General features: G+C 35.5%; 5 protein-coding genes across 6 annotated transcripts; 3 read left to right on the top strand and 2 right to left on the bottom strand.

The window, feature by feature from the left end:
- The first annotated feature begins 29,842 nt into the window (after window positions 1-29,842).
- Window positions 29,843-42,381, top strand: LOC102809625 (kielin/chordin-like protein). 2 transcript variants are annotated; one of them, XM_085494275.1, is made up of 9 exons: window positions 29,843-29,946; window positions 34,159-34,243; window positions 36,239-36,260; window positions 36,422-36,559; window positions 37,429-37,555; window positions 38,753-38,829; window positions 40,249-40,496; window positions 41,411-41,697; window positions 42,188-42,381. In XM_085494275.1, the coding sequence occupies exons 2-9, from the start codon at window positions 34,166-34,168 to the stop codon at window positions 42,195-42,197; spliced, it is 987 nt and encodes a 328-aa protein (XP_085350401.1). In that variant the 5' UTR covers window positions 29,843-29,946; window positions 34,159-34,165; the 3' UTR covers window positions 42,198-42,381. The 2 variants fall into 2 exon arrangements, with proteins under 2 accessions (XP_085350401.1, XP_077870598.2); XM_078014472.2 differs by having other exon boundaries at window positions 40,237-40,496.
- LOC102800946 (uncharacterized) lies at window positions 30,278-32,281 on the top strand. Its single transcript, XM_006824542.3, has 3 exons — window positions 30,278-30,361; window positions 31,226-31,831; window positions 32,149-32,281. Exons 2-3 carry the CDS (start codon window positions 31,230-31,232, stop codon window positions 32,279-32,281), a joined length of 735 nt encoding a protein of 244 aa, XP_006824605.3. The 5' UTR covers window positions 30,278-30,361; window positions 31,226-31,229.
- Window positions 42,382-51,463: 9,082 nt separating the features above from the next.
- On the bottom strand, window positions 51,464-88,444 carry LOC100372792 (beta-mannosidase-like). The gene is made up of 16 exons (XM_085494279.1): window positions 88,292-88,444; window positions 84,799-84,945; window positions 78,108-78,256; window positions 76,236-76,435; window positions 73,061-73,129; window positions 71,950-72,172; window positions 69,738-69,909; window positions 68,101-68,405; window positions 65,496-65,575; window positions 65,149-65,339; window positions 64,651-64,830; window positions 63,264-63,355; window positions 61,511-61,658; window positions 60,003-60,241; window positions 57,366-57,557; window positions 51,464-55,813 (listed from the first exon to the last, which is right to left on the bottom strand). Exons 1-16 carry the CDS (start codon window positions 88,407-88,409, stop codon window positions 55,580-55,582), a joined length of 2,739 nt encoding a protein of 912 aa, XP_085350405.1. The 5' UTR covers window positions 88,410-88,444; the 3' UTR covers window positions 51,464-55,579.
- Window positions 88,445-88,698: 254 nt separating this feature from the next.
- Window positions 88,699-105,423, top strand: LOC100372944 (SH3 domain-binding protein 5-like). Its single transcript, XM_006824094.3, has 7 exons — window positions 88,699-88,832; window positions 90,400-90,462; window positions 92,266-92,394; window positions 98,601-98,762; window positions 100,169-100,299; window positions 100,516-100,558; window positions 101,649-105,423. The coding sequence occupies exons 1-7, from the start codon at window positions 88,740-88,742 to the stop codon at window positions 102,420-102,422; spliced, it is 1,395 nt and encodes a 464-aa protein (XP_006824157.1). The 5' UTR covers window positions 88,699-88,739; the 3' UTR covers window positions 102,423-105,423.
- A 3,639-nt stretch (window positions 105,424-109,062) lies between these two features.
- LOC100371436 (phosphatidylcholine transfer protein-like) lies at window positions 109,063-121,701 on the bottom strand. Its single transcript, XM_002740802.4, has 6 exons — window positions 121,497-121,701; window positions 118,626-118,743; window positions 116,775-116,854; window positions 115,558-115,729; window positions 111,870-111,937; window positions 109,063-110,692 (listed from the first exon to the last, which is right to left on the bottom strand). Exons 1-6 carry the CDS (start codon window positions 121,611-121,613, stop codon window positions 110,612-110,614), a joined length of 636 nt encoding a protein of 211 aa, XP_002740848.1. The 5' UTR covers window positions 121,614-121,701; the 3' UTR covers window positions 109,063-110,611.
- Between the last annotated feature and the right edge of the window lie 453 nt (window positions 121,702-122,154).

Raw genomic sequence — 122,154 nt, 5'->3', positions numbered from 1 at the left:
CGCTATAGTAATTTTTTCAATTAATTTATGATTATAAACAAATTCCATTGCTTAATATATAGCAATAAGGCGCTAAATTTGAATTTCGGTTTTGGAATTTGTCACAGTATAATGACATACTTACTTAAATGCATTATACTCCTTTTTCCTGAAACAGCGTTCTATGTGTGGGACCCAGGCCACGACAGCTACTGTTACAGGCAATGTTGTGACTGTATTGGGTGTGACTGCTATTATGGGATATGTCACAGTTGTCATCATCAATAGTATTGGCGGGAACAATGCAACCAGCATAGCAAGTAAGTGATGAAGAAGAGTTCTACTCCAAACTCAAAACGTTCCTACTTTTCTCATCATTCATTAGGTATTATAAGTCAATAATTTCATTTGAAATTTGATGTGAACAAATTAGGAATCACCACACATCACGTTATAAATGCAGCTGTTATTAATGATTTCTGAATCTTCTTATTTTGGTTCCTAAGGTGAAGGCAGCTTCTCATATGAATATGTATATACATCATAAATGTATATGTATTAAATCATTACGCATTGCCAATTCATAGTTTAATGACAGGGCACTCCATGTGCACGAGCGTTAAATCTAACTGTAGCTGCAAAATTATTTAGCCTTACAGTCTGGCAATATAATCGTTTCTAGTGAAAAATTATGTCGCCATGGCAACCGAATGCAAATCTCTACAAAAAATCATCTCATTTGATCCTTTTAACAACATTAATGGATTCTGATTTTTTTATACCTTTTAGTTGTCCTGTACACAGTCACTAACCCTATAGTTCTTTCTAAAAAAAACTAGTCTTCATGGCAGACGGATGAAAATCTCTCCAAAAGTCTACTCATTTTGTTTCATTAACAAAATTAATGGCCTTTTAAATTTTCAGCAAAATGTGTTCATACCTGTTTTAGTTATATCGTGTACACAGTCACTGACAATAACTCACAGTAGTGAAGAACCCTTCCATTCTTCCCATGACAACCTGATTCTGCCGCTTCCAACATTTACTTGATTGCATCTACTGACAAATACTTGTCTCTATGCCGACCGGGTCCAGTTCTCTCCAAAAATATAATCGATTTGGCCTTATCTCAAATGTCAATATATCTTGAAAAGTTTATGATTATTTGTCTCCTTCTGTCCTGTAAGCTAAACAAGCGAAGTAGCGCCGCAACCCTCTTCGCGGAGGTGAAAGTTATGAGAAGTCTCCACAAGATTATATGAAATATAGTGCATCAATTTTCAGGCTATATTGGTGTTTTTTTTATCTCCTGGCGGGTTGCTGGTATGATTGCAGCAAATAATTTTGTTTGACGATTTTTATTCCATTATAATTAGTATTATAGTTTCCTGGGGAAAATGAAAGTAATCTACAGTTTCAGGTTCTCATAGACCATTCTTAAGTACAATTCTTGTATATGGACCACACTTACAAATTAATTTCAAATATTTCCTCTTCCAGACGATACTACACCATTTTACCCTACGATATTATTTACAAACGAGTTCAAATCTACTGCATTACCAAATAATTCTACCTCAGTATCAGGTAAATTACAACAAACCGATAACATGTCTTTCAATAGACCATTTTCCGTTCACTGCGAGAATCACGCGTTATGCGTGAAATCGAACGTAAAAACAGGACAAACAAAGGTCATAGCGTCGTAGTCGCGTCAAACATCGCGTGGGATTCGACAAACGCGAAAATATTTCGGGGACATTTCCATGCTTAATAATGTGCTGTCCACATTTGATGATAGGCAATTTCGATTAAGTGAGGGTATTCGGAAGCAATATTCCTCTGTCGAAGATCGGCCGGTCAATGTAAGCTGCGAAATAAAGAAATTCTAGTTCAAAATCAAATCGTTCGATTTTTGCGGCAGACGTTCGACGCGCCTCTTTCATGCATCTCGCGAGATCTCGCAATTGTTCGGAAAATCACCTATTGCATTGGTTAGCAGGATAACATTAATTTTTGGAATAACGATATTGTTTTTGATGTGTTTGTCTTCTACTAAACATACCATTTGATAATTGTTACTGATTGATTCTATATTATAATTTATTACATTGTGTAGACGTAATTAGTCCAATTGTTACGACACAAGTTATTTCAACGGCTTTACAGACAACACCAACATCTATACATACAGGTAAATAGAATAATTATTATCCACATTTCAGCCTATCGTATACAATTATAGTGTGTCCTCATTGTGCAGTATTGCATGAGATTTCTGCATCATACCTCATTATGAAACGTGAATGAAGCGAGTATGCCCTATTTCAAATATCAAAACTCTCAACATTAATACAAATGAGTATTTACTTACTTTTAGACCTAGTGAAATATTGTAAGCATGCCATGCTGTGAACACACAGATTACTATACAATTGGGTTCTATGTATTATCACGGGTTTGTCTGAATCACGTGGGATGATAACACTAGACCCAGGGTAATGTCCATTGTCTATAATAATATGAGTAGTGTCAGATGAATTGCTATTACTATTTGTTCAAAAAACGACAATCCTTAATATTCAAATTTTAAAATGTTAACTATCATGATTAGTTGTGTGTTATTGACTTTGAGAATTTCCATTTGGCTTAACATAATTATATTTAAAATATATATATTAAATCATACATTTAATTACTCAATTTTTTCAAATAATAGTCTATAAGAATAAAGCGACATATACTTATGAACAAGGCTGATATGACTGCAACATATGTCACGTTTTTGGAAGATATTATTTCATATTGACCAAATTCTGTGACGAACCACTGAAAAATGAAAGATATATGTTGAAACAACTTTGATTGAAAAAATGAATACAAGTATTTCAAATTAGGAGGGATGTTTGTATGAGTTTTGGTATCCAAGATTAAACTTTGGCTTTGTGTTGAACAACTTGTTTTCCCTCCCCTGTCAGGCGGAAATACACATGTTATGACGACTCACAGTACACGGAAATCAACAGATGGTGTCAATACTATGCAACCATGTATTTTATAATTTAATATCATCACAAAACGCTATTTTTAAATTGTTGCTTTAGTTGCATCTCTGGCCAATAGGTGATAGGTGTTATAATGCATGCAATGCACATACAACCAAACATAATTGTGGTGTTATGACCGCCTACAAAAATATGGTTCTTTGACTCTTTGAATTTAATAATAATCAGCAGAAAATAACAATGTTGGCACAAACTACGTAAACACAGACCAATATTTCCATTACGCTGAACAAAAGATCAACCAAACACCATCAAATGCGTGCAAATGGATTTCATATTGACACGTATTGCTAAATTAAAATACAACAAAGGAAGAAAGCAATAATAACACGTATTAACATGGTCATACAAGAAATATAAATCAGTGTCACTACTGCTCAATGTCAATGTATTCTGTTCCGTGTAACAATTATTGATTATCTATCAATCGGTTCCACAAATCATCAATTATCTGAGATTATTACGAGGATACCTCAAAGTATGCATGAAGACAGTACAGCGGAGTATCGACCGACGCGCAGCGGGGTTATTATCATTACTGTTATTATTATACATCTTTTCCTTCTAAGGATGCATCATGGGAATGGCGAAATTCCAAAATGTTTAGAACAGAATCAGCGAACTTCTTTGTGTGGAGTCCGGTCAAACCCTGGTGACAGTCGTGTTTTTTTTTATTATTAGAGAACGCTTACGCGTGTAATCATTCTATATTTGGAATTCGCATTTCCTAATATAGTAGGATGAAAATACCCAGTGCAATATCACACAATTACGGCACGCTGTAACTTATGGTGTTACAGTGACAGATGTAATAATAATTGTGTGAACATGTATGTTTCTGCGCTCATAAAACTGTGACACGTAGCCTCCGTAGCTTCTCCTCGTCATTTCCAAATGATTCAATATCCACTTAGTTTCAGGGGTAAATACATTTATGCTGTCAACTGACAATGTCGTGAAAACGCTCATATCAACAGACAGTGTTACTAATACAAAACCAGGTACTGAATTCAAAATAAAATGTATTTAGTTGTAAACTAAACGTTTTTAATTTCTGCGAAAAACACCTGGCATTATGCAACATGTTATTCACCTTGTTTCAGATATAACAACTGAGAATGTCGTGAGACCGTCAACATACAGTGTTACTACTGAAAAAACAGGTATGGAATTTATAATACAATGCATTCAGATGTATACTACACATTTAGTATATTGGTGAAAACGTATTACGTCTTGCACTGAGTAACACGTTGTTTTTTCACTTTGTTTCAGACGGAAGTACATCTGTTATGACGTTTTACAATACAATTGAATCTTATACATCAACAGACAGTATCATTACTACAAAACCAGGTATGGAAATCATAATACAGCATATTCAAGTGTAAACTACATATTTTAATATCGGTTGCATTGAGCAACATATTTTATCATCTTGTTTCAGACGAAAGTAAACGTATTTATATAACACTAATAATGTAATGGAATTCGACACACCAACAGAACTTGTTACTATTACAGAACTATGTTTCTAATTTATAACACAAATTACTCAAGAACAGAGACTTTCCGAAATGTATATTGCAAACAATTAACATTATTACCATAATTATTTATGTTTTACCACTCTAGATAGGTCAGCTACCAAATCCACAGACGCTACCAGTACGCTCACTACATCAATCCCGCATAGCGGTATAACTTTCAACTCAGGTAAATAAGTTACTCATAAAAACCTTGCTGCCGAGATGTTTTGAATGTTTTACTGTAATGTATGAGACTATAAATACATTAGAATAAGGCACAGTAATACAAACCATACGAATAAATTAAATGCGACGTTCAGAACATTTATGATAATAAATGACAGCATCATATAAACACACATATCAACAGACAGGGTTACTACTACAAAACCAGGTATGGAATTTAAAATACAATTTATTTATGTGTAGATTACACATTTTTAGTGTTTTAACAACAAAATTTGTTCACTTTGCCTCAGGGGGAGGTACACATGTTATGACGTCAGACAATGCAATGGAATCATACACATCAACATACGGCGCAGCTACCACAAAATCGGGTATACAATTTATAGTTTATTATATCTAGGGGTAACCTCACATTTTAATAACAATAAAAACGTATGCGTCTTACATTGCCGATATATGTTTTCTTTCTTTTGTTTCGGGGGGAAATATACATGTTAAAACGACTAACAATGTAATTGAATTCGACACATCAACAGAACGTGTTACTACTGCAGAACCAGGTATATAATTTATAGCACAATTCACTTAAAGAAGATTAACATTGCAAATTATTTACATAATTATCTATTTTTACCACTCTAGATGGGTCAGCTACGAAAACCACAGAAGTCACCATTACGTTCACCACATCAACCCCGTATAGTGGTATAACTTCGAACTCAGGTGAACAAGTTACTCATAATAACTACATAGATTTTGCATAATGTATTACTGACATTAATATATGTAGATACATTAGATTAAGGCACAATAATACAAACCACACACATAATAAAAAGTAACGTTCAGAGCCTCCGGTTTCCAAACCACGACATGGCAGAGTACCTCGGTTTCAAAATGTTTGTGTGAACGTATCTTTTGAAATATAATTCCATAAAAGCTATATGGAAGTGTACACTATAAATCCCGGAATGATACAAACGTCACGTGCCAACAGAGGGCGCAATGTAGTTTATATATTTATTACTACTTAGTATTTAGATTCAAAAGTCTCTTTGATGCAATAAAGCTTTACTGTTTACAAGTACTCTCTTTGATGTGTCACGTTTCGATATTTGTAAGGTGCATGTCAGTTAGCAAAAAAGTAGATTTTCATTATTCTAACAAACAATCTATTCACGCATATCTCATATAGTAATATTTAAATTAACTTAATTAAATTAGTTTGATTAACAATATAAATCAGAAAATCAAAATAATACACCGATACGTGCTGTTTTCTACGTTTAGTTCCGAGTACTCATACTGCAACAGCAAGCACTTCTTCTACCTTAGAATCGCCAACAACGTTTGTTTATACATCTCCAGAACAAAGTAAGCGTTTTTATACATCGACACTTCTGTTTTGTTTGTTAAGAAATATGCTACAGTCGTTTTGAATTATGTACGCCCGCAACCCTTTTTTAATTTGTTTTCGGTTGTTCTATATTTTACAGTTATATTGTTTCTGTTCTGGTAAAAAGAAAGGTTTCCAGTAAAGCGCATATAGTTAGACCTTAGTTAACCGCTCGATAATGTTTTGTGTTTATAATACAATATGTTCATATTTGACATTAATTCATTTGACGAACGTTGATATGACTGCGACACGTTACAATTGACGTCGTCTTTTTCAAGAGACATGACAAACTTTCAAAAACAGGTTGTTTAATGTTATTTTTCGTGTGGGAAATCATTAGGAGTAATTTCTAGTTTTGAGAGATACTAAGATTTTTTTTAAATTGTAATTTTCGAATTCTGTTATTTGGGATGATTTCCTAATATAGTTTTATTTTAATGAATAGTATTATAATTAGTGTGGTACGTTTTCCTTGCTGGTTAATAATGTTGGTGTTTTACAAAAAATAAACGTAGCTAAGTAAATAATCATTTGTTTTTATTTGAAACACGTATGGTATCCGTAATTCAATTTACATCAATAAATTGTTCAAGATTATTCATGTTTTACTGATTCAGGTTCTAGTACATGGAATGAGTTAATATCTCATAGTGACGTCACTTTGAATCCAGGTAAATAAAAAGTCATTCCTTAAAAAGGTGTAGAAGTCCCTGTCATTTTCTTTCATTGATAGTATTAGTCGTATCCACCATCTCTACATCAAAGTCTTCATCAAATTGTAATACATCTACTTCAGAACCAGGCAAGTGGCACCTAGTGTTGTATAGAACCAAGTATTGTATGTAGCGAATTTGGTTGTTGACTAATTTGTGTCAATGATCATTATTGAGATAATATAAACACAGATTTCATTTTTAATGTGTAAGATATTTTACACTAACCATTATTTGTTTGAATAATTTTTGCCAACTGCCACATTTTTTAATATGTTATTTATAAGCAATATACAAAAATAAGTTTAGAATGAATATAAAAATGTTAATCTTAAAATACATTGCATATAGTGGGTAATTACCATAAAAAAGAAAATATGTTCTTAGTATGTTCTTATTTAACTATTTATTGTTGTTTCACACGTTTAGCTGTAAAACAAATGTTTACAAATACTCTCATTGATGTGAACCGTCAGTATCCATTATCTTAACAGGCAATATATTCACGCATATCTCATGTAGCAATATTTTAATTTCAAAAGACATGCTAGATTAGCCAGTATAATTCAGAAGAATCAAAGTAATACACATATACGTGCTGTTTTCTATGTTTAGTTCCGAGTACTCATACTCCAACAATAAACGGTTCTCCTACATTAGAATCTCCGACAACAACTTCTGAACAAGGTAAGCGTTTACCCATATCTACACGTCATTTTTTATTTACTGTGCTAGTAATGTTTACGTCCATGCATCCATTTTTTTTAATTCAAATACTATTAATTTTCTAGAAAATAAGAATTTCAGTTATCGAAATCACAGACAAATTTAGACATGAGCCAGGAGATTCGAACTGGTAACTCAGCAAAATTGAATGAATGAATGAATGAATGAATGAATGAATGAATGAATGAATGAATGAATGAATGAATGAATGAATGAATGAATGAATGAATGAATGAATGAATGAATGAATGAGATTGGCATGATAATTTGGAGCCCACTCAAACATGAATCGCACAATAACCTCTAATTGTCAATCAGTTCATTTCAACAAACCCAATTTAACTATATTCATTTGATGGTGGTGATTGATAAACAAGGTAGTGAATCTCTCACAGCATCACTTTGAAGACGGATAGCGGACTAGGCGCAATAGTATCTTGCAATGTGGTGCTTCAAATGAAATATTCACCTTAATAATGAAATTGATTGGCCTCCCTGTCGTCGCCATGTAGTGGACAGTGCGTCGCCAGTTATTTCATGAATATTATATCCTGTTACAGGTACAACAGAGCCAATGCTAACATCAAATAGTGGTGCACCAACGGAGGCAGATTGACACTGTTTACTGTACTCCGTGCAATACAGAATACTACAGAATTACTATTTTACCAATTCAGGTCTGTTTAATTTATCATCTTCCTTTTTCAGCTCTGACTACACTGGTAGGAAATACAGACGTTGATTCTACAATACAGTCAACATCAGAATTTAATACTATTACTTCTCAACGAGGTGAGTTACACAGTTTCGGTTCTAAGAAACCAACATATGTATTGAACGGTTTCAGGTTACCCTAACTTGTTTTAGAAACTTTTTAAGTAACCCTAATTTGTATTACCGGTACACGGTCTGGGTATCCTGAATTAGTAATGAATGATTTCAGATAAGTATATTTTATTTATTTATTTAGTGAATTCATATAACCAAAAATGTACAGTTCCGGGTAATTCTAACTTGTATTGAGCGGTTCCAGGTAACTCAAATTAGTACTGAAATGTCAGATAATTATATAATTTGTATTGAATCATTTCAGGTAATTTTGATTCGTATTTCTTCCAAAAAAGAATAAGTAAGCATGGATATAATTACAAAAGTGTAACGAATAATGTTTCCCTGTTTCGTCTATTGCTGCTAATGAAATGCTGGTATGTTTTAAAAAACAAATAGGTATTTTCCTCCTATTGCCGATTCGAATTGTTCAATTCAGACACCCTAAATTGTATTGTACGGTTTCGGGAACGCCTTATTTGTATTGTATGGTTTCAGTTAAGCTTGATTTGTATTTGACTGTACTGACAATATAACAATATCTAATTTGTTTTGAATGGTTTCAAGTAGCCCTGATTGCATTGAACGGTTTCGAATAACCCTTATTTATATTCACCAGTTTCAGGAGATATTTTTGTTGATATAGACTGTGTTCGATATACCGTGATCGCTAATAGACACAATTGGAAGACATCAGCTAGACTCTGCTCTAACACAGGGGGCGTGCTAGCGACTATAAACACCAGGATAATCCATGACAAAGTAACAGAACTCATCAGACTAAATGACGTCCTCAACGATAGGAGGGGTTTTTGGATCGGACTGAATGATCGCAGAGAGGAAGGCACCTTTGAATGGTTGAACGGTGAGCCATTGGTTTGGACGAAGTGGTCGTCCAGAAATCCAAATAATAACGGCGATCAAGATTGTGTACAAATCTGGTAAGATCACTTATATAAATAAATACCCCGATTGGGAAAATATATACTTGATGTACTGTGGGAATTCTGGGGTTGACAGGGAATTGTAGGCTACATCTGGATGATGGTGTAATCACGTTTCATAACTGCCATGTAATTTACTTCGTGTGAACCCTGACCCTGAACAGTTATGAATCGCTTGATAAATTACCAATGTATGCAGTTTAAAGTCAGTATTCATGCCTACTTCAGTTAGGGTGTTGCTGTTTGTGATTTATTGAAACTAAACGAAGTATCACATGTAATGTATCGTATATGTTCCTTTGAGGTTGCGTTTATTACGTGCTTTTTCGAGCTGTTATTTTTATTAAGGCGTAATTAGCAGTGGGCCCTCTAAGCCTATATGACACACCATTGACGCACGGATATATTTGTCACAACAACTGGATATTTGCGCAAGAGAAATCGTACATTGATATAGTGATCTTACTATAGTTAAAGAATCTCTAATTTTGGTAAAATGAAATTCACATTCTATAAATGTCATACTGATAATCGTAGGAGTTGTGTGAGTACCTTGAGAGTATGGAAATTACACTATAAACATGGTGTTTTTTTTTAATTTGTCTTGAACCATCAACCTACAACAAACCCATCAGACATGTGAATTTACCAAATATATACAAGCAATAATTCGTTTAACTAAAAATTCACTTCAATACCAAACCCTGACTAATTAGTGTCGCCAAGATTGTGGTACAATGCATCTTTATTTCACTCAAAGGTGTCGTGGAGACGCTACAACTGTATATATGCTTTGTACACTACTTAAGTACATGCATTTTAGCACTAACGACAATTCACGTTAGATAGGAAGTTATCCTCACTGTACCAATTGAACACATCCAGTCTATCTATATGAATATTCCGCTCACTACGAGGTCCCGCGAGATACCCTGACAACGGTTTTCAGCAACGTGACACAGGTCAAGCTTTGGTTAAAAATGGCAACGCTCGTAGTTAGTTCGATAGAGGGCGCTCTACCGCAAGTATATCGCACGTTGCATAACGTCAACACGTCTGTACATCTACACGTGTTCACGTTTCACAGCTTACATGCTATACATGGTAGGTTTATTAATCTAGATAGATCATCAATAAACATCATTATTGACCCGGATACACAATGTATATTGCGTGCTACCTACCTCTGAATTATATGGTTCCTTATTCGTTGAGTCGTCATTCAGTCGCGTTCAACTCTCGCACTTTCTGTGATGCGTAACTCCATGGAGCACTGTTAAAGCCATTTCCATGGTTACCGATTCAGAACACGATTTTTTTTTTCTTACGAAAGTAAAGTCTGGCGATCTTCTTTACACGTCTCAGGGTGTGTTTCGATGTATAATATCACTAGCTACCATATAACTGAGTATCTGGTTCCGACAATACAGAAACCTAAATTCAAGAGTTCACTGACAGCGGAATATAATTCTTGGGACCACATACAGTCTTATACTGATTCTCTTGGGATACTCGTCCTAAATAGTCTAATTAAATGCCGATAACATATTACAACAAAAAACGTAACTCAATAAAGTTCAAATGGTTGAATTATATACAAAATTATCATCGTATGTCGCATGGTGGCGCTATACATCCACCTTAGCACCAGGTCATGCTATGATTGTGTTTCTCATCCATACATATGTTAACACAAACATTATTTGGTAACTGTAAAAATGAAGGAAATCACAAGAAGTCACAACATTTTTGTTAATGCCTTGAACCACATACATATTTTTTTAAGGCCGACCTCCCAATAAGTCAACCAGATGACTCAACTTAATGTTGGGCGATTGAATTTTGATTCAAGAATCCTTTTAAAAATAGTCCTGCTAGAGGATACGTTGGTAATGAGTGTCTTTGTCGTAGTCTTCAGTTAACCCAAGTTATTGAGTTATTATATCCTGTTTGTTGCACGTTTGTATTTGTGTAGTGTATCACATTAAACAGTTATAATGTATACTAGCAATGCACTTACTTGAACATTTTATTATCTTGTTTTTGTTTACTCAATTTTAATAAATTACCTTCATACATTTACAGACAATGTCACAGAACATGCTTCTATGCACACATTAAGCATTCTAAAGCCAATGTGTAATCACCATTTCAATGAGTCGCGCCCCCTAGTGACGGATCGCTTAAATTACGTCACAATTACATATATGTTTGTAAGCATTGTCATTCAAATCGAAAACTTTGTTTAGTTGTGATGTCATTTGTCGTCTTGAATATTTAGTATCAACTTGCTCGAACAATGTCTGATTTTGTTATTTAATATTAATTTAAAGCAGGATGGTCGTCACCTGCGCACGCGCGGAAATTGAATCCCAAGCGATGATAACAACACACGCTAAAAACGCAAAGGCTCATGGGTAGACGCTTGTTTATAAACAATGACACGCTATGGCCATCTCACGCCTGCGCAGATGACGACTCCCCCGCTTTAAAAATAACCTCATATACGCTGTAACTTTATTGTGCACCTTTAAACATATTTCCTGATATAATGAAAACATTACATGTTTCCGACTCTTTGAACGGCATGTAGATCTTACGTCATAGAAGCGCCTCGTCGATAGAGAGCGCGACCTCAGCAAAAGGTGTATAATGAACAGAATTGATGTATCATTCTAAAGAATTATTGTGTTTTTTTTCATTATCAGGCGCAGACGAGTTTACACATGGGACGATCACCGATGTAATGTGAAAAGGGGTCACGTGTGTCAAACGTACGTACCAGTTTTAACAATATTTGAAAAAAAAAATATATCACCTAACACGTTTAAACTTAAAGCGTGAGAGTCGGAACGTACGCATTCGTCAGGTGACAATAGCTTGTCATTGTCAACAAATAAGCGTCTACCCATGAGCCTTTGCGTTCTTAGCTTGTGCTATTATCGTCGCATGGGACTCAATTCCCGCGCTTTAAGCATAGCCTCGATACAGACTATCATGGTGGTAAAACCTATTTAGAGCTCACACCACTAATGACAATGTTAACACATTAGCAGATGGCTATAAAATTTGAAATGAACTTGCCAATAATGAAGTAATTGGCCAGCTCGACTCTGATAAATCTCGGCAGTCATTTACAAATACGGTCTATTCCCGGGTCTATTGAAACTGAGTTTATCATCCAATCTTTCTTTAAGATGGCAATTATGCTCGTACAAACTGTTTTCGACCATAAAAACAGATCATTATTAAAATAATAGTAAGTTGGGAACCCGCTGCTTATTTGTGTTATTTTATATTCCGAAAATACATATTGTCTGAAGTGTTACCTTCACGGTAATTTAACAATTTTTCTTGGAAATAAGTGAAAACGTATGTACCATATATAACGGTATAATTGCATTACGAGTGGCATAACGTACTATTGTGAAATTCGTTTGCAGAGATTTGCCAAACTGTACTCCACTGTGACAGAAACATGGATATAATAATGATGATTACACAGCCAACAAACAGAAATCTTCAACTATATTCTTTTAGTACTCCTCGCTTCTTATTACGGACGTGATATGAATTAGACCAATTAACGTTTTTTAGCGAGTCATATCGGAAAGTTGGTTCTCAGAGGTGACGACATGAGCAATGGGTCAAATTGATTTTAAAGTAAGATGTACTTGATTGGATGAAGTACTCCACATTGTATACAGTTGCATTCTGTGCATATGTGATTAAACTTATTGAAGTAATTTTGTCTTACTTTCATTATTATAAATTAATTCCACCAGAATACTGTAAACGTCATTACAAACAAAGGTCAGCAAAAATCGTCACTGGTTTTTGTGGTGATTTTTTTAAATCTTATCCCAATGACGAAGTCTTATAATATTATCATGTATCCTATTATAATAAAATATTGTTAAAACGCTATTTAGCAAGCTACTAGTGTGATAATTCGTTTTCATATACTACGGGACATACTTACCCATAATACACTGCGCATATTTGTAACATGCTCAGTAGTATGCAATATGAGTTTGGCTTGAATTAACTTGAAGTTCACTTTCAGTTACTTTTGCTTTGATGTAATAATTTAAAGGGCGGCAGTCGTCGCGCTGCGCATGCGTGTTGATGAACATTGTTTTCCCATAATTCAATGCGCTCATCTAATGGCAATCACAACTATGAGGTTTGACCTGGGTGCAACTTGCACTAATTACCGCCAATGAGTCCTTCGATACCTTCCAATCCTCTAAATAATACCTAATTAGTACTTGGTAACGTCTTCGTTCGCACTCGTTGATTTGCGCAACAGTCAAAGTCGCCATCGTTGTTTATATGACGCCCATATATCTCACGCATGCGTGGCGCGACGATTACCGCCCTTTAATATATAACTTACAAATTTACTCAACTCTATTATTTTGATTACCCTTTTAGTGTTTCATAACATCCAACGACGAACACAGACGACAAAATGTTGTTGACGTATTCAGACTAAAATACCACGTAAGAGAGCAAACCGCTAATGGAATATATCAAGGAAATACAATATTTTCGTCATGACATCATTTTCATAAATCGCGCCCTCTAGTGATAACATACTTTCATGACTCAAATATCGACATAATTTTTATCTGCAGTAGTCCATCAATGAAGATATGTAGATATTTTGTTATCTTCTAGATGTCGAGTAACTACACAGCCAAGCATATTATCGTGTGTTATATAAATACCGTATATAAAGCACTGTTGTAGAAAGAACATCCAATAAAGCAATAGCGAAGCTTAGATCGAGAAACATGCATAACAAATGAGATTGTCATATATGGTCATATGTCTAAATAATATACATACTTGTAACGTATCAGGCACTGCTAGTGCTACAATAAAAGCAATGAACAAGAGAGATAACTAACCTGGTAGATGAGTTATTTAACATCATATATATGCATAACTGATATATCAAGGTATTAGTGCAGGTATGGACATGTTACCGTTGCTATCAAGGCATCAAATTCATATTTTTAATATATGCGTGTTCATTATGGGAGAATAGCTATGAACTTCAAACTTGGAACACATTTTCTCGCATAAGCCACAGGACACAAGAATTCTTGAACAAAAGCTCAAAGTTCGAGGTCACAATGAGTATTTACGTCTGATCATACTATTTATTATAATTACACGCGGACAAATATAATCAGTGCCATTAAACTTGACACGCCTGACCCCTGTGATTTACAAGACCTTGCTCCATTTTAGGAAAAAGTCACAGAATAAGTTTATGTACATTTGTTATATATTTGTTATAACTACAAAGGAAATAGCTGGAGTCTTAGGACAACAACAGACGTGTTCCATATGTGATTCCCAACATGTGGGTACATTTTAAAGAATGGGGTACAAAGCCCTCAGCCACGGGGGGGCTAATAGTTCCGAACATAAGCCGCATGACATAGGATTTAGGAATAACAGCATATATGTGTATAAGGCTTACTTAAACTTGGGCTAGTTAATTTTGATATGAATATTGTAATAAATATGAATATATAATCTAGCACAGATTGGCTTCTTGATTAGCTAATAACTAGTTTCGACATTTTGTTTTGACAGTTTATATACTTTAACTACGAATGAAAACAACTGAATGAATTTTCAAAATATGTAACGAGTTCAATAATTCATTCATTTACTTTAAGTGATTTTACATGGCACAGATACTTTATTTAAAAATGTACGAATTTCAAAAACGGAAATTCATCATCATAGTGATTCGTATATGCACATTCACGCTAAACCCCAAACTATACTGAGCGCAACTTGCACTTATTACCACCGGTGACTCCTTCGATACCTTCCGGTCACGTGAAAATTACCTAATCAAAGCTTGGAAACGTCTCAGTTTGTACTCGTTGATCTGCGCAACAGTCAAAATCGCCATCTTTGTTTGTATGATACCCATATATCTCGCGCATGCGTGGCGCGACGACTACCGCCCCTTAACTATTTTACACCATTGTGACCAATCATATCTAACTGCCATGATTTATTTCTGTATTTAAGAAGATGGGTCACTGATACACTTGATAGCTGGGTTCTAGTGGATGGCTGTGTCATATCATTCATCACTTTCCCATAATCTGCCATTATTTAGACTCACGCGGCGCCTTTATCGGAAATGAAATCATTTACACGAACTATTTCTGACAGTTTGGTATTTGTAGTTTATTAATATAGCGAAAGATTAATCCTTATGATATGACGTATTCAGTACTTCGTGTGATTGGCTATGTTCAAGTTGAATGTGTGAAGGTAACGCCTTATAGTCTTTATAATTCTTTGTAATTCGTTATGTTTTGATACGTAATAAACGGTCTATGTCCTTGGTCACAGAAAGAGAGCTCCACGAGGCGAGAGAGTTTTGGACAATCCTGGGCAGAGTTCCGGATGAGACACTCCTGACCAGAGTCTCGGACGAGGCAGTTTGCCTTGAGATGGTCGATGTGGCTAAAGACTAGCTATTGTACTTCGTTGTGTGTGTCTATTTGCCTGTAAAGTTTAAGTGACTTTCCCGATCCTGTACCTCAAGCAGACATGTATAGAGACACGACGAATCCCCCCCCCCCCATGACATAACACTATATCGGACGTGTATAATTCTACACCAACTTCCTCCAGTCATACGCCATATTTAGGTTGAACGTTCCTCCAGTTAGTTCAGTTTATATATCGAGTTGAGGGTTCTTGTATCTATGACGTATGTGTCAGTATTTGAATTTTGGAAGCATACTTGAACAAATATTGGACAAATTGAAGCCTTAGACGTGTTAGATATTATGTGTACTTTGATAATTGAAAAACTGTTATAGCTACGTTATTTGAAAGATGTCTACCTTGACAATAACCGAACATCAACGAATAGTTCTGTAGATTTGATTGTAACATCTTAGGGGGGGCATCATAACGTCACATGTTCAAATACTGAATTCAGTGTTTGACAATGGAAAATAGAAAACCTCCACGGACTGCCAAAATGAATGGGGAACATATCGTCAGTAGGCGGTGTGTTAAGATTAGACTGGCATGTATAACTGTCGGTGGAGTTGTAAAGTTCTATATAGCCAGATGTGACGTGACGTGACGTGACGTGACGTGACGTGATGTGACGTGACGTGACGTGACGTGATGTTGTGTGACGTGATGTGATGTAATGTGATGTGATGTCATATGGAAAAAAACATTTTAGTGATAAAACTGCTGCGTTAGTAATATAATGAAAGCATCAGACAAGAGGTATGGCCTAAAGTAACATATCCTCGCGACGGACATCCGGGAATTTTCGCAATCTGGCAACTAATACGGTGAAAACAAAGGACGAAAACTGCACTCCTTTGAACAGTGTAACAAAATTACCCATACATGTACATGTACAACAAATATCATTTTTCCAGGATTACTTCTAAGTTGATTCTGCACTGTCGCATGGACTTAAGCCGTATTCACCGGTTCTTTGACCGGTGTTACACAGCAGTTTACACAGAGCCCACAGTAATACACGGTACAGTTGTGCGCGTCTTAGCAACGTAGAACGTTTTGTGATGATAAAATATGATCATAAAATTATAAGGACAAGACATTTTGCTCATATATCACCTCATTAATATGCATTATTCAAAAATCTAGTAAACTAGAATCTAGATATGCACGTGCAAATATTGATATAATGAATACATCAGACAAGAAATGTTACAACAGAAAATGTTGATGTGTGGTTAACAGACTACATTTGACTTTGAATATGTGATTTGGATAAAGCTTTAATTGTGTAAAATTGCATTAAACTTGTTAAAAGCGCCATTCATACAGAAATAGGGTCATCTAATGCGTCTGTTGCACTAAATTTTTATTATTTTATAAAACATCTGCAACAAAAAACCTAATCAGTCATGCGACTTTAGCGCCATCTAGAAATTATGAAAAACAACTGATCAATCAAAATTTCAGATTTACATAGAATATGTGTGTGTATGATTCACGTTACAACACGTGTAACAGTGTATAGATCCTGTCTCTAGTACGAATAGAAATGTCTTTTAAAATCGGGTGACAATATCTACAGAAAAAATTGCTTTTGTCGAATTCTTGCTGGGTTCGTCTGACCCTTTCCTTAAAATACGTTAATAGCTTCTCTGCAGCTTTTTTTTATTTCAGTTTATATATTACTCGAACTGTGATGCATTGTTACACTGCGATTGTGTGTTTAGGAAGCCATATTGGACACAGTCGTGTGTCACACAGATTTGTTTGTGTGTTGGTTGTTTGTTTGCTTACCTCAGTACCTCGCACATATATTCAAGGTCAATAGACCATTTTCTGTTCATTTGCATGATCTCGCATTTTGCGTGAAATCAATATTTAGGTTATTTTACGTTCGTTTGTAAGATCACGCGTTATGCGTGAAGTCGAACGTAAAGTCGGGACAATCAAAGGTCATAGCACTTCAGTGGCGGCAAAACATCGCGTAGATGTTTACATTATAATGTGCTATACACATTGGATGAAGTAAAGATATCTCAACGGAATATGCATTTTTAAAAGATGGGTAATCCGAAATTGAACTATAAAAAAAGCAAATTCAAATAATTCGATTTTCGGGGCAGACGTTTGATCCACGTCGTTCACTCATCATTACGAGAGATCTTGCAGTGAACGGGAAAACATGTGGAGAAGGCGTGATGGTTTGATGTTTAGTTAAAACATATATATACTGTGATTATTTATATTTAACATTTTACAAACGCATCAATGTGGACTATCGACAGTTCATATTTCTGCATTACCAGCATGCAATATGCAGTCGTGTTTTACAGATTATTATTGGTGGAATATCTGATCTGATATAACAATGCATAACCTGATGCACAGGTTTTGTTTTTGTTGTTTAATTCCTCCAGTATTACCATAGAATAATACATATTTCAGTAGAGGCATTGATAATTTGTGTTATCGACTAGTCTGCGTGATGAGTAGATTTACATCAAAGAACAGATATGCCACGCACATGCTCTCTGTTTGCTTACACATTTTGTGTCACCGCTTATTTTGAGTCTCAGTCTGTAGCTACCAGGCCCGTAGCCAGCACTTTTGAATAGGGGGTTCGAAAACAACAATACTATATTTAATATGAAACATGTGAATTTTATAAAAATATAAAAAGTGTCTTTGAGCTATGTTACATACATTTTTATATTCTCGGTTTTAAATTCAATTGGTTTACTTTGTTTACATTGGTAAGTTATTTCACATAAAATCTTTGAACTATTTTACCATTTTAGAGAATGGGTCCTGAGCCATTCCCTACCCACAGACAAACACACCCACACCCTAGATTCACTACGGCAAAATGTTGTACACAAAAAAGCCAAGTATTTTAGCATTATTGTCTAGGTATTTTAAGGTAGAATGCTACTCACGAGTTTTTTCGCTCTTCGCAAATGTTAGCGCACATAAAAGTGACACGATTTCTTGTCAAAATCTGTCTACAATTATTCATTTTAGTATTAGTCAATTGTGTATTATGTAATTTTATTTCTGTACAGGGCCTCAGTTCATCATACAAAATGTAATGAGTAGAAAAGTGCATAGCAAGTTTTAAAAACTATAAAACATGTATGTAAACATGTGGTATTAAGTTAAGCTGGATTCATTTTCATCTCGTCGCTTGAAAACTTTTAAAAGATATTGACTACAGATCACTCTATGGATAAATGACAATAGACATATAAAAACAAAGTGAATTTCATTTACTACCATGCTAAATTCAAACGTATCATTGGAAAAACTAAAAACGTATTTATCTTACTGTATTTTTGTGTATCTGTCTAATTCAACATTATGTTTATGGCCAAAACAGCGAAAAATCGTCAGTATATATTATAGTCTATAATTGCTTGCCAATAAATCTCCCAGGTTATAATACTACTTTGATTTTTCTGAAAGTACACAGCCTGGATGATTGTGAAATTGAGGTATGCCATTCCTGGCAACAATTTTTTTTTTATTCTTTGAGTAAATATATCTAAGAAATGTTCAGTATCTCCAACTTGTTTTTCAAACCAGACAATGCCGAAACCATATTTGAATAGGAGATTTCTATGCGGGTTTCCCAAGTAAGTCTGTCGGTCTTGTCTAATCGTTTAAGCATTATATAACATGTTTTGGGGTTCCAGCTATTTTTTACTTCAAGTAATTTTAACTAATATGAGATACAACGTTTGAAATAACCACAGCATAATGGCAGTCTTCCACATTCGTCCAACATCGCTACATTGTTAGTACAACTATTAACGCTACGTAGATATCTGCAAAATGTTGTCTGTACTCTCTCGATTTCCGAATTTTTGTATCCCCATATCGCTACCATAAGAAATAGCTGGCACAATGATTGCATCAAACAAATTAAATGCACTAACCAATGGCATACCACCAAGTTTCTTACAGTATGTACATGTTTTGGTTCACTGTAAATCTGATTTTGGAGGGCGGTAGAATAATATGCATATAGTGGCAGTTTAGCACCGGTCTCAATAGACTTCAATGACCACATCTCATTTTTATGAACCCCCTTAAAAAAAAAACGTTTAAAAAATATGTTTGAAAAATATGATTCATCGCATAGTTCCAGTGCTGAAGCAACACTGTGGGGTAAATTGTTGGGTGCAAGAAGCTATTCGACCTATACAACTCGTGATGATAAAATATGATCATAAAATGATAAGGACAAGACATTTTGCTCATATATCACCTCATTAATATACATTATTCAAAAATCTAGTAAACTAGAATCTAGATATGCACGTGCAAATATTGATATAATGAAGACATCAGACAAGAAATGTTACAACAGAAAATGTTGATGTGTGGTTAACAGACTACATTTGATTTTGAATATGTGATTTGCATAAAACTTTAATTTATGGAAAATTGCATTAAACTTGTTAAAAGCGCCATTCATACAGAAATAGGGTCATCTAATGCGTCTGTTGCACTAAATTTTATTATTTTATAAAACATCTGCAACAAAAAACCTAATCAGTCGTGCGACTTTAGCGCCATCTAGGAATTATGAAAAACAACTGATCAATCAAAATTTCAGATTTACATAGAATATGTGTGTGTATGATTCACGTTACAACACGTATAACAGTGTATAGATCCTGTCTCTAGTACGAATAGAAATGTCTTTTAAAATCGGGTGACAATATCTACAGAAAAAATCGCTTTTGTCGAATTCTTGCTGGATTCGTCTGACCCTTTCCTTAAAATACATTAATAGCTTCTCTGCAGCTTTTTTTTTATTTCAGTTTATGTATTACTCGAACTGTGATGAATTGTTACACTGCGATTGTGTGTTTAGGAAGCCATATTGGACACAGTCGTGTGTCACACAGATTTGTTTGTGTGTTGGTTGTTTGTTTGTTTGCTTACCTCAGTACCTCGCACATATATTCAAGGTCAATAGACCATTTTCTGTTCATTTGCATGATCCCGCATTTTGCGTGAAATCAATATTTAGGTTATTTTACGTTCGTTTGTAAGATCACGCGTTATGCGTGAAATCGAACGTAAAGTCGGGACAATCAAAGGTCATAGTACTTCAGTGGCGGTAAAACATCGCGTAGATGTTTACATTATAATGTGCTGTACACATTGGATGAAGTAAAGATATCTCAACGGAATATGCATTTTTAAAAGATGGGTAATCCGAAATTGAACTATAAAAAAAGCAAATTCAAATAATTCGATTTTCGCGGCAGACGTTTGATCCACGTCGTTCACTCATCATTACGCGAGATCTTGCAGTGAACGGGAAAACATGTGGAGAAGGCGTGATGGTTTGATGTTTAATTAAAACATATATATATACTGTGATTATTTATATTTAACATTTTACAAACGCATCAATGTAGACTATCGACAGTTCATATTTCTGCATTACCAGCATGCAATATGCAGTCGTGTTTTACAGATTATTATTGGTGGGATATCTGATCTGATATAACAATGCATAACCTGATGCACAGGTTTTGTTTTTGTTGTTTAATTCCTCCAGTATTACCATCGAATAATACATATTTCAGTAGAGGCATTGATAATTTGTGTTATCGACTAGTCTGCGTGATGAGTAGATTTACATCAAAGAACAGATATGCCACGCACATGCTCTCTGTTTGCTTTCACGTTTTGTGTCACTGCTTATTTTGAGTCTCAGTCTGTAGCTACCAGGCCCGTAGCCAGCACTTTTGAATAGGGGGTTCGAAAACAACAATACTATATTTAATATGAAACATGTGAATTTTATAAAAATATAAAAAGTGTCTTTGAGCTATGTTACAGACATTTTTATATTTTCGGTTTTAAATTCAATTGGTTTACTTTGTTTACATTGGTAAGTTATTTCACATAAAATCTTTGAACTATTTTACCATTTTAGAAAATGGGTCCTGAGCCATTCCCTACCCACAGACAAACACACCCACACCCTAGATTCACTACGGCAAAATGTTGTACACAAAAAAGCCAAGTATTTTAGCATTATTGTCTAGGTATTTTAAGGTAGAATGCTACTCACGAGTTTTTTCGCTCTTCGCAAATGTTAGCGCACATAAAAGTGACACGATTTCTTGTCAAAATCTGTCTACAATTATTCATTTTAGTATTAGTCAATTGTGTATTATGTAATTTTATTTCTGTACAGGGCCTCAGTTCATCATACAAAATGTAATGAGTAGAAAAGTGCATAGCAAGTTTTAAAAACTATAAAACATGTATGTAAACATGTGGTACTAAGTTAATCTGGATTCATTTTCATCTCGTCGCTTGAAAACTTTTAAAAGATATTGACTACAGATCACTCTATGGATAAATGACAATAGACATATAAAAACAAAGTAAATTTCATTTTCTACCATGCTAAATTCAAACGTATCATTGGAAAAACTAAAAATTTATTTATTTTACTGTATTTTTGTGTATCTGTCTAATTCAACATTATGTTTATGGCCAAAACAGCGAAAACTCGTCAGTATATATTTTAGTCTATAATTGCTTGCCAATAAATCTCCCAGGTTATAATACTACTTTGATTTTTCTGAAAGTACACAGCCTGGATGATTGTGAAATTGAGGTATGCCATTCCTGGCAACAATTTTTTTTTATTCTTTGAGTAAATATATCTAAGAAATGTTCAGTATCTCCAACTTGTTTTTCAAACCAGACAATGCCGAAACCATATTTGAATAGGAGATTTCTATGCGGGTTTCCCAAGTAAGTCTGTCGGTCTTGTCTAATCGTTTAAGCATTATATAACATGTTTTGGGGTTCCAGCTATTTTTTACTTCAAGTAATTTTAACTAATATGAGATACAACGTTTGAAATAACCACAGCATAATGGCAGCCTTCCACATCGTCCAACATCGCTACATTGTTAGTACAACTATTAACGCTAAGTAGATATCTGCAAAATGTTGTCTGTACTCTCTCGATTTCCGAATTTTCATATCCCCATATCGCTACCATAAGAAATAGCTGGCACAATGATTGCATCAAACAAATTAAATGCACTAACCAATGGCATACCACCAAGTTTCTTACAGTATGTACATGTTTTGGTTCACTGTAAATCTGATTTTGGAGGGCGGTAGAATAATATGCATATAGTGGCAGTTTAGCAGCGGTCTCAATAGACTTCAATGACCACATCTCATTTTTATGAACCCCCTCAAAAAAAACGTTTAAAAAAATATGTTTGAAAAATATGATTCATCGCATAGTTCCAGTGCTGAAGCAACACTGTGGGGTAAATTGTTGGCTGCAAGAATCTATTCGACCTATACAACTCGTGATGATAAAATATGATCATAAAATTATAAGGACAGGACATTTTGCTCATATATCACCTCATTAATATACATTATTCAAAAATCTAGTAAACTAGAATCTAGATATGCACGTGCAAATATTGATATAATGAAGACATCAGACAAGAAATGTTACAACAGAAAATGTTGATGTGTGGTTAACAGACTACATTTGATTTTGAATATGTGATTTGCATAAAGCTTTAATTTATGGAAAATTGTATTAAACTTGTTAAAAGCGGCATTCATACAGAAATAGGGTCATCTAATGCGTCTGTTGCACTAAATTTTTATTATTTTATAAAACATCTGCAACAAAAAAACCTAATCAGTCGTGAGACTTTAGCGCCATCTAGAAATTATGAAAAACAACTGATCAATCAAAATTTCAGATTTACATATAATGTGTGTGTGTATGATTCACGTTACAACACGTGTAACAGTGTATAGATCCTGTCTCTAGTACGAATAGAAATGTCTTTTAAAATCGGGTGACAATATCTACAGAAAAAATCGCTTTTGTCGAATTCTTGCTGGATTCGTCTGACCCTTTCCTTAAAATACGTTAATAGCTTCTCTGCAGCTTTTTTTTTATTTCAGTTTATATATTACTCGAACTGTGATGCATTGTTACACTGCGATTGTGTGTTTAGGAAGCCATATTGGACACAGTCGTGTGTCACACAGATTTGTTTGTGTGTTGGTTGTTTGTTTGCTTACCTCAGTACCTCGCACATATATTCAAGGTCAATAGACCATTTTCTGTTCATTTGCATGATCCCGCATTTTGCGTGAAATCAATATTTAGGTTATTTTACGTTCGTTTGTAAGATCACGCGTTATGCGTGAAATCGAACGTAAAGTCGGGACAATCAAAGGTCATAGTACTTCAGTGGCGGTAAAACATCGCGTAGATGTTTACATTATAATGTGCTATACACATTGGATGAAGTAAAGATATCTCAACGGAATATACATTTTTAAAAGATGGGTAATCCGAAATTGAACTATAAAAAAAGCAAATTCAAATAATTCGATTTTCGCGGCAGACGTTTGATCCACGTCGTTCACTCATCATTACGCGAGATCTCGTAGTGAACGGGAAAACATGTGGAGAAGGCGTGATGGTTTGATGTTTAGTTAAAACATATAAATACTGTGATTATTTATATTTAACATTTTACAAACGCATCAATGTGGACTATCGACAGTTCACATTTCTGCATTACCAGCTTGCAATATGCAGTCGTGTTTTACAGATTATTATTGGTGGGATATCTGATCTGATATAACAATGCATAACCTGATGCACAGGTTTTGTTTTTGTTGTTTAATTCCTCCAGTATTACCATCGAATAATACATATTTCAGTAGAGGCATTGATAATTTGTGTTATCGACTAGTCTGCGTGATGAGTAGATTTACATCAAAGAACAGATATGCCACGCACATGCTCTCTGTTTGCTTTCACATTTTGTGTCACCGCTTATTTTGAGTCTCAGTCTGTAGCTACCAGGCCCGTAGCCAGCACTTTTGAATAGGGGGTTCGAAAACAACAATACTATATTTAATATGAAACATGTGAATTTTATAAAAATAAAAAAGATGACTTTGAGCTATTTTACAGACATTTTTATATTCTCGGTTTTAAATTCAATTGGTTTACTTTGTTTACATTGGTAAGTTATTTCACATAAAATCTTTGAACTATTTTACCATTTTAGAGAATGGGTCCTGAGCCATTCCCTACCCACAGACAAACACACCCACACCCTAGATTCACTACGGCAAAATGTTGTACACAAAAAAGCCAAGTATTTTAGCATTATTGTCTAGGTATTTTAAGGTAGAATGCTACTCACGAGTTTTTTCGCTCTTCGCAAATGTTAGCGCACATAAAAGTGACACGATTTCTTGTCAAAATCTGTCTACAATTATTCATTTTAGTATTAGTCAATTTTGTATTATGTAATTTTATTTCTGTACAGGGCCTCAGTTCATCATACAAAATGTAATGAGTAGAAAAGTGCATAGCAAGTTTTAAAAACTATAAAACATTTATGTAAACATGTGGTACTAAGTTAAGCAGGATTCATTTTCATCTCGTCGCTTGAAAACTTTTAAAAGATATTGACAAAAGATCACTCACTAGATAAAGAACAATAGACATATAAAAACAAAGTGAATTTCATTTACTATCATCATGCTAAATTAAACGTATCATTTCAAAAACTAACAATTTATTTATCTTACTGTATTTTTGTGTATCTGTCTAATTCAACATTATGTTTATGGCCAAAACAGCGAAAACTCGTCAGTATATATTTTAGTCTAAAATTGCTTGCCAATAAATCTCCCAGGTTATAATACTACTTTGATTTTTCTGAAAGTACACAGCCTGGATGATTGTGAAATTGAGGTATGCCATTCCTGGCAACAATTTTGTTATTCTTTGAGTAAATATCTCTAAGAAATGTTCAGTATCTCCAACTTGTTTTTCAAACCAGACAATGCCGAAACCATATTTGAACAGGAGATTTTTATGTGGGTTTCCCAAGTAAGTCTGCCGGTCTTGTCTAATTCTTTAAGCTAGAAATAACTGTTTTGGGGTTCCAGCTAACGCTAAGTAGATATCTGCAAAATGTTGTCTGTACTCTCTCGATTTCCGAATTTTCGTATCCCCATATCGCTACCATAATAAATAGCTGGCACAATGATTGCATTAAACAAATTAAATGCACTAACCAATGGCGTACCACCAAGTTTCTTACAGTATGTACATGTTTTGGTTCACTGTAAATCTGATTTTAGAGGGCAGTAGAATAATATGCATATAGTGGCAGTTTAGCAGCGGTCTCAATAGACTTCAATGACCACATCTCATTTTTATGAACCCCCTTAAAAAAACGTTTAAAAAAATATGTTTGAAAAATATGATTCATCGCATAGTTCCAGTGCTGAAGCAACACTGTGGGGTAAATTGTTGGCTGCAAGAAGCTATTCGACCTATACAACTCGTGATGATAAAATATGAAAATAAAATTATAAGGACAAGACATTTTGCTCATATATCACCTCATTAATATACATTATTCACAAATCTAGTAAACTAGAATCTAGATATGCACGTGCAAATATTGATATAATGAAGACATCAGACAAGAAATGTTACAACAGAAAATATTGATGTGTGGTTAACAGACTACATTTGATTTTGAATATGTGATTTGCATAAAACTTTAATTTATGGAAAATTGCATTAAACTTGTTAAAAGCGCCATTCATATAGAAATATGGTCATCTAATGCGTCTGTTGCACTAAATTTTATTATTTTATAAAACATCTGCAACAAAAAACCTAATCAGTCGTGCGACTTTAGCGCCATCTAGGAATTATGAAAAACAACTGATCAATCAAAATTTCAGATTTACATAGAATATGTGTGTGTATGATTCACGTTACAACACGTGTCACAGTGTATAGATCCTGTCTCTAGTACGAATAGAAATGTCTTTTAAAATCGGGTGACAATATCTACAGAAAAAATCGCTTTTGTCGAATTCTTGCTGGGTTCGTCTGACCCTTTCCTTAAAATACGTTAATAGCTTCTCTGCAGCTTTTTTTTATTTCAGTTTATATATTGCTCGAACTGTGATGCAGTGTTACACTGCGATTGTGTGTTTAGGAAGCCATATTGGACACAGTCGTGTGTCACACAGATTTGTTTGTGTGTTGGTTGTTTGTTTGCTTACCTCAGTACCTCACACATAGTCAAGGTCAATAGACCATTTTCTGTTCATTTGCATGATCTCGCATTTTGCGTGAAATCAATATTTAGGTTATTTTACGTTCGTTTGTAAGATCACGCGTTATGCGTGAAGTCGAACGTAAAGTCGGGACAATCAAAGGTCATAGCACTTCAGTGGCGGCAAAACATCGCGTAGATGTTTACATTATAATGTGCTATACACATTGGATGAAGTAAAGATATCTCAACGGAATATGCATTTTTAAAAGATGGGTAATCCGAAATTGAACTATAAAAAAAGCAAATTCAAATAATTCGATTTTCGCGGCAGACGTTTGATCCACGTTGTTCACTCATCATTACGCGAGATCTCGCAGTGAACGGGAAAACATGTGGAGAAGGCGTGATGGTTTGATGTTTAGTTAAAACATATATATACTGTGATTATTTATATTTAACATTTTACAAACGCATCAATGTGGACTATCGACAGTTCATATTTCTGCATTACCAGCATGCAATATGCAGTCGTGTTTTACAGATTATTATTGGTGGAATATCTGATCTGATATAACAATGCATAACCTGATGCACAGGTTTGGTTTTTGTTGTTTAATTCCTCCAGTATTACCATCGAATAATACATATTTCAGTAGAGGCATTGATAATTTGAGTTATCGACTAGTCTTCGTGATGAGTAGATTTACATCAAAGAACAGATATGCCACGCACATGCTCTCTGCTTGCTTTCACATTTTGTGTCACCGCTTATTTTGAGTCTCAGTCTGTAGCTACCAGGCCCGTAGCCAGCACTTTTGAATAGGGGGTTCGAAAACAACAATACTATATTTAATATGAAACATGTGAATTTTATAAAAATAAAAAAGTGACTTTGAGCTATGTTACAGACATTTTTATATTCTCGGTTTTAAATTCAATCGGTTTACTTTGTTTACATTGGTAAGTTATTTCACATAAAATCTTTGAACTATTTTACCATTTTAGAGAATGGGTTCTGAGCCATTCCCTACCCACGGACAAACACACCCACACCCTAGATTCACTACGGCAAAATGTTGTACACAAAAAAAGCCAAGTATTTTAGCATTATTGTCTAGGTATTTTAAGGTAGAATGCTACTCACGAGTTTTTTCGCTCTTCGCAAATGTTAGCGCACATAAAAGTGACACGATTTCTTGTCAAAATCTGTCTACAATTATTCATTTTAGTATTAGTCAATTTTGTATTGTGTAATTTTATTTCTGTACAGGGCCTCAGTTCATCATACAAAATGTAATGAGTAGAAAAGTGCATAGCAAGTTTTAAAAATTATAAAACATTTATGTAAACATGTGGTACTAAGTTAAGCTGGATTCATTTTCATCTCGTCGCTTGAAAACTTTTAAAAGATATTGACTACAGATCACTCTATGGATAAATGACAATAGACATATAAAAACAAAGTGAATTTCATTTACTACCATGCTAAATTCAAACGTATCACTGCAAAAACTAAAAATTTATTTATCTTACTGTATTTTTGTGTATCTGTCTAATTCAACATTATGTTTATGGCCAAAACAGCGAAAACTCGTCAGTATATATTTTAGTCTATAATTGCTTGCCAATAAATCTCCCAGGTTATAATACTACTTTGATTTTTCTGAAAGTACACAGCCTGGATGATTGTGAAATTGAGGTATGCCATTCCTGGTAACATTTTTTTTATTCTTTGAGTAAATATCTCTAAGAAATGTTCAGTATCTCCAACTTGTTTTTTTCAAACCAGACAATGCCGAAACCATATTTGAATAGGAGATTTCAATGTGGGATCATAAATCTATTCACTTCCAAAATTTAGGGAGTTCGACTGAACCCCCGACCCCCCCCCCCCAAACCACGGGCCTGGCTACCCAGTCTGTGTGTATCTATCCATGTATGACTGTTCAATACATATATCTCAAGTATCAGTGAAATGACAATCCGCAAACCGTATTAGTTATGCATACTAATCACCTGATTTGATTAATATGAATAATCATCCCATTTAAATGAAACTTGGTACATATATACAGTACGCTGAGGTAAACTATATGGAATATTGATTCTCTAATTTTAGACAATTGTTGAAGTCTTAACAAAATCCGATTGAAACCGAACTTGTGGTAGAAGTGTCCTTCAATAAATCAGATTGTGGACTATTTACAATCACATTTATTTTCTTTGATTATTATAAAATAATGTGAATCACGTTGTGAATTTAAAATAGCAGACCAAAAGCGAATCTTAAATTTGGAATTGCCGTCTGTAAAATTAAAAACAGCACCATGGCATTTTTGGAATTAATTTGGAATGTTTAAATTTAGGTGAAACCCAATTAACATGCCAAAATAAAAACGTGTATTGCAGTCGTGTATTGTTTCTATGGCGACAATGAATATATTCAGAACTGATGTGCATGAAACAAAGGCAAAAAATATGTGTGTCATGTGAGTGTTATTAATTTATTTTGTAAGACAATATAAACGTAATTACCGCATATTTATAACCCCTAACGATATTATTTTAATTATCACCCCTATCTCGTTCATATTTTCACAAATATATAAGACGAAATCGTGAGTTCGGGCTCATAGATAATTATAATATGCAATACGTCACAAGTTCATATTTGCATATCAAGCTTAGTTCGGACAGTGCGGTGGAACAAATTATTATTATGCAAATGAGAAGCACATTTGTATCTTACGCCATTGGTCGCTATGTAAAAAACTGCGCATGCGTCATTAGTTTTGTTGGATGCTTAATATATTGCTTGTGTGTTGTTACACATCGCCACATCGTTTGTATCTGTCGACGTCATCAAGCCCCACAACGAATAATTGCCAGGATTCCGTACAATCAGGTAACTGTAAATTTTGTTTTCACATACCTCAGACTCAACGGGTAAAAAAAATAATATTAATAAAAAAAAATGTGGAGCGTTAGAAATTGAGTTTCACTATGGGGAAATTTTAATTCAAAGTTCCTTTTTGATCCGCCATTCGTGTGTCTCTAACAATGTTTACACGTTCGGTATTTCTACAAATACAAAGCATAATGACGAAGAGATACACGTGCTAATAACCAATTTCCGTCATGGTACAGAATTCCATCCACAGACGTACAGTAATAAGCCCCTTTCCAATTCCATCCTCCATTGTATTTCCCATGATGCTTAGAGAGAGGTCACGGGGTATAAACATTGAGTACAGGAAGCAGCACTGATACAAGTACTATACACAACAAGCTCTATTTTTTCCAGAAACCAACCATTTAAGGTGAGTTTTCTCAATATTTTTCACTGTGATTAACTTAAACCTTTGACAGATTAGTTTATAGTGTGTTTTAATTGCAAAGGAAATCTTTATTTCATTAAATGACTCAGTTTGTTCATAATATTTGTAGTCATATAAAGCTTTGCATTATTGTCCATTTTTTATAGTTGAATAATTTAGTCTTAACATTTTTTTTTATGTAATGTGCTAGCTTAGCCTTGTCTAATTTTTTATGTGCATTTCCTATTTTTCCTATTATTTATTCTTAAACATTGCCAATCCCACCAGGGAATGTGTAAGTGTTAATAAATTTCAATTACTTGTTGGATACCTTGACATTTCAGCACAGAGGATGTTCATTGAATGTATAAAAAAGGCTTTGTGAAAATTTTTAAATAAGTTAACTTTTAACAGCAAAGCACGCTTTACTGGGTGTTGATTTTTTCTGTTCATCTGATTTTTTCCAGTGTACAACAGTACAGGAAGTGATCCTAGTGTTAGCTTTTTAACAGTTCCATGGTTAACAAAGAGCCATTTAACAGTTTCTTTCATAATAATTTAAACTGTTGACTCGGCTGTAACCAACATTTAACATTTTTAAATTTGTTGTTTAGTTAAATCGTGTCCTCTCAGCCTATATCTACTTTAATGAGTGTATAGGACCGTACTATGGATATATGCTGATGCTGTGTGGTAATTTGTTTTATTATAAAAAAAAATGGGAATCACTGTTGTATCCAGTAATTTTGTTACTCATTCCAACTTACTTGTTTTGCTAATTTAGCCAATTTAATGCCAAACCGGTGTTGGACAGATTTGTGTATCAGTACAGTAATTGCTGAAATGTTTTGAAATGCCATATTTCAGGTCAATGGATAATCCAGATACCCATGAATTATATGACAACTTTCAAAGATATGGTGTGCCACAGCTCAGAGAATTCCTACGAAAAAGGGGTCTTCCTGTTTCAGGACGGAAGGATGAGCTCGTTGCCTTGGCATATGCTGCATCCCTGATGAAATTATCATTAGTTGCAACAGCTGCAGAGAAGTCAGCAGACAGAGAACAACAATATGCAGCAACACTGATGGTGGATGGAGAGAGACTTCCAGATCCTTTTATTGATCTCAAGTCTTGTTGGGAGGATGAGAACACTTCCATTTCAAAGTGGCCTCCAACTATGATAACTGATGTTCAGTTGTATCTACAGCGCCATGAAACAGACATAGAAAGTGCCAACCTGTCAAAGAGACTGTTAAAGGATTACAAAGAGGGGAAAGCATTCAGCTACTTTTCATCTCAATTTCTCTTTGAGATATTTTATCACCCAATATCTGCTAATAGTCCCTACTGTTTCTTGAAAACAAAGTGTACGCCATCCCAAAGGATCAGTCATGAACCTCACAATGTGTGGGTTGCAATAAATAAAGAGAGTGGAGAAATTAAGAGTTCCTATTGCACATGTGTAGCTGGGTGAGCATACTTTTTTTTTTAATTTAGATTTAAAGTAATATTTTGACTGTTAAGGCTGGTAAAGACGGTGACTGACATTTGTACAAATTTGGATCTCAATAATCAATACTTGAAATATGATACAGGTGGGGGCATTCTTTATTATAATGAATTTACCTCTAATTTACACCTGTCACAACTGAGGAAATTCTAAAACTAAGCAAAAAGCAATTTGAGTGGTCACTATTAATTATTAAATTTTGCTAAATTGTTAGTTCTGATAAACTGAATGAAAATAATTATGCAAGTCTTCTTTTTTAATGTACTTTATTTTACAGACTTGGCCGAACCTGTAATCATGTTGCAGCAGTTCTGCTTAAACTTGATTTTTGCTGGAAGTATGGGATAGTTGTGAAATCAAAGACCTCATTGCCTTGTACATGGAAAGTGGCTGTCAAAGGTTTAAGTTAATCACAGTGAAAAATATTGAGAAAACTCACCTTAAATGGTTGGTTTCTGGAAAAAATAGAGCTTGTTGTGTATAGTACTTGTATCAGTGCTGCTTCCTGTACTCAATGTTTATACCCCGTGACCCCGTGACCTCTCTCTAAGCATCATGGGAAATACAATGGAGGATGGAATTGGAAAGGGGCTTATTACTACAGTGATTACAATATTTTGCTTGTTCCCCGGAAAAACACGTTTGTGATTCGTCGAAAACCAACTCATACCAAATGTTTTTTGTTTAGTTTCGTTTTTATCGAAGCGAATAACACGGTTAGCATGGGCAAATAATTACGTAGTTCGTTGATATCCAAGAGCTTGAATATTATTCTATTAATCTGATTTCATTTCTGTAGTTTATGCCTTTTGGTGTATCAAAATCATATTTAAACGGCATTCCTCAGATAACTAGCTCCAGATAACATTCCGTTCTAATTGAAAGTTATAATCAACATTGTAAATATTTTAATCTTTAATAATAGGCTTGGAGTACTTGGTAGTTTTTCATGTATTAGCACTTTCATCAGTCGCGGTGAGTGGTTTCCGGCAACCACAGTATATATTCACTTTCTATTTCAGCGTAGTTTGTTTGTTGTTGCTTTGATTTCGTTATTAACTATGTAAATTTATTCAAACGTCACTATAAATCGTCTCGGTGGCAACTGCCAATTGATACACCGTGTGCGGAGAAATATTGTTAACCGTGTTTCGCACTATAGCGGTTAACTATTCGGGGATGGCAAACAGACGGGTATGGAATGGGGGGGTCACAGGACTGGTGCTACGGTGCAGTAGTCTGTTTTGTAAATTTTTTGAAGATTTTGCATGCTAATTCAAGTTTTATTTTTTTTTCCATCTGTTTTTTTGTATTTTCAATAAGTACACTTGTGCACTGCAAGCAATGTAATGGAAGCCGTATTTAGTCTGTTTATTAGTGTTTTATGTTCAATGGTTTGCCGGACTAACTGCACACATGTGGCCGCGCCAGGCATGAACCTTGCCGTATGTAAGTGTGTGTTGTACATTGTCGGATGTGGTGAGTCCAGTAAAGATCAACATTCTCCCACGGTTACTAGTTACATTAGCATATTCAATTAGCAGTGTGATATTTTTATCAACCAATCAAAATCACTGTCGCTCAAGGCAGGGTGTCCAGACTAGTATAGAGAGGGCCATAGTACCCGCCAGATAATAGGAATGTAACCAGCCTAAGTTCTTTCGGTTGTTCGGTGACACTACTGCCATATCTCAAGCTGAAGCAATTTTGTGAACAGTAAAGCGGTATTTTTGTACATAATTGTTATTTTGAAAAACTGATTTTTGTGGCACGCGGTACATGTGATTTAATTCCCTTTCTATGCACTACTAGTTCCTGGAATTATGAAACTATCTCCCTGTGTCCCTGAAATTCCGTTTTTCTTATCGGGTCGCACGATAACCTTACCAAAAATTACAGTTTAATTTTGTTGAATAGCTTGTAACACCGGGATGTTGCTGCTCAAATCGATGCAATGTTACATTACATCAGTTGGTATTGATCATTAGGTTCATATAGTTTTCTCACTGATTTGACTATGTGTTGTGCGCTGTACTTTTTTGTGTGTGTGTTCTTAGGCTTGTGAATTCCCTTTGGCGACTATCAATTTGGATATCGTTTGATTATTGTAAAGTATTATACAAAGTAGTTTGCAAATCTGCTCTAAACGTTTTTCATTCCCGCATACCCATGATGTATACAATGTATAATAAGGTTACACTGCGCGTCGGTCGATACTCCGCTGGACTGTCTTCGTGCTTACTTTGCAGTATCCTCGTAAATAACCTCATAATTATTTATTCTCTAGCTCAAGAATGTGGAAATATATCCTCTTCTACTGCGCCACGTGCATCTTTGTGAACCATGCCGCGCCGTCGCATTCTGCAGACAATGTAAGTTATAGATTAGTATTTCTTCTGTTCATTTCGTTCCTGATTCTCGCGAGACTTGACAACTTTCGTCGATGCAGTCCTCGGTTTAATTTAGAAATGCATATTGAAAATCGCCAGTTAACAGCACAGTGGTATTATTTAAGCGGGGGAGTCGACACCTGCGCATGCGTCAGTTGGCCATAGCGTGTCATCGTTTACAAACAAGCGTCTACCCATGAGCCTTTGCGTTTCAGCGTGTGTTATCGTCGTTTGGGACTCACTTCCCGCGCATGCGCACGTGACGACCCTCCCGCTTTAATTGGTAATATACATATGGTAATCTGTGACAGTCACATAAGCCAGAATGTTCTTTTTTTGAATTACCATACACAAAGTCTATACACATGCGGTTGGATCGAGCAAGGTCCTCTTTCTGGCATTATAGTAAACCTGCGTTTATACACCGAAACCGGCTCACTCAACTTTGGGGATAACTCCAGACCATGTGTCGGGAAAACAGTTTACAAAAAAAATTATTATAAATCGTAGGTATTTCGAATTGGAGTATTGCGTATTTTTTTAATGAGGCGGAGAAAGATATTCTGGGATAATATGCAGTATATGGCCAAAATATTAAGTCATTTTATATGGTAATTATTTTAATGAATATTTATAATTGTTAAACCATAGCTACCACCCTAATGATTTGCTGTACTAGAAGCACATGTGCTCACTGTAAAAATAAAGGACAAAGACAAGAATATGGTCAAATATGGACGAATGTCAATGATTTGGCATTCAATATGTCTAATGAAGATGTGTTCTAATATAATAAATACTAACAGTATTCCTTAGTTGTACTTCATGTCTTCTTTGCTTACTTTGATTTAGTATTATCAGGGAAAAACGTTGTGAGAATTAAAAAGAATTATGCTGAACAATATAAATATATTTTTTTAATATTTCACATCGTGTTATGTTATGTTATAAACGGTGTATTTAGTAGCGGGTACAAGACTTCTGTGGAAAAATGGCCATTCTACGCTCGGTTATTATCGACCGCTAAATATACTAATTGTCTAATGCGAGTGCCGTTATTATTGTGGAATACTTTATTTTTGCTGGAATTAATTTTTGCTGAAAAGGCTTTTTGGCGTTTTGTATGGAATATATTTTCACTGATTTTTGATGAGTTTAATGTGAAATGTAGGGAAAAAAGTATATTCGCTGGATTTTATTTTCACGGAATCATCCCTTCAGCGAAAATAGCGAAAATAAATTCCAAGTGAAAATAAAGTATTCTACAGTATTATTGTAAGCAAAAGACAAGACGCTAATGTACGTGTATGGTTGTTATATATAAAAAAAACAAGCAGCGACAAGATGTTGCTTCTTTGACTACTAGAATTGAGATTAAATTCATTACATTAAAAATATCAAATATGCAGGAAGTCAAGTACATGGGTGACATACATTAACGATATTGACTTTGTGTATATTAATGTTTAAATAAGCAAAGTTCTTAACTCTCTGGGCGTCGGGGGCATCTCAAGACACCATCCACATAATTACTGATTGCTCTTTTCCACAGAAAATTTCGTTTTACTGTTATCAAATGCTATATTTTGTCTGTTTGGCCCAACATTATGATTGAATTCAGTGAAATTACAAACACATTATGAGAACAATTTGACTGCACTGCCGGCGTCTGAAAGATTAGTCGAAATGACAATTAATAAACAGTCTCATAGTGATTACTTCTATATACAAAAGCCAAACCTCAGACATTGCAACTATCATGTTGTTATACTACCCGATTTATGAATTACTGAGTATGTGGACATGAAGAGATTTACTGCATATGCTCGATTCTTTAAAACAATAACACTTCTCATTTTTCACAACACTGGTTGAAGGGTTTTTAAAATAAATTTGTTTTGTTTCTATTCTTGTATGAAAAGTCTAAAAAAATATAGACTTATTATTAATATATGTTATGTTTTTTTATATTCATAGAGATCGATTGAAAAGCGAGGAGGTAAGTAGTTGTTATTTTTGTTTGGTTAGTTGGTTTGCGAGTTGGTTACTCGTTCTCGCAATGATTCTCAACATGTTTAATAACACTTCACACACTGAATAACACTGTGACGTAGGATAATATTATGACCACGATCACGTGTTTTTTTTATTTATTTATAGCTCCGTATGTTGTTAAGTCTGGTCAATTCGATTTCTACGACGCACAAAGAGCATGTATATTTGCGGGCGGGAAGCTTGCAGAGATCCGGACACCTGCAGAGCAGGCTGCGGCGGCAGCACTTGGATTCGAAGGAGATCGTACGGTTGAAGAAATATATTCACATTACAACACAAATATTCAATCACAGAGACATATTTATTTACTGACGAGTATTCCAATTCTAATCATTCATAATATGTGATCCTCGTACAAATAACACTACGATAAAGACATTCCGTTTTGGACATTGTGAACACCTTTCGTTTTTATGTAAAAAAAAAAACAGTATCTACACCAAGTAAAATCATATTTATTGTTCATAAATGAGTTGTTGAAACACACTACATAGTTTGTAGTTTCATTCAGTTTCTTTCAGTCACAATTCAAGACAAATAAAAGGGAAAAATATTTATATAAATAGTTTTTTCTGTAATATTCTTGTGTAATCGGTAATTATGGATATTATTTATGGGTGGGTAGGGAATAAATTTCGCTATGAATTATTCTTAATATAAATTTCTCAATTATCTTGTCAAAATCAGTTTGTTTTTTTCAGGGTGTTTTCTCCCAAAAAACGAAAGAATTCCACAGTGTCGAAAAGTCTTTATCATAGTGTTGCAATGCACACAGTCAGTCGCGTACACCAGATGTAGCAAGGATCCATATAAACGCATATGAGAGTATAATTCTAAATTTAGTTCTTACAATTTATTCTCAACAAATACAGGCTCCTTATCACAATTTTTTTCCGATTTTGGTTGATGGTAAGACTTGTACCGACTCCGTATTATTATAAACACACAAAAAACGTAGCTTGCATAATAAAAAAAATAACACTCGCTCGGTCAATCAGAACGACGTATTCAGGCAATTGAAAATCTAGGATAATTTATTTCTAATATTGTTATACTTGCTATTGATATTTGGTGATTTTTGTTTGTGTGATTATTTCATTGGACGTCAACAGTGTTCATTGGAGTAACTGATTTAAACGTTGAGGGCGTATTTGAGTATGTCACTGGTGGAGGAATTACTTATGATAATTGGGAGTACATGGGCTCGTTCCCGGATATACAAGATTGTGCAATGATGTCGTAAGTAAATAAAAATATCTTCATAAAATCCCCGGCGCGGTGCAACGTCACAGAACCTTCTATTTTGCTAAGACGTGCACCACTGCACCATGTATTTCTATGGGCTCTGCGCGAGCTGCTGTGGAATGCCGGTCGAAGAGCCAAGTCATTAGTTTGCGCAACAGTCACCGTCGCCATCTTTGTTCATAAGAGACCCATATTTCGCGCATGCGTAACACGACGACCGCCCATAATTTGGATGTACAACAACAAGGTCCCCGGGAGAGCATGGTATATATATATATATATATATATATATATATATATATATATATATATATATATATATATATATATATATATATATATATATATATATTGTTTACTATTCAAATATATATTTATATATATATATATATATATTGTTTACTATTCAAATATATATTTGTTAAACTGTTCTTTGCATCAGATCCACTGAGAGTGTGGTCTTGGCGTGTTCGTCGAAATCCTATTAAATTATTTGTAACAAATACAAATAAGTAAATGGGTTACCCGAAAAACAAATTATAAATTAATCCGCGTGCAGCAAAGCAGAGGTCTAATAGGTGATTTTCCGTACAATTGCGAGATCTCGCGAGATGCATGAAAGACGCGCGTCGAACGTCTGCCGCAAAAATCGAACGATTTGATTTTGAACTCGAATTTCTTTATTTCGTAGCTCACATCGACCGGCCGATCTTCGACAGAGGAATATTGCTTCCGAATACCCTTACTTAATCGAAATTGCCTATCATCAAATGTGGACAGCACATTATTAAGCATGGAAATGTCTCCCGAAATACTTTCGCGTTTGTCGAATCCCACGCGATGTTTGACGCGACTACGACGCTATGACCTTTGTTTGTCCTGTTTTTACGTTCGATTTCACGCATAACGCGTGATTCTCGCAGTGTACGGAAAATGGTCTATTGAATATTGCGAGGGGTGTAATACACACCTCTCCAATTTCGTCAAACACTTCTACTGAAATATGCTTCATCAGTGTCGGTCACATGGCATACTTGTTTTAGCGAATAACCGACAGCCAACAACTTATTGAATAAGGAAGAAGAACTAATAGCTGCTTCAACCCCAGATGTCCGAGTACGGCTGTTCTATCCAATCAAATCACAATGCAACTGACAAAAGTTATTAGAACTATTCTATTTTAATTTACAGCAAAGCACTAAACTATGGGTGGATGAATGGGAATTGTGGCCAAAAACTTGATGGCGCCCTCTGTGAAGGCGTGCCTGGTAAGTATAATGTTCCATCAATCATTACATATGCATACCTTACATGTTGAAGTTTGTTTATATACGGTCCAATCCTAGCAAATCAGAGCAATATTTCATGAACAAGCATAATCGCCCCACAGTGTACGCAGAACGTTCACGTGAAAAAAAGTTATCTTCGGGGGAGGCGGACATCCGGCCATTTTCACCGCCTGGCAACCATCGCGGTGACAACAAAGGCCAAAAACGCGAAGAAAACGGTACTTTGGGATGGTTGTTGAGAGTCCCCTGAACAATGTAACAAGATTAGCATTGCGTGTGTCACATATATATAAATTTGGTTGTTCAGGATTGCTTCAAAGTTGAGTTTGTGTTGTTTTCTCGAATTTTCTCCGGCTCGACCAACGTTCCACAGCAGCGCGCGCAGGGCCCATAGAAATACGTGGTACCGTGGTGCGCGTCTTAGAAACGTGGAACGTCTTGTGACGTAGCTCCGCCCGAGGATTACAGCAATCCTCGGGGCGAAGCAAAGTGACAGAGCGTTCTAAGTCGCTAAGACGCGCACCACTGTACCAAGTATTTTTTGGGGCTCTGCGCGAGCTGCTGTGAAACGCCGGCCGAAGAGCCGGTGAAAACTGCTATAGTCGTGGAAACGACACAAACTCAACTTTGAAGTAAACCTGAGCAACCGAATTTATATATGTTACACATATAAGGGTAATCTTGTTACATTGTTCAGGAGAGTTTCATCAACTATCCCAAAGTACATTTTATTGGCCGACGATAACCTTTAACAGCCCGACGTTTCACTTTTTTGAATTGAATAAGAAGGTCAATACATTCTGTCACAAAACGTCTGCGACAACTGCACGTGTACGATCATTGTCTTATGATACTACGATAGCTGCTATAATGTTTTACGCAAGGCGAGTTAAGTCACCATCAATGCCAAGGAGGGAAGTAATGTGGTGGTACGTAAGGCCACCACGTAGTACAACAGTGTCACTACTAAAGGTTGCACTGAAGGTGTTCCCAGAAAATCTATAGGTCTAAGGATACGACCTTGCAGAGTAAACTTCATTCAGGTCTATCTAAGACCAATGGCGACGTGTCCAATGGGTAAACAAGTAGCTCTCTGGCGCGTGTTAAAGGCACGAGAGGTCTAACAACTCGACGTCTAGGCCTGACGTTTCTCGCTCAGATCACAAGCATTCAGCACGTGCAAACCTCATCATACTTCCAGCTTTTGGCCCTTGTGTTGGTACCTGTTCCTGTTTTCTGATTTAACCGTGAATTTTAGTCCGTTGCACATTGTTACGCTAAAAGAACCAGTCTTCCCTAAATTATTCTGAATAGTTAACCTTCCTAGAGATGATATGTGTAATATATACGATCTAACGTGACTCCTATCTGTTTTATTCGGACCAGAACCAGATCCAGAACCAGAACCAGAACCAGGTGTATCAGGTGATCCACATATGAGAACATTCGATGGGCGTCCATACAGTTTCCAAGGTACATGCTGGTATACTCTGTTTAAGGACTGTTCCTCAAGTTCTGCCTTTGAAGTAACTACTGAGTTTCAGCCAAGAGAAGACAGTACTGTTGAACACCTTAGAACGCGAACTGTTTCGTTTAATGCCACAGTTGGGGGTGAATTTGTTGTCATTAATGGATTAGACATTGAGGTAAGTTATTTTAAACACTCCAATAAATATTTTTTTCATTCCGTTAATTGTCATAATTTAAATAATTACACTATCAAACTGATTATTCCAATTGAATTAGACAGTATTTAGTTAAAGGTGGCAATAACTGGATAAGATAATAGTGATTTGGTGTTATGTCAACAAGTGTACGAAGAAAACGAAGGTTAATTGTCCATGGAAGTAAGGGGTTGAACAGAGAAAGTCTGGACTAAAAATTGTCAAACTCAGTATTTCAAGCTAGTAGTCGACAATTGTCAGCAAAAATATTTCACACAAATTATATTGAATTTATACAAATTTTCTTATTTTATAATGTAAACTTGATTTTACAAGTTTCAAACACAGCATTAATATCAATGACTGGACTAAAGCGGGGAGTCGTCACCTGCCCATGCTTCAGATGGCAAGGAACCTTTGCGTTTTTAGCGTGTGTTGTTATCGTCGCTTGGGACATTACATTACAGAATAATAGAAAAGTAATTTTATGAAAGTTTATAAATATATAGAGTAGTAATTTATTATATTGACTTAAATATATATATAGTTATATTATTCTTTAGGGGAGAATCGGATTTTCTTTATTCTTATGTTATAAGGTAATAGGGTAATAGAGTTATTAAGCGTTATACACCGTTCCTATAAACCAAAAAAGGAAATTGATATCAATCAGAATGATGACAATGATCAGGAAGCTGCCCAACTTGTTATAAGAGGACTCGTTTGGGTATCGCTGTTCACATTCCAGGCATTCCCAGTGTCATTGGAAGATTGCTAATAACCAATTAGTCTGCATTTATAATATAATACATAATATACTCAATTTAGTAATTTCGATTGGATGGATTTTTTTCAGAAAAAGTTACTGTTACTAATAAAATGCATTTATATTACAGGAAGGAAGTGACGGACCTGTAACTAAAGCAAGATCAATACACATTCAGAAAGATGATACCACAGCTACACTGACTTTTACCTCCAAGGATACGACTTTTACCCTGCACTGGTCACTGCATAAGCATACCCTAGGTGTATCTATCACTGGATCTGACTACCGTGGTCGTCTTTGCGGTCTACTGGGTGATGCAGATGGTGACACTCTTAACGACTTCCTAAAACCCGATGGCAGGGTGGTACATGACGCTGCCGAGTTTGGAGAAAGCTGGAAAGTTGAGTCGAAAAAGTAAGTCTAATGAATTATCATTCGCGAATTTATTTTACATATGCACAGTTGCAAATAATTTAATATTTACACAGTTTGCATCATCCACAAAATAGTCTGCCCTTTTCCACATGTGTTTTGAATGTTGCGAAAATTCATTTGTTTATTGTTAAAAACTGGAGACAACGTCAAAATTTGTCTATTTGGTCAAAAATTAGGAATTCGGTGAAAATTTGAACAAATTTACCCAAATTTAAGCGGGGGAAAAATTTGTGGTCAAAAGGTTAAAGCAACAAAACATGGTTTCCATGACGATGGGAGGATTATTTACATACTTATTTTTCAGAGTGCCTGACATATCTCAATGTTAGTTTATCGGAGTTTCAGCTACCATTTACCTAAAATGTGGTACACATGCACAAGAAGCATTTCAAATCCTGGCAAGATGTAAACAAATATCATCTTAATTAACATAATTATGACAGTCATTCAAATATTGTTTTTGTTTCAGATGTAACTAACAACATACCTACATGTCAACGAATATACAACATATCCTGTCACTGTCGCTTTTCATGTTTGTAAGTTCTATATTGTGTTGTTGTTTTTTGTTCCTGGGTTTTATGCAGCTTGCCGAAGTGAGGAATTAGTGTCCAAATATTGTAAGACAATAATCAAGTTGACAATAAATGGTGCAAATATGAATACATCTGTGTTGTGTGTGATATATCGTATGCATTTGACAAGTTTATTACAAGATTAATTTTCGCCCAATTTCTCTGCACTTTTTTCTTATATTCTTCAATATTTGTGAAAATGAACCCTGATTTTGAACCAACAGACAAAATTTGATATTTTCGCCCCAATCTTCTGAAGGAAAGTGCCGATGGTGAAAAGGTTAGACAGCTAATTGATTTCTACATATGTCTCTAAAGATATAATATCCATCTTTTTAATACACCGTTATCAATTACCATTGCATTCACTATTGTGACAGTCATAAAAATGCCAATATATGCGTGTGCCCAATTGGCCCCGAAATATGGATATAATTAAAAGGTTACATTTTGTAAGGAAAATCTATGCCACCTTGGCACCAAAAGCTGCCAACGACGTAAAGCCAAGTTGGTCTTTGCCAAACTGTTGGTTTAATGCCAAAGAAAAGACAATGTCTCTTTAACAATACGACCAATCTAGGAAAATGTATAGGTAGGAATGGGATATTGGTGTAAAGGTGTTAAAAGGGTATGATGGTGAAATCATCTCTTCTGTTGTACCCTCTGGTAAAAAAGAACCTCAGAATTTTTTTTCCAGAATAACATAATCGTTTGACTTACCAACGTATTCATTGTTCTATATCTCAACAACTGAACTGATGTCGGTTACAATATATTATGTAGACACTATGGCTGAACGCCAATGTTATAATCAAGATCATCTTCATTAGCAACACGGCCGTCGAAAAAAGGTGAATAGGAAAACATGTGTGTACTTGTGTGAACGATTAATTCGAATGTTATTAAACCTTCACATCAGGGTTACCAAGTTCGAATTGTGTCACATTCGGTCTCAGCTGTGTTGTAACTCCCTCTCGGCCGCATCAAGACTGTGTGCCTCGTGGTGAGCTTGCCACAACTAACTGAGATCAGCTTTATTCACTTTTCCAACTGTTAACCAATTACAGATGAGTTTAAGAGCTCGAGGCGTGGCCTCCACACATATAACTTAAAGTAATCAACACGCCATAATGTCTGATTAATTGCCCCGATGTCGGGACATAACTCTCATATTTATCGGCGCCTCGTTGACTTAACCAACTACTATAGTCGACCATTATACCAGCCAGTTGCTCCATTTACTAATTCCCTAACATATGAATGAACCTGATCATGACAAGTCTCGAGCAGATGTGGACCATCCAGGGGGGTCACCAGTGAATGTCGCTATGGTATCAGGGGTAAAATTCTTCTACTCTCGGGTTCTCCACACTTGTCAGGGGGAAAACTCGTCTCGTCTCTCTATCTCGTCCCCTTGAGGTACGGGATCGGGGAAGTCACTTATACTTTACAGTCAAATAAGACGCACACAACGAAATACGTTTCAACTCTCGTCTTAGTCGGTCAATCGAGCACTCTATAAGACACAGCGCCCTGGGGAAAAAATTCCCAAGACTCTCTCAAGGCTGAACCAAGACTCGCCCAAGACTGGACTTCCTCAAGGCTCGCCCCTGGACTGGACTGCCTCAAGGCTCGCCCATGGACTGGACTCTCGACTGCGTCTATCGTGCTGTGCTCCCCAAGACCGACTCAAACTCTCTTTATTCATTTTCAAAACTCTAACCAATTACAAAGCAGTAAAACGACTCTAGGGCGTAACCTTCAATCATAAAGCCAATCACACTAAGTACTAAATACGTCATATCTTTTGATTAATCGTTCACTACATTAATAACTATGGATATAAACTGTCAAAATCGATAGTCAGAATAGCGACGGATATCTGGTAATTAGTTCCAAATCACTGAGCCAAGTTCCGTCCAAAACTTCAAATAGGCCTAAACGATGACAGACATAACACAGCAATTCGCTAATAATCAACTAATTAAGTCGGTTAACAGATACGCAAAAACAAATTCATGACAATGGTATGCGCCTCTATCTCTCAGTGATTTCGTACAAGGCTGGTTCAGAATGTACAAGTGTTCACCTTTGACCTTTGAGATGCAAATAATGAAAGTATTCTAAATCAAGCTAACCAGAAATCCAAGTTGTTCAGAGTGTTAATTAATTCAACCAATAGTATCCTCGGGGCGGAGCTACGTCACAAGACGTTCCACGTTGCTACGACGCGCACCACTGTACATGCATTTCTATGGGCTCTGTGCGCGCTGCTGTGGAACGCTGGTCGAGCCGGTGAAAATTCGAGAAAACAACACAAACTCAACGTTGAAGTAATCCCAAACAACCAAATTTATATACTCTATGTTACACACGTAGGGCTAATCTTGTTACACTGTTCAGAGGAGTCTCAACAATCATCCCAAAGTACCGTTTTTTTTGCGAGTTTTGGGCCTTTGTTTTCACCGCCGCGGGTTGCCAGGCGGTGAAAATGCCCGGATGTCCACCCCCGAGGATAGGAATAAAACATTGACAGCATGAATTATGATCGAAAAAAAAGTTATGTAGATTAAGTTCAAAAATAGGGGATCGATGGGAGGTATTGTTCATTTCTTGTGTATATAAGTTAGGTATATGTGGTCATATTGGTGCTGGAGCTGAAGTCAGATTAATACCAACCATACTTTACTGTGAGTGAAAAATAATAGTTCGTTGACCTCTTCATTAAATGAATCAGAGGTGACTTAGGTGTGCAGACCAACATAAGGGACTTGCCAATTTACAAGATTGACAAATTCGTGGCGGCTTGGACTCAAAAACGGTTACAACAAGCTGGGGAACGGTGTATCGCAAGAAGGGGTGCTGTTTCCTAAAGCTCTAACGACATGTATGGAGAAACTGACTAATGTATCTATGAATAAATTAAAAGGTCCGGAGCTGACACTGTGAACTTGTTACCAAAATGGATATATATCATTTAGTTATCAAAAAGCTCTAAAAGACAGTATTTGACAGCTAACAGACTACAGCCTCGGTGACTGAAAGTTATTTTTTTTAAAGAAAACTAATATTGAGCCAACTTCCTTAGTCTTCAGTTAGCTTTCGCTAAGTGTTCGTTTAGACCAAAACATTTAAATTAGCTTATCATTCGAAGACATGCCTAGGGAACTAGTGAATGAATGCTAGCATTTGATGACTAGTTGATAGGCGACCAGTGGATGACTTGGGTCCCAAGATTTGAGTGCTTGCGTTGAAATGTTTGACAAAATGAACATCAATCAGATAAACTATATTGCTCAGTACCATTCAATATTGAAATAAACCTACCAATGACACCGTAGCATTGGCCACTGCATGCAACTATTCTATCTGCATTGTATAATTTAAGAACAATTTTGTCAATCTAATTGATTTACTTACACCATGTTCACAAATATGATAAAATGGAGTATGTCGAGTTTAATAAACTGATAAAATATACATTGGGTTTACAGTACCATGCAACAAGGCAGTGCACATATAATGATAAGTTAGAAGATTCCATTATTCTATGCTCACTCGTTGAAATAGTAAACATTACATCTGTCTCAAAATATATTTTATGTTGGAATTGTTTATTGGTTACATAGACGGGTGTGAGCTATTTCAACATTCGTCTAGAAATGTGTGCAATTGTATAGTCGCATTTGGTGTACCCACGCTAATGCAGGAATAAGCTCTCTCATTCATTTCCACTGCACTTTCTTCGATGACATGCTAGACTTCCCCGTACGAAATTGAAGAAGGACCGCTTGGCTTTCCAACAAATTTTACCCATAATGATAAATCACGCATGCGCAGATTTGGGTTTTTTATTATTTACCTAATAACGCGGGATTTGCCAGCTATCATTGTTGGTTAATGTGATCACCTGCATATTTATTAATTATACTATTATATATTATGAACATATTACATTTTTCTAGCAATTTATGAAATCCTACAACAAACTGGTGGTATTACTGTGACGTAGACTTGTTTTTGTTTGAAAATAGACAAGCATCAGGTTTCAATGTAACCTTAGAAACGTACGTGCTCTGGTGTAAACATTCGATAGCTAAACAGAACGCCGGAAACCAGGGAAACCAGCGAACAAATACGCTCTAACTGGGCAAACTCAAAATTATTCTGACCTCAGAGACTTCTAAAAAACAAATTTGCTTTAATTATTATGTCTTTATTCCTTCTTAACAAAATCATTATTGTTCGATTTAACATCAAATAAAAATACAATTACTTTTTGATATCATATTTGAACATGTCGTCACGTTCTACCTGCACATGCGCAGTGAGAACGTTCGGTATTTTATCTAAACAACTACATTATCTTTCAAACAAATCATATCAAGAAAAAATACGAAAAACAAACATTATTTAACATGTTTTAGATTACATCTCGGAGTAAGTACTCCATTAAGTACAAAAATAAGATACATGTATTACATTATGGCGTACAGTTTTCTATGGAGAATAACACAAGTGTTAACAAAACATTGGGAAGTATTTTTTTCTTTAATAAATAGACTATACATCTCGCAGGTGTTTTGCTCTCATGGATTCAAAAGTCGACCGTTGTCATTCACCTTTGTTGCGTTTTTGTACTTGGACCTTGTTCATCCTAGTTTCACCCCAATGGCGACCTGCAACAGTTCTATACACCATTCATAAAATCGCACCATCTAATGATGAAGCAATTCTGGACGTCAAAATGACGTTGCATATATGTTTGTTGCATATACGTATAATTGTAAAAATTTTATAATTATACCCAGTCGATTTAATTGAATCACATTCTCTAATATAATTATTATTCGAATTATTTGATTCAATTCTATTTCTTTATAACGTTATAATTAAGCCCCTCCACTGCGATTTACAATTTCCTATAACAACAAATTCGCAATTTCCTGTCGCTTTGCCCTTGCTGCTTCCTGATTGTTATTTTCCAAGTAGTAATCGTTATTGTCGCCATCATTATTATCATATACAAGTCCATCTAAATCCTCATCAATATCTTCATAAATTAATCTAATGTTATGCAATACACATGCAGCTACAATGACAGTGGGAATTTCTGTCAGCAAATACATATCGAGGTATTTTAAACGTCGAAATTTACACTTTAATAGCCCGAACGCCCTTTCGATGTCAACACGTGTGGACGAATGGCATTTATTAAACTGTTTTTCTACTGCATTTAAATGCCCGTTATCTCTATATGGCGTTAGAACATACGTTGATAATGCATACGCAGAATTACCAAGTAGATGTAAGTTAGGTGGTAGTTCGTTATGCAGCATGTTGCGCACTGGACTATTCTTAAAAACTCTGGCATCATGAACTGAGCCTGGCCACCCAGTGTAAACATCCGTGAATCTCAGATTGCTGTCGCATACGGCCTGTAGTTGGATACTGGGGAACCCCTTACGATTTATGTATGAATTTCTGTGGTGTGATGGGCCAGGTATGTATATGTGGGTTTCATCAACAGCACCAATTACGCCTGGAAATCCTGTCTTCTGACGATAACCTTCACAAATATAATCACTTTGCTTTGTAACAAGGGCTTGACAAACGGTCATTACTACATAATGTAAAGAACTTTTGCCGATTCCGAATCTATCGGCTACACCTCTATAACTTTCTTGATTTCCAAGAACCCAAAGAGTTGATAACATTTTCTTCTCAATACTGAGAGATCGCTCCGGTATAGATGATGCTAGTAATATGCACAACTCCTATATATAAAATAAAAAGTTGCCAATTAATTTTATTGCATTTCCTTTTGGTAAATAATACGATTGTAATGAATATTTATTCAAATAAAGTTTTGAAACAAGATTTATATCTGCATGTAGTAATTTAGAATACACAAATTATATACAAGGTGATGGAAATCAACACTTACCACGCAGAATGAACGCCACAAGTGTCGAACAAATATTTTGTTTTTGTTTTTATAGTTAGTTATCAAACCACATAGCATGGATAAGGAACAATTTAGTAATGTTTCACTAATAAACAAAAAGTTGTTACTCTATTACAAACTGTGAAGATATAATGCCGAAATAACATAAATATGATACTAATCTTATAAATTATTCGCAATCTCTCATAATACTAATATTAATACAAGGTTGCTAAAAGAATCATTTATATTTTAAAAGAAAAAATCATTCACTTTACTATATACTCATTTGTTATGGTCTTACCTCAAAGGTAGATCGATGTATACGAAAATGTGATTTAAAATCATTATTCGTATACCGGGGAACCACAGTTTCCACGTAGTTGTTTATGTTCACCGGGACCTTTTTCTGTGTCGATGTCAACGCAACTGAAATTGCAGCCTTTGAAAAAGTTAAGCTTGACTTTGCCGCAAAGTTTGCCGCATCGGCATTCACACCATCTTCCAAAAAATCGTCAATTAAAAGAGCAATTGCTTGTCTCACCAACGGAACGGCCATTTTCGCGAACGTTTTCGGTGAGACGTACTGTCCGTTAACTACAAAGCACCACCGTTCAAAACGTTCGCAAACGCTTTCGTTTACTGAACGCGCCCCTGGTATATAAGGAATAACGAATATAGTTAATATTGCAGAGCCCGCTGTGACTATCTGGTTGGCGTACAATTACACGTACGTTATCGACGCACTAGTTCATCGTGTTCGTACACAACCCGATACAACCTCCGTCGTCGGCGCCACAGTCAAAGTACTGGACGCTTGTCTGGGAGCAACATTGCTAACCAACTAACGGCAAATAGAAACCTCTTGTTTGAAGGCATGGCGCGCATTATGGACGTAAACAATGTCTAGCCAATCACTATTGAATATTTGAATTTGAATAAAAGCTGATGATTGGCTATTCCTCTTTATAAATACTTGTAAGCTAAGCTCCAGCTTTGAGACTTTCACTGTATAGAAACCAAAGATGAAATATGTTGACGTCGCTACGAGCTATTACCTTTTTCCTGTTTTGTTTAAAGCGGGGTGGTCGTCACCTGAGCACGCGCGGGAATCGAGTCCCAAGCGACGATAACAACACACGCTAAAAACGCAAAGGCTCAAGGGTAGACGTGTGATTGTAAACAATGACACGCTATGGCCATCTGACACATGCTTACACAGGATTACTTCAAAGTTGAGTTCCTGTTGTTTTGTTGAATTCATAGTCTTTTTATCACTTCTACAAGTTGTCATCATTTCCTCTTCATTTTGTTGTCATTTCTGTGACAAATCAATTATAAAGAAGAGACCCCTGTAATTATCACCCCAGTGGAAAGACTTTCACTTAACCCCCCCCCCCCCACACACACACACACACTCTAACCCCTCCTTCCCCACCATATAATTGTGCATGCTCCTCTTGAAGAAACTTAATTTATCCACGGAGGATCTCATGAATAGACCATTTTCCGTTCACTGCGAGAATCACGCGTTATGCGTGAAATCGAACGTAAAAACAGGACAAACAAAGGTCATAGCGTCGTAGTCGCGTCAAACATCGCGTGGGATTCGAAAAACGCGAAAGTATTTCGGGAACATTTCCATGCTTAATAATGTGCTGTCCACATTTGATGATAGGCAATTTCGATTAAGTAAGGGTATTCGGAAGCAATATTCCTCTGTCGAAGATCGGCCGGTCAATGTAAGCTACGAAATAAAGAAATTCTAGTTCAAAATCAAATCGTTCGATTTTTTCATGCATCTCGCGAGATCTCGCAATTGTACGGAAAATCACCTATTAGGGGGGTTAAGGTTTAAGTTAGGGTAAGTGGTTGGGTGTACAATGGAAAGAATCTCTGTGGTTTCTCCAACTCCGTCTGTGTTAGCATCCTTTTTTTCTATGTTTTTGTCGCATTACCTCAAACCCTGCAAGTGTGCATGGAATCATGGGAAGGAACGGTGTTTAGGTACCAGGGTAAGTGGTTGGGTGTACAATGGAAAGGCTTTCTGTGGTTTCTTCAACCCAATCATATTACCTCAAACCCTGCAAGTGTGCATGGAATTATGGGAAGGAACGGTGTTTAGGTACCAGGGTAAGTGGTTGGGTGTACAATGGAAATGCTTTCTGTGGTTTCTCTAACTCATTCTGTGTTAGCATCCTTTATTCTATGTTTTTGTCATATTACCTCAAACCCTGCTAGTAGAAGTGTGCATGGAATCATGGAAAGAAAAGGTGTTCAGGTACCAGGGTAAGTGGTTGGGTGTACAATGGAAAGATTTTCTGTGGTTTCTCCAACTCCGTCTGTGTCAGCATCCTTTTTTTCTATGTTTTTGTCATATTACCTCAAACCCTGTAAGTGTGCATGGCATCATGGGAAGAAACGGTGTTCTGGTACCAGGGTAAGTGGTTGGGTGTACAATGGAAAGGCTTTCTGTGGTTTCTTCAACCCAATCATATTACCTCAAACCCTGCGAGTGTGCATGGAATTATGGGAAGAAACGGTGTTCTGGTACCTATGTTTGATTTTGACTCAACTGTTTTCTTGATTTATTCATTCACAGGAGGCCCTCTATCACCAAATGAAAAATCAGCTTTAGAGCCGCCTAATCCCATTGCTAAGGTTCCCCTGTGGTTGCTAGGAAGCCTTTACACCGTAGTGATGAAAGCTTCCTTGGATCATCTCGAGCACGTCCATGCTTGGATTAACTTGCTTTCACTTCCTGACCGGGCTATGGAGTTGATCCCTCTGACCCGGAAGTTGATACCATTTTTTTTTAAACAAGGAAACAGGGGCGCAGCGCCCTCATGCCATGGCATGTGCCCCCTTTACCATGGGGAGCAGATCCTCTGGCAACCATTAAATTCTGATTGACCAGGGATCACATGTGGTCAGTCTTCAACTGTGACCTGTCTGATAGTAATTTTGGCCCCAAGGAAGCCATAGTATGCTCTATTTTAATTTAGAATTATCAAAAACTCAACACTCTGGTAGGGAGAATCCTATCTCCCCAACTTAGTGGCGCCACTGAATTGCAGTTCTCCCTCTTGCAGTTTTTTTTTCTAGAAAAACCCCCTGGTCAATATTCAGTTTTAATGACCATCAGACAAATATGGAAGTTTAGTGTACATTCTGTTAGCATGCGTGTAGTGGACCCCGCAAACAAGCACAAAAGACATAAAAATACACCCAAAAAATAGCATTTATTACAAATTTATAAAGCATTTAACAAAATATTGACATCCTGATATTGAAATCTTATGATAAGAACACATCTTCTTGACCCATCGTTTTTTCATACTGTAAAATACATAGGATGATGCAGTGAAAATAAACTCCAGTGAGTATACTACTTTTTCTATCCTCGGGGGCGAAGCTACATCACAAGACGTTCCACTTTGCACCACTGTACATGCATTTCTATGGGCTCTGTGCGCGCTGCTGTGGAACGCCGGTCGAGCGGGTGAAAATTCGAGATAACATCACAAACTCAACTTTGAAGTAATATCCTGAACAGCCAAATTTATATATGTTACATACGCAGGGCTAATATTGTTACACTGTTCAGGGGAGTCTCAACAACCATCCCAAAGTACCGTTTTCTGCGAGTTTTTGACCTATGTTTTCACCGCCAGGGTTGCCAAGTGGTGAAAATGCCCGGATGTCCGCCCCGAGAATATTTTACATTTAGCTTATCAACAATGAAAATAAATTCCATACAAAAACACCCAAAAGGCCTTTTCAGCAAAAAATGTTTTCCAGCTAAAATAAAGTATTCCACAGTAACTTATTTTCGCTAGTTCTATTTGTCACTTATTCAACTAAAGGTTAAAGTTAGAGGTTCGTCACCTGCTCATGAGCGAAAATTGAGTCCCAAGCGATGATAACAACACACGCTAAAAACGCTAAGACTCATAGGTATACGATTGTTTGTAAACACCGACATGCTATGGCCATCTGATGCATGCACAGGTGACGACACCCTGCTTTAACCTGTTATCCAGACATTTTAAATACACTCAAGAATTTGGTCTGGTGAAACGCAATGCAATGTACTGCATAGTCGACACAGAATCCTATGTCGTCACTGATTGGCTGTCTACATAACTTAAGTACATAACCATGGAAACTTGTATGCGCAGACTGTCCAGTAGGAAAAGCCTGACCACAACCACACAGACCGATCATTAATTTATTATTCGTAGATTTTTTAAAATCTTAGGATCATTAACATTTTTTTTTTGTTTTCGCTAAAATGGTGTGTAGTTAAAAACATTGTAATTCGTCACACTTACTATAACACATATTTCGTTCACTTTGCAAATCTGGGAAGTACCATTGCGCTATCGTCACACAGAATAATGAAAAACATTCCGATGATTTTGGATTGCAAAGAGATGCATGAAAAAAATATTTTCTTTTTCAGAATGAATTGCATGTAATAATAAAAGTTTTTTCATCCACAAAATGTAATAATTATTGTAAATTAGCTCACTGTATTCGCAGGGCTACGACGGTGGTTCGGTTATACTTCAATTCTACCATTTAATTTGTACGAAATTTTAATAATTCTGATTAATTCTGACTAAAGATCATAGCATTGTAGCTCTCGCATATGATGTCAAATTCTACGTAACATCTTTGTTTATGTCACCATGGATACAAAGGATAATAATTGTATTTTTTTAAAACAGATTGGTGAATTTTCGATCAGATGTACATGTAATATAGTGTTTAAACTATGTATAGCCAAAATGAAAGGTTAAAGGTCGATGGTCGCCACACCACGTCCTGCCCTGCCCTGTTCTGTCCTGTCCTGTTCGAAATGCAGGGTCATAGTAACGCATGTAAAATACAATATATGTTTACATAAAATTCGACGACAGTACTTTAAAAATAACGCCAGATGTTGATACGCCAGGAATGCTACAGAGTTCTAGGCAGGTACTGACGTATATGACTAGGGAAGTTTTCTATCGGTTTTATGCATTGCATCATGGGAGGTAATCAACAGATGAATCATTTGCATCATACAAAGAGTAGATCTTTTCAGAATTAAGTGTTGTATTTGAGGAGGGTATTATGTTATCCTCGGGGGCGGAGCTACGTCACAGACGTTCCACATTGCTAAGACGCGCACCACTGTACCACGTATTTCTATGGGCTCTGTGCGCGCTGCTGTGGAACGCCGGTCGAGCCGGTGAAAATTCGAGAAAACAACACAAACTCAACTTTGAAGTAATCCCGAACAACCAAATTTGTATACCGGTATGTTACACACGTAGGGCTAATCTTGTTGCACTGTTCAGAGGAGTCTCAACAATCACCCCAAAGTACCGTTTTCTGCGAGTTTTGGGCCTTTGTTTTCACCGCCGCGGGTTGCCAGGCGGAGAAAATGCCCGGATGTCCGCCCCCGAGGATACCGAGGAGCACAACTGACTAAAAATTACCACGAAAACGAAACGAAAATAGGAACGATTAATTTAAAAGACAGTTGTGAAAAACGATGGTATTATTTGTAAAAATTGTAAGGCAGGAGTGGGAAACTGACACTTTCTCATCGCTCAGCGGCATTTGATATTATCAATGATGTAAAGACAAGAATTTACAATCTTATCGTTTTAATGGCGAGAACGTCAAGTCTTAAAAGTTTGTTGGCGAGACTTTCAATTCTCACCACTAGCTACACAAATTCTGATTGACAATGGAATGACGAGAATTTGAATTTGAATTTAGATTCCCAATCACAAGTTTCTAATGTGCTTTTCCATAATAATAAGGTTATTACAGCTGGAGTATCGACCGATGCGCAACGGAGATTGATGCGCGGTGTGCTGTCTGAGTGCATACTTTGAGGTAGCCTCGTAATAACTTTATTATTATACATCTTTTCCTTCAAAGGATACATAATGGAAATGCCGAAATCCAAAAAAGTTTAGAAAAGAATCAGCGAACTTCTTTGTGTTGAATCCGGTACGTCAAACCCAGATGTGAAATTAAATGTCAGTGAAAATGAATGGTTTTACACTACATGAATCTCTAAACATTTTTTATGTTGTTATAAGAACTGCTCAATTCCTTAAAGTGCCTGTGAAATGGCTGCTATTTTCACGCCTAAAATTATCCTTTGATATCTAAATATTATTAATTTTTATGTTTCTAAGCATGAATTATTTTTTTTAAGTGAAAAAATGAGTTTTAAACTCAGTCTACGGCAACTTTATTTTTGTGTATTTTAAAACGAGGCTCCTCATTAGCTTCTCATTTGCATACAGAAATTCCCCTTGTGACGTCAGAAGGGGAAGTCGCATGGCAGCTTGCATTGCCGATACGTGTAAATAAGGCAAATTTCTTGTACAGTTTTCTCATCTTTGACTAAATTGTCACTTATGTACTTGTTCGTCGAGGAAGAATGGACCATAATGAACGCATAGTATCAATTTTTGTTGCATGGGGTTGAGTTAGATGCGAAATATGTCCGTTCTGGTGTAGCTGGCCACCGTGATTGTCACCGACACCGACGCACGTCTGTAAACTGTCGCTGGACAAAATAGGATTTGACGTCGGAATTATCTCGTTATTGAGTAGGTTACTAGGCACGTCACTACACTGTTTTATTTCATCGATCGTCTGAGTAAAACTTTCAAAATTAAAACAGTGTTTGGTTTCCACCAAATAAAGTTTTAATATGATATAATTATGACAATCACGCCATGGATCACGCTAACTCGAATCCACTCTGAATTTATCTGTATGTGTGTCGATCTCGATTATTCTTGTTATCCAATTAAACGCCACTTTTAACGCACTTGCCCTCGTCGTGACCCGACGCGTTCACCTATTTCAACAAAATTTCAATTTATTTCCACGCGGCTGTCATTTAATTAGTAGCTGTGATTTGTCGTTCGTCGATTTTTATTTTTTTAATTATTTTATAATGATCACTATAGTCTAATGTTTAGAATGTCAAAATATTTAATAATATTTATGTATCAATGGATAATTTTAAGCGTGAAAATAGCAGCCATTTCATATGCACTTTAACCTTTTCACCGTTAGTTCCCTCTGTTCATCACAAATTTACAGAATAGTTGCACTTCCCTTCAGAAAATTGAACAAAAGTGAAAACTGAAAAATAACGCAAGTTCTGTCTATTGGCTCCAAAATTATGGTTCATTTCCAGATATATTGAAGAATATAGAATAATTTGGATGAGAAAGTCTGGTGGTGGAAAGGTTAAAGAAAGTATTGTTGTGTGAACAAAATTACAAATTGCACAAAAACTATACTTCATATCCTTTTAGATATTATTGTAGACTTTAACCGATAACGCTTTCTTTAAATCATCTGCCGTGGTTTTCTGCCAAGCATGGAACATTATTGTCTTCGTAGATGTAGTCATAAAGAATCCATTGTCCGAGAATCGTCCAGCGATTCCACGGGCATCTAACCATGTGAAAAGTGCAAGGTTGTCATTCGTCAGTGTGATGTTGAACTTCATATCGGAATCTTCACTCACACTGACATTTGAAACCTGATAATTGAATAAACAGAAACGTATTTTTAAACCAACAGTGATGACTTAAGGTAAACTAATAACACTGAATAAATGGCAAGGTAAATACTACGTCAAATTATAGTAAACACGTACTGCATGCGTGACTCGAACGACACTCGCATACACATCTAATCACCTAGCTTCACACCACTACATGTCTTCCCCTCGGCCACCGGGCATCCCAAAAAAGTATGCTTAATAACCAAGCTTACCGGTTTTACGTGTGGAGAGCATGAAACCCGTCCACGTGATCCACGTCACACAGCGTAGCGTGTTTACTTTGATTTGAAATAATCTTACCAGCAATAAAATAACGATATATCCTCGTAATACTGCATCTACTGATGCGTTGTTAACAACCAACTTTCCGAGTGACTCTAATTTTGAACAATATTTGTACAGTCCACGTCAGGGTTCGATAACTCAAAAAATAGACTGAATCAAGCAAAGTTTGTAATATGTACATGAAAAATTTGGTTTATTTCTGTATTCGTAAAAAATGTTCAAAACCATTACATAAAAATCACGTATCATTTTACACTAAAATAATGACGACGTGGTTATTTGGCACTCGGCCATCAGCTGCCAATACCACAAATATTGTTCGCGTACGAGAAGTCTGGTACGCGGTGTGTCCGAAAATGTCATACCCCATCTATTTTATATTTTAGCGGAATTTCTCATTTATAGCAGAACGCAGACGCGCACGCAATCATGAAGTGGAAGCGTGCGCAATTCATCGATGGCGGCATTGTTAAATATTTTTTACAACTCTCATGTACGCCGCTATTGATAACTTACGACTTTTTCAATTTATCCAATACGTGTCAAATCGGCAAGGAAATTAAATATAGATATAATGGCGCAGTATCTAGTTTATCTGTATATTTAATACGAATATTAGCAGAATGTATCACTGATCCAACACTTTTGTCTAACGCCCTTGGTTTAACTTTTAATAAATAAAATCAGGCATGTCCAAAAAACACAATGGACAGACAGACAGACACATGAACAGGACCCAAAAATTAAGACCTGTGTTAGATTGATGTCTGGTGTGAAAAACTTGTAAGATGTACATTTTGATTATTAATTAAAGGCCCAGGTATACTATAAATACGCTCCTAAACAATAAGGATTGTTTCCTTGCTTTTCACGCTGTAGTAAACAGCTCCAGCCAAGCTCCGGTAAAAACATGTTTTCTCGAACTTACAGGTCGATTATGTCGTGCCAAAGTGGATGTATGTGACTATGAATATCACAGCAGTGACTGTGTGTAGTATTTATGAGAATAAATAGTGTACGAGCTGAGATTTTGGCGGATAAAAGTCAAAAACACGAACCGGGGAAAGGGACGCGCTACTAATCTTGAATAATTAACTACTGTCAATCAAAGTCACGTGATGTTGGACCACTGAAACAGGATGCGTCATAGGCTACGCAAGTGATTAACAACACTCATTAGCATAGCCACACCTCCAATTCACACTTGCCTGGGGCAAGTGAATTGGGCCTTTAAGGAGCTTACCTTGACATTGGCTTCACCAATTCCTTTTGCTTCATTAAATCCCTTCAGATAAAGAACATTCTGAGCAATGGTCGTTCCGTTTTGAACCAGTTCCATGGTCATCACACATTTTGAAGTCTGAACTGCACACTTTCCAGAAAACAGTAGAAATTGTATTTCCCTATTATAAAGCTGTATCGATGATTGTGCATTCTGAAATCAAAAACAAAATGGAGATAAAGATATTTATCAGCACCGAAAAAAAACAGAATATACTATTGCATAAAAAGCTGTATTTGCATTCATCGAAATGTACGCTTTTGAAATTTTTATTTCAGGTGAACAACGTCACCAAAATTGAAGTGCGCACTCACGTTTGAACACCTTCCATTATTTTCATTGGACGCAGAATACTAGTAATAGAATGGGACTAAACCATCAGCACATGAATCTTATTAATGAAAATATTGGTATTTTAGGATGTTATCGTCTCTCATTGAACTATTACTGTAAAATCTGTATTAGAAGCTGCGGTTTCTATTAAAATGGTACAATGCAACAGAAGGGATGTGGCTTCTATTAGAGCATCTACATCTGATTTTTTGTTCTCAATTGTACAAAAAGAATGGGTGTGACTTCTATTAGAGATGTGGCTTCTAATACAGATTTTAAGCTACTCCAGGTACGGAACTGATGTATATTAATAAAGATGAAAACCAGAAAGTATGCACTCAGGCGTTTAGGGATTGCATAAGCCTTTTTTCCCAAGTCAGTCATTAGGATTGCCGTGATACCAAAAATGACAAAAATATTCATCAAAATTATGAAGAACAGAAAATTAGGGAACTGCTTTATGCAGTAGAACTAACAAATAAACTGCCCAAAATAAAAAATAAACAAGCAGCCTGTCGGCTGAGATAGCTCCGCTGTGCACATTTCAATTAAAGAACAGAAGATATCATTAGAAAATGAACAATATGTATAGTATCAATGCAATGGGACTTGCTGTTTTCAACAAGAATTCAAAAATATCACTTTAAAAAGACAAAAATAATCATCAAAATTAAATAATTGAAAATATCATCAAAATGAACAAATCTGAGAGAGGTCCACATTTAGTACCTATATATGTAATATCAAAGCAATTAGACTTGTGGTTTTTAACTAGAAGTCAAAAATACCACTTTTTACCAAAAATGACAAAAATATTCACCAGAATTAAAGATATTATTACAAAATGAACAAATTTGAGAGTGGTCCACATGTAGTACCTATATATGTAATATCAAAGCAATTGGACTTGTGGTTTTTAACAAGAAGTTGAAAATATCACTTGTTACCAAAAATTACAAAAATATTCACCAAAATTAGAGAAATAAAGATATTATTACAAAATGAACAAATCTGAGAGAAGTCCACATATAGTACCTATATATGTAATATCAAAGCAATTGGACTCGCGGTTTTTAACAAGAAGTCAAAAATATCATTTTTTATGATGAGCAAATCCGAGAGAGGGTTACCTGCGGCAGACTTGAGTTTTTTTAAAGTAGTCGAAAATGTAACTTTTCACCAATAATGACAAAAATATTCATCAAAATTAGAAAATTGAAGATATCATCATGTAATAAACAAATCTGAGATACGTATATACATGTATATAATATCAAAGCAATCATACTTTCGGTTTTTAACAAAAAGTCAAAAATATCACTTTTTACTAATAATTACAAAAATATTCATCAAAATTAGAGAAAGATATCATCATGAAATGAACAAATCTGAGAGAGGTTCACATGTAGTACCTATATATGTAATATCAAAGCAAACAGACTTGCGACTTTTAACAAAAAGTCAAAAATATCACTTTTTACGAATAATTACAAAAATATATTCACTAAAGAATTAAAGATATCATCACGAAATAAACAAATCTAAGAGAAGTCTGCCCAAGGTACATATACCCCAAGTATCAAAGCATTCAGGCTTGTAGTTTTCAAGAAGAAGTCGAAAAAGTAAAAAACACGGGTGATGGAAGACAGACGATTGGCAAAGTTGACAGTGGAGTTAAAAAAAAATTAAAACAGGTTTTTACATTTATTATAAAATCATTTTCACAGAAGCTACAGAAATGAAGCTGATTCAATCACACTAGTACCGGCAGTAATAAAAAAGTTTGACCCAGCTGACAACTCGTTCTAAATGTATCAGTCTGCCATTTCAAAACCAGTTGATTTTTGCTAAAATTCCACTCGCAAAACTTTTTTTGTTATTCTGGCATGTTAAATAAATAACAATTGCAATAAAACAGTTTGCAAAATAGAGCAGATTATATACAGATATTCCTACATGACAATGCAAGGTGATACAAATTCTAATTATGGTGTGAAACCTAAATCTTTAATTATGCACTGGGTATTATTTTCCCTGAAAAGTGAAATGCACTATAAATTAAATCCACATGAACATGTGAAATTGCAATACAACTTATCAAATCAGTAGATAAACCAGAAAATAAGCTCACAGTACTTTGTATTAAATATCATCTCTGCATTGTGCCACTTGGTGGCTGTATACTGAAAGGATCACTGCATTGTGCCACTAGTTGGCGCTCTTCAATGCTGAGACTGAAATTGAGGCTTTTACAGTATGATGTACCTGAGTATATGATTTCTTGATTGTCCAGGTATTTAATGGTTTGAGTTTATTCTCCCATTTCCACATGGTAGCCTTTAATGATACCCCGTCAATATTCTGGGTCAGATCGTTTATACCATATATGGTCACATGACATAGTTTTAGTCCACTTTTCTCGCATGTCTTGAATGCAGCTACATGAACTGGCGCAAAAAACCTCTGTGCATAATAATGCAGCATCTTCCATTTACCACCGTATTCTAGGAATATTAAATCAAACTTAAATTAAGTGAGGAGATATTCTGGAAATATCAAATCAAACTTATATCAAGGATCGACGTATTCCATGAAATCAAATCAAACGTCAATTAAGGGAAGAGATATTACATGAAAATCAAATTAAATTTATTTAAACAATGGAGATATTCGAGAAAAATCAAAATAAATTAGGTAAACAATGGAGATATTCTAGGAATATTAAATCAAACTTATATCAAGGATCGACGTATTCCATGAAAATCAAATTAAATTTAGTTAAACAATGGAGATATTCGAGGAAAATCAAAATAAATTAGGTAAACAATGGAGATATTCGAGGAAAATCAAAATAAATTAGGTAAACAATGGAGATATTCGAGGAAAATCAAAATAAATTAGGTAAACAATGGTGATATTCTAGGAATATTAAATCAAACTTATATCAAGGATCGACGTGTTCCATGAAAATCAAATCAAACAACAATTAAGGGTAGAGATATTACATGAAAATCAAATTAAATTTATTTAAACAATGGAGATATTCGAGGAAAATCAAAATAAATTAGGTAAACAATAGAGATATTTGAGGAAAATCAAAATAAATTAGGTAAACAATGGAGATATTCGAGGAAAATCAAATTAAATTAGGTAAACAATGGAGATATTCGAGGAAAATCAAAATAAATTAGGTAAACAATGGAGATATTCAAGAACAATCAAAATAAATTAGGTAAACAATGGAGATATTCTAGGAAAATCAAATTAAATTTGGTTAAACAATGGAGATATTCTAGGAAAATCAAATTAAACTTTTGAATTAAGGATTGACATATTCTATGAAATTAAATCAAACTTAAATTAAGAATGGGCGTATTCTGGGAAAAACAGATCAAACACAAGGCACTTTTCTTCAAATATGAGTTTATCTCTGAAAAAAACACCAGATCATAAGACAAAGGTAGGTTTCGATCACTCAAGTGGGAGATATTTTTTGACAATTCAAAACTGCACATTAAAGAACAGCGTAACAGTACACTCCAATATTTATTAGGTATTGTCACAAGAGGACATTTCAAAATCGGTTGTTCACAAGCTAACAGGCATGGCTCGCTCCCCCATAGTATAGTGGTATATAACATAATCTCGCACATGATAGAAAAAAGTTAAAAAAAAAAATTGACAGCAACATGATCACAAAAGCAAAATCTACAATAATAGCAAAATAATTCTAATATCTCACAACTCCAAGTATCTAATGGTCACGTCCTTACCGATTGAAGCCCAAGTTGGAGCTTGCCAGATATCATTCAGCTGCCAATAGAGGGCGCCCATCGTCTTTCCCTGGCCGTTCTTGTCTAGTGAGCTCTGGAGACTACGGTAGTACTCAGTTTCAGTCTTAATACACATAGCTTGTACTATCTGGTGAAAATTATAAAATAAAATAAATACGGTTATTCAAGAAGAATTTTTAATGAAGGTGCTGGTAATAAAATATCTTATCATAACATGCATTTTATTATAACAAAGGAAACGAGAAAATAAAAATATACACAACTGCGGCAAACATCAAAGTGAACAGAATGAAGTTCCGTGCGATAACTCCTGCTGTTTGGGGGCATACAACAAGCTACATGTATATCACACATTTTCCAGTAATTTACGTAAGAGTATATTACTTGGGGTTTGCAATGCGCATAGTACTGTATGGTGACATCATGCCAAGATTCCATTCAAGTCTCTTCTCGTAGATAGTGAGACTGATGCTACGACCTTCTGACATGACATAGGCGGTTTGTAATAAAACAATAAAACATGTATTACCACATTCATAGTGAAAAAATGTAATACATAGAAAATATAGTTATCGTAATCCGTCATGTCGTGAGCAGCTATTTTGATCCACCTGGACATCCCAGTACCCTAGTTACCTCGGGCATGCACATTCGCATTTTTTTTGGAGTTGGAACGCTTATGCGAGAGGGAGATTGTAACGGGATCTTGGTATCATGTCACCGTAGTTGCAAACCCCGAGTAATGTGCCTCTGACGTAACCTATTTTTAATAACGTATGCAGAGCCAAATACGTGCACAATATTGTACTGTAAATAAGGGCTTACACATGCGTTGGGTTTTATTTTGGTTTATTTCGCTGACACCTAATTGCACTAAATTCAAACCAAGTAAATATTCACATTTACATTAATAGTAAAAGTGTTAGGGTTTGTACAGGTTTCAGAAAATTTAATTTAAAATCTGTTTTTGCATGGAAATTAACACTTTTGCGAAATTCAGAAATTCAGCAGATAGCATGATTCTTTTGAATAGTTTTGAGACCTCCGCAAAAAAAAATGATGTATTCCAGTCTATTTCCAAAGCCTTGAAATACTGTAAAGGGGGTAATTATTCACTGGGTTTTAATTTAGCTTATTTCGCTGACTGGAAAATGCGCTAAATTAAAACCCAGTGAATATGTAAAATTTAGCATAGAACACATTCTCTAAATGACGAAACCAGGAATTTAAAACCCACTGAATATGCCTGAAATGGTAAATCAGTGAAATTTAAACTCAGTGAAAATTAGTCATTTTACAGTACCTGTGCATGCACGGGATTGGGTCCCAAGCAATAATAACAAAAACATGAAGGCTCATGGGTAGGTGCTTTTTTGTAAACAACGACATGCTATGGTTATGTACACACTTCAAAAGGAGAACTATTGTACCAACCACGATTTAATAAATGCAATGAAACACATTTTTTAAACAAATATTTTCATCACAAATTCACAAAATAGTTCCATTTATAGTCTGTGCTTTCCTTCAGAAATTGGGACAAAAATAGCCAAATTTTTTGAGTAAAAACTAAAAATTGTCTTAATTTTTTTTTGTTGGCTCCAAAATTAAGGTTCATTTCCAGAAATATTGAAGCATATAAGAAAAAAGTGCAGACAAAATTTGGGTGAGAAAGTCTGGTGGTGAAAAGGTTAAAACACAGTGAATAATTAATGACTGTACAAGTACATACCTGTGTAAGGTACAGCATGTCTTCATATGTCTTGTTAGGATTGTTTGGTAGTTTGTAGTGCTGTAAGATCATTTTTTTCATTTCCTCATTTCCTGTAAGAGATTTAAAGTTACATTCTCACTTAAAGCGGGGAAATCGTCACCTGTGCATACGTCAGATGGCCATAGCGTGACGTTGTTTACAAACAAGCATCCACCCAAGAGCCTTTGCATTTTAATGTGCTTTGTTATCAACGATTGGGACTCAATTCCCGCGTGTGCACAAGTGACGACCCTTCCGCTTTAATGATAATACAAAAAACACGACGTATTCCATGTTTTTTTAAGGCCTTCCTCTCGCTTTAATGATAATACAAACAACATGATGTATTCCATGTTTTTTTTCTAAGGCCTTAAAACAGAGGGAGTCATCACCTGAATCCCAAGCTTATAAATGCAAAGGCTCATGGGTAGATGTTTGTATTTATAAACAGTGACACACTACGACAGCCAGAGATTTAAAGTTACATTACATGATCAGATCATTTAAATTAACAAGATTATTAATCTAATTAAATATGATAATTTGGAAATAAAAATGTTAGATATTCATATTTAGATATTAGTAATAATATCACAAAAATTAAATGAAAAATTACAGTAAATCTAATAATTTCTAATAAATATTGATAAAATAAAATGATTATAATAATCAGATTTAATAATAAATATTAATTTTTATATTAAATTAATCATAACATTTGTATAATAAATCAGATAAAATAATTTGAAAGCCTTAAAAACCACAATTTTGTTATGAATTTTCGCTTCATTAAAAAACATTCTCTTGAAAAGTCAACAGATGAGCTTTTCCTCAGGCTCTGGCCTGATTTCTTATTTCTCACTACTACTTTTTTGTTATTTTGTTTTATTGAGAAATCCACTTACATATCTGACCAAGAAACAAGTTTAGTTCAAATTACTCAATTATGAACGTCCATCAGAATGCTTGTTTCAAACCAAAATGTACGTCGCTGTATTAGACTGGCCCAGTCATGGCAATTTTATTGTCCTATATTATACTTTCTTAAAGAATGAGTCTGTAGAAGCTTCTGCGTTGATGCAAACTTTTCAAGACTGGTCTATTCTTCTGCGCCCTCTATAGTTTTTACCACATTTTATGATAAAATATGCTAATGAGTAGCTTGACTTGTAAGCTGCCAACCAATCAGAAGCCAGCTTTTGAACCGACCTATTCTACGCAACTACCTATAACGCATACATGACCTAATTCCTTCCATTCTTGAGTTTCAAACGTCACTGCATATCATGAATAATTAATATCAATTTTTACGTACAAAAATTATAGCATTAAAATGGTTAAATGTATGTAACCCATAGCAACCAACCTGTAGCATGATGTTGCCGATGACCACTAAAATTACTGCTATAGTCCCAGTCCTCTTCAATGGATACAGATCGAATAGTTTCAAATGACGGCCACGATTGATAGCCGTACTCCGATGCGAAACGTGGTTTGGGAAATGTGTTGATATCCCAGCAGTCATTGGTGTAGTCATAAAAGTGTACTAAAAAAAAAATATATAGAGGAAAATAATAGCAATGGTCAAGGTTATTTGATGATACTCTCCCCTAGAGGGCGCTGTTCAGTGCATGAAACAACTCCACCCCAAGAATTACCTTCCATTACTAGAGAGCAGCTTACTATTTTCCATCAATAGAGGGCAGCAACACAACACAACACATCAACACAAAAAGGATACTACCTTCTACCACTAGAAAACATCCTACTATTTCACACTACTAAAGGGCAGTGTACCACCTCTAGAGGGCAGCATACCACCTCCAGAGGGCAGCATACTACCCTTACACGGTCCAGTACTCACCATCCCCGTAGAGTGGATCTGCAGGATTTTTAGCAATCCAGTGTTCCTTCATGCTTTCATCCCCATTAGTTGGACTTGAACCAATAAACGGTCTGGTAGAATCCAATTCATCAATAACTGGTTTAATCGTTTCAATGTACAACTTTCTGTAATCGTCATCGTACAGGGTCGCGTTTTTATCGGTGCCATACCTAGTAAGCAAGAAATGGATCAACATCAAACAGAAATGAATCTCTATCAAACAAATTTGATTCAGTTTTGACGTTGCATGACTTAATTGCATTACATTATGCTTTGAATTAAAAAAGAAACACATAAATGAAGCCAATACAGTGAACGCTACGTACCAATTACTGGCCAGAGCTCCTTCATTCTCATTGTTAGCACTCCAGATTATAATGGACGGATGGTAACTCAGTCTCTTTACCTGAATGTAACAGATAAGTGGTGTATTCATGGCATCCATGTCTCTTTCCAGTGTTCTCCACAGTGTTTGTCTCAGTGTTCTCCACAGTGTTTGTCCCAGTGTTCTCCACAGTGTTTGTCCAAGTGTTCTCCACAGTGTTTGTCCCAGTGTTTGTCCCAGTGTTCTCCACAGTGTTTGTTCCAGTGTTTGTCCAGTGTTTTCCACAGTGTTTGTCCCAGTGTTCTCCACAGTGATTGTTCCAGTGTTCTCCACAGTGATTGTACCAGTGTTCTCTACAGTGTTTGTTCCAGTGCTCTTCACAGTGTTTGTTCCAGTGTTCTCCACAGTGTTTGTTCCAGTGTTCTCCACAGTGTTTGTCCCAGTGTTCTCTGCAGTGTTAGTCCCAGTGTTCTCCACAGTGTTTGTCCCAGTGTTTTCCACAGTGTTTGTTCCAGTGTTCCCCACAGTGTTTGTCCAAGTGTTCTCCAGTGTTTGTCCAAGTGTTCTCCACAGTGTTTGTCCAAGTGTTCTCCACAGTGTTTGTCCCAGTGTTCTCCACAGTGTTTATCCAAGTGTTCTCCACAGTGTTTGTCCCAGTGTTTGTCCCAGTGTTCTCCACAGTGTTTGTTCCAGTGTTTGTCCAGTGTTTTCCACAGTGATTGTTCCAGTGTTCTCCAGTGTTTGTTCCAGTGTTCTCTACAGTGTTTGTTCCAGTGCTCTTCACAGTGTTTGTTCCAGTGTTCTCCACAGTGTTTGTTCCAGTGTTCTCCACAGTGTTTGTCCCAGTGTTCTCTGCAGTGTTTGTCCCAGTGTTCTCCACAGTGTTTGTCCCAGTGTTTTCCAGTGTTTGTTCCAGTGTTCTCCCCAGTGTTTGTCCAAGTGTTCTCCAGTGTTTGTCCAAGTGTTCTCCACAGTGTTTGTCCAAGTGTTCTCCATAGTGTTTGTCCCAGTGTTCTCCAGTGTTTGTTCCAGTGTTCTGCCCAGTGTTTGTCCAAGTGTTTTCCACAGTGTTTGTCCAAGTGTTCTCCACAGTGTTTGTCACAGTGTTCTTCCCAGTGTTTGTCCCAGTGCTCTCCCCAGTGTTTGTCCCAGTGTTCTCCCCAGTGTTTGTCCAAGTGTTCTCCCCAGTGTGTGTCCCAGTGTTCTCCACAGTGTTTGTCTCAGTGTTCTCCCCCAGTGTTTGTCCAAGTGTTCTCCAGTGTTTGTCCAAGTGTTCTCCACAGTGTTTGTCCAAGTGTTCTCCAGTGTTTGTCCCAGTGTTCTCCACAGTGTTTGTCCAAGTGTTCTCCAGTGTTTGTCCCAGTGTTTGTCCCAGTGTTCTCCACAGTGTTTGTTCCAGTGTTTGTCCAGTGTTTTCCACAGTGATTGTTCCAGTGTTCTCCAGTGTTTGTTCCAGTGTTCTCTACAGTGTTCGTTCCAGTGCTCTTCACAGTGTTTGTTCCAGTGTTCTCCACAGTGTTTGTTCCAGTGTTCTCCACAGTGTTTGTCCCAGTGTTCTCTGCAGTGTTTGTCCCAGTGTTCTCCACAGTGTTTGTCCCAGTGTTTTCCACAGTGTTTGTTCCAGTGTTCTCCCCAGTGTTTGTCCAAGTGTTCTCCAGTGTTTGTCCAAGTGTTCTCCACAGTGTTTGTCCAAGTGTTCTCCATAGTGTTTGTCCCAGTGTTCTCCAGTGTTTGTTCCAGTGTTCTCCCCAGTGTTTGTCCAAGTGTTTTCCACAGTGTTTGTCCAAGTGTTCTCCACAGTGTTTGTCTCAGTGTTCTTCCCAGTGTTTGTCCCAGTGTTCTCCCCAGTGTTTGTCCCAGTGTTCTCCCCAGTGTTTGTCCAAGTGTTCTCCCCAGTGTGTGTCCCAGTGTTCTCCACAGTGTTTGTCTCAGTGTTTTCCACAGTGTTTGTTCCAGTGTTCTCCCCAGTGTTTGTCCCAGTGTTCTGCACAGTCTTTGTTCCAGTGTTCCTCCCACTGTTTGTTCCAGTGTTCTCCCCAGTATTTGTCCAAATGTTCTCCACAGTGTTTGTCTGTGTTCTCCCCAGTGTTTGTCCAAGTGTTCTCCCAAGTGTTTGTCCAAGTGTTCTCCCAAGTGTTTGTCCAAGTGTTCTACACAGTGTTTGTCCCAGTGTAGTACATTCTGTCACACCACACCCCTCCCTTCCTCCCCTCCCACAGATATATTAGTACATTCTATTACACCACACCCTCCCTCTCTTCCCACACATATAATATTACCTTCCATCACATAACACCCCCTCTCTGTCCTAGCTCTCCTCTCACCTACATAATAGTACCTTTCTAGTATCAAACAACACTCCCTCTCTACCTTCCTCTCCCAAATAAATAATAGTACATTCTGTCACAGTCCACCTTCCCCTCCTACAGATACAATATTACCTTCCATAATATAAAACCCCTCTTCTGCCATCCTCTTCCACTTATATAATGGTACCCGGTACTTTCTATCTTAGCCACATTTTTGTCCCTCCTGTTCCAACCCTCTCCCCTCCCATAGATATAGTGGTTCAACCAGAATGGCGATTAGTGTATCCCTGTACGTACCTGCTGTGTCGCTTCTTGTGTGACGCTCTTTAGGAAATCCTCGTTGGTTGGATACATGGAGCACGCAAACATGAAATCCTGCCATATCATAATGCCAAGCTCGTCAGCTATATTGTAAAACGCATCCTGTTCGTAAATACCACCTCCCCAGACACGTAGAGCATTCATATTGGCGTCCGCAGCTGATTGGAGGAGATTTTGTAATACGGTTTTGTTGACTCGTTCTTGGAATGCATCGGCAGGAATCCAGTTTGATCCTTTCAGGAAGATGGGTTTATCGTTTATCTTAAAATAGAAGCTCAGACCTATAAAGAATTATAATTAATATAATTAAGAGTTCAAAAACAATTAATCCATTTTCTGAACTTCTGGAAATTCTGTGTTATGAGTGAAACTAAATCGGAATAACAATGGTCATACATTGTATACCGGTAGTTGTGTTAAAACAATATTGCGTGAGATTCAACTTTTTGGGGTATTTAAACCCTTCATACTGTAAAATGACTAATTTTCACTGGGTTTAAATTTCACTGATTTACCATTTCAGGCATATTTAGTGGGTTTTAAATTCATGGTTTCGTCATTTAGATAATGTGTTCTATGCTAAATTTTACAGATTCACTGGGTTTTAATTTAGCGCATTTTCCAGTCAGCGAAATAAGCTAAATTAAAACCCAGGGAATAATTAACCCTTTTACAGTAATGTGCTATACCATACACATTTGATGATGGTCAATTTTGATAAATTATGGTATGTCATATTCCCCTCAGAAAGATTTGCATATTGACATTGAACTACAAAAGAAAGAACTTCAAGCTCATAATCATATTGTTTGATTATTGTGGCAGACATTTGATATGCACCATTCACGCAAAATCTCATAAAAAGTTCACAAATTCTACAAAGGTGCTATAAGATTTAGCATGCCTTTTAACATGAATATTGACATTTATTTTGTTTATAAAAACATAAATTTTGCTTCACCAAATTATAAATTTCACAACTATACTAAGATTTTTCAATATAACGATAACTTTTGCAATGTGTGATTTTTTTTTGTGACAATGAAGAGCCAGGAAATATTTATCGAAAAACGTCTTTTTTCCACCTTAAAAAAATAGAATTTTTCAGCAATTTTTCAGATGAAAATTTCTCAGTGTTCGAACAAGTTTAGTGTAAGAAATGTTATAAAAATAAAATGTACTATAATGCATATTAATAATCAAGATATGATATACAAAAAATGTATTTTTGGGTAAAAAGTGACCTTAACCATTTCACCAGCACTTTCTCGCCAAAACTAGAAAAACCCTGAAGTTATACCCGGACTGTACTGTACATATATCATACATCAATATTAACTTTTTCACCACCAGACTTTCTCGTCCAAACTTTGTTGCGCTTTTTTCTTATATTCTTATATTTCTGGAAATGAACCCTAACTTTGAGCCAACAGACAAAATTTCAGTAAATTTTCAATTTTTACTCAAAAAATTTGTCTATTTTTGTCCCAATCTTATAAAGGAAAGTGCAGACTATAAATGGGACTATTTTGTGGATTTGTGATAAAAAGCGGAAACTGGTGGTGAAAAAGGTTGACGTACAAGAATTATAGGATAACGTTCGTATATCCTACCGTTAGCTGCCGCTACGTTATTAGCCGTTATTGGTTCCTGCACTAATTCAACAGTGCGGAAACCGACACGGAATCTCCGCGTAGATTTCTCTTCAAAAGTGGGACAGGTCAGTTGCACCATTACCTCATACAAATGTTGTTCGCCATATCCTCGGGGCCACCATGTCTTCGCCTAGAAATCATTAAAATTAAAAATAAGCCCGAACAGAACTGGTGTGTGGAATAAAGAACTGATAAAACTAAGATTACACACACATGCATGACTATAATAGACCATTTCCCGTTTACTGAGAGATCCCACGTCATACGAGAAATTAAACGTGAAACTGGACAAACAAAGGTCATAGAATCATAGTGAAGTGTGGAACTATTTTAATTCGTATGTTCACACTTAAAGCGGGGGTGTCGTCACCTACGCATGCGCCAGGTGGCCATAGCGTGTCGTTGTTTACAAACATGCATCTACCCATGAGCCTTTGCGTTCTTAGCGTGTGTTGTTATCGTCGCTTGGGACTCAATTCCCGCACGTGCGCAGGTGACGACCTTCTCGCTTTAATAATGACTTACTCTAGACATTTAATGACAACCAATCAATCAATCAATCAATCAATCAATCTCGATTAATGAAGGATATCTCAATACCATATTACTCTTTGAATGATCTGCATTTCGACACTAAACTATAAAAAATAAGAATCCAAATTCAAATCATTTTTTTGAACAATTTTTGCGACAATGATTTGATCTATGTTTTTTACGCATTACACAGAGTTTCTCAATGAACGATAAATCACCTATTATTGAAAATTCTCGGAGCGGTTCAGAAATTCTATTCTCAGAAAACTGTCTTAGCAACATAGAACATTCTGTAACGTAACTCCACCCCCCACCCCCCAAGAATACTTGAATAGTACATGTACCATTTAAAATACCGTACTTCCACGATCACCCCAGAACATAAGCACACCTATTATCATCAAACATTTAAAGAGTTGAGGGCATCCCTGGTTGTAGGACCAGGGTATTTTTACCAGGTGTAAAAATATTTCAATGCATAAAAATCGTGTTAGGTAAGGTTGAAACAGGCTGTTTGGTTTATGCTAGTACAAGAAAACTCATTAATTTTGTAGGCAAGTATTACAATACTCTTTCTGCTCTGTTATTACTCAGGATGAACCCATTGTTGCAATACTGAAGTAATCCATATCTCTTTAAGTGGTAGTTTTCGAAACACCAAATATGTGACTACCATGTGTATGGGGGGGGGGGTTGAATCACCAATTTTATAAAATATAGAAAATTAAAACACTCAAAATGAATAAAGACAAAATATTATTTATATCCCTGTAAAATATTTCTTGTAGGAGAACACATTGTTTGTTGTTTGTTGACGCTGTGTCCAAATAATCAGTGTTCATTGAGACTATCGTGAATGAGGTGAGAATGGGTAAACTAGATTTCACATGACCTTTTGGCAACCGCGACAGGCGTTAGTATTTACCTTTTTTTAATATAAAACAAACTTATGCAGATTACATATCTGACGGTTTTGAAAGAAAGCTACGTTAGCTTTAAGCCCACCAAATATTCAGACGAAAAAAAGCCGGAAGAATTATTGTTCTAAATCTCATTTTAAAGTCATAAATAGCGTTGTATTGAATAATAATAATCTTCTGCTAATCATTGTTTTAGTACACAATGTACGAGTTGTCCAGACTGCTTGATTTGTTTCTCAGTCCATTTTTACGACTTGCTTACAAGTATTACATGACACTGGTGTTTTAGAGAACAGAGTTTTTAAAAAAAAAAAAAAAAAAATAAGACAGAAATTTCTAACGAATACTATTCACTTTTCATAAAATAATGTTTTATTATGAATAGCTATTAATAGAAATAGTTCCAAGAAAGTTTGTTTTTTGTGCATAGTAAGAGTTTTTTTTTCCAAAGAAGAATATTTTTACTGAGTGGAAAAATTCTATATGTAACACTTTTGAAGTAACAAACAATCATTTTTTTGCTTTTCCTTAATAGGTTGAATGTCAACAATCTACCTCAAAGCAAGAGTTGTCACCTGCACACGCACCGAGTCCCAAGTGATGATAACAACACACGCTAAAAACGCAAAGGCTCATGGGTAAACAATGACACGCTATGGCCACCTGACGCATGCGTAGGTGACGAATCCCTCGCTTTAAGTTTATAAAATTTTTACCTGTTTTACTGGAATGACCATCTGTACTGGTACGTTTTTACCCGGCGATATTGTCACTGGTTTTGAATAAGAAATCCCGAGATTTGGAATCTGAGACATTACAGTGACCTGCTGACTTTTGACCTTCGCATTATTAGCGACATTTACATATGTCGTAAGTTTCAGCGCCCATGAACCATCAACTGAAATGTACAGTTCACAAAATACGTTAGGGTTTGAGGGGAGGCGGGGGGTCGGAATTTTGGGTGGGGTTGCTCTACAGCCAGCTGAAAGCAAGACCAAATACACTCAAAGTGGGGGATGCTTTTTTGCCGAAAAATGACCAAAAAAATTGAAGCCATATTTAAAAAAGAAACCTATAATACAATAATGGCACTTTTTTTTTAAATTATTTAGTAAACTTAGTGAATTGAAGATATCGTTAAAAAAAACACTATGTTAGGGGGTCATATAATGCACCTACATAGAAAATATTAGTCTAAGAGCACTTGGACTAGCAGTTTTTGATAAGCAATTTTCTTGCCAAAAATTACAAAAATAATGAACACAGCATGAAGAAATATGATAAAGCCAAGGAACCTACATACAAAATACCAATTTGCAAGCCATCAGATTTGTCATTTTCAAAAAATAAAAATAAAATTTTCTACCAAAAATTACAAATAAATTTTTATCAAATCTGATAGATAACTACAAAAGGCAAAATATTAAACAAATTTAGTACATGATTTCTCCAAAAATGTAAGAAATATTTACCAAAAGATAGAAAATTAAACAAATTTCACATCCAGGGCATCTGAACCAAAGATTTGTTGAGTTCAAAGTGAGTGCAAAGAAAAGTTGCTGTGTACTGGTGACATTCACCAAAAATTCACCAACCAATATTTGTTAATACAAATGACATAGCATTGTGGGTAATGTGTGGGCTACTGGGAATGAAAAGCTACAAGCCTGAAAAAAAATCATCAAAATTCGGCGAAATGTGTCAAAAAAAAAAAAAAACAGCTCATCATCTAGTAATTTTAGTAAAGCAATACCACTGACAGTTTTGATGCAGTAGAGAATATGAAGACCGATAAAAACAAATGTATATACTAGAATAATGATCTTACTCTTAACAGCGAGGGCAGACGTCTCTCTGATTACAGCACAGTTCCAGGCTTCAATATGTATGTTCTTCCTTTAGGAAAAAAAATATACAATGTTATACATGTTAATAAAAGTACAACCAATTGTACCTACCTACCTACGACAGTTTCAAACGTTTGGCACATCATTTTTTATTTATTCACCATTCTGTACAGAGGGTGGAAAGCTAGGAGGGACAATACTCACCATATACCCTGAGGTGCAAACGCTGGTCCCATCATCCCAACTGAATGAACACTGATTTTTTCCAATGAAATTGACATGGCATTCACCATTCTGTACAGAGGGTGGAAAGCTAGGAGGGACAATACTTACCATATACCTTGAGGTGCAAACGCTGGTCCCATCATCCCAACTGAATGAACACTGTTTTTTTCCAATGAAATTGACATGGCATTCACCATTCTGTACAGAGGGTGGTAGCTAGGAGGGACAATACTTACCATATACCCTGTGGTGCAAACACTGGTCCCCAATCCCAACTGAATGAACACTGTTCCTTTCTGATGTAATTGACATGGCATTCACCATTCTGTACAGAGGGTGGAAAGCTAGGATGAACAATACTTACCATATACCCTGTGGTGCGAACGCTGGTACCCAATCCCAGCTGAATGAACACTGTTTTGTTCCAATGAAATTGACATGGCATTCACCATTCTGAACAGAGGGTGGACAGCTAGCAGGGACATTACTTACCATATACCCTGCAGTGCAAACGCTGGTCCCCAATCCCAACTGAATGAACACTGTTCCTTTCTAATGTAATTGACATGGAATTCACCATTTTGTACAGAGGGTGGAAAGCTAGGAGGGACAATACTTACCATATACCCTGCGTTGCGAACACTGGTCCCCAATCCCAGCTGAATGAATACTGCTCTTTTCTGATGTAATTGATATGGCATTCACCATTCTGTACAGAGGGTGGACAGCTAAGAGGGACATTACTTACCATATACCCTGTGGTGCAAACGCTGGTCCCCAATCCCAACTGAATGAACACTGCTCCTTTCTGATGTAATTGACATGGCATTCACCATTCTGTACAGAGGGTGGAAAGCTAGGAGGGACAATACTTACCATATATATCCTGAGGTGCAAACGCTGGTCCCATCATCCCAACTGAATGAACACTGTTTTTTTCCAATGAAATTGACATGGCATTCACCATTCTGTACAGAGGGTGGATAGCTAGGAAGGACAATACTTACCATATACCCTGTGGTGCGAACGCTGGTCCCCAATCCCAGCTGAATGAACATTGTTTTTTTCCAATGAAATTGACATGGCATTCACCATTCTGAACAGAGGGTGGACAGCTAGCAGGGACATTACTTACCATATACCTTGCGGTGCAAACGCTGGTCCCCAATCCCAACTGAATGAACACTGCTCTTTTCTGATGTAATTGACATGGCATTCACCATTCTGTACAGAGGGTGGACAACTAGAAGGGACACTACTTACCATATACCCTGTGGTGCAAACGCTGGTCCCCAATCCCAACTGAATGAACACTGTTCCTTTCTAATGTAATTGACATGGCATTCACCATTCTGTACAGAGGGTGGAAAGCTAGGAGGGACAATACTTACCATATACTCTGTGGTACAAACACTGGTCCGCAATCCCAGCTGAATGAACACTGTTCCTTTCTGATGTAATTGACATGGCATTCACCATTCTGTACAGAGGGTGGATAGCTAGGAGGGACAATACTTACCATATACCCTGTGGTGCAAACACTGGTCCCCAATCCCAACTGAATGAACACTGTCCCTTTCTGATGTAATTGACATGGCATTCATCATTCTGTACAGAGGGTGGAAAGCTAGGATGAACAATACTTACCATATACCCTGTGGTGCGAACGCTGGTCCCCAATCCCAGCTGAATGAACATTGTTTTGTTCCAATGAAATTGACATGGCATTCACCATTCTGAACAGAGGGTGGACAGCTAGCAGGGACATTACTTACCATATACCTTGCGGTGCAAACGCTGGTCCCCAATCCCAACTGAATGAACACTGCTCTTTTCTGATGGAATTGACATGGCATTCACCATTCTGTACAGAGGGTGGACAGCTAGGAGGGACATTACTTACCATATACCCTGTGGTGCAAACGCTGGTCCCCAATCCCAACTGAATGAACACTGTTCCTTTCTAATGTAATTGACATGGCATTCACTACTCTGTACAGGGGGTGGATAGCTAGGAGGGACAATACTTACCATTTACACCCTGTGGTGCGAACACTGGTCCCTAATCCCAACTGAATGAACAATGCGCTTTTCTGATATAATTGACATGGCATTCACCATTCTGTACAGAGGGTGGAAAGCTAGGAGGGACAATACTTACCATATACCCTGCAGTGCGAACACTGGTCCCCAATCCCAACTGAATGAACACTGTTCCTTTCTAATGTAATTGACATGGCATTCACCATTCTGTACAGGGGGTGGATAGCTAGGAGGGACAATACTTACCATTTACACCCTGCGGTGCGAACACTGGTCCCTAATCCCAACTAAATGAACAATGCGCTTTTCTGATATAATTGACATGGCATTCACCATTCTGTACAGAGGGTGGAAAGCTATGAGGGACATTACTTACCATATACCCTGCGGTGCGAACACTGTTCCCCAATCCCAGCTGAATGAACACTGTTCCTTTCTGATGTAATTGACATGGCATTCACCATTCTGTACAGAGGGTGGCTAGCTAAGAGGGACAATACTTACCATATACCCTGTGTTGCAAACGCTGGTCCCCAATCCCAACTGAATGAACACTGCTCTTTTCTGATGTAATTGACATGGCATCACCATTCTGTACAGAGGGTAGAAAGCTAAGAGGGACAATACTTACCATATACCCTGTGGTGCGAACGCTGGTCCCCAATCCCAACTGAATGAACACTGCTTTTTTCTGATGTAATTGACATAGAATTCACCATTCTGCACAGAGGGTAGAAAGCTAAGAGGGACAATACATACCATATACCCTGTGGTACAAACGCTGGTCCCCAATCCCAACTGAATGAACACTGCTCCTTTCTGATGTAATTTACATGGCATTCACCATTCTGTACAGAGGGTGGATAGCTAGGAGGGACAATACTTACCATATACCCTGTGGTGCAAACGCTGGTCCCCAATCCCAACTGAATGAACACTGCTCCTTTCTGATGTAATTGACATGGCATTCACCATTCTGTACAGAGGGTGGACAGCTAGGAGGGACTTCATATTTATGTGCCATTGCTGTATGATTTGCATAAGTTATAGCTGACTGGAAAATGACAGAGATTGTATTCTCTCCTTCCTGTAAGATAAATGTCATTATTTAAAAATGTTAAAGAAAATCTAAAATGGCTGCCAATCAGCCATTGTAATTAGGTCTAAAACAAATGATCACATAAAGTAGAGAATCACAAAAATAAACACATGTGCACATATAGGCAGTTTAAATCAGATTTCCCATTTGAAAAATACTTAACAACCCTGCATAACAGATCTTTGTTCACCAAAATAAGAATTAGTGCACAAATCCTACAAATTGAAAAGAACAGATTTAACAATTTTGACATTTCAGAAAGAGGTGTCCAAGATGAAGCACATTTTTTGCTCAAATGCAATCTTCACAAATAAGAAAAAAAAAAACATTTTTGTAAATAACCTTACAATTCCTCTAAACAAGAAAATAGATGAAGAGAAACTAACATCCATTCTGAGAAACAAAGATGAGGAAATACTAATTGAGATTGACTTGTTTACAATTTGTTCCTTCACAGCAATATATTAAAGTGGATTTGATTGCAACAAAGGTATTTTTATTATTAACCTTTTCAGGACCAGTTCCCTCTTTTCATCACAAATCCACAAAATAGACCTCTGTATAGTCTGCACTTTCATTCAGAAGATTGGGAAAAAAACAGCCAAATTTTTTGATAAAAAAGCGAAAATTTACTCAAATTTTGTCCGTTGGCTCCAAAATTAGAAATAATGAAGAAATAATGAAGAATATAAGAAATAAGTGAAACGAGAAAGTCTGGACGAGAAAGTCTTGACGAGAAAGTCTGGACGAGAAAGTCTGGACGAGAAAGTCTGGACGAGAAAGTCTGGTGGTGTAAAGGTTAATATTCATGTATGACATGATATATGTACAGTACAGTCCGGGTATAACTTCAGGGTTTTTTCTAGAAAAAAACTGCAATAGGGAGCACTGCAATTCAGCGGCGCCACCAAGTGGGGGGAGATAGGGTTCTCCCTACCAGGGTGTGGAGTTTTTGATAATTCTAAGTTAAAATTGAGCATTCTATGGCTTCCTTGGGGCTAAAATTACTATCAGACAGGTCACAGTTGAAGACTGACCACATGTGATCCCTGGTCAATCAGAATTTTATGGTTGCCAGAGAATCTGCTCCCCAGGGTAAGGGAGTGCATGGCATGAGGACACTGCGCCCCTGTTCCCTTGTTTAAAAAATCCCTGTAACTTAATTTTGCCTTTTCATGAAAACGTATCATTTTTAAAGTGAGTATCATTGCCGTCAATAATTTCAATCTATTTTTTGAAGTATGTTAATAATATGGAACATATTTGAACTCACTTTGCCCAGTTTAGATATATGGTTTTAAAAGCAAGCTACGTAAAATACTTTATTTTCGCTTAGAATTAATTTTCACTATTTTCAATGAAGGAATGATTCAGTGAAAATAAAATCCAGCTAATATACCTTTTTTCCTATATTTTACATTCAACTCAGTGAAAATAAATCCCATACAAAACACCCAAAATGTGTTTTCAGCAAAAATTAATTCCAGCTAAAATAAATTATTTTACTGTAATCTAGTTTTAAGTCAGCTTAAGGCTACCTAAATGTTAAGTTATGCTTTGACTGTCTGTACTGTAGTTGACTTTGGTCGCTGGAACGCAAGTTTTCTCCACTCCTACTACTACCACTACCATCACCCGTATTTACAGTGTAGAAAGATACCTTAATAGCAGACTTGATGTCAAACACATTTCTGATGAACATATTCGTGGAATTCCCGACAACTTTGTCATTTATCTTGACCATTGCCACTGTGTCTAAACCCTCCGCAACTAACACCACTGAGCTCCTTGTAACCAATGTCTTGGTTGCTAGGAAACAAAATAGTGTGCTTTCATTGGTTGGGTGCATCGTAATGTTCATGGATTTGAGATTTTATTTCTAAAGTTCAAATGCCCTTCAAAATTACCATAAGTTTAATTTTGCATACCAATGCAGTATACTTATTTGGAAAAATTGAATGCCTGAAGATCTAATATGAATGCCACTTGAAAGATTAATATGAATGCCACCTGCAAAGTTAATATGAATGCCACCTGAAAGGTTAATATGAATGCCACCTGCAAGGTTAATATGAATGCCACCTGAAAGGTTAATATGAATGCCACCTGAATGCTTAATATGAATGCCACCTTAATAGTTAATATGAATGCCACCTGCAAGGTTAATATGAATGCTACCTGCAAGGTTAATATGAATGCCACCTGAATGCTTAATACGAATGCCACCTGAAAGCTTAATAAAATGCCACCATAAAGCTTAATATGAATGCAACCTGAAATCTTATTAATATGAATGCCACCTGACATCTTAATATGAATGCCACCTGAATGCTTAATATGAATGCCACCTGAATACTTAATATGAATGCCACCTGAATGCTAAAAATGAATGCCACCTGAAATCGTAATATGTATGTCACCTGAAAGGTTAATATGAATGCCACCTGAAAAGTTGATATGAATGCCACCTGCAAGGTTAATATGAATGCCACCTGAATGCTTAATATGAATGCCACCTGAAAGGTTACTATAAATGCCACCTGAATGCTTAATATGAATGCCACCTGAATGCTTAATATGAATACCACCTGAAAGGTTACTATAAATGCCACCTGAATGATTAATATGAATGCCACCTGAAAAGTTGATATGAATGCCACCTGAAAGGTTAATATGAATGCCACCTGCAAGGTTAATATGAATGCCACCTGAATGATTAATATGAATGCCACCTGAATGCTTAATATGAATGCCACCTGAAAGGTTAATATGAATGCCACCTGAATGCTTAATATGAATGCCACCTGAATGCTTAATATGAATGCCACCTGAGAGGTTATTATAAATGCCACCTGAAAGGTTAATATGAATGCTACCTGCAAGGTTAATATGAATGCCACCTGAATGCTTAATATGAATGCCACCTGAAATCGTAATATGTATGTCACCTGAAAGGTTAATATAAATGCCACCTGAAAAGTTGATATGAATGTCACCTAAATGCTTAATATGAATGCCACCTGAAATCTTATTAATATGAATGCCACCTGACATCTTAATATGAATGCCACCTGAATGCTTAATATGAATGCCACCTGAATACTTAATATGAATGCCACTTGAAAGCTTAATATGAATGCTACCTGAAAGCTTAATATGAATGCCACCTGAAAGCTTAATATGAATGCCAACCGAATGCTTAATATGAATGCCACCTGAAAGGTTAATATGAATGCCATATGAAAGGTTAATATGAATGCCACCTGAAAGCTTAATATGAATGCCACCTGAAAGCTTAATATGAATGCCACCTGAAAGGTTAATATGAATGTCACCTGAAAGGTTAATATGAATGCCACCTGAAAGGTTAATATGAATGTCACCTGAAAGGTTAATATGAATGTCACCTGAAAGGTTAACATGAATGCCACCTGAAAGCTTAATATGAATGCCAACCGAATGCTTAATATGAATGCCACCTGAAAGGTTAATATGAATGCCACCTGAAAGGTTAATATGAATGCCACCTGAAAGGTTAATATGAATGCCACCTGAAATGTTAATATGAATGCCACCTGAAAGCTTAATATGAATGCCACCTGAATGCTTAAAATGAATGCCACCTGAAAAGTTGATATGAATGCCACCTGAAAGGTTGATATGAATGCCACCTGAAAAGTTGATATGAATGCCACCTGAAAAGTTGATATGAATGCCACCTAAAAGGTTAATATGAATGCCACCTGCAAGGTTAATATGAATGCCACCTGAAAGGTTAATATGAATGCCAGCTGAATGCTTAATATGAATGTCACCTGAAAGCTTAGTATGAATGCCACCTGAATGCTTAAAATGAATGCCACCTGAATGCTTAAAATGACTGCCACCTGAAAGCTTAATATGAATGCCACCTGAAAGCTTAATATAATAGCCACCTGAAAGCTTAATATGAATGCCACCTGAATGCTGCTTAATATGAATGCCACCTGAATGCTTAATATGAATGCTACCTGAATGCTTAATATGAATGCCACCTGAATGCTTAATATGAATGCCACCTGAATGCTTAATATGAATGTCACCTGAATGCTTAATATGAATGCCACCTGAATGCTTAATATGAATGCCACCTGAATGGTTAATATGAATGCTACCTGCAAGGTTAATATGAATGCCACCTGAATGCTTAATATGAATGCCACCTGAAATCGTAATATGTATGTCACCTGAAAGGTTAATATAAATGCCACCTGAAAAGTTGATATGAATGTCACGTAAATGCTTAATACGAATGCCACCTGAAAGCTTAATATGAATGCCACCTGAAAGGTTTATATGAATGCCACCTGAAAGGTTTATATGAATGCCACCAGAATGCCTAATATGAATGCCACCTGAAAAGTTGATATGAATGCCACCCTAAAGGTTGATATGAATGCCACCTGAAAAGTTGATATGAATGCCACCTGAAAGGTTAATATGAATGCCAGCTGAATGCTTAATATGAATGTCACCTGAATGCTTAAAATTAATGCCACATGAATGCTTAAAATTAATGCCACCTGAAAGCTTAATATGAATACCACCTGAAAGCTTAATATAAATGCCACCTGAAAGCTTAATATGAATGCCACCTGAATGCTGCTTAATATGAATGCCACCTGAATGCTGCTTAATATGAATGCCACCTGAATGCTTAATATGAATGCCACCTGAATGCTTAATATGAATGCCACCTGAATGCTTAATATGAATGCCACCTGAAACGTTAATATGAATGCCACCTGCAAGGTTAACATGAATGCTACCTGCAAGGTTAATATGAATGCCACCTGAATGCTTAATATGAATGCCACCTGAAATCGTAATATGTATGCCACCTGAAAAGTTGATATGAATGTCACCTAAATGCTTAATACGAATGCCACCTGAAAGCTTAATATGAATGCCACCTGAATGCTTAATATGAATGCCACCTTAATGCTTAATATGAATGCCACCTGAATGCTTAATATGAATGCTACCTGCAAGGTTAATATGAATGCCACCTGAAATCATAATATGTATGTCACCTGAAAGGTTAATATAAATGCCACCTGAAAAGTTGATATGAATGTCACCTAAATGCTTAATACGAATGCCACCTGAAAGCTTAATAAAATGCCACCATGAAGCTTAATATGAATGCCACCTGAATGCCACCTGAAAGCTTAATATGAATGCTACCTGAAAGCTTAATATGAATGCCACCTGAAAGCTTAATATGAATGCCAACCGAATGCTTAATATGAATGCCACCTGAAAGGTTAATATGAATGCCATCTGAAAGGTTAATATGAATGCCACCTGAAAGCTTAATATGAATGCAACCTGAAAGCTTAATATGAATGCCACCTGCAAGGTTAATATGAATGTCACCTGAAAGGTTAATATGAATGCCACCTGAAAGGTTAATATGAATGCCACCTGAAAGCTTAATATGAATGCCACCTGAAAAGTTGATATGAATGCCACCTGAAAGGTTGATATGAATGCCACCTGAAAAGTTGATATTAATGCCACCTGAAAGGTTAATATGAATGCCACCTGCAAGGTTAATATGAATGCCACCTGAATGCTTAATATGAATGCCACCTGAAATCGTAATATGTATGTCACCTGAAAGGTTAATATAAATGCCACCTGAAAAGTTGATATGAATGTCACGTAAATGCTTAATACGAATGCCACCTGAAAGCTTAATATGAATGCCACCTGAAAGGTTTATATGAATGCCACCTGAAAGGTTTATATGAATGCCACCTGAAAGCTTAATATGAATGCCACCAGAATGCCTAATATGAATGCCACCTGAAAAGTTGATATGAATGCCACCCTAAAGGTTGATATGAATGCCACCTGAAAAGTTGATATGAATGCCACCTGAAAGGTTAATATGAATGCCAGCTGAATGCTTAATATGAATGTCACCTGAATGCTTAAAATTAATGCCACCTGAATGCTTAAAATTAATGCCACCTGAAAGCTTAATATGAATACCACCTGAAAGCTTAATATAAATGCCACCTGAAAGCTTAATATGAATGCCACCTGAATGCTGCTTAATATGAATGCCACCTGAATGCTGCTTAATATGAATGCCACCTGAATGCTTAATATGAATGCCACCTGAATGCTTAATATGAATGCCACCTGAATGCTTAATATGAATGCCACCTGAAACGTTAATATGAATGCCACCTGCAAGGTTAACATGAATGCTACCTGCAAGGTTAATATGAATGCCACCTGAATGCTTAATATGAATGCCACCTGAAATCGTAATATGTATGCCACCTGAAAAGTTGATATGAATGTCACCTAAATGCTTAATACGAATGCCACCTGAAAGCTTAATATGAATGCCACCTGAAAGCTTAATATAAATGCCACCTGAAAGCTTAATATGAATGCCACCTGAATGCTTAATATGAATGCCACCTTAATGCTTAATATGAATGCCACCTGAATGCTTAATATGAATGCTACCTGCAAGGTTAATATGAATGCCACCTGAAATCATAATATGTATGTCACCTGAAAGGTTAATATAAATGCCACCTGAAAAGTTGATATGAATGTCACCTAAATGCTTAATACGAATGCCACCCGAAAGCTTAATAAAATGCCACCATAAAGCTTAATATGAATGCCACCTGAAATCTTATTAATATGAATGCCACCTGACATCTTAATATGAATGCCACCTGAATGCTTAATATGAATGCCACCTGAATGCCACCTGAAAGCTTAATATGAATGCTACCTGAAAGCTTAATATGAATGCCACCTGAAAGCTTAATATGAATGCCACCTGAAAGGTTAATATGAATGCCACCTGAAAGGTTAATATGAATGCCATCTGAAAGGTTAATATGAATGCAACCTGAAAGTTTAATATGAATGCAACCTGAAAGCTTAATATGAATGCCACCTGCAAGGTTAATATGAATGTCACCTGAAAGGTTAATATGAATGCCACCTGAAAGGTTAATATGAATGCCACCTGAAAGCTTAATATGAATGCCACCTGAAAAGTTGATATGAATGCCACCTGAAAGGTTGATATGAATGCCACCTGAAAAGTTTATATTAATGCCACCTGAAAGGTTAATATGAATGCCACCTGCAAGGTTAATATGAATGCCACCTGAAAGCTTAATATGAATGCCACCTGAATGCTGCTTAATATGAATGCCACCTGAATGCTGCTTAATATGAATGCCACCTGAATGCTGCTTAATATGAATGCCACCTGAATGCTGCTTAATATGAATGCCACCTGAATGCTTAATATGAATGCTTAATATGAATGCCACCTGAATGCTTAATATGAATGCCACCTGAATGCTTAATATGAATGCCACCTGAATGCTGCTTAATATGAATGCCACTTGAATGCTGCTGAATATGAATGCCACCTGAATGCTTAATATGAATGCCACCTGAATGCTTAATATGAATGCCACCTGAATGCTTAATATGAATGCCACCTGAATGCTTAATATGAATGCCACCTGAAAGGTTAATATGAATGCCACCTGCAAGGTTAATATGAATGCTACCTGCAAGGTTAATATGAATGCCACCTGAATGCTTAATATGAATGCCACCAGAAATCGTAATATGTATGTCACCTGAAAGGTTAATATAAATGCCACCTGAAAAGTTGATATGAATGTCACCTAAATGCTTTATATGAATGCCACCTGAAAGCTAAATATGAATGCCACCTGAAAGCTTAATATATTTGCCACCTGATGGCTTGAAATGCATGCCACCTGAAAGCTTAATATAAATGCCACCTGAAAGCTTAATATATATGCCACCTGAAAGCTTAATATGAATGCCACCTGAAAGCTTAATATGAATGCCACCTGAAAGCTTAATATGAATGCCACCTGAAAGCTTAATATGAATGCCACCTGAATGCTTAATATGAATGCCACCTGAATGCTTAATATGAATGCCACCTGAATGCTTAATATGAATGCCACCTGAATGCTTAATATGAATGCCACCTGAAAGCTTAATATGAATGCCACCTGAAAGCTTAATATGAATGCCACCTAAAAGGTTAATATGAATGCCACCTGAAAGGTTAATATGAATGCCACCTGAATGCTTAATATGAATGCCACCTGAAAGCTGAGCATCACCTGAAAGCTTAAGATGAAAGGATTATTTTAATAAAGTCTCCAATTTTTCAAATGCAGTCATCCACACATGTAAAATAAAACTACTGCTGCATTGACATATTCTTGTCTCTATAACTCGATATCAGGTTATATTATAATTCTGAACATGCTTACCATTGAACTTTCTGCTGTATGTCCAGGGTTCAAGAGCAATAGATCGGTTTAGAACATCATTAAATCTGTTATAAGGATCCGCAATTTTCTTGGAATCTAGAAGTGCCATGTGGACACAGCCAGGAACATTGCCGGGAACAGACATCTCTGTAAAAGATTTAATTTATGATTTATAAAACCATCATGTGACGTCTTTCACAAAATAATAAAATAAAGTAATTCATTATCCAAATATTTACAATGCAAATATGTCATCTTTCATGACTTGATTATTTATTAATAAATTCTTATTCTGTTTGCTCTGTTAGAAATGCACATGCATTGTTCAAACATAACGTAATGTCTAACTAGCCACATCTATAAATTGTGCAGAGGAATTAATCTGTCCAAAAACGTCTCAATTTAGTAATATAGGTAAATATTCCAAAGAATGAGTTGAAATTATTGATGATATCCATGTACAAATTATAGGTTTTCTGAAAAGGCACTTTAATCAAGCGTTTAAATGTCTGCTTCAAAAGTTATCGCTTCTGGGAGCAGTAAAATAAAATATCCATTTCGTACAAGGAATTAGTAGAAGTTTTCTTAGAATTTACTTCCTTAACTTAGAAACTGGGATCATTTGTTATTCATACCCTGGAGTTTCCTTGGCAACTGACAGTTTTTTGGTAACAGTGCAAAGAGAGAATTACACTATTTTTATTTTCTGTCCTGCCTTTTTTTATTTAATTTTTCTGTTATTGTATTATTTTATTTTATTTTATTTTATTTTAATGTATCATTTTTTTTTTTTTCGCTGGTAATTTTTAAAGTTTTGGTTATTAAATCAACCTACATCAAAAAATGCAAAACAATCTATCTAAACAAATAAATCAAACTGAAATAAATTAATAACAACAAAAATTTGTAAAAATTATAAAATACAGGTTAAAAATTGAACACGTTCAATGGACAGTTTGGGAATAAGTGATTTTCTGTTAACTGCGAGATCTTGCGTATTGTGTGAAAGGCACAAACAGAACGTTTGCTGCAAAAGAACAAACAATGTTGATTTGAATTACTGCAAAATAACTAAATTTCACTGATTTTCCATTTCAGGCATATTCAGTGGGTTTTAAATTCACGGTTTTATCATTTAGATAATGTGTCCTATGCTAAATTTTAAATATTCACTGGGTTTTAATTTAGCGCATTTTCCAGTCAGCGCAATGAGCAAAATTAAAACCCAGTGAATAATTAATCCTTTTACAGTAATCTTCATTTTTATATGGCTCAATGTTGAAAACCCCATCTTTGAAATATGTGGGATATTGCAATGAGACTCCTTAACTTCATCAAAATTAACCAACATCAAATGTGTATAGCACATTAAGAAGTGTGGAATTACCTCTAAATACAGTCTGTCAAATCATTTCGACAGGATTTCAACGAGAACGGCCCATTGAACGTGCCTGTCTCAATTGATTATCTAGCAAGATACATAAATACATTATTTAAAATCAAATTTTTATTTTTGGTTCACCATATTTATTACATAAGGACAATATAAGCATATTTGCTGTCGCAATTGGCCAAATAGTTAAAACTTGATATCTTTATTGACCTAACCATGGGGGCATGTAACCAATTTCTTTGTTTAGCTACTAAAATTTACTTCTTTGGGACAGGTGGACAGACATTGATTAGTGATCCCTGCAGTGGAAAACAACTTTATTTATGGTTTTGTAGATACATACTGCCCGTAAATCTTTTGCTGCATGCATAGCAGTCATTCACACCGTGATGACTGAACACGATTCATGATTGAAGTAAACATGCAGCACCACCAGTTTCCTCTTTTCATCAAATTCACAAAATAATCCTTCAGAAGATTAGGATTTTTTTTTTAGTAAAAACTGGAAAATTTCACCAAATTTTGTCTATTTGGCTCCAATATTAGGGTTCATTTCCAGAAATATTGAAGAAAAAAGTGCAGAAAAATTTGGGTGAGAATTTCTGGTGGTGAAACTTCCAGCACCACCAGTTCCCTCTTTTCAAATTGACAAAATAATCCTGTTTATAGTGCACTTTTCTTCAGAAGATTAGGACAAAAATAGCCAAATTTTTTGAGTAAAAACTGGAAATTGACTCAAATTTTGTCTGTTTGGCTCCAATATTAGGGTTCATTTCCAGAAATATTGAAGAAACAAATGCAGAAAAATTTGGGTGAGAAAGTCTGGTGGTGAAAAGGTTCAGTTATGCTTGAACAATACTACTGTATAGGGGTATTAGTCATCACTCATTACTATGCAAGGGCTGTCATCTTGGGTAGTGTCCTCTGCTGAATTAAAGTCAACTAATGATGACCTTTGCCACCTTTTACCATATACTGTAAATGCAATAATTATTCGCTGGTTTTTAATTTTGCAATTTTCGTCGAGAAGTAAAATTCACTCAATTAATTAAGTCCACGTGAACATGAAAAATAACAATAGAACTCATTGTTTTCCTGCCAAGTTTGTGAACTTAAAACCCAGTGAATATGCACAAAGCATCTAAATAGTGAAATTAAATGTCAGTGAAAATAAATGGTTTTAGGCTGAAAAAAAAAATGTCTCAGTTTCTCGTTTCCGCGCGCATCATTTTGAAAAATTGGGCAAATTTGAGACAAGTGTGAGTACAAGCGCATTTTGGAATGCTTTAGAAAGAAAAAAAAACGTTTGAGGCGCATAGTTCAAAATAATGAGCGCTGAAACGAGTAACAGAGATATTTTTTTTTCTCAGCCTAATCGTGAACCAACATGATAACGTGGTAGAACTACATCTTCCGGGAGATGGATTTTCAAAAAAAAAAAAAAGTCCACATGCAGGTAGCATTGGGAAAATCTTTTGAAAGTCTTTAAATTTTTTGAGGTCTGGAAAGTCTTTGAGTTGTCTTTAAATTACAGGAAAAATAAAAAAATAAATTGAAAAGTCTTTAAATTTCTTCATATTTATTACCTAATTCACTTTCGCCCATTTTCTCTGCATAGAGTGTTTTTTTATAAAGTGTTTTCTACCCCTGTTCCGACAAGTGTTGGCTGAATTAAGTGTTGAAATGTCTTGGAAAAATGCAAGAAAGTTTAGGAAAAGGTCTGGAAAAGTCTTGGAAATCATTTGGCTCTTGGTGATATGGACCCTGACATGACACTTGCTCATTCAGGTGAAAAATATCTTGGTGTGTGTGCGTAATCATGGAGTCAGTCGAAGAGTCAGAAATTCCATGAAAGCAGAAAAGGCAAAGTTGACACGGTCGGGCTGCTGTAGACACACAGAGAGCAACTCTCTCAGCTTGTATAACAGCACAAAGATCGATTACTTCAGCATTTTAAAAAACATTTCAAATTATAACACCGGGTCAAAAGGCTAGTCTGGTACCTAGACAATAAGTGGGCGGGGCTACAATACAACCATACACTACAGTTTGCGGAAACTGTGAATGTTTAAATCGAAAACTGATGGAAAAGTAACTTACTTCCGTCTGCGTTAGTAACATCCCACTTTCCATTTAGGTTAATATAATCCGCCACAGCAAATCGGAATCCCGCACAAACAATTAAGCAACAAATAACCAAAAAATGTATAGTCGCCATAACCAAGACATGTACGTTACTGCCGCGGTTATCGTATTCAATGAAGTTCGTGACCTTATGCAAAGGTCATGTGTCACCTGACACAGAACTACGTGGGCCACCTAACTTTGTGGTTTCTCTAAGACGGATTTAATAATTTTCTACGATGTTATTTTCAAAACAGACTCGCAAAAAGTAACAACGCTGGAACTTCTATGCTCGGATACGTTTTTTCATAGTATCATTTTATTCCTCGTTGGTTCACCTTACAAGTTCACAGGAACAGAAACCCCGCTATATGCGTGATGTACATTGAGCGAGATTTCGCGAGACTTGGAAACACTTTCAAAGATGGCTGAAAGTGGAGTTCTATATCACGACTCTGTCGAAGAATCAAGCGAAAACATCTCATGTGACGAAGAGACGTTGGACCCCCGTGTGAAGGTAGGTTTCAAACGAGCTTAGCAATTGATTTATGTAGTTTGAATGTCGAATAATCTGTTTGTCGAGATTGCAGCTGCTGTGTTTTGACACATTTGTCAAGTTCAACGACAACGTGCAGTTAGCGGATCAATGACGCAAATTTAAATTCCAAACAAAGACACCGTTACTGTTGTTGTATAACGCGAAGTGTGTTAATAATCTAATTTAAACTACTAGTCGTTGAACTGTGACTGTGTAATAAACATGGTGTTGCACAGTGGTGTTCTAAAAAACGAATTGTGGGTATTTATTAATATTATTTTGTTTTCTAAACGCAGACACAATTTAATTATCGTTCCACGGTTTCAGTTTCTGGTTACATGTGAACCAATAAAGTTTTGAAAATATGTGTCTACGAAACTTGTGTTTGAAAAAAAAAATATCATTTCCCCCTTCACACGAAGGTGAAGTTTAATGCGGAAGTATTTGATTTAATCAGCTGGCTTGCGACGTTGTTAAATGCGTGTAAAGTCGGCCGATAACCAATGTATTAGCCAGTTACTGTACCTGTCAACTTGGAAGACAATTATTTGGAAAGAGTTACCCAAACCCTAACCCTAATTTTTTTCTTATTTATTTATTTTTTTTGAGAGAGAGAGAGAGAGAGCCAACGTCTTATTATTTTGTTTGTGTTCTTAGACAATGTTGGCATTTACAAAGCTAAACTTCAAGTTTTCAGCATGTTTTTGACAGCCACTTTCTATTTTATATTTTTGAAAAGTACCTACTGAAATAGAATTTGCAGACAATATACACAGAATGAAATAGAAGATGAACTGCACTTTGTTATGATATGCTCTCAATACCAGTTAATACGTCAACAAATCATACAAGACATTACATTTCCACAAGAACACAGGATGATATCCAGAAATTTAATTTTTTGATGAATTCAAAGATTATAAAAACTCATTCAATTAATCGAGAAATGAAAATGCCATCTGATATGAAACACCTAACTGATAGAAACATTGTATTTCTAAGAATGCAATAAAGTTATTATTATTATTATTATTATTATAATTCCTGGTTAATACTCTGCAGATATAGCCACGAGCTGTAAATTTAATAATAATAACAATCTTTATTGAAACCATATCCCGGAGTGGGATCTTAGTTGAAAATACAATAAAGTAATACAAAAAGATAGCAAAAAAAAAAAAACACAAGACATTTGAATAAAGAAAAGAAGAGGGAAAAAAATTGAAAATTGTTTTTTTGAGTGGTTTCTTTTTATACAGGAACAATGCCAAAACTTGAGGGGAGTTTTGTTGTCTGTGTGTACTAGGGATGAGGAGCGGTCTCTCAAATAATACCACATCGAGGAAAATTGTACAAACCAAATGTTGAATAATGAATAAATTTCACATACAGAACATTTGGACAATTCTTACATGTGTAACTCCATAGCTGGTTTTGCTTTTCCATAAAAACTTTAAATTTTAAAGTGTGTATCTTACTCTCAGCGCAACAAAGGCATTCCCTTCATCTCTATAAATATTTATAAATTACAATGTTTTATCTACAGGAGGAACTTGAGAAACTAAACATTGCAACAGATGAAATTAACAAGCTGGAGGTAGAACTTGATGTAAGTTATTCTCTAATTCTCATTGGATATTTTAATAGTTCAGGGCAATGTATGTAAAATGTCCTTCATTGGTTCCTTATGAGCTCAACTTGGGTTAATGTTTGCATATGATCTATTCCAAATAGATACATTGTATGTATTAGTATGTAATCTGAACCTGCTGAAAAATTGGACTGCCACATGTACATAATTTTTTTTGTAGAATTAATTTTTGCTGAAAAGGCTTTTTGGATGTTTTGTATGAAATTTATTTTCACAGATTTTTGATAAGTTGAATGTGAAATATAGGAAACAAAAAACTACCAGCAACTGTAATAAAAAAAAAACTGATTAACGCTGAAATATGTAACACTTAATCTTTCCACCACCAGTTCCCTCTTTTCATCACAAAATATTCCTGTTTATAGTCTGCACTTTCCTTCAGAAGATTGGGACAAAAAAATCCAATTTTTTCGAGTAAAAGTGGCTCAAATTTTGTCTATTGGCTCCAAAATAAGGGTTCATTTCCAGAAATATTGAAGAATATAAGAAAAAAGTGCAGACAAATTTGGGCGAGAAACTCGTTATGAAAAGTTTAAAATTTATCAATTTGCAATTCCTCAGGCTAGTATGTTAACAGAACAAGAATGAGCTATTGAATGCAGTCATGATAGATGGATTGCTGATTGGTTCTGTTAGATTTCACATCAGGTTCCTGCAATGTAACTCTTATATTATGTCTAAAAAATGTAAATTATTTCATCATTTACAAACAGAATTTTTCAGGTCACTACCTTACACAACCCCACAATAATAATAACTTTATTGAAAATAACATTTTCTATTGGTTAATTGCAATATGTATATAAAATGAATGTACCAGTAAAAGAGAGAAAGTCAAGTCAGTATTACAAATCAAGAAAATACTCATTTCTTAAAATGAAAGAATTTTAAATAAAATCACCTAACAGCAGTATTTTTGTCACTACTTTTCCTTAAATAAATGAATTTCTTCAGATTAGTGATGGGTTTTTTTGGGAATAAAATACTGGAGAGAGTTTCTTTTTGGTGTGTTTGGTATTTTGGACATACCAAAAGAAAGCGTATCTTCTATGTCATGCAATGAACAATGTCTACAAATCCCATTTTCTAATGGTGTTTTTGGATGGGTGTGTCTTCCTTTTTCAATGCTAAATTGTGATTACTCGTTCTGAATTGCATTACAGAAATTCTTTGATTTGTATTTAACACATTTAAGTAGTCTTCAAAATTGTAATTAACTCCACAATGTTGAATGTGTTCATTATCAGCCCCCTGCAACAATTAGGAAGGGTATTTGTTGTTGTTTTTTCAGTTGCATTCCACACGTACTTGTAACTGAATAATCTTCATGAAAAGCAGAACTAACAAATACCTAATCCATGTTTGTTTTACAACAACGTCACAGATTGTCTGCATTGGAAAAACAATTTGATCTAAAATTGTATTTCAAAGTTGTTGCCCAACCAGGCTTTAGAAAAGCCTGTTTGCCCTACATTGTACTAACTGATCTAACATTGTATTTCAAATTTGTTGCCCAACTGAGCTTTAGAAAAGACTGTTTTTCCTTCGCTGTACTAACTTCTGTCTGCATTGAAAAAAATTTGATCTAAAATTGTATTTCAAATTTGTTGCCCAACCAGGCTTTAGAAAAGACTGTTTTTCCTTTGCTGTACTAACTTCTATCTGCATTGAAAAAAATTTGATCTAAAATTGCATTACAAAGTTGTTGCCCAACCAGGCTTTAGGTTCGCTGTACTAACTTCTGTCTGTTTTCTCCTCTAGGAATCCAGAGCTGTTTTTCGTCAGTCACTCTCAGAGTCAACACTGAGTCTGAATGATTTGGCTAAAAAACTTGGCAGTTGTATAGAGAAAGCCAGGCCTTACTATGAAGCAAGACAACAAGCTAAAGAGGTAGGAGTTTTTTGTGCTATTGGGCCATTCCAGTTTATATCTTCACCCCCCTCCCCCCCCCCCCCTCCTGTTGATGAGCTTGTGTGTTTACTTCATACAGGGTATAATTTCCATGGGTGTATAAGTCATACAAAGTTTTACTTCCAAATCACCATACAGTAATGGAAATCCAAAACTATAGTTCCTACTTATGGTGTTGATGAGTTCCTTTGTGACACCATACAGAGTAGGATTTCCAAATATAACTCTCATCATATGCTAATTTACCAAGTTCAAAATTTTATATTTGATAATGGAAATCCAAACAAGTCCTGATTCACGGTGTTGATGAGCTCATTCATGTCACCATCCTTACCTAATTTCAGTAATAACTATTTCATACTGGCCCAATTTTTTTACCATATACAGTCAGAATTCCAAGTTTGTTTAGTCATACTGTTGGAAATCCAACCTCATCAACCGGTATGTGGCGAGATAAACTAGGCCATATTTTATTTAGTAGCCATAACTGCCTGGATTTTTTTTCCATACTCGTCTGGATTTCCAGATTCTGTTTCTCCATATACAGTTGGAATTCCGGCGTATTTTCCTCATCATACAGTGCTGGAAATCCGACCACATCAACAGGGGGGTTGCAGATATAAACTGGAATGGCCCATTATGGTAATTGCTCTATTAATATTGCTAGCACTTGTAAAAAATCAGATTTGTCTGTGGTCAAAAAAAAGTAATGTTTCAATGATTCAGTGATACAGTCAATACATGCAAAACAATTGCCAAATTTACCGTATTAGTAACACATGTGGTCATGTAAGTTAAAGGGGAACCGGTATTATAAATAGGGGCAAGATGGCCACCGTATTAGTAACACATGTGGTCATGTAAGTTAAAGGGTAACCGGTATTATAAATAGGGGCAAGATGGCCACCGTATTAGTAACACATGTGGTCATGTAAGTTAAAGGGTAACCGGTATTATAAATAGGGGCAAGATGGCCACCGTATTAGTAACACATGTGGTCATGTAAGTTAAAGGGAAACCGGTATTATAAATAGGGGCAAGATGGCCACCGTATTAGTAACACATGTGGTCATGTAAGTTAAAGGGGAACCGGTACTATAAATAGGGGCAAGATGGCCACGATGGCCACCACAATTAGTATGCTAATCCGAATCAAGCCGCTCACATCGTGGCTGGAGCTCGGGGAAATGTGCCATTTACGATGTTTAGAGATCAAGCTGTGATTCCAAATACATTTCTACTGGGGCATGAATATATACGCTAGCGATTACATTCATATGGTTGGGCTTTTGATGTATAAATGTTGTTGTTTTCGGTCGAAACGTGCCGTGACAAGTAAAAATCTTGAGTTTAAAATGACGACTAATGTATGCAATATGCCTGTCAATCACAATTTGAGTGAGCGAGCATAATAAGCATTCATTTACTTAATGGACAGAGGCGGAGTTAATTACCCATGAGCACGTGGTGCAATCCATGGGATTGAGCGGTTCCCCTTTAACAGATTTTTCTATGGTCAAAATTCAGTATACAGTAAATGTGATTTTTGGCTTATACCGGATTCTGCTGTAAATTCGCCCAACCGAAAAATCGCCCTGGGCAGTTTCACGGCTGGTGGGCCCTTATTTGGTGTTCAAATTGTTAAAAAATTATCATCAAATATTTTTAGGGGCTTATATTTTCATTGAAAAATCCACCTACGCCGATTTTCAACACCGGCAGTTGGACCACCTAAAACGAAAGAATCTAAATTGTATACATTTTTTCTAGCTGGATTAAAAAGTAGATCGCGCATCTTTCTCCAAAAAAATCACATTAACGAACCTTGTGCGCCAAATACAATTATTTGGTTTCATTTTATTAGTAACGAAAGTATATTCTAATGAAGTTTCAAATAATAACGAACACAACTGCATTGCTTAGTAGCAAATGATCGTGGTAGCGCAATCCGGTCATGCTGCGTTTTACAATTGTTTATTATTACCTAGTAATGATTATAATAACGTGCAAAAAAATAAATTTGTTGAATTGTTATGAAATGCAAATAATTTTCAACTTATTTCATCATAAGCGAATGATTCCGCTTTTTCAACGCTCGATGCTGTTGAAATGAATATCCGCCATGTTTGACCTGAGCAGTGTTTTTTGACCTGACAGATCAAATCGATAATTAACCAATAAAAACGATGGATGTTGCCAACGTGTTCAAATTACCATAGCCCATTTTAATAAGATAATGTTATTGAACGCAGCACGGAAGAGATTTGCCGATGTTGTACGATCTTTTGGCTTGGATTTTGATGGGAAAGCGGCATGATTTGTTTTTAAATAAAAAAATTAGTTGTTTTCAAATGATAAACTGAGCATTTGAAGAAAAATTTAACATTATTTACAGCGATAAAAGCTCATTGTCGAAACGAAGCTAACCCATTCACGCTAGTTGCAATAAACATCAATACTCTTGAATAGGCGTCAATGACTACGGCAAAACTTTTAGGCATCAGAAAAGATTAAAATAACACCTTTAAAAACTGCCGAAAAATCGTCCTGGGCGGTTTCTCGGTCCCATTTTATTTATTTTTAAATCTGAACTGCCGTTTAACGGCCCTGGGCGAATTTACGGCAGAATCTGGTATTTGTCTCAATTGGAAATGCACTTCTAATAGAATAAATATGGTAGGTCTAATAACAAAATAGGTGTAGTTTCAATAGCCCTACCGTAACTCAAATCAAATGGTACTAAATCACAAGATGTCAATGTCATCACAAAATAGTCCTGTTTAATTGTCTGCATTTTCGTTCAGAAGATTGGGGCAAAAAGTAGTCTGATTTTTTGAATAAAAACTGAAAACTTACTCAAATTTTATCTGTTGGCTCTCCAAAATTAGGGTTTATTTCCAGAAATATTAAAGAATATAAGAAAAAAGTGCAGAACAATTTGGGCGAGAAAGTCTCGTGGTGAAATGGGTATTGACAAAATATTATGCAGATTCAGTTTCTGTAGAAAACAGAGTAATAAAGAACTGTGATTCGCTGTGATGTAACACAATGTCCAAATATGGGCATATTGTAGTAAATAATATTTCTGCACTTGTGACCCTCAGGAGTTTCCTTATAAGGGCGTTGTAGGCTAATTAGCAGTCTCCTCTTGTCATAATGACTCATTAGTCGCTTACTTTTATAAAAATTGTATGTGGAAGAATGCCATTCAGCCACCTGCTGTACTTCATTAGACATCCTGATCAAACTCTCAGGAGAAATTCTACCTTCATAAGTTATATCATGCCATGATTTCACTGTATTGAGCAGGGTATTTACATACTACCTTATTTAGGTAACTTGAAATCCAAATATGGAACGAGTATGTATTTCCGAAATATTTCCGGTATTGAGCAGGGTATCTACATACTACCTTATTAGGTAACATGAATTCCAAATATGGAACAAGTATGTGGTATTTCCGAAATATTCCCGGTATTGAGCAGGGTATCTACATACTACCTTATTAGGTAACATGAATTCCAAATATGGAATGAGTATGTGGTATTTCCAAAATGGCCGACTTGAAAACCAGGTGTGAAAGTGTCACTATTTTGCACCCGTTTGCTCAGTTGTGGGCTCCATATAATGTATACCGTTAAAAAAGTTGTATAATAATAAGGCTATCATAAGGATACCACAAAGTACTGTAAAATACTTTTATTTTTGCTGGAATTAATTTTCCCTGATTTTTGTGGTGTTTTGTATGTAAAATATAGGAAAAACGGTATATTTTATTTTCGCTGATTCATTCCCTCAGCAAAAATAGCGAAAATTAATTCCAAGCAAAGATAAAGTATTTTACAGTAAGATTATCATAAAAATACCACAAAGTGGTACTCAATACTGTAGAATACTAATACTGTAGAATACTTTATTTTCGCTTGGAATTATTAATTTTTGCTATTTTCGCTGAAGGAATGATTCAGTGAAAATAAAATTCAGCAAATATACCTTTTTTCCTATATTTTACATTAAACTTGTCAGAAATCAGTGAAAATAATTTCCATACAAAACACCTGAAGTGTTTTCAGCGAAAATTAATTCCAGCTACTGTAGAATACTTTATTTTCGCTTGGAATTTATTTTCGCTATTTTCGCTGACGGGATGATTTCGTGAAAATAAAATCCAGCGAATATACTTTTTTTCCTATATTTCACATTAATCTCATCAAAAATCATTGAAAATAAATTCCAAGCAAAACGCCCAAAAAGCCTTTTCAGCGAAAATTAATTCCAGCGAAAATAAAGTATTCCACAGTATTAAAAATAAAGTATTTTACAATAGTATGGGAACACATAAATTTCCACTGATACTCCTGCAGTATTCTCTTCGCATTCATACTTCCTTGGCTGGTTATAAACAGATAGATGATTTGAGCTCATGGTTGCTTATGCAATGACACATTTTTTAGCCCTGGACGAGATACAGTCTTGGGGCTTATGAATTGGGCTCCATCTGTCTAAGTTATTTGTTCAGTGTAGAATTGATACATGCACTTTATCAAAAAAGAAACATATAAATGCTGACATTTCATTTATGTATTAATGTACAAGAACAGATAGGGAACTGTGACATTATCATTGACACACAGGTATAATCCAAACATTAAAGCGAGAGGGTTGTCACCTGTGCACTTTTACAAAAAATTAAAATCAATATTTGGCATCAAGTAAGTTTGGCCCCAAATTAACGACATATTTTTTTTAAAAAATCATTAAAACATGCGAAATGTGACTCCAAATCTCTGGCAGGAAAAATTCTGGCATTGGAAGAATTAAATTAATTTTCGTGAAACAATATTTGAATTATTTTATTTTCTTTTGTTTTTTCTACATATACCGTATTTGTCTTCAATTAGGCGCCACTTTGTTACACTTTCATGTCATGGTGGCGCTTATTTGTGGTTAAATTTGAGCAACTTTGTTTCAAATGGCGCTTATTTCAAGCACTTCAAGTTCTAGTACCGGTAACTGTGTTACAAGCCATTGTTTTTGCTCCATTCTGGTGATAGATTATTGGCAATATTTTACATTACAGTCTGATGCTTAGTCACTGTAGCCTTTATTTTAAATACTGAGTAAATGACCCGTTTTCAGACAGTTTAGAAAGTTATACAAAAAATATCATTCTTTAGAAAACATTCACAGTTTGCCGTACAATCAACAGAAAAATAAAACAAACACAAATTCAACGCTTAGTAGTCAATGATCACGGTAGCAAAATCCGGTCATGCTGCATTCCACGGTTACGATTATTACTCAGTAGTAGTTATAATAACGTACAAAAAATAAAATGCAAGTAAAATTCAACTTAATTTCATCGTAAGCGAATGATTCTGGTCCCATGTAAACGCTCAGCGCGATTCGATGTCTGCCATGCTTCCTGTCTAGGACTTGACCTGGAACGCGTTTTTTGACCTGATAGGTCAAGTCGTTAATTAACCAATCAAAATGCTGGATGATGCCAACGTGATCAAATTACCATAGGTCATTTAAATAATGTATGAACGCAATGCGGAAGTGATTTGCCGATGTTTGCGATATTTTGGCTTTGGATTTTTTTTTTCAAATCAAGAAATTAGTTATTTTTGGAAAGTAAACTGAGCATTTAAAGAATAATTTAACACTGTTTACTGTGACAACAGCACATTTGAAACAGAACATTTTCGCGTTGTTTTAATTTCGTTTTTATGGACTTACTGCGAAATTAAAAACCACGCTGATATTTTCTACAGTAGACTAAAAAGACATGTTTCAAGAGATTATAGACCGATTTCTTAAAAATTGTTAGAAACAAAACCAATTTTTTTTTACATAAAAGCCATTCGAACAGTAACAGCGAGGGACTTCCGCGATCGCGTCCATCGCTACGAACCGGTAACCGGTAGTCGATCCGCCGGTGCCCAATTCACGATCTTTACGTGCCAAAATTTCAACTTTGTCTGGCGCTTAATTGAGGTGTAAAATAAAAAGTTTTTGTGGCACTGGCGCCTAATTGAAGGTGGCGCTTAACTGAAGACAAATACGGTATACAAAAATAAGTGTGACCTCTAAAACTGCGGAACATAAACAGATCATTCTTTTTTCCTTCATTCTTTTTTCCTTGGCCTAATAAACTCGTAATAATATTGTCCATCCATCAGGCTCAACAACAAACCCAGGATGCAGCTCTTAAATTTGAGAGAGCCAATAGTATGTTGGCAGCGGCCAAAGAGATGGTGGATGTAGCAGAGCATGGTTTGGTCGTGGAGCGACGTACATTTGACGCAAACTGGCAGGAAATGCTGAATCATGCTACGATGAAGGTAGAGTGACCTTTAACCCATGAACTTTGATACAAGTACTTGACCTAATTTGTGTGAATTAACGCTGTCTGTAGAATGTATGAATCATGGATGGTAGGTGGCAATGTTTGTGTTTTTTTAGGGTAAGTTAAGTAGGCCACTACACTGGCTTGTAATATGCAATGGAAAAGCGCTAACTGCCACCCATAGGTGTTGCAACTAGTATAAATAGGCAACCCTAATCAATGCTCAAATGCTATTTTCGCTGAAGGGATGATTCTGTGAAAAAAAAAATCTAGCGAATATACTTTTTTAGCTCTGCTGTCGACTTTGTCGAGCGGAGCTTATCATATGAGTGATTGTCCGTCGTCCGTGTCAATGTTTTACATTTTCGACTTCTTCTTGAAAACTACAAGCCTGAATGCTTTGATACTTGGTGTATATGTACCTTGGGTAGACCTCTTAGGTTTGTTCATTTCATGATGATATCTTTAATTCTCTAATTTTGGTGAATATTTTTGTCATTTTTGGTAAAAAAGTGATATTTTTGACTTCTTGTTAAAAACCGCAAGTCCAATTGCTTTGATATTACATATATAGGTACTACATGTGGTCCTCTCTAAGATTTGTTCATTTCATGATGATATCTTCAATTCTCTAATTTTGATGAATATTTTTGCAATTTTTGGTAAAAAGTGATATTTTCGACTTCTTGTTAAAAACCACAAGTCTGATTGCTTTTATATTACATATATAGGTACTACATGTGGACCGCTTTCAGATTGTTAATTTCGTGGTGATATCGTCAATTATCTAATTTTAATGATTATTTTTGTCATTTTTGGTGAAAAGTGATATTTTTGAATTCTTGTTAAAAACCGCAAGTCCAATTGCTTTGATATTACATATATAGGTACATATTGTACATAAAGTCTACATATTGTTCATTTTCTAATGATAAAAGCGGAGCTATCTCAGCCGAAATGCTGCTTGTTTCTATATTACACATTAAACTCATCAAAAATCAGTGAAAATAAATTCCATACAAAACGCCCAAAAAGCCTTTTCAGTGAAAATTAATTCCAGCGAAAATAAAGTATTCCACAGTATAGTGTTAAAGGGGAAACGTTCAAGCCCAGGGATTACACCAAAGAATCATGGGACACTATTGTTCATGTTGTTTACAATGTTAATCTATCTTTTGCTATCCATTGTCATTTTAATCCAGAAAGTAAATTTGTTGTGAGATTAGGCTTAACCAGAAGTGCCCCTTTATAATATAACACCATTCAGTCATTGTAAAGGTGCTATAATTACAGTGTATTACCAACGGGAGGTCAAAAATAGTATCTTTGATACTATTTTCCATTATTCTGCATCAATGACAGTAAATTTTGAATTAATACGAATGGTACTTTTTTTTTAAGGTGAATGAAGCGGAGAATGACAGAGCTGTAGTGGAAATAGAACACCAAAGAACCGCAGCGTGGTTTGACGAAGCAGAGAGAGCAGTAAAAAAATTACAAAAGTCTTTGAAAAAAAATATCAGTAAATCAAGGTACTGTAAAACGCTTAATTTTCACTGCTAGAAATTCTTGGATTTGATGATTTTATGGCATTTGTAAAAAAAAAAAAAAAAAAAAAAAATTGTGAAAGTTGTTCCATGACGTAGAATTTTCACTGCTACAAAATTTCAGTTATTCCTCACACGTTCAGGAAGTATCCCACAATGCACTGCTAATTGATACATCTTTTTTTTTTTTTACATTCATAGAACATATTTTGAAATGAAGGCACAGTTCAACCATCAGTTAGAGGTGAATATATTTTGGTGTTTATAATTTATTTCTCAATATTCATGCTGATTGGTCAGAGTGCAGTCACATGACTTTACTAATAGTCAGTAGTCAAGACTGGTACTGGTTTTTATGAAAAAAAAAATAGTGCCAATTCTTGTCACCATTTGCAAAGGAAAGAAAAATTATGCCTATTCGGCCCCAAATTAACAAAGAAATTTTAGAAAAATTCATAAAAAAAAATTTGACCCCAAATCAACAAAGAAATTTTTATAAAAATTCATAAACATTTGCAAAATGGGTCGAGATTTGTAAAGAAAAGAAAAATTATGCCTATTTGGCCCCAAATTAAAAATGAAATTTAAAAAAATTCATAAAAAAACATTTGCAAAATGGGTCTCAAAAATGTTAGCATTCAAAGGGTTGAAATAAAGTGAAACAATATTTCCCATGATGCATAGTATGCATTAATTCCATGACTAGCTTGAAATACTGTAAAATGACTAATTTTCACTGGGTTTAAATTTTGCTGATTTACCATTCCAGGCATGTTCATTGGGTTTTAAATTCATGGTTTTATCATTTAGATAACGTGTTCTATGCTCAATTCCACATATTCACTGGGTTTTAATTTAGTGCATTTTCCAGTCAGCGAAATAAGCAAAATTAAAACCCAGTGAATAATTAACCCTTTTACAGTAGGTGAGTTATATCGCCCTCAGTCGGTGTCCGTGCATAAATGGGGGTTGATTTCCAGCTCACACAATTTTTTTCACTAGTTTCCATGGTTCCCAGCATTCTTATGAACTATCGAACACTTGTGCGGTGAAATCAACGTTCTCATGCAGATGTAATTCAAACATTTGTACACCAGTGCAAGGTTCTAGGGTATGATGTCATACTTTACCCATAATCCTTTGCTTGAGAATCAAGACTACATAATACTAATGAAAAGTTGAATATCCAGAGAATGAAAAGTGATATAAAAAAACTGTAAATTGCATTCTCCTACATTTGTGGACCTTTTTTTTTTTGAGGAGCCATTATGTTGTTTGGCCTGACTTTTCCTTTAAATAACATATTTTTTTATTAAAAATTTTGTTTTTGCCAGGAACAAAAGAAAAAAGTCACTGAATTAGAAAAACGAGTCAAAAAATCGAAATCTTCGTATTCCATGGCGCTGAAGAACCTGGAAGCAATTAGCGACAGGATTCATCGACGACGAGAGACAAAGCGGCTGAACAAAGAAAAACGAGGTGCCGGTGTTGGAGCCGAAGCACCAAGCATCAAGACAAACGAGTCTGTGTCATTGATGAATGACGACGCTGAACTGTCATTTGAAGACGCAATAAAAGAGGAGTTCATTCTGTTACCGCACGCAAATACGCTAGAGAGACATAAAGTTCCTCATCCACGTGTGAGGGCGCTGTCTGAACCGCATGAGCCGATTGATCCACATTCAATCATGAATGCGTTTGAGTCAACGGAGCATCTCAACGACGCGGGATGGGACTCTCTGAGCCAATCAACACAGGGAGATGACTTGGAACGGGAGGAATTTATTGAATTTTGCGCCGAGAAGCCGCAGACTGTAGATGTTGGTGTCGGAACTGAAACTGACCCAGAGGTCCCCGAGAACAGTACGGGGGACGACACTCAGTGCGTAGATGCGACTTCCAAACCTCTCAGGAACGTGGCAGTCACGAATAATAGCGTCGAGAATGTATCATCTCAGGGTGTTCGAAGCGCTTCAACGTCTACACAATCTGAAGCAAATACCCCATCACAGACAATTGGAGGCAATAACGCTGAAACTTCACCTTCTACCCTCGCCGAAGGAAAGGTCAGCGGCAAAGAAGAGGAAACTCACGATACTTATTTGTAGGCTTCTTAATTGGTAAAGAGTGCATTGTAATGTACGCATGTAAGTTATTTTTGAGTGATACGGAACACTTTAAATTTGCTCACGGTAAAAACTCTACTGTAATTTTTGCTGTTTAATTTAAGTGACTGCCATTGACAATGGCGGAAGATACAGTAAAACTCAAGTACAACATCGCATTCAACGGGCTCAAAAGTGGTACAGTCATGTTCCCGAATATTATTGATGTGTTACATGTTACAGATGTCTCTAAGGCCAGGAAAAAAAAAAAATGAGGCGGCAAGGCGTTTTTTTTTTGTTTTTTTTTGAATACTGAGCTAAAAGGGGGGAAATTTGAGACAAGTGCAAGTACAAGCACATTTTGGAATGCTTTAGAAGGAAAAAAACGTCTGAGGCGTATTGTCCAAAATGATGCACACGGAAATGAGAAACAGATATTATTTTTCTCAGCCTAACTATGTGACAGCTCACATTCAAACACTGTATCTCACTAAGTGGGAGACGATGTGCATTCTTTTGCTGCATTCACCTATTTATTGGCTTCTAAGTGATAGAGAATACATTGTATAACTGTGAAGTGTGAATGTAAGTTATTTTTGAGTGATAGTGTACACCTTAGAATTGCTTACAGTATAACTCCAAATCTTTAATTTAATTTTATTTAAGTGACTGCCAGTTACTGGCTAGTTATGCAAACCTTTTTTATTTTAAGGGACTGCCGTCGACATTGGTGGCAGCCATAGGACACTGTAAAACTTGAACTTGAATTAGGAAATACCTGGCTTGCTAATGAAATTGACATACTGAAAGTTACTTTATTTTTGCTCAGAATGTATTTTTGCAATTTGTTGCTAAAGGGATAACTGAGGGATTTTAAGTGAAAATAAAATACAGTGAAAATACTTTATTTCTTATATTTTACATTCAACATTCAACTCGTCAAATATCTGTGAAAATTAATTCCATTCAAAACAGCCAAAATGTGTTTTCAGCGAAAATTAATATTGAAAGAAAACTGACCAAACTTGTGTAGACTATGACAAATAACTTTCAGTAAGCAAGTTTGGTACTCCTGAAATGGTGTTAATATCTCATACATTATTATGTAGTGTTGTTAATGAACTTGAATAGGTATAGTTAAGAAGTTTAACAGGGTATACTGTAAAATGACTAACTTTCACTGGGTTTAAATTTCACTGATTTACCATTTCAGGCATATTCAGTGGGTTTTAAATTCACGGTTTTATCATTTAGATAATGTGTACTATGATAAATTTTACATATTCACTGGGTTTTAATTTAGCGCATTTTCCAGTCAGCGAAATAAGCAAAATTAAAACCCAGTGAATAATTAACCCCTTTACAGTACTCTATTGTGTAGAGTGCGCCCTCTAAGTCAATATGACATGCCACTAATGCAAAAAAGATTTTACTTTTACTGAATCATTCCTTCTGTAAAAATAAATTTCAGGTGAGTATTTTACAGTACTAGTATCACAGCGTGATGTCAGAATCTATTTAAAACTTTTCACAAGTAAAATGGTCAGGTTAGAGCTGTTCTGGCATAAGCCAACATGATAACTACCGGGTAGTGGACAATTTATGGTTACTGCATTCAGAACAATTAGGAATTTATAATTTCTTAAATTGATAGACTTATTTCAAATTTCATAGAGGACTCACTTTTTGCATTTCCACGTCACCTCCAGAGGGCACTACTTATTGGAAATGTTTGTTGCTGTCATTCATAGACTACTGTTAAATACTTTATTTTAGCTGGAATTTATTTTCGCGAAATAGACTTTTTGGTATTTATTTTCACTGACTTTTGAAAAGTGGAATGTAAAATATCCGCGAAAATTAATTCCACGCGAAAATAAAGTATTCTACAGTAATTTTTTTAAGTTCTGATTTCCAAATCTGTACATAGTATCTAGATAATGACTATCCCCGTGTCAAGTTGTCGTCTAACTTGATACATTTGAGGCTGATTGTTACTTACTGTGGAATACTTTATTTTCGCTGGAATTAATTTTCGCTGAAAAGGCTTTTTGGGCGTTTCGCTTTGAATTTATTTTCACTGATTTTTTTATGAGATTAATGTGAAATATAGGAAAAAAAGTATATTCGCTGGAATTTATTTTCACAGAATCATCCCTTCAGCGAAAATAGTGAAATAAATTCCAAGCGAAAATAAAGTATTCTACAGTATTTGATTTTTGGACATTAACGTTTTTGTGCACACAGATTTGTGGTGCCAAATTGACTAAAATCCCCCCTCCTACAGAAATTGTTTTTTGAGTTTCTGTTACGAATTCATACCATCCATGACAAGTTTTGTACACAAATTAAAAATGTTTGTTTTGCATAATAATATATCTCTATATTATTATTTTTACAATATGCGGAACTTTGTACAATGTTTTTTGTTTTGTTTTTAAACATTTCTTTGTAGACATTTTAATGCACAATTTATGTATTCATATTATCTGGCCACAAATCCCACCAGTTAGTGTATTCAGATTCCCTGGCCTTGGATCCCACTGCTTCCATATACCAGTATATTCAGATTTTTGGGCCATAAATCAAACCAATAAATATTCACATAATTAGTCTGGTGACCAATCCCACTGCTGCCACCAAGCGAAAATAAAGTAATCTACAGTATTCAGAATCCCTGGTCATTAACCTCACTCTTGCAACTATTACAAGTTATAACCCACATACTTGAACAATTTTGTTCCATTATTTATAAATGCTGTGCAGAAATTATTTTTAAATAAATTTGTATTTAACAAATGTTGGTTAATGTTCATCTTATTTATTTGCCATTGTCACTCGTTGTAAAACTTTGATTTTTTGTTAACTTTATATTTGATGTAAATACTGAGTGAAAATGATCTGTGAGTAAAATGTTAGGATGGTCATGCTATTTTTGCAGATTTTTTGCATGCTTTTATAAATATATATATGAATAAAAAAAAATGTCTTTTAAATGAGTAAACATAGTGTCTGTGAATTCAACTGGGATAAGTTGAATACAAAAAATATCATGCATTCTTGGCAAAACTATTAGACATATCAATAAATCCATCTTTTTATTGGCTTATTTTATCAGCATTTGCATGACCTCTGGAGGTTACACATCCTTGTATTTTGTGCATGACCTCTGGGGGTCACACATCCTGGTACTTTACATGACCTTTTGAGGTCACATATCCTGGTACTTTGCATGACCTCTGGAGGTCACACATCCTGGTACTTTGCATGACCTCTGGAGGTCACACATCCTGGTACTTTGCATGACCTCTGGAGGTCACACATTCTGGTTTAGGCCATTTTTTTATGTAAATTTAGTTTGAGACTTATCTGAATTCCCAGTATGAATTACTTCATCTTTCATTCATGTGCATGTTGAATAATTATCATCCAAAATGTGTATATAGATGAAATAGTGACCTTGATTTTTTTATTTCATATCCATCCAATAAACAAAGTCTTGAGTTATAGCATCATTAGTCGATTTCTGTGCAAGAATAGGAAGTTAATTCCCAGCTTGCAGAATTTATTCGCTGGTTTCCATAGTTCCCAGTGTTCTTATTGGCTATCGAATGTTTACACTGCAAAATTATAACACCTTAGCAGACAATTTTCTATGAACTAGTCTATTCAAAGACTGAATTCTGTATAGTTTGCCCAAGATGTAAAATTGTAGTCAATATAATTTTTGTTGGTTTGAATAAGGGACGACGTCAAAAGATCGATGTCGGATAAAAAAACTTAATTCCTTTAGTTTTTTTCCAAACCCCCCCCCTACCCCCCACTGAAACTTAATCGATAAATATTGGTCATGGCGTCAGACTACATTCACTATTAAATACAAATTGATAATCGGACAGTAGTATTGCATAGCAGTTGGTTGTTGGGTGGGTGTAAAAAGATTTTACAAATGCACCTCATTTGACGCACAGATTTACACTCGAACCAAACCATTTTTCTGTTTTTTCCCTTTTCGGTTATTTCTGTCCATGATTGGATAGAAAAAAAAAAAAACTACAAATACTCAAAGATTTTTTTGACTTCATTAAAAAATAAAATCGTTTTTGTAGGATGGAAACTTTTTGAGGTCAAAACCCCCCACCCCCAAACTAAAGGAAATACGTTTTTTATCCGACATCGATCTTTTGACGTCGTCCCTAAACAGAATATAAATTGCCTATTTAAATACTATGGTGTGATTTTAGTGCATTTAACAAACATATAAATTAAGTTTGCCAAAGATGTTCATTTGCAGGGCCGCAGTATTTGTTAGATGAAAAATCGACTATAATCTTGGATCTAGCACATTTGTAAGAGCATTTACCTTGTCTATATCATCGTAGATAAAAGTCAAGGTCTAGGAGAAGAAATATCTGTTATCGTTGCTGTTGTTGACTTCATTGTCAAACTATTTTTTGTGGGTACGATTCCTCAAGTAAGTCTAATTTATTTCAAACTTCGATAGTAACTAGTTTGAGATTTCAGCCAAGTTTAGTTTGTGTTCTATTTATATTTTTTTCAATATACACTGTAGCCTTGCTATAACGAACTCTTTGGGGGACAAACAATTAGTTTGTTATAGTGAAATGTTCACTATAATGAAGTACATAATACATTGGGTTTGTTGTGAGCGGGAGACATGTTATGTGTTCATTATATCAGGAAGTTCATTATAACGGTGTTCATTATACTGAGGTTAGTGTATTGGTTAAATTTCACTTACAATTGTCTTTTTCTTCTTTTCATTCAATTTTACAAACTTTAAGAATTAAATTTGCCAAAGTCAATTATTTGCAGAACCAACAGTATTTGTTAGATGGACAATTATATTGTAGTGATTGTTATTGTGTCTGGCAAAACAATCAGTTTATATGTGTTTTCATTGTTTAATCAAACAGATACCCAGATGTATGCTACAAGAATGAAGTTTTCGGTTCATAATATCCAATCCAATCGGTAACTATCATTTTACAGTGAACAAGAATACTAAAAATTACATGTTGTCGTTCATATTAAAGCGGGAGGGTCGTCACCTGTGCACGCACTGGAATTGAGTCCCACGCGATGAAAACAACACACGCTAAGAATGCAAAAGCTCATGGGTAGACGCTTGTTTGTAAACAATGACACGCTATGGCCAACTGACGCAAGCGCAGGTGACGACTCCCCCGATTTAACCGAAATAATGTTACAACACAATATTATATGCATGACTTGTATTAATTATTCAGATTCCCGACACTAGTATACGCCATTTGTGTCTTGTTTAATTGAATGATTATCGGTACTTAGATGCGTGCTACAAGAACAGAGTTTTTGGTTTATAGTAAATCATAGTCTGGTATCTACCGCGGTATATACAGTGAACATGTATACTAAAAATTACATGTTTACATCCATATTGCATTCTTAGTAACTTGAACAACCGAAATAATGCTACAACACGATATGATATGCATTACTTGTATTAATTATGTAACGGAACACATGTATGTTTATTGTTCAATGTTTTTAAAAAGCGTTACGTCAAAATTTAGGTCACGCAATAGTAGACGAACTGGGAATTTGAATTAAAACCTTTTATAGTATCTCCGAGTACAGCGAACATCATTTCTTTGGCCTTATTTCGGGTTTCTCTGAAAATAACACCCTTCTATTTGCACAGTGATCACGTGGTAACATTTTTTTGTTGAAATATTTTTTTCATATTATTTGAAAAATAAGCTTTCTAAAAATATATAACTTGATGTGATTCAAAGAATGTTACTTAAGAAATGTGCTATGCAATTGCAATAGCAAAAACCTCTGGTACATCATTAAAAAGTGTGCTACGCGAATAATGAAAAAAAAAACAGACAAGAGACTAATCTTTTTCTTTTTTTATTTCTATTAAAACTATTTGCATATTTCTTGTCGAGCAGTAAAATAACAATAAGACGCTTTGACACAAATGGTCGTTGATAACGAGAGCCACAATAATCCTCTTTGCCATCTAAAGTGTTCCACCATCACATCCACTGACATATGTAACCAAGCTATCTGGTACAGTAAACAGAACAAGAGAATGAAATACTATTTGGAGCCAAAAAAAAAGTCATATTGCTCTCTCGCAGTCAGCGAGATTTTGGCGGCCATTTACAAGTGAAGTTTATTTGGCTCAAACTACTGGTATCTTACTGGTATCTTGCATGAAGTTAGGGGGTACATTGTACTCTACCGGGACTAGAAGCATACATTAATATATGATTATAATAAATATTTAAAGCGAAGGGATCGTCACCTGCCAATGCGTTTCCCAAGCAACGTTAACGCACTTCAAAAATGCGGAGGCTCATGGCACAGTCAGCTGGCGCACGCGTGATAATAAAATAAATGCGATATTTACTATATGGGGGCCGCCATCTTGAATGCGACATAAAACTAAATATTTAAGGTATTTAATTTGATGTCGCATTCAAGATGGCGGCCCCCATATAGTAAATATCTCATTAATTTTATTATCACGCATGCGCCAGATGACTGTGGCTCATGGGCAGATGCTTGTGTGTAAACAACGTGTATGTAAATACACCTCGATTGGAGATACAATTCAGCGAATACAGTATTTACTCTATTACAAGTACATCTTCTATATTCTGAAGAACATTCAATATTGATTTATTAACAAGCCATACACGCACTGAAATATAAATGGTACTGTAGAATACTGTATTTTCGCTTGGAATTTATTTTCGCTGAAGGGATGATTTCGTGAAAATAAAATCCAGAGAATATACTTTTTTTTCCTATATTTCATATTAAACTCGTCAAAAATCAGTGAAAATAAATTACATACAAAACGCCCACAAAGTCTTTTCAGCGAAAATAAAGTATTCTACAGTATTTAAAATGTGAAAAATTACTGTAAATGCATTAATTAATCAATTGGTTTTAATTTTGCCAATGAGTACAAATATTAAAATGTCAAATTACTGTAAAATACTTTATTTTTGCTGGAATTAATTTATGCGGAAAAACATTTTTGGTGTTTTGTAAAATGTTTTGTGAATGTAAAATATGGGAAAAAAGGTATATTTGCTGGATTATATTTTTACGGAATAATCCCTTCATCAAAAATAGTGAAAATAAATTTCAATCAAAATTAAAGTATTTTACAGTACAATAAATCACACCGTTTCTATAACAAATCTGTGAATTTAAAACCAATACCATAAAAATAAGAAAATTAAATAATGGTGAAAATTTTTTTTTTACAGTACTTTCAAAAGACAGCAAGTCAGCACGAAATTGAATTGTGCACATACAAATTGTTCATTACTTGCATGGCACCCATCTCAAAAGCACATGGTGTGATGTTGGATGCCTTCGACACATACAATGTAAACCCTGTCAAAATACTCAAAATTATCTTAACCCACTTAAAGGGCACACAATGCCCCCTAAGCCCCTAAAAATATATACACACACAGATGAGTATTTTAGACATGCATAACTCAGTGAAAAACAATACAAAACCTTCTAACTCCCAATAAAAAGTACACACACAGTTTAAAATGTATTGCAATCATTTCCTGATTATTATCTTCTTAAAAATGCTTTTTTTTAAAAATCAAAATATTACCTGTTTTTCTTCAGTGTAAAATAAAATTACATAATTTTTATCTTAATCACAATAAATTATTAATTATAAAAATTTATATTTCTAAATCGATGCATGCCCAAATACTTGAACTGTCAACTATTCATGAAGACTAATCCATATTTAAATATTTATAAATATTCATACTTTGTCTAAATATGTTAGTCTGAAACCTGAGGTTCAAAGTTCACCAGTTAAATATGGTAGTCTGAAACCTGAGATTCAAAGTTCACCATCTAAACATGGTAGTCTGAAACCTGTAGTTCAAAGTTCATCCCCTAAATATGGTAGTCTGAAACCTGAGGTTCAAAGTTCACCATCTAAATATGGTAGTCTGAAACCTGTAGTTCAAAGTTCATCCCCTAAATATGGTAGTCTGAAACCTGAGGTTCATACCATCACCTAAATATGGTAGCCTGAGGTTCAAAGTTAAATATATCTAAATATGGACGTCTTCACTTCCAAATAAGGAAGCAATATATAGATTGGAGACTTCTCATTGGTTTATCATGCTTTAGGAAGTTTTGGATTTTAAATAATCAGCATATCCCTTGCAAGCTGCCTGCATATCTGTCAGAAATTTGGGTACTCCAGTCTGTAATGATAAAAAAAATATTTTAGAAGTTTTGAAATTGATTGGCATTATGATATTGTCAATGCAGAACAAAAAGAAAGAATGAGGAATGAATACAAATTACTAAAGTATTTTTAAAAAATCTGGTACTACAGTGATGCTTGTTTGTGAGTAATAAAGACAGACACCGGTACAATATGTGTGCACGTCCAAGCTTTTTTTTTTTTTTTTTTTACATTTAAGTTAATTTTATTTCTTTTCAAAATAACAAATACACAGACAAGAAAAGAAAAAGGCTGTACACACTAACTGGTTCACCACCAAAACATAAAGTGACGTTGTCTTATGGTGCAAAATTGGTCCTTTTTTCTAGGAAACAGAAACGTGGTGTTTCTTCTTATGGAAATTATATCTATCTTTCTTATATACCGGTAACTAATTTCAGCTTTAATGGCAACAAAGGATGGTAATTCTTTCTTCATTTTGCTTTGCCACGTCCAAGCTTTCTTCCAGACTGCCCCATACTACCAAAAACTACAGACTCCCTAGCATCATGTTACATACCGGTATTACCAAAAACTACAGACTCCCTAGCATCATATTACATACTACCAAAAACTACAGACTCCCTAGCATCATATTATATACTACAACAGACTCCCTAGCATCATTGTCATTCTTAATATATTACATTACTCATATTTCATAATAAAACCTATACATGTATTTGGTATGATATGTTTCATATATTTGTTTTGAGCACAAAATTATATTTCTCCTGAAATTCCAGATTTAAATTTAGTTTTTTCCCGCTAATTTCTTTAATCATTAGACGAGAAACAAAAAATCCTTGGGGGGGAGGAGGAGGGTATTTACCAATTTCTTTGCTGATTCACCTGGTTACCGGTGTTCTGATGAGTTATTGAACATTTACATAGTAAAATTAACGCAGACAAAATTGTAATGTTTTTACACACAAGTTTCTACGGTAACTGTGAAACTGAAGACTTTTCTATACCAAGGGTATTAAATATATATATTCTTAATTTGTCACCAACAAACATTTTAGAAATTTTTTTTATAAATATTTTTTTTTTTAGCTATCCTTCTTTATAGCATACAATAGAAATTAGGTTACAGCACAATATTACAAGATTCAACAAATGTTACTGCTAATATAAATAAATATGATTATTACCTTAGCTCCCCAATTTATGAGCCATGTTGGAATCATTCCTTTTGGGTTGTCATAGTAATACATAAATGCTGTAAAACAAAGAATATGGATTCATGAAAAAAAAAGTCAGATGGTGAACAGCGCCCCCAGTGGTATACTTTACAAATTGTCAACAACTGTTTCTGTCTAAATATTACCAGTAAGTAAAGTTTTAATGGAAAACGAAATTTTTCATACTTTTCATATAATAAATAATTTCTTTTAAAACGTTAATCAAGAACTGTAGAGAATGCAAATTTAAATATATTTGGTCTAGATTTTACAAATATAATACTGTAAAATACTTTATTTTCGCTTTGAATTAATTTTCACTATTTTTGCTGAAGAAATGATTCAGTGTAAAAAAAATGCCAGCGAATTTACGTTTTTTCCCATTTTGTTATTTAACTTGCCAAAAATCAGTGAAAATAAATTCCATAGAAAACATGCAAAAATGCTTTTCAGCAAAAAATAATTACAGCTAAAATAAAGTATTTTACAGTAGAGGAAAACACATAATGTACATAATGTCAGTTGAGTCAATTTAAAATATACATTGTATATGCAAGGCAGAATTTGATACGTCGAAAAAAAACCTGTGAACATGTCAGCTGCTCTCTGATTGGTCCGTTAGTTAGGTGTTTGGGTATGGTGGCCAATCAGGAACAGTCTTGTATTAAAGTAGCTTTGCATCAACTTCAAAAAGTCAAATAAAGTTTGAGTTACTAAATGTGGACATTGAACAACAAAAGCAATTCATGTTGCCCGTAACTCAAAGTTCGGTTAACTGGTGATTAAACAACAAGTTATAAATTGGGCGTAATTTTGCAAAAGTCAGCATGGTTACTAAAATATGGGCATGGTTTCAAAGTTTTCATAACTCGATGTCCGTGACTCACACAATTCAGCATTATAATATTATAACTCTTTCAGTGTATCCAAACGCTGGCGATGGTTTAGGATTTAGTTAGGAAGTTTGAATATTGAATTCTGATTGGCTATCCAACACTAACATCTAACAGTCAGACCAATCAGAGACTAGCTTACTTGTTGGCATTTTTTTTTTTTTTGACATATCAAATTCTGTCTCGTACATATGCTTCAAATCAAATCACTGCACATTGCAGAAATTCTTGCAATGCATCTAAAATCAGACCATCATATACATTTCACATAATAGTTATATAAAAAAAGTAAATTTCCATTTATTTATTTAATTTTATTATAGTTATTATATTTGTAAACCCTTGGGGTGGCGTGTTGCAAATATGACCCTTTGAATACAGTATTTACTCTATTACAAGTACATCATCTATATTCTAAAGAACATTCAATATTGATTTATTAACAAGCCATACACACACTGAAATATAAATGAGTGTGTGTGTATATATTTTTAGGGGCTTAGGGGGTATTGTGTGCCCTTTAAGTGGGTTAAATTTTTCCTCGCTCAAGTTTAAGATAAATTTGTTGACAGTTCTCGTATTTTTTACTGAATTCAATCGTAATTTGGACAGACAAAATGTTACATTGCTTACAAAAAATCAGAAATGTTCACAACCATTTTTATAGAAAAGAGCTACTTTGTGGATGGTGTCTACCGATAAGTTGAATTTGGTGCACAAAAGTATAACCCTTAATTAATAAATAAAAAAAAAAGTGCTGAGAGCTTGTAACCCATAAAAGTACAACTTAAATTACTTTATTGAACTGCTCCCTGATATAAAACTATTTTTCTGATTTCTTACCTTTTTTGTAAATTTGTTCAAATTTTTTGTAATTTTCACTGAATTCAATCGTAATTTTGTACAAAACAGACAAAATGTGACATTACTTACAATTTTTGCAACATTTATTTAGTGCAAAGCAAACAATGGGAGTCTTTGCAGTTACCTTGTCTGTATGTGTGTAGGGGTGTGTGTGTGTGTGTGGGGGGGGGGGGTCTGTGTGTGTGTGTCCGTCTGTTCCACTGATATCTCAAGAACCATACATCGGTTTTTGATGAAACTTGGTGCATAGATGCTCTAAATTAGGTTTTGATATTAATTCATGCATATTAATTACCTATTTTGCATGATAATTAACTCATTTTTAGCTGTTCCATGACTGTTCCACTGATATCTAAAGAACCACTCATTGGATTTCGATGAAACTTGATTCATAGATGCTCTAAACAAATGCCAGGTTTTGATTAGTTTTCGGTGAAAACCTGTACATATTAATTACCTAATTTGCATAATGATTAGTAAATTTTCCGCTCTTCCACTGATATCTCAACTACTAATCATCACATTTCAATGAAACTTGGTACCTAGATGTCATAGGACACTGCACAGACCTAGTAGTTTTTAGGGTAATATCAGTACGTATTAATTACCTAATTTGCATAATTAATTAATTTTCAGCTTTTGAGATTTCAAGTAGTAAAAATTACATTTCAATGAAACATGGTACATAGATACTCAAGCACTATGCAGAGATCGAGATTGTTTTTGGATAAATATTTGTGCATACTAATAACCTAATTTGCATAATTGGTTAATTTTAGGATTTTCACATATATCTCAAGTACTAATAATGACATTTCAATGAAACTTGGTACACAGATCCTCCAGGACTATGCAGAGATCTGATTAGTTTTGGGGTAAATAATTGTGCATATTAATTAACTTATTTGCATTATTATTTAGTTTTCTGCTTTTTCACTGATATCTCAAGTACTAATCATCACCTTTAAATGAATCTAAACTATGCAGAGAGCCAATTAGTTGTTGCTATATATTTATGCATATTAATCACCTAATTTGCATAATTAATAAAATTTCAACTTTCGCACTGATATCAAGTACTAATCATGACATTTCAATGAAACTTTGTACATAGATGCTCTAGGACAATGTTCAAATATGATCAGTTTTGGGTTAAAATCTGTTCATATAAATTCCCTAATTGGCATAATAATTCATAATTGTTTGGTTCTTATGACATTTCAATGAAACTTGGTACATAGATGGTTTGTTACATTGCGCAGACCTTATTAATTTTACACTCTGTTCATTTTAATTTTCTGATTTGCATAATGAGTTTTCAAGTTTTCCATCAATATCTCAAGTACAAGTAATTTTGAATTAATTTTTACTGTGTCTCTAATACTCTCAAGCACAAGGGAGTTCTTTCTAAGCTTTCTTTGATTTGGAGTTGACTTTGTCGCTCAAAGGGTTAATAAAAAAATACTGTAAAACTTGTTGAAAAAGCGACATGCAATTTTAGTGAATTGTGGTAAAATAACGTAATAGTGATTATCAGTATCACTTCATTTATTTATTTTCATTGAAATAATGACCACAAAGAATACGTTTATTTTTTTGTATAAATTTACTTTTCGATAAAGTGTATTTATCATGTCAGTACGTTTATTTTTGTGTTGTTTACAAAGTATGTGTGGAGAAAAAAGACGTTGTTTGGCGGCTATTTTGAATTTATAATAAAGTCATTAGCGACATCTTGAATTAGCGAATCAGTTCTCTGGCTAAATTCCCTAAAAAGACATGCCCGCAAAAATGTTTTACAGTAGTTCTAAGGTCCTCTCATCCCACAAGCCCCATGAGAGTACAACTTAATTCTAGTGAACTGCTCTCTGTTATAAAACTATTTTCCCCTAATATCTTACCTTTTGTGCCATCATCCCCGTCTGATTCCAGCGCCAGACTTTGACAGAAATCATCCACTCGTATGACCCCACTCAGTTCGGGTTCACTAGCAAACAGTTGACTCTGTCCAAGCACCACTGTGATCTTTCTTGTATCAATGTCAAACTCGCGACACTCTCTCATAAATACATACTGTCAATGTGGTTAAGGGAAGCTACAATAATAATCTGCATATTAATTAGCTAATTTGCATACTTGGCAACAGGAGATCTTATCAATCCAATCTGATTTCTGGTCTTTGATCATTGTTTGACATTTTCAAATATTGGTAATTGAATTTACTTGGATTTAATTTTCGCTGAATATACTTTTTTGGCGTTTTGTATGGAATTTATTTTCACGGATTTTTTGACAAATTGAATGTAAAATATAGGGAAAAGTTATATTCGCTGGATTTTATTTTCACAGAATCATTCCTTCAACAAAAATAACGAAAATTAATTCCAAGCAAAAATAAAGTATTCCACAGTGATAAATTAAAGCATAGATATCGACCACCGTGAATATGTTACGAATCCTTAGACCACAGAAATTGTGCACTGACAATGACCTGTTTACAAAAGACATTGAATATTTCATTCCATATTCAGTTTACCTATCAAACATTGCTAGTTACAAGTGTTTAACCATCTCACCACCAGTTTCCTCTTTCTTTGAACTTTCCTTCAGAAGAATGAGACAAAAATAGCCAAATTTGGGGGCAAAAAGTGAAAATGGATTAAAATTTTGTTCGTTGGCTACAGAATTAAGGTTTATTTCCAAAAATTTTGAAAAATATAAGAAAAAAGTGCAGAATAATTATGAAGTTAGGGAGTCTGGTGGTGAAAAGATCATAAAACAAATCATACTGTTTTTCACTGAAATCAATCCCAACAGATCATACATGTACCTCAACATTGATAATTCACTTCCGCACTGTGTTCCCAGAATGTCTTTGAGAATTCTCAGAGAACTGCATTTGTACAACACAGCATTCTGATAGATTAACAACAACTTCAGGTCGGAGGTCAAATTGTGCAAGAAAAATCCTTATGGGAAAATGCCTTGTATCACTGTTAACAATTCTAATTCCAAAAATAAGACCATCCTCCAATCAAATTGCCCATATCATCTACATGTGCACAAAATGCTTCAACCCCATTTGTAAGATGTTGTGCGACTGGCTACTAAAGGATACATCTCTGTTTGACATTGGAAATGGAAAGTTCACTTGCCAGTAGACGCCATTTTTATCTCCTTCATTAATCTCGCGCAATTCTGAAAGTAAGCAAAATTAGAGTACCATATTTGTTGTACTAGTAGCACATCAATATGAAGCTTAATTTCACATTTACATAATTATATGCACTACTAATAGAGCAAATACAAATTTGATTTGAAAAGCAAAATCAGCTTAGAGGTCCAGGATGGTGACTGTAACTTATCTAGCTTTAAGCTTAAATGCAGTCAAAACTGTCTCAAACAAAATGATGGAAATTTTAGGGGGTTTTAGAGATAAAAAAAATATATATACATGTGGACAGGCACATTAGAGTAAAACCTGTTTTCGTCCGTGCCTTTATATAAAGACTACCTGTCTATAGTGACTACTTTTAAGCAGTTCTAAGGTATAAGGCATGCGATACCTGTGTATAAGGACTACCTGCCTATAGTGACCACCTTTAAGCAGTTCTAAGGTATAATGCATGAACTACCTGTGTATGACGACCACCTGCCTATAGTGACCACTTTTAGGCAGTTCTAAGGTATAATGCATGAGTTACCTGTGTATAAAGACCACCTGTCTATAGTGACTACTTTTAAGCAGTTCTAAGGTATAAGGCATGCGATACCTGTGTATAAAGACTACCTGCCTATAGTGAACACTTTTAAGCAGTTCTAAGGTATAATGCATGAGATACCTGTGTATAAAGACCACCTGCCTATAGTGACCACCTTTAAGCAGTTCTAAGGTATAATGCATGAACTACCTGTGTATGACGACCACCTGCCTATAGTGACCACTTTTAGGCAGTTCTAAGGTATAATGCATGAGTTACCTGTGTATAAAGACCACCTGCCTATAGTGACCACTTTTAAGCAGTTCTAAGGTATAATGCATGAGATACCTGTGTATAAAGACTACCTGCCTATAGTGAACACTTTTAAGCAGTTCTAAGCTATAATGGACGAGATACCTGTGTATAAAGACCACCTGCCTATAGTGACCACTTTTAAGCAGTTCTATGGTATAATGCATGAGATACCTGTGTATAAAAACCACCTGCCTATAGTGACCACCTGTCTAATATGTGATTACTCTTTCAGCAATATTTTTGCAGATTTGTCTTTGTTCAGAGACCAAAATAATAAATAGCATTCTGTTTGATCTCAAATTCAACTCAAATAAGTGTTTTTGCCGTACCGTCTCACTGTCTTTTAGAAAAATATTACAGTTGGTAATGGTAATATAAAGATCACCTGTCTATGAAGACAATTTTAATAAAGTCCCTTGGAAGGTTGCTATACACAGGTTTCACTGTACCTTGGGAGGTTGCTATACACAGGTTTCACTGTACCTTGAGAGGTTGCTATACACAAGTTTAACTGCACCTTGGAAGGTTGCTATACGCAGGTTTCACTTTACCTTGGGAGGTCGCTATACACAGGTTTCACTGTACCTTGGGAGGTTGCTATACACACGTTTCACTGTACCTTGGGTGGTTGCTATACACACGTTTCACTTTACCTTGGGAGGTCGCTATACAAAGGTTTGAATGTACCTTAGGTGGTCGCTATACACAGGTTTGAATGTTCCTTAGGTGGTCACTATACACAGGTCTCACTGTACATTTGGTGGACGCTATACACAGGTTTCATTACTTTACATGGTCACTATACACAGATTTGACTAGCTTAGGTGGTCACTAAGCACAGGTTCGACTGTACTTTAGGTGGTCATTATACACAGGTTTGACCTGTATCTTGGGTGATCACTATACACAGATTTAACTACCTTGGTGGTCACTATACACAGGTTTGAACTGACCTTTCACATATCCATCCCATTCTTTCCTGTATTCTAAATCTACGTACACTTGTCTACACGTCTCTGGTGACACTCCTTTTAATAAACCAAATATCTTGTATTCATAGAGCCCAGATTCCTGTAAGGGCAGATAAATAAGGGCACACAACCCACATGATAAGGTAAATGAGGTCTCAGTAAAAAAAGCAGGTGGTAAGCTAGCGCAGTTTGAACTGAATTCAAATTTTGCACTACTGTTGCTGCACATACATGCAATGCATTATGGGAGATAACTTCAAATTTTGCACTACTGAGCATGTTACTGCACATACATGCAATGCATTATGGGAGATAACTTCAAATTTTGCACTACTGAGCATCTTACTGCACATACATGCAATGCATTATGGGAGATAACTTACAGTTTTCTATTACTGTAAAGCACTTTATTTTCACTTGGAATTTATTTTCGCTGTAAAAATGCTTCGGTGAAAATAAAATCCACCCAATACATCTTTTTCCTATATTTTACATGCAACTGATCAAAAATCAGTGAAAATAAATTTCATATAAAACAAGTCTTTTCAGAAAAACTTAATTTCAGGTAAAATAAAGTATTTTACAGTAATAGAAAACTATATCATACTGAATATCATATACTTTATTCAATATAAAATGTATATATATAGTGTCTCGGTCAATATTTTCCTCATCGAGGCATTATACCTGAATAATGACCTCTATTTGTTCATTATTACATGCATACATATTTCCATAGTGTGATATAATACAAGACAAATCAATAATGCATGTCATTATATCAGTATAGCAAACTGTGTAATAGACAATTTTCCGTTCTTTGTTAACGTACTACAGGACAAACAAAATTCATAGCATCGTAGTGGCGACAAACGACGCATGGGATTCGACAAACCCGAATGTATTTTGGGGATATTTCCATGCTTAATAATGTTCTGTATACATTTGACGATGGTAAATTTCGATGAAGTAAGGGTATTCAATCGCAATATTCCCCTGTCAAAGATCGGCCTTTGATGTGAGGTACGAATTAAAGAAATTCCAGTTCAAAATCAAATGATCTTTGCGGCAGACATTCGGTGCACGTCTTTCACGCAACTCGTGAGATCTCGCAGTTGAACGGGGAATCACCTATTTTTACACTAACACTTTTTATGCTAATATTTGTAAATATTTGCCTCTTGCAATATTAATTTATTCAATTAACATCCAAGGGATCGCATCATGTGATATTGAATGCACAAGTAACAGACAAGTAAAAACAAAAAACAGTACAAATATTTTTTTTATTTTATGTTAAATGTTCTTTAAAGCGGGAGAGTCGTCACCTGCGCATGCGTGAGATGGCCATAGCTTGTCATTGTTTACAAACAAGTGTCTCCCCATTAGCCTTTGCGTTTTCAGCGTGTGTTGTTATAAATTCCCACACGTGTGCAGGTGACGACCCTCCCGCTTTAAGGTACTGTGAAATAATTTATTTTAGCTGGAATTAATTTTCGCTGAAAAACACATTTTAGGTGATTTGTATGTAATTTATTTTCACTTTATTTTTGGCAAGTTGAATGTAAAATATAGTAAAAAAGGTATATTCACTGGATTTTATTTTCACTGAATCATCCCTTCAGAGAAGATAGCAAAAATTAATTCCAAGCAAAAATAAATATTTTACAGTGTACTCATTAAATTATAAATGCAAATTAACAGAATTTATTCATTTTCCATTAAACTGTACTTCTGGGCATTATAAGGATATTGGCTTAAAAATGTTATGAGTTCGCCAGCTAATTTTTGAAGAAATTATGGTTGTATTTTAGTGATTAGTAGCAATTTTGGCAGTATTATAGTGCCTTTAACACATATTCCTATGGCAGAGATATTATGCCATACTAGTATCTTAAATTGTAGACTGGTGACATAGGCTGAAAAAAATCATATATTGTGAATGATGGGTTAATTTTTGTTGTCCTAATTTATTTCAAAAATCTGGATTTTAAAAAGTGTCAAAAATTAAACTAGCAATTTTTGTTAAATATTTGAAACACAAAAAATTGCTATTTCATTGTGCCATGAGACACTTATTTCATGATTTTACATAATAAACCAATGAATATGGTCATCGGATTTAGGACCAAATTATAAGCTACAGTAGTTTCTACCTTAAGCTCTGAGCCCCATCCCTAACCTGTAACCTAACCCTAACATTCCACCACCCCCCCTCCACAATGTGATTTTATATGCCCCTATAAATAACTGAATAGGAACACGTTGAAATGAAGTGTGGAGGGACTGTCACTGGGTGTATATGATAGAGGGAAGTTGTGCAACCAACTTTGCCAAGTTCGCAGTTTTTCGCTGATAAAAAAATAATTAAGGCAAAAACTAACCGTTTTTCAGCATTTTTGTAACAAAGCTAGACATTATTCTCTATCAATAATCCGCCCAAAACCAGAACATTTCTACTAAATCTTGTGTTTTTTCGACGTTTTTTGAAAAACCTGCGGTTAGGCTGCGAAAGTAGTTCCATGCTCTATCATATACACCCAGCGACACCCATGCCAGCTGACTGTGTGGTGGGGTGGAGTTAGGAGAGGGTCCTGGAACTTTTACCTCTTCGGGTTGTCAAAACATGTCTCAGTATTGAGAGATTGTGAATTCTCTACATTTGGAGCCTTGTTACCAATTATCTCGTCCGCACCTTCCTGTTGGGTGAGTTTGTTCGACTGTGTGTATCAGTCGGCTGCGAATGTCTGCCGGCCTTTATAGCCAAGTCTGACCGTGGCGGGTGGTGGTCACAACAAATTGGACCCAAGTGATTGTTTATTTAAAAAAAAATCAATGATTATAACCACAAACCTCTCGATATTTCCTGTATATTTTGACGTCGTGCGATTCCGTGAAAAATTCATATTCGTCAATAATCGGACTCTTCAACTCGTTGCATGCTTCTAGAAATCTGTCTTCCGAAAACATATTCAGGCGAGAAAATGGGACGTTTCGTTGTGAACAGCGACGCCCGGTGTTTGAGTCAATGAAATTCCTACTCGTGGTCAAAGGTCAAATGCGCCGACCACCTAACTTACTCAACAGGCGCATCCAATCAAACTTGGCCATTTGTTTAACATAAAATACACGCTTACCTAGGCTGATCCCACGAGGTCACGCATAAACAAAAAAATAAGCCTAGACTTAATTTAAAATAACATCAGAAAAGCAGTTTACATATTTTACAAGTAGTTTGTAACATATTTACCGAACGTCACATCACAGTCCATTCAAGTTTGGGAAAGTAATATGAATGGGCACGCGTATAGTATGTAGTTAGTACAAAAACGAATATTATAAGTAGAAAATTGTACATAAATCACGTGGCAATATTCGGTTTATTATTACATCCATGAAGCTGCAGTTGCATGGTAACATGACATTTTTTGTGTGTTGCAGTACCGTATTTTGAGAAAATTGGTCTAGAAATATTGTTTTCTCCAAAATCGCTATTTATAGAACAATTCTA

Source organism: Saccoglossus kowalevskii, chromosome 20 (genome assembly GCF_978046115.1).
Source record: "Saccoglossus kowalevskii chromosome 20, keSacKowa6.1, whole genome shotgun sequence".
Taxonomy (NCBI): Eukaryota; Metazoa; Hemichordata; class Enteropneusta; family Harrimaniidae; genus Saccoglossus; species Saccoglossus kowalevskii.
This window is presented reverse-complemented; position numbering and strand designations above follow the sequence as displayed.

Coding starts and splice junctions, on each gene's coding strand:
- LOC102800946 (XM_006824542.3), top strand. CDS start 31,230: ATGGATAATCCAGATACCCATGAATTATATGACAACTTTCAAAGATAT. Junction 31,832..32,148: donor TATTGCACATGTGTAGCTGG/GTGAGCATACTT, acceptor TTTATTTTACAG/ACTTGGCCGAACCTGTAATC.
- LOC102809625 (XM_078014472.2), top strand. CDS start 34,166: ATGTGGAAATATATCCTCTTCTACTGCGCCACGTGCATCTTTGTGAAC. Junction 34,244..36,238: donor CGTCGCATTCTGCAGACAAT/GTAAGTTATAGA, acceptor TTATATTCATAG/AGATCGATTGAAAAGCGAGG. Junction 36,560..37,428: donor ACTTGGATTCGAAGGAGATC/GTACGGTTGAAG, acceptor GGACGTCAACAG/TGTTCATTGGAGTAACTGAT.
- LOC100372792 (XM_085494279.1), bottom strand. CDS start 88,409: ATGGCGACTATACATTTTTTGGTTATTTGTTGCTTAATTGTTTGTGCG. Junction 73,130..76,235: donor TTTGCACCACAGGGTATATG/GTAAGTATTGTC, acceptor TTTTTCCTAAAG/GAAGAACATACATATTGAAG. Junction 60,242..61,510: donor TCCAACTTGGGCTTCAATCG/GTAAGGACGTGA, acceptor TAATATTCCTAG/AATACGGTGGTAAATGGAAG.
- LOC100372944 (XM_006824094.3), top strand. CDS start 88,740: ATGGCTGAAAGTGGAGTTCTATATCACGACTCTGTCGAAGAATCAAGC. Junction 88,833..90,399: donor CGTTGGACCCCCGTGTGAAG/GTAGGTTTCAAA, acceptor TTTTATCTACAG/GAGGAACTTGAGAAACTAAA. Junction 92,395..98,600: donor CAAGACAACAAGCTAAAGAG/GTAGGAGTTTTT, acceptor TCCATCCATCAG/GCTCAACAACAAACCCAGGA.
- LOC100371436 (XM_002740802.4), bottom strand. CDS start 121,613: ATGTTTTCGGAAGACAGATTTCTAGAAGCATGCAACGAGTTGAAGAGT. Junction 118,744..121,496: donor TATACAGGAAATATCGAGAG/GTTTGTGGTTAT, acceptor CTGCCCTTACAG/GAATCTGGGCTCTATGAATA. Junction 116,855..118,625: donor ATGGGATGGATATGTGAAAG/GTCAGTTCAAAC, acceptor GCTTACTTTCAG/AATTGCGCGAGATTAATGAA.